The sequence below is a fragment of the Salvelinus sp. IW2-2015 genome, linkage group LG20, assembly GCF_002910315.2.
Source record: "Salvelinus sp. IW2-2015 linkage group LG20, ASM291031v2, whole genome shotgun sequence".
Taxonomy (NCBI): Eukaryota; Metazoa; Chordata; class Actinopteri; order Salmoniformes; family Salmonidae; genus Salvelinus; species Salvelinus sp. IW2-2015.
In genome coordinates this window covers 54,445,785-54,557,593 of record NC_036860.1, presented here as the reverse complement: position 1 = coordinate 54,557,593, position 111,809 = coordinate 54,445,785, and the positions used below count along the sequence as shown (strand labels likewise).

Below are 111,809 nucleotides of genomic sequence, written 5' to 3'. Positions count from 1 at the left end.
GGATCATTTTTAAACCCTAAACTCCAATTTACCCCTAACACCCCTTCTAAATCCTAACCCCATACATCCGGCCCATCCGGCCCCTAGGCTATAAACCCYGATGACTAAACCAACATCCTGTATGGGTTCATACATAAAAATAGGCATTTTACAAGTCTAGCTTACAACAAGATTGCACTACAAAATTGTGTTGATTTAAAAAAGACTGAATTGGCCTGTGTTGGTGACCAGGGTGCAGCTTTGTGTCACGACCTCCAGTGTGCTAAGTTTGTAAGCTTTTCTATGGGATGTTGGCCTGGCGCCCGGGTATGTTAGCGAATCACTGATCTAGAATAAAGACATTGTGGAGAGGCAGCACCGTGTGTATAAACCCGCCCTCAAAAAAAAGATTGCGTTTCCCCAAATCCTCTCTGTCTACCCGCCTTTCCTTTCTTTTCTTTCCTTTTCATTTTCCAAAACTCTGCTTTTGTTAACTTCAAAATATGACTTTTATGCCGAGCTATTTGTTACTGCTATCAGGTCTCCGCGTTTTACTTACGGTTGATTTGGATGTGGAAACAAGTAACTTCATTGACCTAAGCGCCCCAGAAGTAATCGACTACAAAGATCCCTGCAAAGCTGGTAATGTTACTATGTTTCATATTATATGGGATAATTAATTATAGTTTGCTTTATCTGGATTCCCTTTATAGATAAGACTGCACATTAGGCAAGACCAAAGTGATGGTTGATTTAAAGGGACAGGCAATGAGTTATGAGTTTAACTTGTTTTCACAAGCGCGCCGCTCGAAGGTGATGCACATCACTTACATAGTATAGCAACAGCGTGTAAAGTTACCGAAATCAATTATGGTAGAAATGATAATAAACTCGAGGCCAAGGCCAACCATATCGTGCATGGTGCGCCGGGGCATTGTTCCACAGCGGTGGGTTAGGGGTATTGTATGGAACACACAGACAGCTGTCAAATCCAGACGGGGCTGAAAAGCCTTTGTCCATTAATCAATCAAGCATCACTTTGAGCTTGCTTCAATACAATTCAATGTTCTCTGTTATGTGAAGATCATTTATCCTGTTTTACCTTCTGTAGTGTATGTAGGAGGTTGGAATAGAGCTATGGAAGACTTGAATAGAATAGCCATGGAACATGTCAAGTGGGGGCATGATGAAAAATATTCAAAACAGAGGATATGGACTTTTGATGAATCTAGGAGTGCTAAACAACATTGGGCACAAAATGTGGTCCTAAAACCTGTATATATATATATATATATATATATATAAGACATAACATTGTACTTAAGCTACTGCAAATTGGAGGCTGGAATAGCTATGAAACAGTTTTAAAGAATAGACATGGAACATGTCAATTGGGTGCAAGAGATGATAGAGTCAAAACAAGGGACAAAGCCTTAAAGGGATATTTCACCTATGACTCTGGGTTTGTTTTGATCGTGTCCAAGGCACCTCTAGGTCAGTGAGATCTGTTTCACACATATTGGCCACCAAGAAGTCATGTCTGGGTTTCGCGCACCGAATTATACACCCGATGACCTCATCCGGTGTTTTGACAGAGTGGTTGAGATCTGAAAATTAAAGTAGTCCTGCTTTGTGGCATTTCACAAAGCCTCTATGTTATGATAATCGTTCTATACATTTGTGTCCGTGTATACTTTATATGGTTGTCCTTGTTCGATAGAGCCATTGGACATTTCCAGCGATGTTCCTATCGGCATATTCATTGTTAGATGTACAAGGTGCCACATTTTTTCTCAGCCTCTGAAAGACTACAGCTCAGCGTGGGGGGGTGCTTCCTGCTCTGGCCCTGTCATGCATTGTGCATTTGCTATGAATGCAGGACCTTGTGGTACACTATAAGCAGACTAATACATAGGAAGTCGAAACTTCCTGATTCTACCGGTGAAATTAAAATGCGCTCGTTCTAGCTTGTGGTGAGCACTTTTTTAATGTTTATGACAAAGTCTTGATGTTCTTAATATAGAGCTAAGGTGAAATGTCCCTTTAATTGAATCAATCAATTTAAACACACAGGACTCTAGGGTATGTAACAAGGTACTTCATTTTGAAAAAGGTTCTGCTCAGCCAGATGACTGTTATCCACAATGCTATATGTATCTGTGACCACCTGGGTTTGAACTAGGGGTTGAATATTTTCCCGGTATTTTACAAATGATCCATCCCGAGAATAAATCACTAACCCGGTATTTCCCACCAAAACCGAAAGTGTCATTCAAAAGCATTTAAAGGATATAAATAGCCCTGTGTCTGGATTTGAATAGAGTTTTAATCAAAAATTCAAGCACGAAAATAAAACATTAAAAGCACAATGATGCAGCTATGTTCTCTTGGGTAAATAAATGAAACAAGCTCCAGCAGGCTAATCGTTTTTTAGTGTGAACTGTATTACTGTACTGTATTGTATTATACTGTATTATATGGACTGGAATTAGGCACCTCGTTCAAACCATGATAAAGTAGAGAGAACATTCTGGTGCAGCACCATGTGTCCTACAAAGTATAGGGAATTTAGTTATAATTTTTAAGAATATTTCCTCTAATGTTATTAGCCTGCCTACCTCTTTCTGTAAGAACCGATGCTGATGATGAGAAGCAGGAACGGAGAGTGAACATGTAATCAAGCACAGACAAGGAACAGGACAGGAACAGCGTCAGAACAGGGGGAACAAAACAACATGACGACAATAATGCTGAAGCGGGGGACAACCTCGGGAACAGACAGATATAGGGGAGGAAATAAACACAGGTGAGTGAGTTCAGGTAAGTGTTATGAATCGCTGATGCGTGTGACGAGGGGAGCAGGTGTGCGTAATGATGGTGGCAGAAGTGCGTAATGCAGGGCAGCCTGACGCCCTCGAGCGCCAAGGAAGGAGAACGGGAGCAGGCGTGACAGTACCGCCCCCACTAGGGGCGCCGCCCGGCCTGACGGGCCGGCCGAGGCATGGGCGCTGAACCAGCCGGTCGGGGCGAGGGAGCCTGATGAGCCCGCTGGGACGTGGGAGTCTGATGAGCCGGCTGAGACATGGGAGCCTGATGAGCCGGCTGAGGCATAAAAACCTGGCAATCCGGCTGAGGCCTGACGTGGGATGGGCRCCTGCCTAGCCAACTGGGGCAAGGAAAAATKTTGAGCCGGCTAGGGCGTGGAGAGAAAAAGGCACAAAACACCAACATCAAAACCTCGTCCCAACTGTAAAGTATGGTCGAGAGAGCATCATGGTTTGGGGCTGCTTTGCTGCCTCAGGGCCTGGACAGCTTGCTATCATCGACGAAAAATGAATTCCCAAGTTTATCAAGACATTTTTCAGGATAATGTAAGGCTATCTGTTCGCCAATTGAAGCTCAAAAGAAGTTGGGTGATGCAACAGGGCAATGACCCAAAACACAAAGTAAATCAACAACAGAATGGCTTGAACAGAAGAAAGTACGACTTCCGGAGTGGCCCAATCAGAGTCCTGACCTTAACCCGATTTAAAATGCTGTGGCATGACCTCGAGAGCAGTTCACACCAGACATCCTAAGAATATTGCTGAACTGAAACAGTTTTGTAAAGAGGAATGGTCCAAAATTCCTCCTGGCCATTGTGCAGGTCTGATCCGCAACTACAGAAAATGTTTGGTTGAGTTTATTGCTGCCAAAGGAGGGTCAACCAGTTATTAAATCCAAGAGTTCACATACTTTTCTCACCCTACACTGTGAATGTTTACATGGTGTGTTCAATAAAGACATGAAAACATATAATTGTTTGTGTGTTATTATTTTAAGCAGACTGTGTTTGTCTTGTTGTGACTTAGATGAAGATCAGATCAAATTTTATGACCAATTTATGCAGAAATCCAGGTATTTCCAAAGGGTTCACATACTTTTTCTTGCCACTGTATATATAGGGCTATAAATCAATCTTGAACAGGATGATCTATTTTGGAAGCAATTTGAATGGAATTGATGGAGAGAGAGAAAGACTGCAAGAGAGTGCTCGCTCTTGCACTCTCTGCAGCTGCAATACAAAATAAAAAACATATATTTACAAGAAAAAAATTAGGTGACCCTGAAAGCCAGATAGAGATGTGTAAATTAGACTCACATTTGGTCATTATACTACTATACTACTGTGGCATAGGCTATGCTGCAGCAAATGTATGTCCACCTGTCACAATAAAAAGTTATCATGATGAGATGATAGGTCTACAGACTGAGATTGGCTGTCGGTCCCCACCCTGAGCCTTGAACATGCAGTGACCAGAGAGAAGGCCGTAGAGAATCCAGATTTAGACATTGCATATCATTTAACAGTTCCATTTCACGTCATGTTCATATAAATCATTTCTAATATTTTGTTACAATTTATCGGTTTCTCCCAGTTATTTATCCTGGGAAAAGGGAGTGGTTTTAGGCGGTACATTTAGGTAAATCTCGGTAACCGCTAACCTAGTTTGAACTCAGGTCATCTGAGGTTGTATTAATCCACTGAGCTTGCTCAGAAAATTAACACTCAGGCAAGGTTACTCATCACGTGAGCGTGGTTCACTGAACCCCCTCCATCATACTTCAATGCCCTTTGGCCTCTTCCTCCTCTTCACAATGACCCAATTAGCTAACAGACTAGACATCAATAGATCAAACTCGGGTCACAGCACCATTGTGATCCACTTCGATGCTTTTTATTTATATTTAATAATACATTGGTGGGGCACTGAATAGGCTCCCTCTTCTTGGAGACCCAGTTTACAATTGTGTTCAACTATCTGGTTCCCCACATCTCTCAACTCCCCTCTTTTCTTCCCTTTCCTCTACCTCTTTTATATCACGTTACTCTCATCTTCTCTCCACCCACCCAACCTTCCCCATATTTACTTTTCCCTCTCCATTCTTTATTTCCTCTTTTGTCCTGTTCCCTTCTATCCTCTCCCCCCTAATATCATCTCTGTTCTCTTCCTTCTATCCGTCTCTCCGTTGCCTGGAGACCCGAGGTCATTGAGGCCATGACAGAGTAGTCCTCGGTTGGAAGCCGGTGAAATCCCACTGGCTGCAAGGCATGTGCTGAGCACTGTAGGCCTAGGTCTGCAGTCATTTACAGTCACTCTTTGCATGAATGACTTTGCTTCAAAGGCAGGGACAACCAGGGCTTATTGCCAAAGTACTTAGTTAGGGTTACTTAGACTCAGGATTTGGTGGTTCCCTTCTCCATAATTTACTTTTCCCTTGCCCCATGAAGTGGTGCATCATCACCCATGTACAGATGTAGGGTCTTAATTTGAGCCAGATTGTTACAGCAAGAAAATAATCCTGCAGCAACAGGAAATGTGAATTATTATGTGGATTATAATTAATGGACATTTTTGTAGGGGTTTATACATTTATACAAACCCTTATAAACCCCRTTTAAAAATGGAAATGGCAAACTTCAAAAGCTTTTCAAACCTCAAATACACTACACGTTTTTAATTTCCTGCAACTCCAGCGTAGATTTGGCCTTGTATTTTAGGTTATTGTCCTGCTGAAAGGTGAATTTGTCTCCCAGTGTCTGTTGGAAAGCAGACTAAACCAGGTCTTCCTCTAGGATTTTGCCTGTACTTATAGCTGTATTTTGTTTATTTTTATTAATAAAACATCTCTCTAGTCCTTGCCGATGACAAGCATACCCTTAACATGATGCAGCCACCACCATGCTTGAAAATATGAAGAGTGGTACTCAGTGATATTTTTTTCCGCCAAACATAATGCTTTGTATTCAGGACAAAAGTAAATTGTTTAGCACATTTTTTGGCAGTATAATTTAAGTGCCTTGTTGCATGTTTTAGAATATTTTGATTCTGTACAGGCTTCCTTCTTTTCACTCTGTCATTTAGGTTAGTATTTTGGAGTGCTAATTTTCCATGGACCTTATTTGAAAATGTCACAGAGTGAGGGTAGCCACAAGGGAAAAGGGAGAAAAAGGCAGAGTGTAGATCAATCCCACTAGATCAATCCCACTAGTGGGTGGGCCTCTGGACAGAAGTCAGCAAATTCCCAGGAGGCATCTACTTTTCCAAATTGCTTTGACTACTTAATTATGAATTCTGAGTATCATATCTGACATTTGCCAATCTATATGTCATGCATCTCACACTGTGTGGCTCTAAAGGTTCAATTTTTCATGGCAGGTTGAATTGAACCTGTTTTCTGATCAATTTCTCTCAACTCACTGTGCTAATTAAGCCTTCCGATTGTTATGCTTTGACAGGTTACTCTAACTGACAAGTAGCAGCCTGTCTGGGTATTCAAAGAGTTTGGCCTCTCAGCTCTACATCTGCACACTGCTGCACACCATCATGCCGATCTATGTGGTAGTATGGGTATTGGAACATGACCATAAGGTTTGTGTGGGGTTGATTAGATTACTGTATGTCATGGGGGAAAAGGGTCCAGATTCAGAAAGCACGTCTATTTCAACCCCTTTATGTACACTGAACAAAAATATAAACACACTATGTAAAGTGTTTCATCAGCTGAAATGAAAAATCTCAGAAATGTTCCATATACACAAACAGCTTATTTCTCTCAGGTTTTGTGCACAAATTTGTTCACATCCCTGTTAGTGAGCATTTCTCCTTTGCCAAGATAATCCATCCACCTGACAGGTGTGGCATATCAAGAAGCTGATTAAACTGCATGGTTATTACACAGGTGCACCTTGTGCTGGGGACAATAAAAAGCCACTTTAAAATGTGCAGTTTTGTCACACAACACAATGCCACAGATGTCTCAAGTTTTGAGGGAGAGTGCAATTGACATTCTGACTGCAGGAATGTCAACCAGAGCTGTTGCCAGATAATATATATATTTTTTCTCTACCAATGCCATTTCAGAGAATTTGGCAGTATGTCCAATTGGCCTCATATTCGCAGACCACGTGTAACCACGCAAGGACCTCCACATTTGGCTTCTTCACCTGCGGGATCGGTGCTGAGCAGTATTTCTGTCTGTAATAAAGCCATTTTGTGGGGAAAAACTCATTCTGATTGTCTCATTCTCCCCAGTGGGCGGGCCTGGCTGCCAAGTGGGTGGGCCTATGCCCTCCAAGGCCGCACCGCTGCACCGCTGGCTGCACCGCTGCCCAGTCATGTGAAATCCATAGATTAGGGTAACTTTATAAAATCGTTGAAATTGTTGCATGTTGCGTTTGATATTTTTGTTCAGTATAATTGTGTTCTATTGGGCATCTCTGTTTCAGTATGAATGCACTGTATGCGCGCACACACGTGACAGTTAGTGGGTATGTGAGGGTTATTTTGCAGTGCATACAGTATGCAGGAGCTGTGTGTGCTTGTCAAACAGTAGGCTAACCGAGCCCTAAGGGCCTCCCATTGGGGGAGAGGGAAGCACCAGTCAAACATTAGCTCACACACCACAGCCAACAGGCAGGGTGTGGGCCTTACTGCATAGCTTCACACATGTCAAAAATGAGGGACCTAAGCATAACATACCCCAAAGCACTGCAGCAGCAGTAGGTGATATACTGTCAGCTGAATTCAAATGCGTACCATGCCGAGTGGCTGTAGATACGTTTATGTTTTTAATATACCAGATTCCCACATTTACTTCCAGTTTCTCCCAAGTACTGTGTAGCTATATATTTCAGTACAAATAAAGGTTTACCAAAAACAGTAGTTGTCTCCCTTTCACTTTTTCCATCTCTGTCTTCTTGATTGCCTGTCTAAATAAGTATCTCTCTAGTTTTGCAAACTTTTTTGCCAACTGTGAATCGCATTAAAAACAATGTTTCAGCTGCAGGATGAATTCTTGGTTGTGTCTGTGTGTCTGCTCTAGCTGCCTTCCTGGGAGACATTGCTTTGGATGAGGAAGACCTGCGTATGTTTAAGGTGGACCGCATTCTGGATGTTATTCAGAGGTCCATCCAGACCTTCAACGACACAGATGCAGGTACAGTACAGGAGCCATGCTGGACATGGAGGATTCACAATTGGGGTCAATTTAGGGTGTGTTCACATGTGACTGCCATCTGAGTTGCAAAACCATGTATGAATTTTAAATGAGGGGTTACATTTGTTTTCTGAAGGGACTGAGTTAAAATTGATTGAATGACCTCAACCCTGCATGAATTACATATCTGTTTGCATGTGTTTGTTCCAGTGAATGGTTCGTTGTCCAGTGAGAGCAGTAGGAATGACATGTCTCCAGACAGCCATGGGCAGGGCTTTCGTCGCAGGAGGAGGGCTGCCACCTCCAGACCAGAGCGGGTGTGGCCAGATGGGGTCATTCCATATGTAATCAGTGGGAATTTCAGTGGTGAGTTCTGACTAGGAGATAGAGAAAGACCTTAAATTGACTTGATTTTCAGATGCTTCATTAATTGTTAACGTCTCTCAGTCTGTATATATCTACAGTATAGCTACATACCATAACTTTGTAACATTATAGAGAATAAATCATTATTTGTTTGCCTTTGATGTTCAATCATATAAGTTGTCTACTAATGTACGACATCAGTAATTCAATCCACTGAGACTCTCAGTGCAGTCCTTGATTAGGGCACTTGAAGGACCACCCTCCCTTTTAGGCAGCCAGCGAGCGATATTCCGTCAGGCCATGCGTCACTGGGAGAAGCACACGTGCGTGACCTTCATTGAGAGGACAACGGAGGAGAGCTACATAGTCTTCACCTACCGGCCGTGCGGGTGAGTGCCAGGCCATTGTTGCAATAGGCTATAGACGGGTTAGCTGAGAACGTCACCAAAATGAAGAGCATTCTTCAATGCAGCAGAAGGTTGTGATTCTAGATGGCCAGATAGATAGCAACAATGACAAGAAACTGCGATGTGGGGAATTTTAAGTGACTCGTTTCAGCTAGTTTTATCTTGTTATTTTCACTGATCTAACGTCGATGCTAATATGGTCTAAATTCGCTAGCTAGTTAACCAACAACTGTAACGATGTATTTGAGAGACAACAAGTTCTCATTGTGTAAGTTCTCATATGTTTTCAATAAATATTGGAGACGACATTATTTATTTATTTATTTCACCTTTWAAAAAAGTATATATACATTGTGTGCAAATTAGGTAAGATAAGGGAGGTAAGGCAATAAATGGTGGCGAAATAATTACAATATAGCAATTAAACATTGGAATGGTAGATGTGCAGAAGATGAATGTGCAAATAGAGATACTGGGGTGCAAAGGAGCAAGATAAATAAATACAGTATGGGGATGAGGTAGTTGGATGGGCTATTTACAGATGAGCTATGTACAGGTGCAGTGATCTGTGAGCTGCTCTGACAGCTGGTGCTTAAAGCTAGTGAGGGAGATATGTGTCCAGCTTCAGTGATTTTTGCAGTTCGTTCCAGTCATTGGCAGCAGAGAACTGGAAGGAAAGGCGGCCGAAGGAGGAATTGGCTTTGGGGGTGACCAGTGAGATATACCTGCTGGGGCGCGTGCTACGGGTGGGTGCTGCTATGGTGACCAGTGAGCTGCGATAAGGCRGGGATTTACCTAGCAAAGACTTGTAGATGACCTGGAGCCAGTGGGTTTGGCGACGAATATGAAGCGAGGGCCAGCCAACGAGAGTGTACAGGTCGCAGTGGTGGGTAGTATATGGGGCTTTGGTGACAAAACGGATGGCACTGTGATAGACTGCATCCAAATATAGTGTACATGTTGTCAACAACCTAAGCCAACTCTGTCTGTTTTGTCCCATAGTTGCGCCTACGTCGGTTTTGTTGCTAAACAACCAACCCGTCTATTAGGATACCAAATCTTCTCTTGTTTCTCCAGGAAAGCTCAATGCATGCACCTACTACTTAGAAGTCCTTTATGCCCACCTGCTGGTAAATTACAGCTCTCTCCTGATTTTCATCAGTACAGCTCCATCCCACAGAACATTGCCAGTTGCTTCTGGGTTGTGGCCTTCTAAGCTGTCTTTGACACAAAATATATGTTTTTACTATGCAAAAGAATGCACTTCAGGCAGGAATGCTTCACTGTCATTTTAGCCTATATCTTCAGCTCCTGTGGTTTCAAACCTGGTGATTATCTCCATGAGCAGCAACTACATGCCTCCACATTGACCTTAAACCTTTTCACAATGTCTGCCATTCAGACAGGGTTCATACTTCACACTGCAGGACTAATTGCCCTTCTCTCATATTCTTCTGCTTAAAACAGATTAGGACTGGCTACAAATGTATAGTCTAGCAGTAACACTCTCATCCTCGGAACCACATACAGATGCCAGTTCAATCCCTTCATCAGCCCTATGAATTTCTCATTCCGCTGCTCTTTCTCCCTGCTTCTCTGCTCCTGTCATTTCACAAATTCTGTTCTCCTTTTGAAAAAGAAAGAAAGCAAAGACTGGGAGCAAGGCTGTAAGATAGTTGTTGTACACAGGGGATTTGATTCTAGACAGTGTGTAAGTACACTGTTTTTTTGGCCAAGGCTGACTTGTAGAAGAGTTGTAAATCTCAATGTGACCGCTCGTTAAATAAAGGATAAACATTTTTTTTAAACAAAGTGTGTGTTGCCTGCATGTGCTGTGCAATTTTTTTCAACCTGTTACTGTATGTGTGTTTTTGAGTGTTTTTGCGCCTCCTATAGCCACGTTTCCCCCCTTGCTCCAAAACYAGCTGAGATCGTCACAAATTGCATGTGACAAAAAAAGAATACCTGGAACATTGCCTCAGAGCAAAGTCTTTGGTCAGTTTCTAAATCTGGGCTTGGTTTTCATGTGTGACTGACCATAGAGCTAGAGCTGTATTGTATTTCTCCAGTTGCAGAGTTTGACCATACTGGGTTATTGAAGTGTGCGGGGTAAACGGTCAAATCCATTTTCATTCAGTCAATTCAGGGRACAAATTAGAGTCAACTTATGAACTGAAAGAAAATAAATGAGTACAAATCAATGGGTAATTTTTCAATTCAATAAATGTAATAACAAGGTATTATGTGTGCTGAATTGACTGAAGTAAATGTTAATCAAGCACAATCTGTGGGAAAAGGCCCACTGTCTCCCAAGCGCATATCCCCCTGAAAGACTGTGTCTCCCTCTGCAGGTGTTGCTCCTACGTGGGCAGGAGGGGCGGAGGTCCCCAGGCCATCTCCATAGGAAAGAACTGTGACAAGTTTGGGATCGTTGTGCATGAACTGGGCCACGTGATCGGCTTCTGGCACGAGCATACACGTCCCGACCGCGATGAGCATGTCAGTATTATCAGAGATAACATCCAGGCAGGTAAGTCTCTCTCTTTCTCTCTGTCTGTCTGCCTGCCTGTTTAGTCAAATTATTGAATAATACCTGATTTTAGTCTGACAGGTCAAATCTTGATTCTTCCCATTTGTCCCAGGTCAAGAGTATAACTTCCTGAAGATGGAGCCAGGGGAGGTGGACTCTCTTGGGGAAGTGTACGACTTTGACAGCATCATGCATTACGCACGGAATACCTTTTCAAGGTTGGTACAAAGCAACTGATTAATTATATGCTCTGTTTGGTTCATTAGGTACTGTCTGGTTGGACATTCAACTCCTTAGGATCAACATGTAACGTATTCTGACCTTCAGTTGAGTATTATTCCAACAAGTACTTTGCTTTTCCCCTGACATATTCTAGTCAGGTCAAATATAAATTTTATGCAGTAAAGCATCTCCAAAGAATCTGTATATTAGTTGTCTGATATACAATAAATGAATAGTGGCATTTATTAAGCTATGTAAATTGATCATATTAGCTTCTCTTTTTTTATATCCCCCAAGACCCCCCCCCTGTGCATGATGAATCCTCTTATTAGTATACGTGTTTGAATAACAATGTCACTGTCAGGAACTGGTTGTCTTCCAGCAAAACTAACACTTTGCACATAGTTATCCTGCAAATAACCACGGGAAGCCATGGGGATTGGGTCCTGATTGGAATGATTTCACAGAAGACAGACGTCTTTTCATTTCAGTCTCGTGCATGTTGTTACCCTGTTGCTTTTTCTGTGTTTTACTTTTTTACCTCCACCAACACTTTGCAGGCCAGGGTCGTGGAGGCGGGCCAGGGTAAATATAGGGCTGCCAGTTGGGTCTTTGTATGTGACAATCTAGGCTGGAGTGGCATTGTTCTCTTGCATTCAGGGCTGGGCTCCACAGAGCCCTTTGGCACAGCCTAAAGCCCTCATTCAGAACACTCTGTTTGCACATGCCTGCCATTCAAGGGTGCATCGCCATGGGAACTGGGTGATGGTGAGCTCCCTAACTGGCTGCTGAGGGACAGAAAGGGAGTTCAATAAAGTAGTAAAGTGTCAAACAGGAACCCCATGTGAAAATATCTTATTATGGCTTGCGCCTCAGCTGTCCCAACTCATGACTGCGTTTCCAGTGGAAATGTAGTTTATGAAAGTTCAATCAGGAAGGCTGGTCTGAATGATCATTTAACTTCATCCAGTAAGCACAACATAATTAACTTTGTTTCCTATTCTACAGGCGTAGTGGGAATGAATACAAACGTATCATCATCAGCATAGCGTCTTGTTTCTTCTCCTCTTTCCTAATAGCCATGTGCGGAATGTGATTCACCTATTTACCTTAGCCTACAGATGTAGGATATTAATTTGAGCCAGTTTGCTACAGCAGGAAATCCTGCAGCAACAGGAAATGTGAATTATTATGTGGATGTTAAACCACAGCATTGTTGAAAACTTGTTTCTGATTGGCTAGAAGGGCATTCTAGAATGGACTTTAAAACCAAATAATGGGACAGTTGGAAAAGATATCGTGACTCCTCGTAATCATGATGCAATATGAGCCTACACATGCAGACTGTACTTACAGAAAGCTAAATCAACAACCACAGAAACTGAAATAGGATACATTGTAAACGCAGGTCCAACGAGGAAGAAATGTAGCTAGGTAGCATTGATTTGTTTTTGCAGAGACATATTTTTTGGGGAGCATCTGATGACCTAACGAGGTGAGTGATGAACCTGCTGTCGCTATGCTGTCAAATCCTCACACATGTTTCTAGTTTGCAATGCTATCTCCTCGTAATTAACAGTCATTGTTGATGAGTATCCTGACGAGAAGGCAAACCTTTCTAGCTAATCGGGCATCATCAGCTAATCGTTATGGATGTATCAAAATGAATGTCGATAGAAAACGTTTTAAACAAACGCAAATGCAGCTACTTTGCTGTTATACTGGGTGAAGAGGTTGTGACCGTGTTAGCCGTAGTTAGTTGGCTAGCTAGCAAGCAAGGGATAAGAACGTTGCCACCAGCATGGCAATGGAACATAAAGAATGAACGACTGGGTCACGTCAATTAATATTGAACTAATCGAATGAAAGATGAGAAAGCTTATAAAAATGAAAATATCAACAACAACAAAAAATGATGCCAGTAAATGTGTGCTTTAGTATTATTTTCTCTGGTTTAAGCATGATAAACGCCTCCGTTCTGCACATTACCTTGGAAAAGTGAACTCCACAAAGGATGTCTATTATTTCCAAGGTATGTATAGAATGGAAGCGTTTATCCCGCTTATACCACAGTTGTCAGCAGATGTTACAAAGTGCTTATACAGAAACCCAGCCTGCAAGCAATGCAGATGTACTATAGAAGCACGGTGGCTAACTCCATAGAAAGGCAGGAACCTAGGAAGAAACCAGGCTCTGAGGGGTGGATAGTCCTCATATGGCTGTGCCCAGTGGAGATTATGAGAGTACATGGCCACACGTTCATAGATGACAAGCAGGATCAGATAATAAGTTGTTTTAGAAGGTGCAACAGGTCACGTCAGGATTAAAGGGCGAGCGGGCGGGAGAGAGGGAGAGAGAGGTGTGTGTGTGTGTGTCCGGGACAATGTAGCACGTCAGTGTACCATAGCCAAGTGGACTGAGGACGGCCAGGAAGTCCTGAGGCCTGGTCCTACTCAGGTCCTCCGAGAGCGCAATGGGAGAATCAAACAGAGTATACTTAAGTTCACACAGGACACCAGATAAGACAGGAGAATTACACCAGATAGGACAGACTGACCGTAGCCCCCCCGGCACATAGACTATTGCAGCATAGATACTGAAGACTGGGTCAGGGGACATTGTCCAACGATACCCTCGGATGGGACCAACCAGGCGGGATATAACCCCGCCCACTGCCAAACACATACAAATATAGATCAATAGGAGAAAGCCCTGCCTCCAGCTGTTTGCTTAGAAATTCTATGCCTTATCCGGGTAGCTGGAGAGTAGAGCATTGCAGTAGTCTAATCTTGAAGTTACAAAAGCATGGATTAGCTTTTCTGCATAATTTTGGGACAAAAAGTCCAAAATGTTACAATGATGGAGAAAAGCTGCTCTTCAAATATTTTTTCTTTGAGACGACTGTACAACCATCCAGATTATTTGTCAGATCAAACAGCAGATATCTTTGTTTATTTGGACGTAGAACTAGCATCTCTGTTTTGTCCGAGTTTAAAAGTAAAACATTTGCAGCCATTTTGGCAATTTTGGGCCTTCACCATGTTTTATTGAAATATACAGCTTGACCAGAGTGAAGTGTTTTTGAAACCTCAAATTTGCATTCCCTGCTGTGCAGGAAATTATATGAGCAACAAAGGAGTGATCAAATTAAGATCCTACATCTGTATAAGCATGGCACAATAATGCACATTTCTCACGCTTGTTGTTTAACCCATGGGTTCACTCTGGCAATGATCACCTTCCTCTCTCTCAACCAACCAAATCTTGGGATGTATTTGTATGTCAACTTACCCTCATTCAGTAACTTGCTGTTTTTCAGCAACTGTTTTGGGGTTTGATGCCATCACATCATCTGGCACTGAAGATTCCCCAAACTATTTAATAAAATGTCATATTGCATTCCGTCTTTGCTGTTCATTCAGTTAAGCCTGTACTCGATTGAACTGTTGTTAATGATGGTAATATCTAAGATGAATGGTTTTGAATTTCCGCAGTATAACCAAAGTTTCCTCTTGTCCATTAATACAAATGAAAACTTCAGTTCTGCAAAGAGAGAATAGGTATAGGTCTCTCTTATTGACCCTTAGTGTTTGTGTTTGTGTCTGAACCACAGAGGCATTTTCTTAGACACCATTCTACCTCGCTATGATGTAAATGGAGTCAGGCCACCCATTGGCCAGAGGACAAGGCTGAGCAAAGGGGACATCACACAAGCTCGCAAACTCTACAAGTGTACACGTAAGACAAATCCGACTTGGCAGGCTGGTTCTTTGGCTGTCCCCATAAGATCACCCTTTTTGGTTCCAGGTAGAACCCTTTTTGGTTGCAGAGGGTTCCAGGTAGAACCCTTTTGGGTTCCATGTAGAACCCTTCCATTTTACCTGGAACCCAAACGGGTTCTTCAAAGGGTTCTGCTATGGCTACAGCCAAAGAACCCTTTTAGGTTCTAGATAGCACTTTTGTTTCTAAGAGTGTAGTATTCTCACCATGTGAAATGTCAGAGAGAACATGCTGATAAACCCTGCACAAGGTCTGACTACTACCACCCCTGCCTATTCAAAAGATGACGACTGATGATTACAGTGTTCATTTTTCTGAATCTAAGACAAGACCATGATGACAAAGCTGTGACATTAGTAGATGAATGGACTTGCGTTGTCATGGTTGAAAGGAGATTGATTGTTTTTTTTGATTCTTTGTTTCCAAAAATTGGAATTAAGTTGATTGTTGTAATCTGGAGAACTCAAGCCCCAGGAATGGCCAAAGTTGTTAAAATTCAACAACCAATAAATCAGCAACCATTCAAGTGCTAGGTATTGTTCTTCCTTTTTGAGGCTAAAGGAAATCTACAGTATGTTGAGACATCCGAAACGAAAGCTTGTCTTTTTAAAACCCAGCGATGTTTTATTTTTTAAAACTGCCTTCTTTCTCCATTGTAGTTTATGCCATACCTGTAGTGTGTTTAGAGTCTGTTTCTTTTTTTTTTACCATGTGCTGTTTTGTGGGCAGGGTGTGGGGACAGTCTACAGGACAGTAGTGGAAACTTCTCCTCTCCTGGTTATCCCAATGGATATGCAGCCTACGTCCACTGTATCTGGAGGATCTCTGTCACACCTGGAGAGAAGGTGGGTTGAAAACATCCAAGGGCTAGCTGTCAAACTCTGTCTTGTGGAAATAGTTCATAACTGTGCAGCGAGTTTCTCAGTGAGTTAAATCAGTTCTAGGGTTGCAAAGCTACCGGTAATTTACTAAAGTTACCAGAATCTTCAGTAATTTTGGTAATTGACAGAAAATCTATGGCAATTGATCGTAACGTTGGTCATTTATATTTGAATAACTTAAAAAAAAATATATATATATATAGTATTCATCTATTATAAACTCAGCAAAAAAGAAGCGTCCCTTTGTCATGACCCTGTCTTTCAAAGATAATTCATAAAAATCCAAATAACTTCACAGATCTTCATTGTAAAGGGTTTAAACACTGTTTCCCATGCTTGTTCAATGAACCACAAACAATTAATGAACATGCACCTGTGGAACGGTCGTTAAGACACTAACAGCTTGCAGACGGTAGGCAATTAAGGTCACAATTATGAAAAACACCAAAAGAAAGATGCCCAGGGTCCTTGCTAATCTGTGTGAACGTGCCTTAGGCATGCTGCAAGGAGGCATGAGGACTGCAGATGTGGCCAGGGCAATAAATTGCAATGTCCTTACTGTGAGATGCCTAACACAGCGCTACAGGGAGACAGGACGGACAGCTGATCATCCTCGCAGTGGCAGACCACGTGTAACAACACCTGCACAGGATTGGTACATCCGAACATCACACCTGTGGGACAGGTCAGGATGTCAACAACTGCCCGAGTTACACCAGGACCACACACAATCCCTCTATCAGTGCTCAGACTGTCCACAATAGGCTGAGAGAGGCTGGACTGAGGGCTTGTAGGCCTGTTGTAAGGCAGGTCCTCACCAGACATCACCGGCAACAACGTCGCCTATGGGCACAAACCCATCGTCGCTGGACCAGACAGGACTGGCAAAAAGTGCTATTTTCTGACGAGTCATGGTTTTGTCTCACCAGGGGTGATGGTCGGATTCGCTTTTATTGTCGAAGGAATGAGCGTTACACCGAGGCCTGTACTCTGGAGCGATATCGATTTGGAGGTGGAGGGCCCGTCATGGTCTGGGGCGGTGTGTCACAGCCTCATCGGACTGAGCTTGTTGTCATTGCATGTAATCTTAACAATGTGCATTACAGGGAAGACATCCTCCTCCCTCATGTGGTACTCTTCCTGCAGGCTCATCCTGACATGACCCTCCAGCATGACAATGCCACCAGCCATACTGCTCGTTCTGTGTGTGATTTCCTGCAAGATAGGAATGTCAGTGTTCTGCCATCTCGATCCCATTGAGCACGTCTGGGACCTGTTGGATTGGAGGGTGAGGGCTAGGGCCATTCCCCCCAGAAATGTCTGGGAACTTTCAGGTGCCTTGATGGAAGAGTGCGGTAACATCTCACAGCAAGAACTGGCAAATCTGGTGCAGTCCATGAGGAGGAGATGCACTGCAGTACTTAATGCAGCTGGTGGCCACACCAGATACTGACTGTTACTTTTGATTTTGACCCCCCCTTTGTTCAGGGACACATTATTCCATTTCTGTTAGTCACATGTTTGTGGAATTTGTTCAGTTTATGTCTCAGTTGTTGAATCTTGTTATGTTCATACAAATATTTACACATGTTAAGATTGCTGAAAATAAATGCAGTTGACAGTGAGAGGGCAATTCTTTGTTTGCTGAGTTTTTCTGTGTCCATGTAGTGCATTCGGAAAGTATTCAGACCCCTTGACTTTTTCCACATTTTGTTTACATTACAGCCTTACTTGAAAATGTATTAAATTGTTCTATTTCTTCATCAATCTACACACAATACCCTATGATGACAAAGCAAAAACAGTTTTTTAGAAATGCTTGCAAATTTATTTAAAATAAAAAACGTAAATATCACATTTACATAAGTATTCAGACTCTTTGCTCAGTACTTTGTTGAAGCACCTTTGGCAGCGATTACAGCCTCAAGTTTTCTTGGTTATGACGCTACAAGCTTGGCACACCTGTATTCCAGGAGTTTCTCCCATTCTTCTCTGCAGATCCTTTCAAGCTCTGTCAGGTTGGATGGGGAGCGTCACTGCACAGCTATTTTCAGGTCTCTCCAGAGATGTTCGATCGGGTTAAAGTTCGGGTTCTGGCTGTCCTGTCTTGTCCTGAAGCCACCCCTGCGTTGTCTTGGCTGTGTGCTTAGCGTCGTTGTCCTGTTGAAAGGTGAACCTTTGTCCCAGTCTGAGGTCCTGAGAGCTCGGGAGCAGGTTTTCATCAAGGATCTCGCTGTACTTTGCTCAATTCATCTTTCCCTCAATCCTGACTAGTCTCCCAGTCCCTGCCGCTGAAAAACATCTCCACAGCATGATGCTGCCACCACCATGCTTCACCATAGGTATGATGCCAGGTTTCCTCCAGATGTGACGCTTGGCGTTCAGGCCAAAGAGTTCAATCTTGGTTTCCTCAGACAAGTGAATCTTGTTTCTCGTGATCTGAGAGTATTTAGGTGCCTTTCGGCAAACTCTGAGCGAGCTGTCATGTGCCTTTTACTGAGGAGTGGCTTCCATCTGGCCACTCTACCATAAAGGCCTGATTGGTGGAGTGCTGCAGAGATGGTTGTCCTTCTAGAAGGTTATCTCGTCTCCACAGAGGAACTCTGGAGCTCTTGCTGAGTGACCATCTCCCCCAATTGCTCAGGTTGGCTGGACAGCCAGCTCTAGGAAGAGTCTTGGTGGTTCCATGCTGCATAAATATTTTGGTACCCTTCCCCAGATCTGTGCCTCAACACAATCCTGTCTCGGAGTTCCAAGTACAAATCTTTCAACCTCATGGCTTGGATTTTGCTTTGACATGCATTTTTGACTGTGGGACCTCATATAGATTTTTATTTAATTTTGACATTTTTATTTACCTTTTAATGAACTAGGCAAGTCCGTTAAGTACACATTTTTATTTACAATGACGGCCTTCCAAAAGGCAAAAGGCCTCCTGCGGGGACGGGGGCCTGGGATTAAAAATAAATAATAAATACAATATAGATATAGGACAAATCACACATCACAACAAGAGAGACAACACAAAAATACATAAAAAGAGACCTAGACAACAACATAGCAAGGCAGCAACACGACAACACAGCACAGTATCAACACAACACAACATAACAACAACATGGTAGCAACACAACATGGTAGCAACACAAAACATGGTACAAATATTATTGGGCACCGACAACAGCACAAAGGGCAAGAAGGTAGAGACAACAATACATCACACAAAGCAGCCACAACTGTCAGTAAGAGTGTCCATGATTGAGTCTTTGAATGAAGAGATTGAAAAAACTGTCCAGTTTGAGTGTTTGTTGCAGCTCGTTCCAGTCGCTAGCTGCGGTGAACTGAAAAGAGGAGCGACCCAGGGATGTGTGTGCTTTGGGGACCTTTAACAGAATGTGACTGGCAGAACGGGTGTTGTATGTGGAGGATGAGGGCTGCAGTAGATACAGTGGGGCAAAAAAGTATTTAGTCAGCCACCAATTGTTGTCACGTTCCTGACCTTATTTTCCCTTATTTTGCATTTATTTAGTATGGTCAGGGCGTGAGTTGGGGTGGGTTGTCTATGTGTGTTTTCTATGTTGGGTTTTTTGTGWTCGGCCTGGTATGATTCTCAATCAGAGGCAGCTGTCAATCGTTGTCCCTGATTGAGAATCATACTTAGGCAGCCGGGGTTTCACGTGTGGTTTGTGGGTGTTTGTCTACCGTGTTAGTGTTTTCACCACACGGTACTGTTTCGGTTTTCTGCACTTCGTTTATTGTTTTGTATTTCAGTGTTCAGTTTCGGTTTTAATAAATCATCATGAGCACGAACCACTCTGCATATTGGTCCGATCCTTCTCGCCTCTCCTCGTCCGATGAGGAGGACGACATAGACTATCGTTACAGAAACACCCACCAACAAAGGACCAAGCAGAGGTGAAAAGGGCAGCGACAGCAGCAGCAGCAGCGGAGAAAAATCCAGGACTCATGGACGTGGGAGGAGATTCTGGACGGCAAGGGACCCTGGCTCAGCCAGGGGAATATCGCCGTCCTAAAACCGAGTTGGAGGCAGCGAAGGCAGAGAGGCGCTGGTATGAGGAGGCAGCGCGGCGACGCGGTTGGTAGCCCGAGTCAGACCAAACATTTCTTGGGGGGGGAACACGCAGAGTTGTGCAAAGCCGGGTAGGAGCCTGAGCCAACTCCCCGTGCTTACCGTGGATTGAGAGGGCGTCGTACTGGTCAGACACTGTTTATGCGGTGGAGCGCACGGTGTCCCCAGTACGCGTGCTTAGCCCAGTGCGGGCTACTCCACCTCGCCGCACTGGTAGGGCTAGGTTGGGCATCGAGCCGGGTGTCATGAAGCCGGCCCAACGCATCTTCTGTCTCCAGTGCGTCTCCTCGGGCCGGCGTACATGGCACCAGCCTTATAAATGGTGTCCCCGGTTCGCCAGCATAGCCAGTGCGGGCTATTCCACCTCGCCGCACTGGCAGGGCTACGGGGACCATTCAACCTGGTAAGGTTGGCAGGCTCGGTGCTCAAGAGCGCGTGTCTCCTTCACGGTCCGGTATATCCGGTGCCACCTCCACGTACCAGTCTCCGGTGGCAGCCCCCGCACCAGGCTGTCTCTCCGTCTCCTCCCTACAGGGTGTGCCGTCTGCCCAGCGCTGTCTGAGCTGCCTGCCTGCCAGCGCTGTCTGAGCTGCTGCCTGCCCCCGCTGTCTGAGCGCCTGCCTGCCCAGCACCGTCTGAGCTGCCTGCCTGCCAGCGCCGTCTGAGCTGCCTGCTGCCCAGCGCTGTCTGAGCTGTCTGCCTGCCAGCGTTGTCTGAGCTGCCTGCCTGCCCAGCGCTGCGAGCTGCCTGCTGCCCAGCGCTGTCTGAGCTGCCTGCCTGCCCAGCGTCATCTGAGCCGCCCGTCTGTCCCGAGCCGTCAGAGCCGCCCGTCTGTCGAGCCGTCAGAGCTGCCCGTCTGTCCCGAGCCGTGAGAGCTGCCCGTCTGTCCCGAGCCGCTAGAGCCGTCCGCCAGACAGGAGCACCAAAGCCGTCCGCCAGACAGGAGCAGCCAGAGCGCGTCCGCCAGACAGGAGCAGCCAGAGCCGTCCGCCAGCAGGAGCAGCCAGAGCCGTCGCCAGAACAGGAGCAGCCAGAGCCGTCCGCCAGACAGGAGCAGCCAGAGCCGTCCGCCAGACAGGCGAGCAGCCAGTGCGTCAGCCAGCCATGACCAGCCAGAGCGTAGCCAGCAGGAGCTACCAGAGCAGCGCCAGGAGCTGCCCAGAGCCAGCCAGCCAGGAGCTGCAGAACCTGCCAGCCAGGAGCTGCCAGAGCCAGCAGCCAGGCTCCGCCAGAGCCTGCCGCCAGGATCTGCCAGAGCCTGCAGTCAGCCAGGCGATGCAAAATCGCTCTTCACTCTGGAGCTGCCGGGCGTCCTTCACTCCAGCGCTGCCGAGTCTCCCGCTGTCCGGCGTTGCCGGAAATCCCGTGTATTCGGGACCCATGGTTAGGGTCCCAGGCAAGGTCGGCGATTAAGGAGGCGGACAAAAACATTGTTTAAGTGGGGTCCACGTCCTGCGCCAAGAGCCGCCACCGGGACAGACGCCCATCCAGACCCTCCCCTAGAGTTTAGGTGGTGCGCCCGGATTCGCACCTTAAGGGGGGGGGGGGTTCTGTCACGTTCCTGACCTTATTTTCCCTTATTTTGCATTTATTTAGTATGGTCAGGGCGTGAGTTGGGGTGGGTTGTCTATGTGTGTTTTCTATGTTGGGTTTTTTGTGATCGGCCTGGTATGATTCTCAATCGAGGCAGCTGTCAATCGTTGTCCCTGATTGAGAATCATACTTAGGCAGCCGGGGTTTCACGTGTGGTTTTGTGGTGTTTGTCTACCGTGTTAGTGTTTCACCACACGGTACTGTTTCGGTTTTCTGCACTTCGTTTATTGTTTTGTATTTCAGTGTTCAGTTTCGGTTTAAAAAAATCATCATGAGCACGAACCACTCTGCATATTGGTCCGATCCTTCTTGCTTCTCCTCGTCCGATGAGGAGGACGACATAGACTATCGTTACAATTGTGCAAGTTCTCCCACTTAAAAAGATGAGCGAGGCCTGTAATTTCATTATAGGTACACTTCAACTATGACAGACAAAATGAGAAAAGAAAATCCAGAAAATCACATTGTAGGATTTTAAATGAATTAATTTGCTAATTATGGTGGAAAATAAAGTATTTGGTCACCTACAAACAAGCAAATTTCTGGCTCTCACAGACTGTAACTTCTTCTTTAAAGAGGCTCTCTGTCCTTCACTCGTTACCTGTAGTAATGGCACCTGTTTGAACTTGTTATCAGTAATAAAAGACACTGTCCACAACTTCAAACAGTCACACTCCAAACTCCACTATGGCCAAGACCAAAGAGCTGTCAAAGGACACCAGAAACAAATTGTAGACCTGCACCAGGTTGGGAAGACTGAATCTGCAATAGGTAAGCAAGCTTTGTTTCGAAGAAATCAACTGTGGGAGCAATTATTAGGAAATGGAAATACAAGACCACTGATAATCCCCTCGATCTGAGGCTCCACGCAAGATCTCACCCCGTGGGGTCAAAATGATCACAAGAACGGTGAGCAAAAATCCCAGAACCACACGGGGGGACCTAGTGAATGACCTGCAGAGAGCTGGGACCAAAGTAACAAAGCCTACCATCAGTAACACACTACCCCGCCAGGGATTCAAATCCTGCAGTGCAGACGTGTCCCCTGCTTAAGCCAGTACATGTCCAGGCCCGTCTGAAGTTTGCTAGAGAGCATTTGGATGATGCAGAAGAAGATTGGGGAATGTCATATGGTCAGATGAAACCAAAATATAACTGTTTGGTAAAAACTCAACTCGTCGTGTTTGGAGGACAAAAATGCTGAGTTGCATCCAAAGAACACCATACCTACTGTGAAGCATGGGGGTGGAAACACATTGCTTTGGGGCTGTTTTTCTGCAAAGGGACCAGGACGACTGACCGTGTAAGGAAGAATGAATGGGGCCATGTATCGTGAGATTTTGAGTGAAAACCTCCTTCCATCAGCAAGGGCATGAAGATGAAACGTGGCTGGGTCTTTCAGCATGACAATGATCCCAAACAACCGCCCGGGCAACGAAGGAGTGGCTTTGTAGAAGCATTTCAAGGTCCTGGATGCCGAGTGGCCTAGCCAGTCTCCAGATCTCAACCCCATAGAAAATCTTTGGAGGGAGTTGAAAGTCCGTGTTGCCCAGCAACAGCCCAAAAACATCACTGCTCTAGAGGAGATCTGCATGGAGGAATGGGCCAAAATACCACAACAGTGTGTGAAAACCTTGGGAGACTTACAGAAAACGTTTGACCTCTGTCATTGCCAAACAAGGGTATATAACAAAGTTTTGAGATAAACTTTTGTTATTGACCAAATACTTATTTTCCACCATAATTTGCAAATAAATTCATTAAAAATCCTACAATGTGATTTTCTGAATTTTTTTCTTCTCATTTGTCTGTCATAGTTGAAGTGTACCTATGATGAAAATTACAGGCCTCTCTCATCTTTTTAAGTGGGAGAACTTGCACAATTGGTGGCTGGGACTAAATACTTTTTTGCCCCACTGTATCTCAGATAGGGCGGAGTGAGGCCTAAGAGGGTTTTTATAAATAAGCATCAACCAGTGGGTCTTGTGACGGGTATACAGAGATAACCAGTTTACAGAGGAGTATAGAGTGCAGTGATGTGTCCTATAAGGAGTATTGGTGCCATATCTGATAGCCGAATGGTAAAGAACATCTAGCTGCTTGGGAGGACCCTTACCTGACGATCAATAAATTGTGTCTCTGTAATCTATCATGGGTAGGATGGTCATCTGAATCAGGGTTAGTTTTTGGCAGCTGGGGTGAAAGAGGAGTGATTACGATAGAGGAAACCAAGTCTAGATTTAACTTTATTCTACAGCTTTGATATGTGCTGAGAGAGGACAGTGCACCGTCTAGCCATAATCCTAAGTACTTGTATGACGTAACTACCTCAAGCTCTAAAGCATCAGGAGGTAGTAATCACACCTGTGGGGAGAAGGGCATTCTCCTTACCAAACCACATTACCTTTGTTTTTCAGGTGTTCAGGACAAGGTTATGGGTAGAGAAAGCTTGTTGGACACTAAGAAAGCTTTGTTGTAGTGCATTTAACACAAAATCCAGGGAGGGGCCAGCTGAGTATAAGACTGTATCATCTGCATATAAATTGATGAGAGAGATTCCTACTGCCTGAGCTATGTTGTTGATGTAAATTGAGAAGAGCGTGGGATCTAGGATCGAGCCTTGGGGTACTCCCTTGGTGACAGACAGTGGCTGAGACAGCAGATGTTCTGATTTTATACACTGCACTCTTTGAGGTAGTTAGCAAACCAGCCCAAAGACCCCTCAGAGACACCAATACTCCTTAGCGAGCCCACAATAATGGAATGGTCTACTGTATCAAAAGCTTTGGCCAAGTCACTAAAAATAGCAGCACAATATTGCTTAGAATCAAGGGCAATGGTGACATCATTGAGGACCTTTAAGGTTGCAGTGACACATCCATAACCTGAGCAGAAACCAGACTGCATACCCGAGAGAATACTATAGACATCAAGAAAGCCAGGCCAGTTGATTATTGACAAGTTTTCAAACACTTTTGATAAACAGGGCAAAATAGAAATAGCCCATCTGACCCAGATGTTTTTTGGGGGTCAAGTTTAAGGAGCTCCTTTAGCACCTCGGACTCAGTCACTGCCTGCAGAGAGAAAGTTTGTAGCAGGGCAGGGGAAAAAGAGGGAGAAGCATCGGGGATAGTCACATTAGAAGGGGTGGGAGATGAGGAAATGTTGGACAGGCAAGGAGGCATCCTGACTTAATGAAGTGGTGATTAAAGAGCTCAGCCATGTGCTTCTTGTCAGTAACAACCACATCATCAACATTTAAGGGATATGGGCAGCTGTGAGGAGGAGGGTTTATTCTCCAGGTCTTTAACCGTTTTCCAGAACTTCTTGGGGTTAGATCCACAGAGAGAGAACTGCTCCTTAAAGTAACTAACTTTGGCCTTCCGGATAGCTTGAGTGCACTTATTTCTCATTTGCCTGAATGATAGCCAGTCAGACTGAGTATTCGTGTGCCGAGCCTGCTATTCTTGAGGTGGAGTAACTCTACAAGATCACGGTCGAACCAGGGGCTGAACCTGTTTTTAATTCTCATTTTAATTCTCAGATCAAGCTCATTCTGTACCAATTTACAGAGGCCAGGTCATGAAGGAAGGCTTGCTCATGAAAGTTTTTTAGCAAGCGTCTATCACAAATTAGGACAAGTCGTTTCACTGAGCAGCCATTACAAACACAGGCTGTAAAACAGTGATCACTAAGGTCATTACAGAAAACACCAGACTGATACCTAGCAGGATTATTTGTGAGGATAGCATCAAGGAGAGTAGCCTTTTCTAGGTGTTTGGAGTCATACCTTGTGGGATTGGTAATAATCTGAGAAAGATTTAAGGAGTCCCATTGCTTTATTTATTTTATTTATTTTTATTTCACCTTTATTTAACCAGGTAGGCTAGTTGAGAACAAGTTCTCATTTGCAACTGCGACCTGGCCAAGATAAAGCATAGCAGTGTGAACAGACAACACAGAGTTACACATGGAAGTAAACATAAACAAGTCAATAACATGGTAGAAAAAAAGAGAATCTATATACAATGTGTGCAAAAGGCATGAGGTAGGCAATAAATCGAATAATACAATTTAGCAGGATTAACACTGGAGTGATAAATCATCAGATGATCATGTGCAAGAAGAGATACTGGTGTGCAAAAGAGCAGAAAAGTAAATAATAAAAGCAGTATGGGGGGTGAGGTAGGTAATTGGGTGGGTAGTTTACAGATGGACTATGTACAGCTGCAGGCGATCGGTTAGCTGCTCGGATAGCAGATTTTAAAGAAGTTGTTGAGGGAGATAAAAGTCTCCAACTTCAGAGATTTTTGCAATTCGTTCCAGTCGCAGGCAAGCAGAGAACTGGAAGGAAAGGCGTCAAATGAGTTTTTAGCTTTAGGGATGATCAGTGAGATACACTGCTGGAGCGCGTGCTGCCGGGTGGGTGTAGCCATCGTGACCAGTGAACTGAGATAAGGCGCACTTTACCTAGCATAGCCTTGTAGATGACCTGGAGCCAGTGGGTCTGACGACGACATGTAGCGAGGGCCAGCCGACTAGGGCATACAGGTCGCAGTGGTGGGTCGTATAAGGTGCTTTATGTAACAAAACGAATGGCACTGTGATAAACTGCATCCAGTTTGCTGAGTAGAGTGTTTGGAAGCTATTTGTAAGATGACATCGGAAGTCGGGATGGTAGGATAGTCAGTTTTACTAGGGTAAGTTTGCGGCGTGAGTGAAGGAGGCTTTGTTGGGAATAGAAAGCCGATTCTTGATTTGATTTTGGATTGGAGATGTTTGATATGAGTCTGAAGGAGAGTTTGCAGTCTAGCCAGACACCTAGGTACTTATAGATGTCCACATATTCCTAGGTCGAACCGTCAGGGTGGTGATGCTAGTCGGGCGTGCGGCGGTGCAGGCAGCGAACGGTTGAAAAGCATGCATTTGGTTTTACTAGCGTTTAAGAGCAGTTGGAGGCCACGGAAGGAGTGTTGTATGGCATTGAAGCTCGTTTGGAGGTTGATAGACAGTGTCCAAGGAAGGGCCGGAAGCTATATAGAATGGTGTCGTCCTGCGTAGAGGTGGATCAGGGGAATCGCCGCACAAAGAGCAACATCATTGATGTATACAGAGAAAAGAAAGTCGGCCCGAGAATTGAACCCTGTGGTACCCCTAGACGCCTGCCAGAGGACCGGAAACATGCCCTCCGATTTGACACACTGAACTCTGTCCTGCAAAGTAGTTGTGAACCAGGAAGGCAGTCATTAGAAAAACCGAGGCTACTGAGTCTGCCGATAAGAATATGGTGATTGACAGAGTCGAAAGCCTTGGCCAGGTCGATGAAGACGGCTTGCATCAGGTAATGTCTTTTATCGATGGCGTTTGATGTGTAGTAACCTTGAGCGTGGCTGAGGTGACCCGTACGCTCGGAAACCGATTGCACGCGGAGAAGGTACGGGGATTCGAGATGGTCAGTGATCTGTTTGTTGACTTGGCTTTCGAAGACCTTAGATAGGCAGGGCAGGATGGATATAGGTCTGTAAACAGTTTGGGTCCAGGGTGTCTCCCTTTGAAGAGGGGGATATACGCGGCAGCTTTTCCAATCCTTGGGGATCTCAGATGATACGAAGGAGAGGTTGACAGCTGGTAATGGGGGTGCGACAATGGCGCGCGGACAGTTTCAGAAATAGGGGGTCCAGATTGTCAAGCCCAGCTGATTTGTATGGGTCCAGGTTTCCCAGCTCTTTCAGAACATTGCTATCTGGGATTTGGGTAAAGGAATAGCTGGGGAGGCTTGGGCGAGTAGCAGCGGGGGGGCGGGGCTGTTGGCCAAGGTTGGAGTCGCAGGAGGAAGGCATGGCCAGCCATTGAGAAATGCTTGTTGAAGTCTTCGATTATCACTGGATTTATCGGTGGTGACCGTGTTTACCTAGCCTCAGTGCAGTGGGCACTGGGAGGAGGTGCTCTTTGTTCTCCATGGACTTTACAAGTATCCAGAACTTTTTTGCGAGTTAGAGCTACGGGATGCGAATCTCTGGCTTGAAAAAGCTGGCCTTTGGCTTTCTGACTGACTGCGTGTAATTGGTTCTGACTTCCCTGAACAGTTGCTATCGCGGGGGCTCTTCGATGCTATTGCAGTTCGCCACAGGATGTTTTTGTGCTGGTCGAGGGCAGTCAGTCTGGAGTGAACCAAGGGCTATATCTGTTCTTGGTTCTGCATTTTTTGAACGGAGCATGCTTTGTCTAATATGGTGAGGAAGTAAATTTAAAGAATGACCAGGCATCCTCAACTGACGGGATGAGGTCAATATCCTTCCAGGGTACCGGGCCAGGCGATTAGAAAGGCCTGCTCGCAGAAGTGTTTTAGGGAGCGTTTGACAGTGATGAGGGTGGTCGTTTGACCGCGGACCCGTGGCGGATCAGGCAATGAGGCAGTGATCGCTGAGATCTTGATTGAAGACAGCAGAGGTGTATTTGGAGGGCAGGTTGGTCAGGATAATGTCTATTGGGTGCCATGTTTACGGATTTAGGGTTGTACCTGGTGGGTTCCTTGATGATTTGTGTGAGATTGAGGGCATCAAGCTTGGATTGTAGGACTGCCGGGGTGTTAAGCATATCCCAGATTAGGTCACCTAACAGAACAAACTCTGAAGCTAGATGGGGAGCGATCAATTCACAGATGGTGTCAGGGACAGCTGGAGCTGAGGGGGGGTCGGTAGCAGGCGGCAACAGTGAGAGACTTATTTCTGGAGAGATTAATTTTTAAAATTAGAAGTTCGAACTGTTTGGGCATAGACCTGGAAAGTATGACAGAACTTTGCAGGCTATCTCTGAGTAGATTGCAACTCCCCCCCTTTGGCAGTTCTATCTTGACGGAAAGTGTTATAGTTGGGTATGGAAATCTCAGAATTTTTGGTGGCCTTCCTAAGCCAGGATTCGGACACGGCAAGGACATCAGGATTGGCAGAGTGTGCTAAAGGCGGTGAGTAAGGCAAACTTAGGGAGAGGCTTCTGATGTTGAAATGCATGAGGCAAGGCTTTTTCGATCGCAGAAGTCAACAAATGAGGGTGACTGGGGACATGCAGGCCTGGGTTACTCCACATCACCCGAGGAACAGAGGAGTAGTAGGATGAGGGTGCGGCTAAAGGCTATCAAAACTGGTCGCCTAGAGCGTTGGGGACAAAGAATAAAAGGAGCAGATTTATGGGCGTGGTAGAATAGATTCTGGCATAATGTGCAGACAGGGGTATGGAGGGGCGCGGGTACAGCGGAGGCAAGCCAGGCACTGGGTGATGATAAGAGAGGTTGTATCTCTGGACTTTAGACTTGGTCAGGTGGTTTAGCATGTCCCAGTTTAGGTCACCTAGCAGGACAAATTCAGACTTAGTGTAAGGGGCCAGGAAGAGCTTAGGGCGGGTAGTGTACAGGCCAGTGCTGATGGAGGACAATAGCACCCAGCAACAGTCAACAAAGAGCTATTTGAAAGTTTAATGTTTAAACCAGCAATCAAATTGTGTGGGGACAGACCTGGTGGCGACACCGAGTACTGAAGGTGATCCTTGGTAAAAATTGCCACTCCCCCACTTTGGAAGATCTGTCTTGCCGAAAAAGGTTAAAACCAGAAAGGTTAACTTCTTATGGTTGCAATCCGCTAAACGGGATGATATGAACAACAGCCAGTGAAAGTGCAGGGCGCCAAATTCAAAACCCAGAATTCTCATAATTACAATTCCTCAGACATACATGTGTCTTATACCATTTTAAAGGTAATCTTGTTGTTAATCCGACCAAAGTGTCCGATTTCAAATATGCTTTTCAGTGAAAGCACTACAAACGATTTATGTAGGTCAGCACCAAACCACAATAGCACAGCCATTTTTCCAGCGAAGATAGCAGTCACAAAAAGCAGAAATTAATCACTAACCTTTGATGATCTCATCAGATGACACTCATTGGACTTCATGTTACACAATCATGCATGTTTTGTTTGATAAAGTTCATATTTATAACAAAAATCGGAGTTTACATTGGCGCGTTACATTCACTAGTTCCAAAAACATCCAGTGATAGTGCATAGCCACATCGTTTCAACAGAAATACTCATCATAAATGTAGATGAATATACACATGGATATTATAGATATACCTCTCCTTAATGCACCCGTGTGTAGAGTTTCAAAAAAACTTTACGGAAAAAGCAAACCATGCAATAATCTGAGACGGAGCTCAGAACATAGTCAAATTAGCCGCCATGTTTGGAGTCAAAGAAACCAGAAAATACATGATAATGTTTCTTACCTTTGATGAACTTCATCAGAATGCAGTCCTAGGAATCCCAGGTCCACAATAAATGCTTGATTTGTTTGATAATGTCCGTTATTTATGTCCAATTAGCTACTTTGGTTAGCGCGTTTGGTAAACAATTCCAAAGTCACAAAGCGCGTCCACTATAACGTGACGAAATGTCCAAAAGTTCCGTAACAGTCAGTAGAAACATGTCAAACGATGTATTGAATCAATCTTTAGAATGTTGTTAACAGACATCTTGAATAACGTTCCAACCGGAGAACTACATTGACTTCAGTTGAGCGATGGAACGGAGCTGCCTCTCACGTGAACGCGGGTGTTCAATGTGTGGTCACCTCATAGCAGTGGTGAATCATTCCTGTCTCCTTCGGCCCTCCTTCACATTAGAGTCATCAGACAAAGTTCTATTGACTGTTGACATCTAGTGGAAGCCATAGGAAGTGAAAACTAATCCGTATCTCGCTGTAATTTCAATGGGATCTTGGTTGAAAATCTACCATCCAAACAGGAAGTGGAACTTCTCAGGTTTTTGCCTGCCATATGAGTTCTGTTATACTCACAGACATAATTCAACTAGTTTTAGAAACTTCAGAGTGTTTTCTATCCAATACTAATAATAATATACATATATTAGCAACTATGACTGAGGAGCAGGCCGTTTACTCTGGGCACCTCTGTGCACCTTTCATCCAAGCTACTCAATACTGCCCCTGCAGCCATAAGAAGTTAACATCAGTATCCAAAACACTCTTCCTTAACCACGTCTCAGTAATGACCAAAACATCTGGATTGTAGCTGTGAACCCACACTTTCAGTTAATCCATTTTAGGTAATACGCTTCTTGTGTTAACGTGCAGAAAACCCAGGCTTTTATGAGAGCAGAAATCAGTGAAGCAGAAATCAGAGCACAAGTCAGAATTGGGGCTAGCAACAGTAGATGGGCCAAGGTGTACATGCACATTTCCAGATATCATCAGTAATACAATCAAGGCACGGCATAGGACAGGGAGAGTTCTGCAGGGCTGATTTATGACTTCTGAATGTGCATCAGATGGCAACAAGATCATATTGTACAGCAATTTCATCAGGTAACATGAATACAAAGCCGGTGAGAGGTGGTTAGAATAGGATGGGAAGCCAAAAGTCTGTGTAACCATTAGAGAGTCAGAGTCCCGAGTGTGGTAACAAACATAGTCTGTCCCACGGTTGGGTAAAGAAAGTTTGTAGTCAACAAGGTATGCAGGAGTCAAGAGGCAAAATGTACAATAAAAAAATAAAGTATATAAAGACTTGGGGCTAGCCATTGTAAGTTCAGAGTCACTCACCCAACAGTGTGTGAGTGCTGGAGGCGAGCGAAATCTCGGGAGAAGTGTGGTGGCGGGATGAGGGATGAGTGTGGTGGCGGTACCTGTACCAGACAGGGGGAGACAGGCCAGATCAGACGGTGAACAGATCGCCAGGTGGAATCTAAGCAGCAGTGCAGCAGGCAACGGGAGCAGGTGTCACACCCACTTGGGAGAAGCTTTTATTTCTGGAAGCAGATTTCTTGTAGAAAATGCCAGTGAATGGGCTTTGAACAGCAGGAGGGGGCTTCAGGGGATGCTTCAAATAATCCTGCTACTTGTTGGCCCCAAAGGCCTCGACACCATTTACTTCGCACCTTAGTGCTAATTGAATTTGTATCTGATCTGTCCTTGCAAGCCTGGGAGCCTTAACTCAGCATTCAGTCCCCGTAAAATAAATCATTGTAATGTACTTTATTTTTCATTTTTTCATTTTTTCTTAGGTAGATAGGTGTGTGCCTTTCGAAATCATGTCGAATCAATTGAATATACCACAGGTGGACTCCAATCAAGCTGTAGATACAGCTCAAGGATGATCAATGGAAAGAGGATGTGTGTATATTGATGATTTTTATTTATTTAATACATTTTAGAATGAAGCTGTAATGTAACAAAAAGTGGAAAAAGTCAAGGGGTCTGAATACTTTCCGAATGCACTGTATGTGACCGACCGCCTCGATTCGGTCTTATGTAGCAAAATTAGAAATTGTGTTGGAAAGAAGTAGAGACTCAGAGTTAGAAAATAGTATATCATACACTGCAGTTTAGGAACAATGGGAAAGTAATTCTGCTTTGAAAGTTGATAAACTTGTAACCCTACTTTTGAGAAAATGGCCTTRAATGTTTTAGTACACCTACTGGAGAACTCTTTTTTCGTCTACACCTATTCAACATCGTTCACACCCTCTTAAGCCTTAACCCCACCTATCTTTTTAAGGATTCACATGTGAGGCTATGTGGTAAACAAATGCTATACCAAATCAAATCTACGTTTCTTTGTCACATGCACAGGATACAGTACAGAAGGTGTAAATGGTACAGTGAAATGGTTACTTGCATAGCAGCAATATCAAAAACAGAAAGTGTCCAGATAAAAATACCCGGCTAATTTGATGGGTCATGTAATAGTCCAGCCGAAATGGAGTCTTTTGTTTAGACATGTAGCATAATCCCAACGCATACTACTACCAATATAAACATTGTCATAGCTGTAGTATGAATCTGCAGGTAGCTGAAGCTAACAAACTAGGTTCAATGTTAGCTAGCTAATATTAAGCTATAACTAGCAATGCAAATGGTTTTCTGATTTGAATAATATTACTACACAGATCATACACGTTAAGTTAGCTTTTGAGTCAGCAAGCTAACGTTTGCTAGCTAACTAACAGTATGCTTTAACTTGCAATAAAAATGACTTAATGACAAAATTACAAACTTATATCTGAAAATGTAGCTAGACTCTTACCCGTCCGTATACATGGGTGAACGCTTCATGGCAGACTGGAACCATTTAACTACGTGGCATGTGCAGAAAGTAGCCCATCACATTTTCCAACTGATCTGTCGATAACGCCTGCTAAATTCAGGGCTTCGATGTTGTTGACAAAAGTAGCAAAACTTTTGTATTTCTCGATGGCTAATGTTATATCTTTCAAAAACGGTGCGGTAGAAAGGACTGTCAACACATACTGAACAGCTCACATTATAGACGGAAGCATGCTAAATGGCAGACCAATCCAAACATCTCCCGGCATGTCCAGCCCATCCATTATCTCCAGTCAATCATGGCTAGCGTGAATGTTCCTGTCTTTTTCCGTGGCTAAACAATCTAGACTCTTAATTTAACGATTGTATTTGAATTTATGGCTGGAATACAAGTTTGTTATTAAGGCACATGAAGTTCACGTTTCAGAAGGCATTTCTGCCCCAAAAAACGCATTTWGATTTTTTTTTTAAATGTATATTTTCATTACTAAAAATAAATATTACTAAAAATAAATGTTTATGTTACGCTCCTGTGAAGTGGTGATGTGCCTAGTTAAATAATAAAAACACCTAGTTTCCTGAAAGGAGTCACATTCTGTCCATGAGTTTCTAGCAGATAGACCATATGGTTGAAAAGAAAATAGCCTAATTAATGAAAAAAGCATTTAATCAACAATGGCATTATTTTCAATTATCTCTGCAACGCTTCCAACTATTGACTTTTTTCACAACCGACACCCGTTTGACACCAACACATTGACAACAAATACATAATGACGTAGTAAAATAAATAAAAATGTGTAAATAAAAATAAAAATGATATTTCATGCTGAAACCCTCATTTAAACACCAATGATTTTCACAAAATTGCTGGTTTGTATTTAGGACAATGTTTTACAGCGTTGTCATTCTATTACATTTTTTTAAATTATCTTATTTAATTATTTTATATATTTTATGTGATAAAGCCACACAGAGGGCCAGAGATTATTACAGACACCTAATCTGATGTACTCAAAAGGGCCATTAGATATATTGTGATATTCTTGAAAGATACCAAAATTCTGATAGTTTACTAGTAAACTTTGCAACCCCTAATCAGTTCACTTGACAACAAATATACGGTATCCTATAACAAAGGGGAGGATAGTTCTGGTTTGATTCAAGTGAGGTGCATTGGCTACATTGCCTGACAACGCAATCTGAATTTAATTCCGCTGCTCTATCGATCACTCGAGAAGAAACGCTTGACTTCCTCTTACCTTTATGTGCTACCCTTAACAAACTCTACTCCTTCCTTTCTTTTATCTCTCCCTATCTTCATTTCTGTCTGTCTGTCTGCGTGTCTGTCTGTCTGCCTCTCTCTCTCTCTCTTTCTCTCGCTCTCTCTCTCTCTCTCTCTCTCTCTCTCTCTCTCTCACACACAGATAATTCTGAACATTACTGCCATGGACCTCTACAGGAGTCACTTGTGCTGGTATGACCATGTGGAGGTCCGAGACGGGTTCGGGAGAAAAGCCCCTCTGAAAGGTCTTTACTTGGAAAAAGATTTAGTAGAACCCATCCATAGAGAACTCTCCAGAGAGGTCTGCTATCTACATCTGCCAATAACTCTTTCAGAAAACATCCAATCAAGTTAATGTTCACCTGAGATTTTTAAATCCTAGAGCAGAAAAATGTTAGAATGGTTGGAATGTACAATATGTTCAGAATAATAGACTGACGCATAAAGATCAGACATCGCCAGCTGTCTGTGTAATAGTGATAAACTATGCCTCGGATTCAATCCAATAGCCCCTTTTCAGCTATGCACCTTTAAAAGGTAGTGTTCCCTCATTCATGGAGACAACATTCACAGTGGACTTTGCACATGTCGGCACAATTGGAAATKACCTTTAAATGTAAATCGCACAATAAGGTGGATCTAACTCAGATTGGAATGAATCCCAGCCCAAGAGCTGCATATCTCAGTGTTGTTATTAGTCATTACCCTGGAGTTGTTGTGGTGTTTTTGTTTTATCTTTTGCATCAGGCCGTTACTGTGGGGACAGTCTACCTGGCCCTATCGTTTCCACGGATAGTCGGCTATGGATAGAGTTCAGAAGCAGCAGCAACTGGGTGGGCAAGGGCTTCTCAGCCGTGTATGAAGGTAACATCAGCCGTTTGACCATAGTCCATATTGTTTATATTTTGTTTATATACAGTACCAGTCAAAAGTTTGGACACATCTACTCGTTCAAGGGTTTTTCTTTATTTTTACTATTTTCTACATTGTAGATTAATAGTGAAGACATCAAAACTATGAAATACACATATGGAATCACGTAGTAACCAAAAAAGTGTTATATATTTGAGATTCTTCAAAGTAGCCACCCTTTGCCTGGATGACAGCTTTGAATTCTCTCAACCAGCTTCATGGGGTAGTTACCTGGAATGCATTTCAATTAACAGGTTAATTTGTGGAATTTATTTCCTTCTTAATGCGTTTGAGCCAATCAGTTGTGTTGTGATAAGGTAGGGGTGGTACAGTGGTTCCTCCTTTAAAAGTTGCGAGCTTACACCACGGGACTTTGAGATACCCAGCGTCACGGCTTCATTGCTCCAGACCACCGCAGGGGGGAGTTAGAGCACTCATTATGCATTTGGGTCCCAAGGTTTTTATATGACCAATCACATTGAGTGGTTCCAATGATGAATTTGACGTTATGCCACCCGTCGCTGGTGACTTTCTTCAGCAAAGGTGTCTGACAAAAACATTACGGTGGAAGCAAATGTAAGTAATTATAATGAGTCAAGCAAAGAATGTACAATTGAGAGGAATATGTTAATGTAGAGACAAACTATTGTGCATATTTTTTTGTCATAAAGTTAATTTACCGGGGAAAAAAATATTTTTTCAGTTATATCCAATACCAGGTGTATCAAACTTCATTCTTTGAATGATGCTGTGTCTGCATGTATGTATTACAATTATACACTTCAACGGTGTTTAACACTGCCGCTCCTGGGACATCAATGATTACACATTGTAACTATGCAATATACTAGAAACATGATTTAAGTAAAGGCTGATTTGTAATTAATATATACAGAAGAAAAAAACAGTACACTACACTTCCTATGCATATCTAACTCACCTCATCTGCATTAATCTGAGGAGGTTCTCCCAGCCATGTGGACGATTGAAAACAGGGCAGCAAAGTTTGTTTGTCACCAGAGCGGTTTAGAGCATATTACTATTTGCCTCTGAATAACCAGACCTTCATACAAACTTGCTATGTTTAATTCTTGACACACAACCAAAGGTGCTACCATATCCTAAAAGCACGCCCACAAGCGAGCCACTCAGGTGGAGAATGACGCATGGAAGAGAGCGAGGAACGAGATGGGAGTAACAATCCAGGCTATTTGGTCTGAGACCGGCATAATAATGTAATAAAACAAGCAGGAAGCAGGTTTCAAACCCTCAACATTCTAGCCCGAAGTCCAGCATGTTATCGACTGTGCCCAAATGTATTAATTGGGGTTGGTGCCGATTGTGGCTAGAAACACTTTATCAATTGGAATCTTTAACAAGTGGAAAGGGGGAAAAGTATTAGCTGAACAAATAACTATTCAACCTTTACTAAAGAATTGTCTAATAGCCGAGCTAGGTGTGAACCCCCCCCAATTTGGACTAGGTGTGAAACCCCCCCCAACTTGCAACAAATCATTTGTATCTACCTTTCCACATCTACGTACACACGTATCTACATACACACAGTTAATGTTCTGGAGAAAAACGAAATATATATATACAGTTGAATTCAGAAGTTACATACACCTTAGACAAATACATTTAAACACAGTTTTTCACAATTCCTGACATTTAATAGATAAAAATCTCCTGTCTTCGGTCAGTTAGGATCACCACTTTATTTTAAGAATGTGAAATGTCAGAATAATAGTAGAGAGAGTGATTTATTTCAGCTTGTATTTCTTTCATCACATTCCCAGTGGGTCAGAAGTTTACATACACTCAATTAGTATTTGGTAGCATTGACTTTAAATAGTGTAACTTGGGTCAAACGTTTCAGGTAGCCTTCCACAAGCTTCCCACAATAAATTGTGTGAATTTTGGCCCATTCCTCCTGACAGAGCTGGTGTAACTGAGTCAGGTTTGTAGGCCTCCTTGCTCGCACACACTTTTTCAGTTCTGCCCACAAATTTTCTATAGGATTGAGGTCAGGGCTTTGTGATGGCCACTCCAGTACCTTGACTTGTTGTCCTTAAGGCATTTTGCCACAACTTTGGAAGTATGCTTGGGGTCATTGTCCATTTGGAAGACCCATTTGCGACCAAGCTTGAACTTCCTGACTGATGTCTTTGAGATGTTGCTTCAATATATCCACACATTTTTCCTGCCCATGATGCCATCTTTTTGTGAAGTGCACAGTCCCTCCTGCAGCAAAGCACCCCACAACATGATGCTGCCACCCCTGTGCTTCACGGTTGGGATGGTGTTCTTCGGTTTGCAAGCTTTCCACTTGCCAAACAGTTCTATTTTTGTTTCATCAGACCAGAGGACATTTCTCCAAAAGTACGACCTTTGTCCCCATGTGTAGTTGCAAACCGTAGTCTGGCTTTTTTATGACGGTTTTGGAGCAGTGGCTTCTTCTTTGCTGAGAGGCCTTTCAGGTTATGTCGATATAGGACTCGTTTTACTGTGGATATAGATACTTTTTGTACCTGTTTCCTCCAGCATCTCCACAAGGTCCTTTGCTGTTGTTCTGGGATTGATTTGCACTTTTTGCACCGAAGTACGTTCATCTCTAGGAGACAGAAACACGTCTCCTTCCTGAGCGGTATGACGGCTGCGTGCTGGTGTTTTACGCTACTATTGTTTGTACAGATCAACGTGGTACCTTCAGGCGTTTGGAAATTGCTCCCCAGGGTGAACCAGACTTGTGGAGGTCTACAATTTTTTTCTGAGGTCTTGGCTGATTTCTTTAGATTTCCCCATGATGTCAAGCAAAGAGGCACTGAGTTTGAAGGTAGGCCTTGAAATATATCCACAAGTACACCGCCAATTGACTCAAATGATGTCAATTAGCCTATCAGAAGCTTCTAAAGCCATGACATAATTTTCTGGAATTTTCCAAGCTGTTTAAAGGCACAGTCAACTTAGTGTATGTAAACTTCTGACCTACTGGAATTGTGATACAGTGAGTTATAGTGAATAATCTGTCTGTTAACAATTGTTGGAAAAATTACTTGTGTCATGCACAAAGTAGATGTCCTAACCAACTTGCCAAAACTTTAGTTTGTTAACAAGAAATGTGTGGAGTGGTTGAAAACCGAGTTTTAATGACTCCAACCTAAGTGTATGCAAAGTTCCGACTTCAACTGTACAGTCGTGGCCAAAAGTTTTGAGATGACACAAATATTAGTTACAACAAGGTTTGCTGCCTCAGTGTCTTTAGATATTTTTGTCAGATGTTATATGGAATACTGAAGTATAATTACAAGCATTTCATAAGTGTCAAAGGCTTTTATTGACAATTACATAAAGTTGATGCAAAGAGTCAATATTTGCAGTGTTGAGCCTTCTTTTTCAAGACCTCTGCAATCTGCCCTGGCATGCTGTCAATTAACTTCTGGGCCACATCCTGACTGATGGCAGCCCATTCTTGCATAATCAATGCTTGGAGTTTGTCAGAATTTGTGGGGTTTTGTTTGTCCACCCGCCTCTTGAGGATTGACCACAAGTTCTCAATAGGATTAAGGTCTGGGGAGTTTCCTGGCCATGGACCCAAATATCGATGTTTTGTTCCCCGGGCCAATTAGTTATCACTTTTGCCTTATGGCAAGGTGCTCCATAATGCTGGAAAAGGCATTGTTTGTCACCAAACTGTTCCTGGATGGTTGGGAGAAGTTGCTCTCGGAGGTTATGTTGGTACCATTCTTTATTCATGGCGGTGTTCTTAGGCAACATTGTGAGTGAGCCCACTCCCTTGGCTGGAGAGCAAACCCACACATGAATGGTCTCAGGATGCTTTACTGTTGGCATGACACCGGACGGATGGTAGCGCTCACCTTGTCTTTTCCGGAAAGTTTTTTTCCGGATGCCCCAAACAATCAGAAAGGGGATTCATCAGAGAAAATGACTTTACCTCAGTCCTCAGCAGTCCAATCCCTGTACCTTTTGCAGAATATCAGTCTGACCCTGATGTTTTTCCTGGAGAGAAGTGGCTTCTTTGCTGCCCTTCTTGACACCAGGCCATCCTCCAAAAGTATTCGCCTCACTGTGCGTATGCAGATGCACTCACACCTGCCTGCTGCCATTCTTGAGCAAGCTCTGTACTGGTGGTGCCCCGATCCCGCAGCTGAATCAACTTTAGGAGACTGTCCTGGCGCTTGCTGGACTTTCTTGGGCGCCCTGAAGCCTTCTTCACAACAATTGAACCGCTCTCCTTGAAGTTCTTGATGATCCGATAAACGGTTGATTTAGGTGCAATCTTACTGGCAGCAATATCCTTACCTGTGAGGCCCTTTTTGTGCAAAGCAATGATGACGGCACGTGTTTCCTTGCAGGTAACCGTGGTTGACAGAGGAAGAACAATGATTCCAAGCACCACCCTCCTTTTGAAGCTTCCAGTCTGTTATTTGAACTCAATCAGCATGACAGAGTGATCTCCAGCCTTGTCCTCGTCAACACTCACACCTGTGTTAACGAGAGAATCACTGACATGATGTCAGCTGGTCCTTTTGTGGTAGGGCTGAAATGCAGTGGAAATGTTTTTKGGGGATTCAGTTAATTTGCATGGCAAAGAGGGACTTTGCAATTAATTGCAATTCATCTGATCACTCTTCATAACATTCTGGAGTATATGCAAACTGGCATCATACAAATTGAGGCAGCAGACTCTGTGAAAATTAATATTTGTGTCATTCTCAAAACTTTTTGCCACGACTGTATATATTGGTCATGGCTCCCGAGTGGTGCAGCGGTCTAAGGCACTGCATCTCAGTGCAAGAGGCATTACTACAGTCCCTGGTTCGAATACAGGCTGTATCACATCCGACCGTGATTGGCAGTGCCATAGGGCGGTGTACAATTGGCCCAGGGTAAATCCGGGGTAGGCCGTGATTGTAAATAAGAATTTGTTCTTACCTGACTTGCCTAGTTAAATAAAGGTTAAATTTAAAAAACAACTGGCGGCAACCGCAGCGCAATCAATAGGAGGTGAACAGTGGCTGGTGCTGAAAATATAGCTAACATGCTGACCAGACCGGACACGTCGCATGCGCGAGCGTCACAAAATAAATTTAGAAATCAATGTTATTCAATTATTGCACCCACACTGCTCGCGTGCGACAACGAGCGTCTGCGATGCCAAGGGCTAAAATATAACTACTTTCTATTTCTGACGCAGATCGCGTTGGAAGTCCTGCCTCTCCCATCTCCTCATTGGTTATACCCACGTGGGTGATCGAAAGACGAGCTGTTTTGCCGGTTGTCATGGTAATACTATGAAAGTGTAGATGCGATCACTATATAAGTTCAAAGATGAAAAAGCCTGGAAGGAGGAGAGATGACTAGAAACGATTCGGTTGGCCCTTTTATGTGTGGATTAATTGTTGGAGTAGAGGACCTTGTGCATTTCAGGTAAAATAACGGCTCAATGTTTATATCCCAGGACAAATTAGCTAGCAACAGCAAGCTAGCTAAATAGGACAAATTAGCTAGCAAATGCAAGCTAACTAGCTAAATTGCCATACATGTTTAATGCTTTTCGACCTGTCCCCAAATTAATGTAATTGTTTCAGAGTTTGTTTTGATATTTTAACCTGTGTGTCGTCATCGCGTTTGGTGTAGGGGGACAAAATACATTTATGTACGATGGCGCACGTGTGCAGCCGGTTTGGGTTCAGTGTAACTTGTTATGCAAGTGTTGCACACCAACAGATGGTGAAAACCTACACCAGTCGAGCGATTCATTTCAACAATAATCTTCATTTTAATTTGACTTTACAAACAACAAGAGGGCTTAATTGGAGTCTATTTCTTCGGAGCCTAGACCTATACAAAATAACTTAACATGAGGCTGAACAGCCTAATAGAAGTAGGATTTTTTTATTAGGCCTACTTACAATTGCAACTGGTCAAAAATGTAGCATCCTACATAAAACAATCATTTAAAGAAACAAAGTCTGTTCGAACTAAAACAATGTAACTAATAATGAAAAGCGCACATTTGTAAATCCCTAACTCAAAGTAATTGGACAGGTAGATACAAATTATTTGTGACATTGTGGTTACAATAAAGAATATAAACAAGATGCTGTGTTTTTATTTACAGTAGTGATGGACAACTGGAGGCATTTTGAAAACAGGTTTTCAAACACTTGTTTTTCACAAGTCTACTGTAGTATTGTAGCAGGTGTAGCCAATCATACAAATGTTTCCTATTAGCAGAACAATATACTTTTTTATAGCCCGGCTACTGTAGTGAAAATACTTTAACTTGCAATGTATTCGAAAGTACTCTAAAGTGTTACATTTCTAACTCAAAACAGCAGTACAGTATTTCTTCATCAACATCTTTATGCTTTCGTTAATAAAATAACGAGAAAAAATACATTCAAATGCGGATGTTTATTTAAACTACATTTTATTGTTGTATTGTCAATTTCTCTAGCCAAAACATCTTGATGGCCTTGACCAGTTCATCTTTGCCTGTCGGCTTGGCAGAGTTATGGATGAATGTGTTCAGTTGATGCCAAACAAGTTTGATCGTGTTTAAATCAGGAGACCTACATGTAGAGCTGAAAAAAATATTTTTAGATATACTGTAGGTCTACCGTAGGGGTTGTAGGTCTTTTATTTATTTATTTTTATTTAACCTTTATTTTACTACATAAAGGTCTACTTACTCTGCTGGCGTCTTGACCCAGTTTATGCCATCATTTGCAATGCAAACCCGGACGGCAGTGTGTTTTGGGTCATTGTCTGCATTTGGAGAAGAAAAAATACATTTAGCCTAACAGTCAACATTAGGTACAATAATAGAAATATACATGTAAATAGGCCTAAACGTAACAAAATATTGCTATAATCCTACCTTGAAAGAAACGATGTGGTCTCAGAAAAACCTCTCTGACATAGGGTCCAGCATATCTCTTGATGATTTCTTCCTCAAAGAAATCTCGAGCCATGATACCTGAAAAAGGAGGCAAGAGTGAATTATTGTGGAACACATAACAGTTCAAGAGGTGGAGGCTACAATATTTTATGTACCTTTTGCTTTGTAAATAGCCAAACTTACCATAAAAAAAATCTAATATGGGCCTCATCCCTGGCGAGAAATTGCCCCCAACACATGGAGTTTGAGCGGATGCTTGGGACTCGGCTTGCTTGATCTTCTTCCTTTCTTTCTGTAGCAATTTTGAGTAAATTGCTCAAGGGCCACGGTTGATTCGTCTGTGAAGATGACGTCATTGAATGTCTCACCAGCTTTGATCCATGCCTGGGCCTGCATGACACAAAGTTCTTTGTTTGTAAGAGGAATGAGTACTTGAGGTCACCGAGAAAGTCTGGACATGGCCTACTCTCCCTTATGTAAGGAATTAGACAATTTCCCATATTTACTACAGTATGTAGTGTAGGCTATGTTTACTTGTCAGACTGCACAGTAGCCTAATAAACAATTGCAGGTGGCTTATATCTTCAAAATGCTTTAAATGCTTTATTATCCAAATGTAAAAGCATATACTGTACAGTACTGTATTTCTTCATAAGCATCTTTATGCTTTCGTTAATAAATAATGATAAAAATACTCTTTCAAAATGCTGATGTTTATTTAGTTATGGACCCATAACAAATTACTATGGGAATAAATATCACTGAATTACAGAAATATTGGAACAAAGTTGTCTAATGAAGGTAAACAAATTGTTGCTTACTGGAAAATACTCTTTCAAACACACGGTCACGTTGTACATTATGGCTATTAGCAGGGCTATATTTTGGCCTTTATAAACATTAATTTGATCTTTATTCAGATTACAATACTCACTATCATTTTTTTGAAAACTAAATAATCTCCAAAATATCGTTATATATGGCCTTCCCGCTGTGGACGTCTATTTCAGCATCGTTTCGCGCTGCTCTGAGACAAGCTTGGAGAAACGAAAATGTTCAATTATATTCCATGATATTCTTAAGATATATGTGTTGACTAAATATAAGCAAGTGATGTCTGCTAAATAATCAAGTTAGGTTTCTCTGGAAATAAATAATTCTAAATAACAAACTGGCTTTATTTACAAATTGGTGAGAATGTCCTATGTTCAAGAATTGCCTTTTTCTCGCTCACTCTAGGTTAAATGAAAACGAAATCTCCAAAATATCGTTACTTTTTAAACAAAGCGAATGTTATTATTATAAATTAATTTAGAATTATATAAAAGCCCCTTAGATATTCATTTAGAATCCTCGGCGGAGAGCAACGTCATTGATTTATTTTTATTTTTAGATGTACTGTAGACCTACCATAGGCTAAATGAGTCTCATTAGTGTTGAGTAATGTGCTGTTAAAAGTGGTGTAGGTCTTATTTATTTAAAGAGCATATTGAAGTTAGAAGCAATAAGATTTGAAGCAAAAGCCTACAACTATTTTAGCACCGTTTCGCGCTGCTCTGAGACAAGCATGGGGACTGGTCTTGATAAATCAATGAGATTTTTATTTTCACTTAATCTCCGTTTGGGTAATGGTTAGACTAGAATTAAAAAATTACAGAAATGTTAAGCTCTTAGTGTAACCTTTATTTAATTAGGCAAGCCAGTTAAGAACAAATTCTTATTTACAAGGACAGCCTACTCCTTCCTCCCCATCGGGGAATTGAACCCCGGTTTCCTGCGTGCCCTGCCCGCACGACACAGGGATTCTTTAGCTAAATAGCTCAGTACTGTACTGCTGACCATTACGTTGTACAGCACCATATTTTCCGTTCCATCCTAACTGGAACCTAGAGGGTTTTTCGTTTTTCTTGGAATAGAAACACCATAATAATAATCAAATTAATTAAGGAAGTACCAGTCAAAAGTTTGGACACACCTACTCATTCCAGGATTTTTCTTTATTTTTTACTATTTTCTACATTGTAGAATAATAGTGAAGACATCACAACTATGAAATAACACATATGGAATCAGTTAAGAACAAATTCTTATTTACAAGGACAGCCTACTCCTTCCTCCGCATCGGGGAATTTAATCCTGGTCTCCCGCGTGCCCTAATTCTCTAATACAGACATGGCCTGCTCTCCCTTATGTAAGGAATTAGGCACTTTCCCATGTTTACTACATTATGTATTGTAGGCTATGTTTACTTGTCAGAGTGCACAGTTACCTAATAAACAAATGCAGGTGGATTATATCTTCAAAATGCTTTATTATCCAAATGTAAAAGCATAATGAATTACTATAGGAATAAATATCACTGATTTACAGAAATATTGGAACAAAGTTGTCTAATGAAGGCAAAACATGTAGAATCCTCTAATCCTCTTATGCTGTAGCCTACTCCGGACCTTCACATTGTTCAGCGCCATATTTTCCATTCCATCCCAATGGAAACCCTGAGTTTTGTTTTTCGTTTTTCTCGGAATAGAATTTCTTTAATAAAATGAATTAAGCAAATTTCTTAAAATCAATCCCATATACTATGTTATTACAAAAAAGGGTTGAAATTCTCTGGTAATGCCAATATGGAAGACTATCAAATGCTTCTCCAAGTTGCCCTCTGGTGGTCAAACTACCACTAAATCGCATTAACAGAAAAATGGCTGACAATTAAATAACGTGCCACAGACTGCTGCAGCAGCCCACAACTTTTAAAGGAGGAATCACTGTATACAGAATATAGCACTATTTGGTAAAATACCAAGTCCATATTATGGCAAGAACATCTCAAATAAGCAAAGAGAAACGACAGTCCATCATTACTTTAAGACATGAAGGTCAGTCAATGTGGAACATTTCAAGAACTTCGAAAGTTTCAAGTGTAGTTACAAAAACCATCAAGCACTATAATGAAACTGGCTCTCATGAGGACCGCCACTGGAAAAGAAGACCCAGAGTTACCTCTGCTGCAGAGGATAAGTTCATTAGAATTACCAGCCTCAGAAATTGCAGCCCAAATAAATACTTCACAGAGTTCAAGTAACAGACACATCTCAACATCAACTGTTCAGAGAAGACTGTGTGAATCAGGCCTTCATGGTTGAATTGCTGCAAAGAAACCAATACTAAAGGACACCAATAATAAGAAGAGAATTGCTTGGGCCAAGAAACACGAGAAATGGACATTAGACCGGTGGAAATCTGTCCTTTGGTCTGATATGTCCAAATGTTTTATTTGTTGTTCTCTTTGTGAGACGAAGAGTGGGTGAACGGATGATCTCCGCATGTGTGGTTCCCACCTTGAAGCATGGAGGAGGAGGTGTGATGGTGTGGGTGTGCTTTGCTAGTGACACTGTCAGTGATTTATTTAGGATTCAAGGCACACTTAACCAGCATGGCTACCACAGCATTCTGCAGCGATACGCCTTTCCATCTGGTTTGAGCTTAGTGGGACTATCATTTGTTTTTCAACAGGAGAATGACCCAAAACACAACTCCAGGCTGTGTAAGGGCTATTTGACTTTGAGTGATGAAGTACGGCATCAGATGACCTTGCCTCCACAATCACCCGGTCTCAACCCAAATGAGATGGTTTGGGAAAAATTGGACCGCAGAGTGAAAAAAACGCCAAAAAGTGCTCAGCATATGTGGGAACTCCTTCAAGACTGTTAAAGCATTCCAGGTGAAGCTGGCTGAGAGAATGCCAATAGTGTGCAAAGCTGTCAAGACAAATTCCACTTTGTAGAATCTAAAATCTAAATTATATTTTGATTTATTTAACACTGTTTTGGTTACTACATGACTCCATATGTGTTATTTCATAGTTTTGATGCCTTCACTATTACTCTACAATGTAGAACATAGTAAAAAAAAGAAAAACCCTTGAATGAGTAGGTGTGTCCAAGCTTTGACTGGTACTATATATAGTGGGGAGAACAAGTATTTGATACACTGCCGATTTTTCAGGTTTTCCTACTTACAAAGCATGTAGAGGTCTGTAATTTTTGTCATAGGTACACTTCAACTGTGAGAGACGGAATCTAAAACAAAAATCCAGAAAATCACATTGTATGATTTTTAAGTAATTCATTTGCATTTTATTGCACTGTATATATAGATAGATATCGAGAGAGATTTTCTTCCCTTTATTAGTGTCTGAAAAAAGCCTTTGTTTTCTGAAACAGTCAAATTACGTAAGCTCTATACACAGAAACTCTTGCTTATCACTATATTCTCTTGATCTCAAAAGAAGGGGAAAAGGGTGAAGTTGATATTGTTGTTGGAAGAATTCATGGAAGTTATACCCCCCTCCTTCTGCTTCCCTCTCTCACCAGCCATCTGTGGGGGAGAGGTGAACAGGGACAATGGCCAGATCCAGTCACCCAACTACCCTGACGACTACCGACCCAACAAAGTGTGCGTGTGGAAGGTCACAGTAGCACAGGATTTCCATGTGGGCCTCTCCTTCCAGTCATTTGAGGTAAAGGCTGTGAGGCGGGAACTGGAATGTAATTTTCACTCAATCCTGTACGAGACACCCAGACACTGCTGAGCAGGAGGAATAATCAGCATTCAATCTGGGATGACAGCAGCCCATGCAGCACATCCTCTTACTTCCAATCGTATAGTCCAGACACTTGGAGATGTAGGATGTGATGGAGACTTCTTCTTCATCACTTACAGGAGGATACTGCTAAGTCGAAATAATCATATTTAAAACCGACATAGCAGAGATGTGAATTTGTAGGACAGTTGGGCATCCTGTGTCAACATCCTCCCAATGTTCCTTGCCATAGATTGAGAGGCATGACAGCTGTGCCTATGACTACCTGGAAGTGAGAGATGGGAACTCAGAGAGCAGTCCACTGCTGGGCCACTTCTGTGGCCATGACAAACCAGACGACATCAAGACCAGCTCCAACCAGCTTTGGATGAAATTTGTGTCTGATGGATCAGTGAACAAGGCTGGATTTGCTGCCACCTTCTTCAAAGGTCAGATGTCAAGAATAGTGTCCATCCGTGATTAATGTTTATGATGACACAGGATTGGGTAATATTTTGCACAAAAATCCTTTGTAAAATGTGGTACCAGGAAAGAATATGTGTGGTAATATAGGAGTCCATGTTCACATCTGTGCAGCCATCTTCTGATTATTAAACTGTATCCCAGGCCTTCACATTTATATTAACATTGACTTGACAAATTGCTGTTACATTTTGGGCTGCATCATTATTATTTTGAAAATGTTCCAAGGTATGCTACTTGTTATTCCTTCATGGGATGCCATGACCTCTGGGTGAGATGAAGTATATAAATGGAGTATATGATGAACTCTTTATTTCTGTGGACTGAAAATATAAAGGGAAGGATGTAGAATTTATGGTTTCCTAGAATGCTTTGCTAAATGTTCTCGTTCTTCTTTCATCATGGCATATTACAACAACGTCTGTACTTGGAAGAGGTCGACTATGATGAACATACAAAGGGAGGGAAGTGGAAGTAGTTATACAATGTGCAGTAGAACTGATGGTTCCTTTCTTCTTCTTAATTGCATATCACAACGGCGTCTGTGGGTGGTAGAGATGGACGAGTGTTGTAAGCCTGATAATGGGCGCTGTGAGCAGCGCTGTGTGAATACCCTGGGCAGCTACCGATGTGCCTGTGACCCTGGCTTTGAGCTCGCCTCAGACAGACGCAGCTGTGAGGGTGAGTGCAGGGGGTTATTACTTATCCATCTCCTGAAAACACCAATGTAGAATGAATCACACAACTTCACCATCCCACTCACTGGACAGTCTCAAGGTAACAGACAACTCAATCCACAGTCTCACATCACAAAATATTCATCTTTGCTATTGTCATAATTGATTAATGAGCTTCTCAGGAGAAAAATATCCCAATATTGACACTAGTGTAGCTGAGAAGCACTCATCAGTCCCTGTCTTCTAACTAAATGTTGATATTCTTTATCACTTGGACATCAATGTGCCAGATGCTTACTGTGGAGCATAAGTCATCGTTGGAGGATGGAGAAATTGTGCCCATTGTATGCAGAATAGTGCATAGTACTGTATGTCTTCATCCTCTGTAGGCTACATTTTTATACTCAGTGTCTTCTGCCACCTCAACAATGGTTTAATCATCCTTTATCGGAGGAAAGTGTGTTTTTATTACAGTCAGACCACTTCATCACTGGTCTATTAAGAACAAGGAGCCGCTAAATGCATTTTGAACAAGCTAGGATACATGCAAAGAGTCTTTTCACACATTTCAGAGCAACAAGACCTGTACATTTTGAAAAGCACTCCATCAAGCTTTAATGGGCATCTGAGCCCATATGGAAAAGTTATGTATGGCAAAAAAGGTATATGTATATTACTTATGTTTTATGGGCATATATGGTGGAAACATATATGCCAATATATGCTTATTTATATATCCACACATAAGTACATATACAGTGCCTTCGGAAAGTATTCAGACCCCTTGACTTTTTCCACATTTTGTTACATTACAGCCTTATTCTAAAATGGTTTAAGTTAAACATTTTCCTCAGCAATCTACACACAATACCCAATAATGACAAAGTGAAAACAGGTTTTTATAATTTTTTGCAAATGTGTTACAAAAAAAAGAAAAAATGTATTTACATAAGTATTCAGACCCTTTGCTATGAGACTTGAAATTGAGCTCAGGTGCATCCTGTTTCCATTGATCATCCTTGAGATGTTTCTACAACTTGATTGGAGTCCACCTGTGGTAAATTAAATTGATTGGACATGATCTGGAAAGGCACACACCTGTCTATATAAGGTCCCACAGTTGACAGTGCATGTCAGAGCAAAAACCAAGCCATGAGGTCGAAGAAATTGTCCGTAGAGCTCCGAGGCACAGATCTGGGGAAGGGTACCAAAAAATGTCTGCAGCATTGAAGGTCCCCAAGACTACAGTGGCCTCCATCATTCTTAAATGGAAGAAGTTTGGAATCACCAAGACTCTTCCTAGAGCTGGCCTCCCGGCCAAACTGAGCAATCGGGGAGAAGGGCCTTGGTCAGGGAGGTGACCAAGAACCCAATGGTCACTCTGACAAAGCTCTAGAGTTCCTCTGTGGAGATGGGATAACCTTCTTGAAGGACAACCATCTCTACAGCATTCCACCAATCAGGCCTTTATGGTAGTGGCCAGATGGTAGCCCCTTCTCAGTAAAAGGCACGCTCAGAGTTTGCCAAAAGGCACCTAAAGACTCTCACACCATGAGAAACAAGATTCTCCGGTCTGATGAAACCAATAATAAACTCTTTGGTCTGAATGCCAAGCGTCATGTCTGGAGGAAACCTGGCACCATCCTTACGGTGAAGCATGGTGGTGGCAGCATCATGCTGCGGGGATGTTTTTCAGCGGCAGGAACTGGGAGACTAGTCACGATCGAGGCAAAGATAAATTGAGCAAAGTACAGATATCATTGATGAAACCTGCTCAGGACCTCAGACTGGGGTGAAGTTTCACCTTCCAACAGGACAACGACCCTAAGCACACAGCCAAGACAACGCAGGAGTGGGACAAGTCTCTGAATACCATTGAGTGGCCCAGCCAGATCCCAGACTTGAAACAGATCGAACATCTCTGGAGAGACCTGAAAATAGCTGTGCAGAAACACTCCCCATCCAACCTTACAGAGCTTGAGAGGATCTGCAGAGAGGAATGAGAGAAACTCCCCAAAGACAGGTGTGCCAAGCTTGTAGCATCATATCCAAGAAGACTTGAGGCTGTAATCGCTGCCAAAGGTGCTTCAACAAAGTACTGAGTAAAGGGTCTGAATACTTATGTAAATGTGATTTTTCAGTTTTCTAAAAACCTGTTGTTGCTATGTCATTATGGGGTATTGTGGTTAGATTGATAAGGAAAATAAATATTTGTATCAATTTTAGAACAAGGTTGTAACGTAACAAAATGTGTAAAAAGTGAAGGGGTCTGAATACTTTCTGAATGCACTGTAAGTACATATGTCACATAAGTTGAAATACAGTATACAATAATTGCCATTTTCATAAATCTGACATTTTTCTGCCTTGACTGGTACTGTATGTGCATGTATGTATAATACTTATGTTCATATGTGTGACACATGTAGTTTTCAAATTGTTATTACATATATGTCACAATACATGTTAACAATATGTGTTAATATGTTACGGGAGCATTATTTCAGTGATATTTTTAGTCATGGTAATAAAACATTAGAACAAACGACACAAAACACAAACGTAATTTAATCCTATAAATGTTTTTCTCACATCGCTTCTCAATTCAGCTATTTTACAGTTTTAAGCTGTTCACACTTGTCCCTTTGTTGCACCTGGGAAACGCTTCATGGCAGCATCTGTGGGAGGAAAGAAACAAATAGAAGATAAAGAGCACAGAACAGCTAGGCGTTGGGTTTGGGGTCATAGAATGCAATAAAAAAATTGTAAAAAGGAAAAAAACAATGTGAAAAGCGTATCAGATTCAAATCAAATTTTCAAATCAAATTTATTTATATAGCCCTTCTTACGTCAGCTGATATCTCAAAGTGCTGAACAGAAACCCAGCCTAAAACCCCAAACAGCAAGCAATGCAGGTGTAGAAGCATGGTGACTAGGAAAAACTCCCTAGAAAGGCCAAAATCTAGGAAGAAACCTACAGGAACCAGGCTATGAGGGTTCGCCTGTCCTCTTCTGGCTGTGCTGGGTGGAGATTATAACAGAACATGGCCAAGATGTTCAAATGTTCATAAATGACCAGCATGGTCAAATAATAGTAATCACAGTGAACAGGTCAGGGTTCCATAGCCGCAGGCAGAACAGTTGAAACTGGAGCAGCAGCACGGCCAGGTGGACTGGGGACAACAAGGAGTCATCATGCCAGGTAGTCCTGAGGCATGGTCCTAGGGCTCAGGTCCTCCTCCGAGAGAGAGAAAGAAAGAGAGAATTAGAGAGAGCATACTTAAATTCACACAGGACACCGGATAAGACGGGAGAAATACTCCAGATATAACAGACTGACCATAGCCCCCGACACATAAACTACTGCAGCATAAATACTGGAGGCTGAGACAGGAGGGGTCAGGAGACACTGTGGCCCCATCCGATGATACCCCCAGACAGGGCCAAACAGGCAGGATATAACCCCACCCACTTTGCCAAAGCACAGCCCCCACACCACTAGAGGGATATCTTCAACCACCAACTTACCATCCTGAGACAAGGCCGAGTATAGACAACCTGTCTCTTATACACATCTAGATGTGTATAAGAGACAGGACTCAGCCCCTGTAATAGGGTTAGAGGCAGAGAATCCCAGTGGAGAGAGGGGAACCGGCCAGGCAGAGACAGCAAGGGCGGTTCGTTGCTCCAGAGCCTTTCCGTTCACCTTCACACTCCTGGGCCAGACTACACTCAATCATAGGCCAGACTACACTCAATCAATTTAAATATCATGACAATACCAGCACACTGTCAAATGCTCATTTGCAATCGATTAACAAAAACCTACTTACCAATTATTGCGGTCACTTTTTCAGGATCCAATCTGTCTTTTTTCTCCCCATCTTCTCCCCTTTTAGCTTTGCCACCTAGAATTCTTCAAATAGTTCAATGTGTCATAAAAAATTATCCAAAGTCATAATGACGCAGCCAGATATTTAAATTTGAGTTAGGTCAGAATATAATGACTCTGTCTTATCTGTACAATGTCACAAATGACACATACATAGACTGTACCACAGCCATTGCCGCTTAGAATTAGAATGAGCAGAACGGACATTCCCAACTGAAACGGTGTTGGTTTGGGTGAACAGCAAGTAGCCTATTTTCACAGGCGATGGATCTCCGACACAACGCCTGTTATCCTTATGGGCATTCTGAGATGGAGATCCCCCAAAAATTACACATTGTGATTTGATCTTCAAACTTGGAGAAAAAAATGAATAAAAATAATCCATCTGCAAAACATTAATAATTCAGTCAGATGCTGTAGACTAGAAAGTACTATAAGTACAGTAACATAATATATCCTCTGTATTTAATATAGTCATACTAGCTAATACATTGACTTGTAGCCCTTTTTTATATTTTAAACTACATGAACCAAACTCAATATTGAGCCAGCTAACGTTAGCCACTAATTTAATARCAACCCTATAGGCTTGACAGGCTAGGGTTAACACAGTTAGCTTTGTGTTAGGTTATACAGTTTTTCTAAAACAAAATACAGAAGAAATGGTTGAAATGGTTAGTTGTCACAGGCGTCTTCTAGTGTTGTTGAGGGGAGGGGCCCAAAATAAAAGTGGATTACAACCACATACAGTCATTGATTACAACAACAATATGTAAACCATGTTTTATAAATACAATGTGATTCCATAACCCTATAGGCAGCCAAAACTTTAGGGTACGAAAATAAACATTCATAGGTTTTTGTGCATTTTAAAAACTTGTGCAGTACCAGTCAAAAGTTTGGACACATCTACCCATTCAAGGTTTTTATTTTATTTTACTATTTTCTAGATGGTAGAATAATAGTGAAGATATCAAAACTATAAAATAACACATATGGAATCATGTGTAACCAAAAAAGTGTTAACCCTTTGACCCGTACGATCTCGTGTTTGTGATCACTGTTGAGTGGTCCCTGTAGCGTTCGATCACAAATATGTGATTGGAACAGTAGCAACACAGCGTATGAGGCAACAAATGTGTCTAAACAGCATTGTTGTCTGAAAAGCATCTAAACAATGTTTTGTGCTGAAGGGAAATAAAGGTCTTCACAACTTTATTCCTCAATTTCACATTTTATTGTAAAAGATAAATGCGAACTTCATCATCCATACATCACACGGAACACATCCACAGCAAAACTCATTACATAAACCAGTCTAAATAACAGGTTGCACTGACAAAAAAAAAAAACGTAAGTTAGACACCTAACACTGCACTTGTTTACAATGTACCACATCTCTGGTGAGCACAAGGGAGAAATGTAATATTGTTTAGAAAAGAGATGCGTGTCAGCTAGGCTAACAACATCTATATTCTTTATGATGGCAGCCATGTTTGTTTATGTTTGACTTGTTGAAAACTACCTAATCCCAGAATGCCATTCACTATAAGACACAAAAAAACAGCGTCAAAGATGGCTGTGCCCATTGTCTGGAAAAATATGAATTTAGTTCAGCCACATTTCAGCATATTACAAATCTTCTATGTACTTGTTACAGTGTATACAAGAACCGGAGCACATGACTTGACAAGTCGTTTACTGTTTTTGACAAATCACAACACAAGTAAAATGTTATCACCTCACAGATCATCACACCAAATACACGCCTACCGCCTAGCCTAATCGTATCACAAAAGCTAAACAGGGATGAAACCATTTTAGTGGGATTTGTGGGGGGGTTCATTTCATTTGAGGCGTTTTTTCAAATCCATGGGGGTAGAAATGGGGAAGGTATTGTGGGGGGATATGATGCAGGAAATATTACTATAATGGGGGATTAATCAATAAATTGGGGGCAAACACAGGATAAGTTTATACGCTAAATAGAAATAAACCCCTTAGGGGGGTCTGAGCTGGCAACATTACAATCTGATGGTGCGTTCAAAACTACTGGGAACTCGTAAATCTCTGACTTCCGACATCACTGCGTTCAAGACAACTGGGAACTTTGAAAAAAACAAGCTCCGACCGGGATTTTCTCTCTGGATTCCAACTCGGGAACTCGGGCCTCTTTCTAGAGCTCCGACTTTCCGACCTGTAGATCACTGATGTCATGGTTTGACCTAGTATTTTTTTAGTTCCCAGTTGTCTTGAAAGCACCATAAGTCAGTCGAGTGAACTATCCCTTGTTATAACATCTTTGGTCTGACAGATGCTTACGTGAAAACCAGAATGCATTGTATGATGTCAACAAAATGGCGCCACACATAGCCAGCAAATAGCTTAGCATTAGCACATCATAATCAGTACAACCTTCAAAAAAGTATTTTACACACATCGTATGTGTCCATTACAATCTATGCAAGAATCGGAAAGCATTATTTGTCAGCAGTACTTGAAAACATGATTAAACCGTTAATTCAATTATGATCCATACATACAAATGGTGTGCTACAGTAGAAACGACAACACGATATACAGAAAATAATCCACTTACTTTGATAGGAACGCATACATGTCCAAAGTTTGTAAGGAAAACAATGAAGGCAATTCAGGTGCCAGCCAGATAATGTGCTGGGGGGAAAAGTTTGTGCAAGGCCTGTTCTGACTAGAGATGCGTAATGTCTTCATACTTGATCTGGGGAAACACTGGGGAATTGGTTGGGCTCTTGTTGAAGAGAGAAGTTTGTCCCCGGCTCAGTAAAGCCTCAAACATGTGAATTAATGAGGAGGTGGAACAAACCTCAATTCAAACTGTTGTTAGAAAATAAAACTTAATTTAAAATTGACTAGTTTAAACATAGCCTATAGATAATTAGCAGGCAACGTGCCTTGGTTTGAGGGCAGTGTGGGTTCACTGTCCTGTCGTGTAACAATCACATTTTGGAACAGTGACTACATTCTGACATCACACGCATTAAAAAACTCATGCTGGGCGACTGTTAGAGGTATTTGTAACTCACACGTTAAATAACATATTTTAGATTTTAGATTCTTGAAAGTAGCCACCCTTTGCCATGATGACAGCACACTCTTGGCATTCTCTCAACCAGCTTCCTGAGGTAGTCACCTGGAATGCATTTCAATTAACAGGTGTGCCTTTTTAAAGGTTAATTTAACAAAACAGTCCTGTTTTGACAAGGTAGGGGTGGTATACAGAAGATTTCCCTATTTGGTAAAAGACCAAGTCCATATTATGGCAAGAACAGCTCAAATAAGCAAAGAGAAATTACAGTCCATCATTACTTTAAGACATGAAGGTCAGTCAATTTGGAACATTTCAAGAACTTTAAAAGTTTCTTCAAGTGCAGTTGCAAAAACGATCAAGTGTTATGATGAAACTGGCTCTCATGAGGACTGCCACAGGAAAGGAAGACCCAGAGTTACCTCTGCTGCAGAGGATAAGTTCATTAGAGTTACCAACCTGAGATATTGCAGCCCAAATAAATACTTCACAGAGTTCAAGTAACAGACACATCTCAACATCAACTGTTCAGAGGAGACTGTGTGAATCAGCTCTTCATGGTTGAATTGCTCCAAGAAACCACTACTAAAGGACACCAATAAGAAGAAGAGACTTGCTTGGGCCAAGAAACACGAGCCATGGACAGTAGACCGGTGGAAATCTGACCTTTGGTCTGATGAGTCCAAATTTGAGATTTTGAGTGTCTTTGTGAGATGCAGAGTAGGTGAACGGATGATCTCCGCATGTGTGGTTCCCATTGTGAAGTATGGGGGAGATGGTGTGGGGGTGCTTTGCTGTTGACACTGTCAGTGATTTATTTAGAATTCAAGGCACACTTAACCAGCATGGCTACCACAGCATTCGGCAGCGATACGCCTTCCCATCTGGTTTGTCCCACTATCATTTGTTTTTCAACAGGAGAATGACCCAAAACACAACTCCAGGCTGTGTAAGGGCTATTTGACCAGGAAGGAGAGTGATGGAGTGCTGCATTAGATGACTTGGCCTCCACAATCACCTGACCTCAACCCAATTGAGATGGTTTGGGATGAGTTGGACCGCAGAGTGAAGGAAAAGCAGCCAACAAGTGCTCAGCATATGTGGGAACTCCTTCAAGACTGTTGTTAAAGCATTCCAGGTGAAGCTGGTTGAGAAACTGCCAAGAGTGTGYAAAGCTGTCATCAAGGCATAGAGTGGCTACTGTACTTTGAAGAATATAAAATATATTTTGGTTACTGCACGATTCCATATGTGTTATTTCATAGTTTTGATGTCTTCACTATTATTCTACAATGTAGAAAATAGTTTAAAAAAAAAAGAAAAACCCTTGAATGAGTAGGTGTGTCCAAACGTTTGGCCATATATTACTTTTCCATATGGGAGGTTACATTAGTTGGTGTGTTTTACCCTCTTTTGCATTAAGAGGACATTGCACTTTGTGTTGTATAAACCTGTCACTTTCTTTTTTATTTCCTACTGCCACTCGAAATGTGGTTATTCTTAATTTCTGTACTTAGTGGATGCTTATTTCATTTTTTAGAGCTTTGATTCAAACCATGGTACATATTTCATAACAGGACTACATAGGTAGGACCTGACTTTCTTATTTGCTTAATTAATGTTGCAATTTGAAACCTAGGGAGTAGTGTCACATTCACGTGCGTCATACTTTATTGAACTGTGAACAAGCTCCACCTTCCCTAAACTATAACTGTTATGTGGTTTGAGTTGTGTTGCCTCGTGGCCACGTGTCCGCCCCTAATGTCAGCTCTGTATCCCCCCAGCAGCTGCGTGTGGAGGCTTCATTACCAAGCTTAATGGCTCCATCACCACTCCCGGCTGGCCCAAAGAATACCCCCCCAACAAGAACTGTGTTTGGCAGCTGGTGGCCCCCACACATTACCACATCACCCTGCTGTTTGATGTCTTTGAGACCGAGGGCAACGATGTAAGCATTATAGCCTGAGAACACCCTATAATGCTTACAAATGTTGTGAGTGGTTAGGAATGGGCGTTTACAATGGCCTCACAGTGAAGGTGACCATGAAGATCTCTCCTCATGAGGGAAATGATTGTCTAGTCCTGTAAGCCAGTGTGTGTGTGTGCTGTGGTTTACTTTTAGTTATTCCATAGTACTTGCTCCAGTTCCTCTTGAGGTGTGTCTGACATGTCCTATGTGGTCTCTTCTTCCCTCAGGTGTGTAAATATGATTATGTGGAGGTGAGGAGTGGACTGACCGCTGACTCCAGGCTTCATGGGAAGTTTTGTGGAACAGAGAAACCAGAAACCGTCACCTCCCAATACAACAACATGCGCATTGAGTTCAAATCAGACAACACAGTGTCAAAGAAAGGCTTCAAAGCCCAATTCTTCTCTGGTAAGCCTTACATTTTTTTGTTGTTGCAACAAACATACTTTAAATGTATGTTTAAAGTATATGGTCAATGGTTCGAACAGTCTAGTGTCACTAAGGGTTTACTGTAGGTGGGTTTAGCAATTTCTGACAATGTTCTGTTCCCATGCAGACAAGGACGAGTGCTCTAAGGAGAACGGAGGCTGCCAACAAGAGTGTGTCAATACCTTCGGGAGCTACAGTTGTCAGTGTCGCAGTGGCTTTGTGCTGCATGACAATAAACATGACTGCAAGGAAGGTACAGGATAACTCCTATTTTAATGGATTTATCCATACATTTACATAGAGCTATTTCTGTTCATACATGTACCTATCCATATTTATCCATCCAGTATTTACATACAGCCCTTGACATCCTATTTTACATGGATTATGACATCAAAGAGTTGGGGATAGGATATGTCCTCTTGGATTACTGATTGAATCAGCAATGTTTATCTTTCAGCTGGCTGTGATCATGTGGTGAGCAGTGTGTTAGGCACCATCACCAGCCCCAACTGGCCTGACAAATACCCCAGCAAGAAGGCCTGTACCTGGGCCCTCTCCACCACCCCAGGCCACCGCATCAAAATCGTATGTTTACTGCTGTGTCATGATCAAACCAAGTCAAAATTCATTTGTCACATGCTTCGTAAACAACAGGTGTAGACTAACAGTGAAATGCTTACTTACGGGCCCTTCCCAACAATGCAGAGAGAGAAATAATAACACAAGGAATAAATACTCAATGAGTAACGATAACTTGGCTATATACACAGGGTACCAGTACTGAGTCGATGTGCAGGAGTACAAGGTAATTGAGGTAGAAATGTACATATATGTAGGGATTGGCATAGTTTTAATGACACCTCTTATGTAATGCTTACAATTTACATTATAACGGTATATAGTCATTAGTGGAAGATGGGTCATGTAGATTATTACTGTTGTTAATAGCTCACCACCTACCTCACTGAAACTACATAAACTTTTAAGGCTTTCAATGAGATCGACATGGAGGCTCATCTGGAGTGTGCCTACGACCACCTGGAGATCTACGATGGGCAGGATGGCCGGTCCCCCAGTCTGGGACGCTTCTGTGGCATCAAGAAACCCTCGCCAGTCATCTCCAGCGGCAACGAGATGTTTCTGCGCTTCTTCTCTGACAACTCAGTCCAGAAGAGAGGCTTTGAGGCTTCACACAGTGCAGGTCGGTGACACATACAGTGGCATTAGCATTTTTTGATACCAGAAGGAAAAGGATTGAAATGGATAATTCTCATTGGTGCACACAGGGATATGGTTGAATTGCTAACATGTTGTTTTTATTTCAAAGTGATGAGAATAGTCAACTAATATTCATTGTATAATAAATTATTCAACCTTTTTCCATGTAGGTCTGGTCAATCCACCGCCATAACCTATTTAAGATATTGATAATAATTGTTACGTACGCCTCTTGGAGGGAACGCAACAACCTACTACATCTCAACTCCCCGTGGAGTGAAAAAGTATGTGATCGTAGGTGCGGGGAAGGACGACAGAGGCAGAGAAAAATCCTATTTACAGGGAAATTAATAGTCCTTAACACGGTAATATGGGGAAAAGGGTCTGGACGGAACCAAAGCAAAGAAAGTAAAATTAAGGAGTCCCCTCCTACCTTACCACTTCTTACCTAACCTTTAGCACCACCCGGCACGCTAACCAAAATACATGGGGTGATCCACCCAGGCCTTACATAGTGTGCATAGACAGATTAAATAGTACGGGTTATGTTTGCCCGCAGGCCTCTTGCCTAAACACTCCCAAGGTGTGTTCCCCTTCCCCCCCTGGAAACAAATTAAACTGAATAATTTACGTGAACAATTTCAATTAACCAAAAACACTGTCCTTTTGGCATACAAACCTTTGAAGGAGCGGCTACAAAATAATAACAACAAAACTTTCACTGACCAACAACCAACACAGGACATAAAAAGAAGCTATCCTCCATGACGAAGGAACACTGGCTTTTATCAAGCTGGAGAAGGCATTCTTAATTGAAGAGACAGCCGTTTCCCCTGACGAGGGGGAGGGTTCAGAGCTCAAACCAGCGATGGGGCCGACCAATCAGCTGCTTTAGGATTCCAGGAAGCCATTTCCTGATTTACACACACATACAAACCAACAACACAGAAACTGGGGAGCGTAACAATAATAATCATCCATTAACCCCAGCAGACCAGATAAGTGGTATTCATTCATCTTACCAAGGTCTTTGATCCAGTTGGGACTAATTTTGTCCCTCAGATCAATCAAAAAGGCTTGCGTTTTCCCAAAGACAACTCTAATTACTGGGAGGTTGAAAAGGATGTGCAACAAGGATTTGATCCTGGGACCATTGTTTACCTCCATCATTAATGATAATCTCTCTGTGTCTACTGATGCAAATGTATTCTTGTATGCTGATGTCAATGTCTCTTTTTTTTGATTCTCATCTTGTCTTGGTATTATATTATCCCTATTTTTTTTCACCTTTATTTAACCAGGTAGGCTAGTTGAGAACAAGTTCTCATTTGCAACTGCGACCTGGCCAAGATAAAGCATAGCAATTTGACACATACAACAACACAGAGTTACACATGGAACAAACAAAACATAGTCAATAATACAGTAGAACAAAAGAAAACAAAAAGTCTATATACAGTGAGTGCAAATGAGGTAAGATAAGGGAGTTAAGGCAGTAAATAGGCCATGGTGGCGAAGTAATTACAATATAGCAATTAAAACACTGGAATGGTAGATGTGCAGAAGATGAATGTGCAAGTAGAGATACTGGGGTGCAAAGGAGCAAGATAAATAAATAAATACAGTATGGGGATGAGGTAGGTAGATAGATGGGCTGTTTAGAGATGGGCTATGTACAGGTGCAGTGATCTGTGAGCTGCTCTGACAGCTGGTGCTTAAAGCTAGTGAGGCAGATATGTCTCCAGCTTCAGAGATTTTTGCCATTCGTTCCAGTCATTGGCAGCAGAGAACTGGAAGAAAAGACGACCAAAGGAGGAATTGGCTTTGGGGGTGACCAGTGAGATAAACCTGCTGGAGCGCGTGCTACAAGTGGGTGCTGCTATGGTGACCAGTGAGCTGAGATAAGGTGTGACTTTACCTAGCAGAGACTTGTAGAAAACCTGTAGCCATGGCGACGAGTATGAAGCGAGGGCCAACCAACGAGAGCGTACAGGTCGCAATGGTAGGTAGTGTATGGGGCTTTGGTGACAAAACGGATGGCACTGTGATAGACTGCATCCAGTTTGTTGAGTAGAGTGTTGGAGGCAATTTTATAGATGACATCACCGAAGTCGAGGATCGGTAGGATGGTCAGTTTTACGAGGGTATGTTAGGCAGCATGAGTGAAGGATGCTTTGTTGCCATATAGGAGTCCAATTCTAGATTTAATTTTGGATTGGAGATGCTTAATGTGAGTCTGGAAGGAGAGTTTACAGTTTAACCAGACCAGATCCCTGGTCTGGTTAGATCCCTAACGTACATGATGTTTGTAATGTGTGATTCAGCAGGCAGCGTGACAACATCTACATTTTTTGTCAGGACCCATGAATAATGAGATATGAATTCATTAGTACGATTGGGGGTGACAATGCCCATGTTGCCACCTGAATTTGTGGTTTTTGGTCTCAACTAAGAAAACAAAGGGACAATAGATCAGCTTTTTCAGATGGGTATAATGTTATAGAATCCCAAATGGAATGTAGAGGAGAGACACTGCCTTTCAGATCATTATTTGTTGATAAATGGGACATTCCATATCTCAATGAGTTCCTTCTCTGGGGCTCTGTCTCTTTTTTGTGGCTGTGCGTTCTCAGAGTGTGGAGGAAGCCTGAAAGCTGAGGTCAAGACCAAAGATCTTTATTCGCACGCCCAGTTTGGGGATAACAACTACCCAGGGGCGTCTGACTGCCAGTGGGTGGTCTCCGCTGAGAAGGGCTATGGAGTAGAGCTCATCTTCCAAACCTTTGAGATCGAGGAAGAGGCAGACTGTGGCTATGATTACATTGAACTATTTGACGGTGCTGATGTCAAGGCCCCAAGGCTTGGTCGCTACTGTGGATCTGGGGTAAGGATGACAAAAGGTTTCAGTACACCTACTAGACTGTAACAGCTACTGTACATATATAGTGCTACTGTATGTAGCACTTCACAAAATGCCAGGGGTGTTTGCCTACTTAAATAATTGACAGGTATAAGATAATCTTTCTCTCTCTCTCTTTTTATTTATCTTCCAGCCTCCTGAGGAAATCTACTCTGCTGGGGATGCCATTGTTATAAAGTTCCATTCTGATGACACCATCAATAAGAAGGGCTTCCATGTACGGTACACGAGCACAAAGTTCCAAGACACATTGCACACAAGCAAGTGAACCCCTCTTTACCGAGACTTAATAGGAGACTGTGCACCCCAAAGCGTTGACACTCCCAGTTCCCTAAGAGGAGCGGATGCTTGGATAGCTGCCCCCCCCCCCATACCCCACTCCGCTCAAAGCCAGCTGTAAGGAGTCAAGCCATGCAGCAGTAGAGAGCGTTTTCAAGTTTGTATCATTTAGATTAGGGAGGGTGGACGAGAGAGTGGATATGTGTGGGAGACCTGAAATGAATTCCCCAAAAGTTTGTCATTTCCTCAAGATAACAAAAAGGATCCCACAGGCCTGTAAGGATCAGTGGGATGGTGGTATAACTATGTAGGATACAGGATTATCAGGGTTTAATGGAATACTCCCAAGGTCCCCGACCACCTCCTAACTTGAAATCCAGCTGAGCCCTAACTTCTTGGGAAGATAACCTTCCCACCTTGCCTTGGTTTCTAAATATGTCTATTTACTCTTGACTTAATTCTTGGCACTATACTGTGTATCATTGAGGGTTGCACATTGATGATTAGGAAAGACGGATAGAACCGGGGAAATTTGTTTTGAGCACACAGTTGTAATTAGTATGGTCTTGCAATGCAGAACAGGTATGATTCCCCCCCCCACACATGATTGATGTTAGCAGAACAAGAAAAATGAACATGTGTTGTTATTCTTTTCAAGGGCTAGGCTAATAAATATAGATACATGTAGATTAAGGTGGTGGTCTGTTCTTTTCCAATTGTTTTTATGATTTGTCCCAAATAAAGACTCCCCTACGTACAGTTGAAGTCGGAAGTTTACATACACTTAGGTTGGAGTCATTAAAACTTGTTTTTCAGCCACTCCACAAATTTCTTGTTAACAAACCATAGTTTTGGCAAGTCGGTTAGGACATCTACGTTGTGCATGACACAAGTAATGTTTCCAACAATTGTATACAGACAGATTTTTTCACTTATAATTCACTGTATCACAATTCCAGTTGGTCAGAAGTTTACATACACTAAGTTGACTGTGCCTTTAAACAGCTTGAAAAATTCCAGAAAATGATGTCATGGCTTTAGAAACTTCTGATAGGCTAATTGACATCAGTTGAGTCAATTGGAGGTGTACCTGTGGATGTATTTCAAGGCCTACCTTCAAACTCAGTGCCTCTTTGCTTGACTTCATGGGAAAATCAAAAGAAATCAGCCAAGACCTCCGGAAAAAAATGGACCTCCACAAGTCTGGTTCATCCTTGGGACAAATTTCCAAACGCTGAAGGTACCACGTTCATCTGTACAAACAATAGTACGCAAGTATAAACACCATGGGACCACGCAGCCGTCATACCGCTCAGGAAGGAGACTCGTTCTGTCTCCTAGAGATTAAAGTACTTTGTTGTGAAAAGTGCAAATCAATCCCAGAACAACAGCAAAGGACCTTGTGAAGATGCTGGATTAAACAGGTACAAAAGTATCTATATCCACAGTAAAACGAGTCCTATATTGACATAACCTGAAAGGCCGCTCAGCAAGGAAGAAACCACTGCTCCAAAACCGCCATAAAAAAAGACAGACTACGGTTTGCAACTGCACATGGGGACAAAGATCGTACTTTTTGGAGAAATGTCCTCTGGTCTGATGAAACAATAATAAAACTGTTTGGCCATAATGACCATCGTTATGTTTGGAGGAAAAAGGGGGAGGCTTGCAAGCCGAAGAACACCATCCTAACCATGAAGCATGGGGGTGGCAGCATCATGTTGTGGGGGTGCTTTACTGCAGGAGGGACTGGTCCACTTCACAAAATAGATGGCATCATGAGGCAGGAAAATTATGTGGATATATTGAAGCAACATCTCAAGACATCAGTCAGGAAGTTAAAGCTTGGTCGCAAATGGGTCTTCCAAATAGACAATGACCCCAAGCATACTTCCAAAGTTGTGTAAAAATGGCTTAAGGACAACCAAGGTATTGGAGTGGCCATCACAAAGCCCTGACCTCCATCCTATAGAACATTTGTGGGTAGACCTGAAAAAGTGTGCGAGGAAGGAGGTCTACAAACCTGACCCAAGTTACACCAGCTCTGTCAGGAGGAATGGGCCAAAATTCACCCAACTTATTGTGGGAAGCTTGTGGAAGGCTACCCAAAACGTTTGACCGAAGTTTGTCACGATGCGCACAACTGGTTGAAGGTAAGTCAGGTGCAGGAGAGCAGAGATGGGTGATAACAGGCGCACTTTATTCATTCCCAAGGAAAACAGCGATAACGCCCAAAGTACAAAAACGGTACAATAAACAAAACACACGGGTCAAACACATACCCGGTGCAAACCAGCCTTTTGCGAACCACACGTAACAAACAAACAATTCCATACACAGACATGGGGGGAACAGAGGGTAAAATACATTTAGTCAGATGAGGGAATGTGAACCAGATGTGCGGAAAACCAAGACAAAACAAATGGAAAATGAAAAGTGGAGCGGCGATGGCTAGAAGACCGGTGACGTCGACCGCTGAACGCCGCCCGAACAAGGAGAGGGACCGACTTCGGTAGAAGTCGTGACAAAGTTCAACAATTTTAAAGGCAATGCTACCCAATACTAATTGAGTGTATGTAAACTTCTGATCTGCTGGGAATGTGATGAAATAAATAAAAGCTGAAATAAATAATTCTCTCTACTATTATTCTGACATTTCACATTCTTAAAATAAAGTGGTGATCCTAACTGACCTAAAACAGTGGGTTTTTACTCRGATTAAATGTCAGGAATTGTGAAAAACTGAGTTTAACTGTATTTGGCTAAGGTGTATGTAAACTTCTGACTTCAACTGTATTTATTTGGACAGTGAAGCTAAAACATTTCATTTGGCTCGACACTCCATTTTGGATTTGAGATCAAATGTTTTATATGAGGTGACAGTTCAGAATGTCACCTTTTATTTGAGGGTATTTTCATACATATCTCTTTTACCGTTTAGAAATTGAAGCACTTAATTTACCTAGTCCCCCCATTTGARGGTGTCATAAGTATTTGGACAAATTCACTTATAACGTATTAAAGTAGTCAATCATTGTATTATTTGGTCCCATATTCCTAGCGCACAATTACTACGTCAAGCTTGTGACTCTACAAACTTGTTGGATGCATTTGTAGTTTGCTTTGGTTGTGTTTCAGATTATTTTGTGCCCAATAGAAATGAATGGAGATAATGTATTGTGTCCATGTCACGGCCATTGTAAGAAGTGGACCAAGGTGCAGCGTCGTGAGCGTACATATTCCTTTTATTTAGAAAATGACGCCAACAAAACAGCAAACTAAAAAAACAACCGTGAAGCTTACAGGGCTAAGTGCCACTAACAAAGTCAACTACCCACAACGAAAGGAGGGAAAAAGGGCTACCTAAGTATAGTTCCCAATCAGAGACAACGATAGACAGCTGTCCCTGATTGAGAACCATACCTGGCCAAAACATAGAAACACAAAATCGTAGGGAAAAAAACATAGAATGCCCAACCCAAATCACACCCTGACCAAACCAAATAGACATAAAAAGGCTCTCTAAGGTCAGGGCGTGACAGTCATTTTGGAGTCACTTTTATTGTAAATAAGAATAGAATATGTTTCCAAGCACTTCTACATTAATGTTGATGCTATCATGGATTATCCTGAATCAATCCTGAATAATGAGTGTGAAAGTTAGAGGCACAAAGATTATACCCCCAAAACATGCTAACCTCTCACTATTACCAATAACAGGGGAGGTTAACATTTTTTGGAGGGTATGATATTTATCATTCTTTAATTTTCTCATTCATCATTATTAATGATTCATTCATGGTTATCCGTAATCATGGTAGCATCCACATTAATGTAGAAGTGTTAAGAAACAAATGATGTTCTTATTTACAATGAAAGGCACTTCATGACACAATACATTATTTACCATTAATTTCTATTGGGCACAAAATAATCTGAAACACAACTAAAATAAACTGCAAATGCATCACAAGCTTGATGCATTCATTGCGTGCTAGGAATATGGGACCAAARAATACTACTTTAATACACTGAAAGTGAATTTGTCCAAATATTCAAGACACATTTTCATACTGATCGCCTGTGAGAATTGAACCCACAACCCTGGTGTTGCAAGCGGCATGCTCTAACAACTGAGTCACACGGGACCACTCCTGATGTGTGTGGGTTGTATCAGCCTGCATGGTGGAATGAGAATGTTTTCCTCAAAGTGCTACTGCTAATGGTACACACAAAAAAAATCACTGTGCAGGTTTAAACTGCTCGCTCTCTCCCGCTCTTTCTTGATTAGTCAGGGATTTCTCAGACGTGGTCCATCAATTTTATTCCAATAATTTTGACGCATTACTCAGCTCGGTTCAATGTAGGTTAAGCCAAAAGGATCACAGGAAGAAAGACTGACACAACTACACAGAAAACTCTTTTCAAATGACCTCTTAATGAGTTTCCTCTTTCCTGTGCTCTGATATGCACAAATCCACCATGCAGAAGTGTGTTAATGCCTGTTACTGTTTGTGCTGAGACTGTCCAGATCAAATAACAGGTTCTATTTCAACACAGAGACACAAAACAAATTATTATTTATTTTGAATGGTACAGTATCGTGAGGTGAACGTTTGTAATACTGATGATATCCAAAATTCATTAAAAGATTATTATTATGCATTAAAGATTACTTATTAAAATAGTTGCCGCATTTTTGTCTCAAAATATTAAACTGCCGTACATTGTACACGATAAGGACATTTTGTATTCATCATTCTGTTAACGCCAGTCACGTACAATTTACACTGTAATACTGCAAAAGGTTATTGCGCATACATACATTTAACAAACCTTGATGGTGAAGCTCTGGCCCACATCAAGATTACATTTTTAAAAATTATTATTTACAGTTGGCCTGCTTACTCTCTCTAACATCTCAAACAATATGACGGTAGTATTTTGTGTCAGTTGTTTTAGGGTGTTTTAGCACCACACCAGTGTAAGGATGGCCTCAGGCTTTGCGGGGAATAGATAAGTGCCGCGGCTGTCAGATTTTGGGAAGGAAAACTTTGAGGGGCTCATTCTCATGCACTTTATCTAGGAATCCCAGATTGAAGTAGGGGTACAACGTCTCTGTGAAGGTTTCACGGAACGTATAGAGATGTGTCATGCTCTCTGCATTGTAGAAAGACACYAGACCCCTCTTATAATCCAGATATACACCTATCCTAGCCAGAGGCTCCTCCAGTGAAAGCACAGTAGGGGGCGATGTACAGGCCATGTACTGTATTCCATAGGACAGGGACAGGGTCCAAAAGCCATTGGCCGGCAAGGCTTTGATTACTCCCTTCCTCGATACAGTTTCTCTAGCCACACCCACGGTCCACACAGTGCTGCTGTAGACCTCTATCTCCCAGTAGTGGCGGCCGTGGGTGAAGCCCTGACTGCCCAACAGGGACAATGCAGCATTGAAGCGGTTGGGGTTGTCCTGGACAGAGTGGTTGAAGGTCTGGTAGCGGACACAGGTGAGGGAGGAGGTCAGGCTAAGCCAGGGGTTGGCTGTGCTCGAATTCAAGGTGATGGCGGCCGGAACTGAGAATAAGGGAAAATAAGTTGGTCAAGTTAGGTATTGCATGATTTTACATGCCATAACACAGATACAAAGCGTTACAATGTGAATACAATATAATTCTCAGTAGCAGTTTCAACTTTACATTTTAAATAACAAAACAACTGTCAAGTAGTCATTTCTGGGCAATTCATGTATGTTGCCGAGGACAAATAGTTGCCGAAAGCTCCTGAATTATTGCTCCTGAGTGCTGTAATTGTCAGTCACTCTACTAAAGGTTCAGTGGAGGCTGCTGAGGGGAGGACAGCTCATAATAATGGCTGGAATGTAGTCATTGGAATGGTATCAAACGTGGTTTCCATGTGATTGATACCATTCCATTGACTCCATTTCAACCATTACTATGAGCCTTCCTCCCCTCAGCAAGCCTCCACTGTAAAGGTTAATGCCTTACAGTACCTGGGTAGATGCTTCCTTTCAGTGATTTCCACACTCGGTACTGCAGGGGCCCTGCGAACCGACCCTCACACAGGCTCGGGGCCGTGAGAGTAGGCTTTTCAAACTTGGGCGTCGGCCTGCCAAAGGCAACACAAGCTTCAGACAATACATATCAGAAACATGAAAACTCCATTATGGAATAACAATCTAAAACGTCCCACGTCCCATCACACACTCACCTCTGGACCAGGGTCTTGATATTCTGGGACGAGACAGGAAAAACAGAGGGGAGAGTGTGCTGATTAGTTTTGGCATTGGGTAAAAAGAGAGAAAGCCGTTTTTCACAWGACATCAGTGTCTGAGCTCACGCTATCCCGGCCCTGTGGGATCTCCCAGTGGTTGGGGGAAAGTCCCTGGGTCTGAGCCTGCTTTCCCTATAATCTCCTTATCCTCACCATCGACCAGGAGTGAGGTCATGGGCCCACATCCTGCCTGTGCTCCACCCTGAAGGGTTCTTCCCTGCACTCTGGAGGGCCATTGTGTGTATTGTATGTGTTTGTCATTGATAAGGGTCTTGTCCTTATCAAGGATGATGCTGAGTGAATTTCCCAAGTTGCGATCAATGAAGTACTACTCTACTCATTGCTATCAGAAAGACCTTCCTGTAGAATGTCTAGAATGGTTACTTACTAACTTATTACAGCAGATGTAAATGTCTAGAAGTGTGCAAGATAGTTTTGTCCTCCCATCCAGTACATAATTTTCMAACAGCACAAGCAAAATAACATAAAATCTAACCTAAAACCTTTCAGTGTAAAACTCATATTTTTCACATTCCCCCATCAAGGAGGTTCATTGAGTTACTTCTCATGTGMAATTCCACCAGCCTAGAATTACCCTGTCTCTCACCCGCAGCAATGTAAAGGGGTCCTGTTCCCTCAGCTTGTCCTCGATCTCATTCAGGGCCCTCTGCAGACGGCAGACCTCCACACAGAGCAGGGCCTTGTGTTCGTCCAGCCTGATCAGCTCCCTGCGCTCCTCTGTCTTCAGCTTCACCTGCAGMAGCTTCTCTTCCTGGTAYAGGAACTGGTGCAGGTCGCTGAACTGGGCCTCGATGCGCTGCTTCAGGTCTGCCGTGTGCTCCTGGGGRGACAGAAAGTGTGTGGGGTGTTTTTTTTGGGGGGGGGGGGGAGTCATTAGCAATGGCAGTTAGTTCGAGAGGGTCAAGGTTTATGAGACACTCAAGGTTTAAGTGCAATGTACAGATTGTTACAAGCTGTAGATACTAGAGCGTCTCACCTTGAGCTTCTTGACCTCGTCCTCAGTCTCTCTCTCACACTGCAGGGCCGTGTTCAGCTCCCCTTTCAGAGAGTCCATGGAACTGCTGAGAGATGCCTGCATGGCCAGAAAAAAGCAGCAGCATGACTCTAAGTCAGCATCAGCCTTCTGTTCTCTACACCAGGCCTTACAGTAAATACAGTAATCTGCTCTTGGAGTGAGTCTGGAATATGAATGTTATGGGAAACAAGCCGGATGCAACTCTTAACAAGAGAATGTGGGGTGAATAATGAGCAGTTTGTCTTACAGAAAAAAGTGACACGTAAATTGATGTGACAAATCATTGACATTGTAGTTGTTGATGCCAAGTCACTTTGTTTTTTTTGTGCAACATTTGATCAAATCAACTTTTTSCTTCAATTCCTCCCAAGCAAAATTCTACTGCTCAGTCCATAGCGCCACCTGTCTTCAATTTCCCCTGCAACTGGGACCCTTGGTKTAGTTGTTTTTTAACCCTGAGCTAAGCCTTTTACTAGCATTCTTTGAAAAATGTAAGAGTGTAACAAGGCAACACAAGTCAAATAGAATTTGGACTTACCCTGTATCTCTGCTGTGCCTCTTGGACACACACCATGTTGTGGTTCCGGTGCTCCTGAGAGAGTCCACACACCAGACACAACAGCTCTTGGTCCTCCTCACAGTAGAGCTTCAGCTCCTCTCGGTGCCGGCCACAGCACGGGGCAGGAGCAGGAGCAAGGCTCCTCTCTGGTACCCCCGTGTCCCCCAGCAGCCCCTCTCTTTCCTCCAGGCCCTGGCAGTAGCTCTCCACTATGTTACCAACTATGCGGTTGGGCCGGTAGCTCTGGCCAGGGAAGACCTTCCTGCACTGGGGACAGGATCCGGACCCCCCCTGGACCTCGCCTCTGGGGCCCGTCCAGTAGCCAGCGATACATGCCTGGCAGAAGGTGTGGTCACAGGGCAGGGAGACAGGCTGCTTGAAGAGGTCCAGGCAGATAGAACAGGTCAGGTCTCGGCTGAGTCGCTGTGCTGAGCTCTTGGATACTTGCCCAGCCATACTAGACAACCTCTGCTTTTCCTTTGTAGTTTGCATTGGAAGCTACCCCTCCCTGTATTTGGAACTTTTCTTGTCTGACTTCTCCACCTCGACGTTGTGTGGAGACGTTAACTGGAGTTTCTCCACCTCTCTGTGATTCTTACTCCTTATGTTCATTCCTTCTTTCAGACTTCTCGTTTTTTTGTGCTGGATTGGAAGCTTTTGAGACGTCCTCCTTCTCCTGAGTGTTTGGGTCCTCTCTGTCTGGTCTCCACTCTGACTCGGCTCAGTCTTCCTGTTGACTGTGGGAAAGGAAGAGGCTKGTGAGGAGGCGGCCTCTCTGTTGCTCCATCCCAGATAGGCAGGGGTGCTCTGTGGGCCCCCTTGTAAACTCCCCCTCTGACGTCAGAGCTACAGTCAGGAAACTATGGCAGGCCAGCCATGGTCATTCTGTGCTCTGATTGTTAGTGTAGAGAAGTTATGGTGGTAACTGCAGTGCAGTCCTGCTTCTAGAGCAGAATAGGGTTGTTAATAATCCACTTTACTATAGCGCTTAGTTACTGGAATCAGTTAATCCCTAGTGTGTGTGTGTGTGTGTGTGTGTGTGTGTGTGTGTGTGTGTGTGTTTAGGCCTACAGTATTGTATGTGAAAACTTTTAGTCAAAACAGATGTGCCCTATTTTTTCTTTAGCTGGCTGGAAAACAACCTACATTTTGCATGACAGTAAACAATGGTATTAAATTATTTCAAAGATCCATATACTGTAACAAAACTGACAAAATATATAATCAACTGGCAGAAAATGTATAAAAAATATAGAAGTGAACAGTGATGGCTGTTCTCTATAAACTCCTAAGTGTGGGAGCCCACTGTGCTTAAAGAGTACCTTGGAGTGTACTCGCACATCTGGAGCTCCAGTCAGCTATAGCCAACTACACCCATGGTCATGTGAGTACCCAAACAGGTTTTTCATAACTGAACTTTCCAATAGAAGTGTGTGAATTTATCAAATCAAATTTTATTGGTCACATACACATATTTAGCAGATATTATTGTGGGTGTAGCAAAATGCTCCTAGTTCCAACAGCGCAGTAGTATCAGACAATGTGGGGAGAATAGTTCAAAGCAATTAAGTTCAATAACCAGTACAGTGTCAGCCTGAGCTAGCTGGTTACTTGTAAGCGCACTCCAATGTAGACAAACACCTTGTCAAACGCTATGGGCTGAAGTCATATTTTGAGCATATGCCCTTTTTTATTTCTTCTACCTGATGTTAATTTCAGGCACTGCATGCATGAGTCACATTTCTTCCTTAATTGTTCACGTCTCTAATACATTCTGTTCTGAAAGTATATTATTGACCTTAGACTCTGTTTATGCTATTATGCAAGTTATAAAAGCAATATGTGACCATTTCTCCAAGATTCTTGACAGGGTACGTATTTACTCTGCTATTGGTGTCTAGTATTCCAAGCAGCAGGCATACTTAACCTACTACTTGTTAAACTGAGTGTCTGACACTTAACCTTTTAACTGCCTTTTTGTCAGTTATTGTCACATTGCCTGTTTATCCTGGTCTGTGGCTGACCATGTAATACTGTAATGACAATGTGGGACCTGGCCATACAGACTCGTGTGTACTTGACAAGCATACTAGGTCACTGCATTCTAGGTCACTACACAATTAAAGAAGCACAAATATGTCACTAACTACAGGACACAGTATAGACTGTTTTAGACAGTTTCAACTCAGTTTACTCTGTCAAAAATCACATACTGTCCATGACACAGGAATGTCCTCCCAAGCAAGAGTTCAGGTAAGCAGTACATMCAGGTAAGCTGTAAATTCAAGCAAGTTGTGATGATCCTGCGTTGCGAAGGCATGCAGCCATCTGATAGGCCTTGTGGTTGAGGAATCCGCTGCTGATCCCCCTGTTGCCGAGGAGCACCAGGAGGAGATGGCGTGTCCGGCGCACGGCCACACCCCGGCTGGGCCTGTGCTTGGTGCGCAGGTCCATTGATCTCTCCCCTGGGGTGACCATGTTGTCCCTCACCAGGGCACAGCGCAGACCCCCCAGGCTCACTCCCTGGGTCTGGATGGCCTCTCTCTTCCTGGACAGTATCCTCCTAATCTCCCGCCGGGTCAGATGTTYCAGTGATCCCCCTGGAGTGGCCGCCATCACTCTGCGGGTACTGACGTTCACCAACGCACAGTCTGCACACTGGCCCTCAAACATCAACCTGTTCACATAGTGCTGCAAGCTGGGCAACGCCATTCCTGGGGAGGGGGTGGAGGGATGTATCCCTGAAAATATTAATTAATTTTAGCCTGAGATAATGAAAGCAGGAAGTGCGCAGAATGGTGATCAAGTATGGAGAGAATTGATTATCTACCAACATGGGTCCATATTGAGAATTCTCTAAAAACCTACCTGGTTGGTGTGGGGAAAACATGTCAGTGAAATACTGCCACTGTGTCAACTGAAGTGTCTCAGACTTCTGTGATGTCACAAAGGATAACTAATAATGTCATGCCCTTTTGTTGCACAAAGCCTACCACTGAATCAGAAGCAGAATACAGACATCTAGTGGCCAAAGTGCAAGTCTGCCATTACCTGTATTATAATTCACATACAGGACCTAGGAATGGCAGGAGATGGAATTGTATTACTCATGGACATACTCATCTGAAGTGGGGTGGATAAAATTAGAAAATAAATAAAATCAGTAATTAAATTCAGCCCAGAACTTTTTTGTGTTTAACTCCATTCATAATATCTGATCACCCCAAGTCTAACAAAATGTTAGTTTCCAACAAAATACCTGACTATTGCTGAAAACAAATGTATCCAGTACCATGCAAACCAGTGGAGGTCAGTGCTGTTTATGATAAGGCAGAACAATTTTTTTGTTCATGAGCATGGCCTTATTTCTATTACAGCATATTGGATGACTGTCATTCATATTCCATTCACCCAGTTCAATGTAACATCGATAAGTTTAGGTTACTACATGATACTCATATGTGACTCAACACCTGGATTTGGTCTTATGTAGCAACATTTTAAATTGTATTTTTTTTTTTTTTAGATTGGATAAAAGTAGAGACTCAGAGGTATAAATTGGTATATCATTCTCTGCATTTGAGGAACAATGGGAAAGTAATTCTGCTTTGAAAGTTGATCAACTTGTAAACTCACTTTTGAGTTAATGACCTTCGAATGTTATGATATCTAGTGAAGAGCTCTTCTTTGTCTACACCCATTCAGCATCGTTCACACACTCTTAAGCCTTAGCCCCACCCATCTCGTTTCGCTCTTGGAGCGCACACTTGACTCTCTGGCCGATGATTTGTTTATCTATGAATGACATGCAAACAGCCTAACCAGCTCTTCTGGCAACAATTTCATTACGCTTTTTTTGCAGACGTTTACTGACACCGGCCATATTCAATGGGTGTTGTACACACGTCACGTAACGTTAGCTAACCAGCTAGCCAGCCAGCTAACGTTAGCTAGTTAAACAACAATGAACACAGCGCAAGTACACTAACAGTACACTTTAGCTTAAGACATGCAGCTAGCTAGCTAGGCAAACAATGAACCTAGCAAGGTAAACAAAGTGTAAGATCACACGTAACATAATGTTAACTAATGAGCCAGCCAGCTAACATTAGCTAGCTAAACAACAATGAACACAGCACTAACAATGGCACAGAGTGCTGGGAGCTAACCAACCAGGTTCAATGTTAGCTAGCTAACATTAGGCTCTAACTAGAAAAGCAAACTGCTCTGAGATACGAATAACAATGTCAGCCAGGGAGCCAGCCAGCTAACATTAGCTAGCTAACAGTACACTTTAGCTTAAGACATGTAGCTAGCTAGCTAGGTAAACAATAAACCTAACTAGGTAAACAAAGTGAGATCACACATTTTTTACATTCAAACAGTGAAGTCATGACTCGCCTAGTTTCCTGAATCGGGTCACAAATGTTCCCTATACCCGTCATGAGGTTGCTACAACCTAGCCTATGAATGAAAGTTTACAACTGATGGGTTCTGACTTCTAAACTTGAAATATAGTTAATCATCAGGTATCCTATGGAAATGAGCAGTGCCACAATCTGGTTTCTACACCAGAAGTTAATGGTTATCTGTAGGAGGAATGTACAGTTGAAGTYGGAAGTTTACATACACCTTAGCCAAACACAGTRAACTCAGTTTTTCACAATTCCTGACATTTAATCCCAGTAAAAAATCCCTGTTTTAGGTCAATCTCAATGGCGTCMTTTATTTTAAGAATGTGAAATGTCCGAATAATAGTAGAGAGTATGATTTATTTAACCTTTAATTTCTTTCAGCACATTCCCAGTGGGTCAGAAGTTTACATGCACTCAATAAGTATTTGGTAGCATTGCCTTTAAATTGGTTAAGTTGGGTCAAACGTTTTGGGTAGCCTTCCACAAGCTTCCCACAATAARTTGGGTGAATTTTGTCCCATTCCTCCTGACAGAGCTGATGTAACTGAGTCAGGTTTGTAGGCCTCCTTGCTGGCACATGCTTTTCCAGTTCTGCCCACAAATGTTCTATGGGATGGAGGTCAGGGCTTTGTGATGGCCACTCCAATACCTTGACGTTGTTGTCCTTAAGCCATTTTTCCACAACTCTGGAAGTATGCGTGGGGACATTGTCCATTTGTAATACCCATCTGTGACCAAGCTTTAACTTCCTGACTGATGTCTTGAGATGTTGCTTCAATATATCCACATAATTTTCCTGCCTCATGATGTCATCTATTTTTATGAAGTACACCTGTTCCTCCTGCAGCAAAGCACCCCCACAACATGATGCTGCCACCCCTGTGCTTCACGGTTGGGATGGTGTTCTTCGGCTTGCAAGCCTCCCCCTTTTTCCTCCAAACATAACGATGGTCATTATGGCCAAACAGTTCTTTTTTTTCTCCATCAGACCAGAGGGCATTTCTAGATACTTTTGTACCTGTTTCCTCCAGCATCTTCACAAGGTTTTTTGCTGTTCTGGCATTGGTTTGCACTTTTCGCATTAAAGTACGTTCATCTCTAGGAGACAGAATGTGTCTCCATCCTGAGCGGTATGATGGCTGTGTGTTCCCATGGTGTTTATACTTGTGTATTACTCTTTGTACAGATAAACGTGGTACCTTCAGGCGTTTGGAAATTGCTCCCAAGGATGAACCAATTTTTCTTCTGAGGTCTTGGCTGATTTCTTTTGATTTCCCCATGATGTCAAGCAAAGAGGCACTGAGTTTGAAGGTAGGCCTTGAAATGTATCCACAGGTACACCTCCAATTGACTCAGGCTAATTGACATCATTTATCAAACGCTTCTAAAGCCATGACATTTTCTGGAATTTTCCAATCTGTTTAAAGGCACAGTCAACTTACTGTATTTAAACTTCTGACCCACTGGAATTGTGATACAGTGAGTTATAAGTGAAACAATCTGTCTGTAAACAGTTGTTAGAAAAATGACTTGTGTCATGCATAAASTAGATGTCCTAACCGACTTGCCAAAACTATAGTTTGTTAACTTCTTATGGCTGGTGGCAGTATTGAGTAGCTTGGATGAWTAAGGTGCCCAGAGGTGCCCWGAGTAAACTGCCTGCTCCTCAGTCCCAGTTGCTAATATATGCATAGTATTAGCAGCTCCTCTCGGTAACAGAACTCATATGGCAGGCAAAAACCTGAGAAAAAATCCAACCAGGAAGTGGGAAATCTGAGGTTGGTCGATTTTCAACTCAGCCCCTATTGAAGAAACAGAGGGATATTGGTCATKTTGCACTTCCTAAGGCTTCCACTAGATGTCAACCGTCTTTAGAAACTTGTTTGAGGCTTCTACTGTAAAGGGGGGCTGAATGAAAGGGGATTGAGTCAGAGGTCTGGCAGAGTGCCAGGACCTGGTCATGCACATTCACATGAGAGGTAGCTCCCGTTCCATTTGCTTTTTCTGAAGACAAAGGAATTCTCCGKTTGGAACATTATTGAAGATTTATGTTAAAAACATCCTAAAGATTGATTTGATACATCGTTTGACATGTTTCTACGGACTGTAACGGAACTTTTTGACATTTCGTCTGCAACTAGTGAACGCGCTTCGTGAGTTTTGATTTGTTTACCAAATGCGCTAACAAAAGTAGCTATTTGGACATAAATGATGGACATTATCGAACAAATCAAACATTTATTATGGAACTGGGATTCCTGGGAGTGCATTCTGATGAAGATCATCAAAGGTAAGTGAATATTTATAATGTTATTTCTGACTTCTGTTGACTGCACCATATGGCGGATACCTTTTTGTCTTAATTGGGCTCTGAGCGCCGACCTCAGATTATTACATGGTTTGCGTTTTCCGTCAAACTTTTTTGAAATCTGACACAGCGGTTGCATTAAGGAGAAGTGGATCTAAAATTCCATGTGTAACACTTGTATCTTTGATCAACGTTTATTATGAGTATTTCTGGAAATTGATGTGGCTCTCTGCAAAATCACCGGATGTTTTTGGAACTACTGAACATAACGCGCCAATGTGTACTGAGATTTTTTGATATAAATATGAACTTTACCAAACAAAACATACATGTATTGTGTAACATGAAGTCCTATGAGTGTCATCTGATGAAGATCATCAAAGGTTAGTGATTCATTTTATCTCTATTTCTGTTTTTTGTGACTCCTGTCTTTGTGTTTTTCTGTGATTTGGTGGTGACCTAACATAATTGTTTGTGGTGCTTTCGCTGTAAAGCCTTTTGAAACTCGGACACTGTGGTGGGATTAACAACACGATTACCTTTAAAATGGTATAAGATACTTGTATGTTTGAGGAATTTTAATTATGAGATTTCTGTTGTTTGAATTTGGCGCCCTGCACTTTCACTGGTTGTTGTCATATCGATCCATAAGATTAACAAGAAATTTGTGGAGTGGTTGAAATACTAGTTTTAATGACTCCAACCTAAGTGTATGTAAACTTCCGACTTCAACTGTACATGTTTCAGCAGACCACCATAGTCCCTGTGCCCAAGGAAGCGAAGGTAACCTGCCTAAATGATTACCGCTGGTAGCACTCAAATTCGCATACCGCCCCAACAGATCCACAGATGACGCAATCTCAATCGCACTCCACACTGCCCTTTCCCACCTGGACAAAAGGAACACCTATGTGAGAATGCTGTTCATTGTCTACAGCTCAACGTTCAACACCACAGTGCCCACGAAGCTCATCACTAAGCTAAGGACCCTGGGACTAAACACCTCCCTCTGCAACTGGATCCTGGACTTCCTGGGGTAGGGGTAGGCAACAACACATCTGCCACGCCGAGGGGACCCTCAGGGGACCCTCAGGGGTGTGTACTTAGTCCCCTCCTGTACTCCACGACTGCGTGGCCAAACACGACTCCAACACCATAATTAAGTTTGCTGACGACACAACAGTGATCACAGCGATGAGACAGCCTATAGGGAGGAGGTCAGAGAACTGACAGTGTGGTGCCAGGACAACAACCTTTCCCTCAATGAKATCAAGACAAAGGAGCTGATCGTGGACTACAGGAAAATGCGGGCCGAACAGGCCCCCATTAACWTCGAGGGGGCGGTAGTGGAGCAGGTTGAGAGCTTCAAGTTCCTTGGTGTCCACATCACCAACAAACTATCATGGTCCAAACATACCAAGACAGTCGTGAAGAGGGCACGACAAAACCTTTTCCCCCTCAGGAGACTGAAAAGATTTGTCATGGGTCCCCAGATCCTCAAAAAGTTCTACAGCTGCACCATCGAGAGCATCCTGWTCAGTTGCATCACCGCCCGGTATGGCAACTACTCGGCATCTGACCATAAGGCACTACAGAGGGTAGTGCGTCTGGCCAAGTACATCACTGGGGACAAGCTTCCTGCCGTCCAGGACCTATATATTAGGCGATGTTAGAGGAAAGCCCATAAAATTGTTAGAGACTCCAGTCACCCAAGTCATAGACTGTTTTATCTGCTTCCGCATGGCAAGCGGTACCGGAGCACCAAGTCTAGGACCAAAAGGCTCCTTTAAATAAATCTTGTTARGGATAGGGTCTAGTTTCCTGAATTTCCGCCTGACTGACGTGCCCAAAGTAAASTGCCTGTTACTCAGGCCCAGAAGCCAGGATATGCATATAATTGGTAGCATTGGCTAGAAAACACTTAGAAGTTTCAAAAACTGTAAAAATAATGTCAACGACTAAAACAGAATTGATATGGCAGGCAAAAATCCGAAGAAAAACCAACCAGAATTTTTCTTTAGGTCCCAGGCTCTTACAATGGAAAGCTATGGGGCCTATGTAATTCCGTCTTCCAGATTGCAATTCCTATGGCTTCCACTAGATGTCAACAGTCTTTATTTATGGTTTTTTGAAAAACAAGCAAGAATTTTGAGCTTTGGTGAAGAGAGCACCGGAACAATATCAGTCTTTCGGCACGCGATGGAGAGGGCTTGCTTACTAATTTTGCTTTCCTATTGAACATACTACTTTCCGTATGAAATATTATAGTTTTCACATTTTAGAGTACCTGAGGATTAAATATAAAYGTCGTTTGACTTGTTTGRATGAAGTTTAGCCRTAGCTTTTTGGACTCCTTTGTCTGCATGTTGAACGAGTGGATTACTGAAATCGATGGCGCCAACTAACAGACTTTTTGGGATATAAAGAAKGATTTTATCTAACAAAACGACCATTCATGTTGTAGCTGGGACCCTTGGGATTGCAAACAGAGGAAGATCTTGAAAAGTAAGTGATTTATTTAATCGCTATTTGTGATTTTATGAAGCCTGTGCTGGTTGAAAAATATGTTGATGTKGGGCGCCGTCCTCAGACAATCGCATGGTATGCTTTCGCCGTAAAGCCTATTGTAAATCGTACAACGCAGTTAGGTTAACAAGAATGTAAGCGTTTAAATGATACAAGTATCTTATATATTCATGAATGTTTAATATTACGATTGTTTATTTGAATTGCGAGCCCTCCAATTTCACCGGAAGTTGTCGGCTGGTGTCCCGCTAGTGCCTATCCCTAAGAATTTAACAGCTTCTACCCCCAAGACTGCTGAACAATTAAGCAAAATGGCCCCTGGACTATTTACATTGACCTCCCCCTCCATTTGTTTTGTAYACTGCTGCTACTCGCTGTTCATTATCACTTCACCCCTACCTACATGTACAAATTACCTCAACTAACCTGTACCCCCGCATACTGACTTGGTACCGGTACCCCCTGTATATAGCCTCGTTATTGTGTTACTTTTTATTATTTTCTAATTCTTTATTTTATTTGGTAAATATTTTCTTAACTCTTGTTGAACTGCACTGTTGGTTAAAGGCTTGTAAGTAAGCATATTCTAAAGTAATACTGCAAAAATGTTGGAAAATAAATTAACTGTATGTCCTGAATACAAAGTGTTATGTTTGGGGCAAATCCAACACAACACATCGCTGAGTACCACTCTCATATTTTCAGGCATGGTGGTGGCTGCATCATGTTATGGGTATGCTTGTCATCGGMAAGGACTAGGTTTTTTTGGGGGGGGCTAAAAATAAACGGAATAGAGCTAAGCACATGCAAACTCCTAGAGGAAAACTTGGTTCAGTCTGCTTTCCAACAGACACTGGGAGACAAATTCACCTTTCAGCAGAACAACTACCTAAAACACAAGGCCAAATATACGCTGGAGTTGCTTACCAAGACAATATTTAATTTTCCTGAGTGGCCTAGCTGCAGTTTTGACTTAATTAAATAGGCTTGATAATCTATGGCAAGATATGAAAATGGATGTCTAGCAATGATCAACAACCAGCTTGTTGGAATTTTTTAAAGAATAATGAGCAAATATTTGAATACTTTTTGAATGCACTGTATTTCAGTATCTTCCCACCCCTAAAGGGATAAAGAACAAGCTTCAGATTTATTTTCAAAGTAAGAAGAAGTTGACTGCTTGGTGCACTCCACAAGAGAAACTGTTAATTTCAAATCTGAGGATGGAAAGCAAATCACCACGGGTGAAGATTTTTCTAGTATAATTGTCATCTTAATTATCACATCATCATAATTTTATAGACTACTGTGGGCTGTCATCTATAGTGAAATATTATTAACCATACAAATAAAATATATAGGCCTACACGTGACTTCCAATAAAGTGATGTGTGAATTATGTCACATTTGTCTCTACATTCAGGGAAAGGATCCTACTGAGAGAAAAAAAATGTCCTGAAGAAAGTATTATAGCACTGGTCACTCACATATGCCAATGTATTGCATCTCCCTTTTGTACCCTCCAGAACCACATCCTAGCACAAGGATGGGCAATTCCAGTCCTCCGTCCTGATTGGTGTCACACTTTTGCTCCAGCTAACACACCTGACTCCAATAATCAACTAATCATGAACTTCAATATAGAATGCAATTACTTTAAATCAGCTGTGTTTGCTAGGGATGGGGGGGTGGCACCACTAAGGCCCCCAAGGACTGGAGTTGCCTATCCTTGTTCTAGCACAACCTTACCGGCCTTAAAAGCCATTCCATATCTCCCTGTGTCCTGGTGCTGTGCCTTTATTTGTTAGGTAATACATACCCTGAACTGGAAACTGTGTCTTCAATCATTCCTGTATCCTGACCGATTTACCATAGTGGCAACATCACTTCTCAACCTAGTCTAAGATGCAGGCCACCCTAGTCCTTTTCTTTAGTCACATCTGTTCTTGTGAATGTGATGACAAATCTGGTCACTAGAGGGCAGGGACATGTAATTTACAGAAATTAGAGTTTGCAAGTCTGAGTGAATGGGAGTATTTGGTTGTCTTGGGACTTTTTGAACATGTATTTATTTTATTCAATTTATGTACAATGAGGCCACATGGCCAGACAGAAACAATGCATTCTGCAAATCCAGTGGGCAAAAAGCCAACAGGAAATTACTACATTCTGATAAACCTTCAAGTGTGAATGTCACATGCTATAATATGGCAGCACAGGTGAGTATCTTGCAAACAAGTGAACGTGGGGGTTGATGTGAGCCAGTACTTGTGCCGCCATGTGCACAACTTCGGGCCAAAACAGATTGTTGACATGTAAACTGCTTTGTCTCCAATGTTTATTGAAAAGAAATCTGCAAAATCAGCACTTGTCTCTCAAATACACCGTTAGCTGTTGGTTAGCTAGCTAGTGTTTTGCCATTTTAGCATAGATATGACAGTCAAAACAAGACATGATATCAAGARCAAGATAACACTAGCTGACACGAGCCACCTACGATTCCCGCATGGCAGCTTCTTATCATTGTTGCTAGTGATTTGGCCATCTAGAATCACAACACACAGACGACGTTGTCAGCTAACCTGTCTATCCCATATGGAGCCGGGATCCCTGGATGGCACTTCCAGATGTCCTTCTTTCCCCTCTGCCTTCGGAAAGTATTCAGACACCTTGATTTTTTCCACATTTTGCTACGTTACAGCCTTATTCTAAAATTATATTAAATTATTTATTTTTCTCATCAATCTCCACACAATAGCCCATAATGACAGTGAAAACAGGTTTAGACATTTTTGCAAAATTATAAAAAATAAAAAACCTTATTTACATAAGTATTCAGACCGTTTGCTATGAGACTTGAAATTGAGCTCAGATGCATCCTGTTTCCATTGATTATTCTTGAGATGTTTCTACAACTTGATTGGAGTTCACCTGTGGTAAGTTCAATTGATTGGAAATTATTTTGGAAAAGCACACACCTGTTTATATAACGTCCCACAGTTGACAGTGCATGTCAGAGAAAAAAAAACATGAGGTCAAAGAAATTGTCCATTGAGCTCTGAGACAGGAGTCGTGGCACAGATCAGGGGAACGGTACAAAATGTCTGCAGTATTAAATGTCCCCAAGAACACAGTGGCCTCCAACATTCTTAAATGGAGGAAGTTTGGAACCACCAAAACTCTTCCTAGAGCTGGCTGCCCAGCCAAACGGAACAATTGGGGCGGAAGGGCCTTGGTCAGGGAGGTGACCAAGAACCCGATGGTTGCATTGACAGCTCCAGAGTTCCACTGTGGAGATGGGAGAACATTCCAGAAGGACAACCATCTCTGCAGCACTCCACCAATCAGGCCTTTATGGTAGAGTGGCCAGAYGGAAGCGACTCCTCAGTAAAAGGCACCTAAAGACTCAGACCATGAGAAACAAGATTCTCTGGTCTGATGAAACTAAGATTGAACTCTTTGGGCCAAATGCCAAGCGTCACGTATGGAGGAAACCTGGCACCATCCCTACGGTGAAGCATGGTGGTGGCAGCATCATGTTGTGGGGATGTTTTTCAGTGGCAGGGACTAGGAGACTAATCAGGATCGAGGGCAAGATGAACGGAGCAAAGTACAGAGAGATCCTTGATGAAAACCTGCTCCAGGATCTCAGACTGGGGCGAAGGTTCACTTTCCAACAGGACAACGACCCTAAGCACACAGTCAAGACAAAGCGGGAGTGCCTTCGATACCGACAATACCCCCGGACAGGGCAATCCAGGAARGATATAACTCCACCCACTTTGCCAAAGCACGCCCTCCACACCACTAAAGGGATATCAACAGACCACCAACTTACTATCCTGAGACAAGGCTGAGTATAGCCCACAACGATCTCCCACACAACACGAGCCTGAGGGTGTAAGACCGGACAGGAAGACAACATCAGTGACTCAACCCACTCAAGTCAAGTATAGCGAAAAAGCCTGGCAAGACATGATGCACCCCTCCTAGGGACAGCATGGGAGATTACTAGCAATCCAGTGACTCATCCCCTGTAATAGGGTCAGAGGCAGAAAATCCCAGTAGAGAGGGGCGCCAGCCAGGCAAAGACAGCAAGGTTGATTCATCACTCCGAACTTGCCGTTCACCTTCGAACGCCTTGGCCAAACTACACTCAATCATAGAACCTACTGAATAGATGAGTCTTCAGAAAGGACTTAAAGGTGGAGACCGAGTCTGAGTCTTTCACATGGATCKGCAGATCATTCCATARAAATTGAGCTCTATAGGAGAACGCCCTGCCTCTAGCTGTTTGCTTAGAAATTCTAGGAACAATAAGCAGGCCTGCGTCTTGTGACCATAGCATATGTGTAGGTACAGTATGTCCGGCAGGACCAAATCGGAGAGATACAMTACATGACCAAAAGTATGTGGACATCTGCTCATCAAACATCTCATTGCAAAATCATGGGCAATAATATGGAGTTGGTCCCCCCTCTGCTGTTATAACAGCCTCCACTCTTCTGGGAAGACTTTCCACTAAATGTTGGAACATTGCTGCAGGGACTTGCTTCCATTCAACCACAAGAGCATTAGTGAGGTCGGGCACTGATGTTGGRCAATTAGGCCATGCTCACAGTCGGCGTTCCAATTCATCCCAAAGGTGTTTAATGGGGTTGAGGTCAGGGCTCTGTGCAGGCCAGTCAAGTTCTTCCACACCGATCTCGACAAACCATTTCTGTATGGACCTCGCTTTGTGCACAGGGGCATTGTCATGCTAAAACAGGAAAGGGCCCGATTGGTGTCATACCTTTTCTCCATCCATAGCAAACACAGCTGATTAATCAAATTGCATTCTAAACTGAAGATCATGATTAGGTGATTATTGGAATCAGGTGTGTTAGCTGGGGCTGGGGAAAAACTGTGACACCAATCAGGCCCCCGAAGACTGGAATTGCCCACCCCTGGTCTAGAATGTCATTGTATGCTGTAGTGTTAACATATCCCTTCACAGGAACTAAGGGGCCTAACCCGAACAATGAAAAACAGTCCCAGACCATTATTCCTCCYACACCAAACYTTACAGTTGGCAATGTGCATTGGGGCAGGTAGTGTTCTACTGGCATCCGCCAAACCCAGATTAGTCTGTCGGACTACCAGATGGTGAAGCGTGATTCATCACTCCAGAGAACGCATTTCCACTGCTCCAGAGTCCAATGGCGGCGAGCTTTACGCCACTCCAGCCGACRCTTGGCTTGTGTGCGGCTGCTTGGSCATGGAAACCCCTTTCATGAAGCTCCTGATGAACAGTTATTGTGTTGACGTTGCTTCCAGAGGCAGTTTGGAACTTGGTAGTGAGAGTTGCAACTGGGGACAGACACTTTTTAYGCAATATGCGCTTCAGCACTCGGCGGTCCCCTGTGAGCCTGTGTGGCGTATCACTTTGCAGCTGAGCTGTTGTTGGTTCTAGACGTTTCCACTTCACAATAACAGCACTTACAGTCGACAGGGTCAGCTCTAGCAGGGCAGAGATTTGACGAAATGACTTGTTGGAAAGGTGGTATACTATGACGGTGCCAAGTAGAAAGTCACGGAGCTCTTCAGTAAGGCCATTCTACTGCCAATGTTTGTCTATGGAGATTGCATGGCTGTGTGTTCGATTTATTTTATACACCTGTCTGCAAAAAATAAAACTCTATCCCAGGGTTAGGTTTTCAGTAGACTGAAATGACATGATTGCCATGTTCTCAGAACATGGTATATTAATGTTGTAGACATCTAGACACGTTTCATGGGAATGTTGCAGGAACATTTTTGTGTATTAGTAAACAAGACGTCACCTGATTGTCCCAAAGAAACATTCTCTAGAAAAAATAAGTGCACATCATGCCTTGTTGCTGTCGAGCCAATCAAGTCCCTGATTGGTGAACCACTGATCCATTCATAGCTCATTGTTTGTTGGCAAGGTTTGGGATACACACACAGTGCTTTTAACTTCTTCAGGCTGCAAGCCCGACACCGGTACACTTATGACAACATCCAGCTCAAGTGCAGGGCGCGAAATTCAAAATATATATTTTTTAAATATTTAACTTTCACACATTAACAAGTCCAMTACAGCATTTGAAAGATAAACATCTTGTGAATCYAGCCAACATGTCCGATTTTTWAAATGTTTTACAGCGAAAACACCACGTATATTTATGTTAGTTCACCACCAAATACAAAAGAGGACAGACATTTTTCACAGCACAGGTAGCATGCAGGTAGCATGCACAAAGCCAACCTAGCTAACCTAGAACCAACCAAACTAACCTAGAAACAACTTCCTCAGATGACAGTCCTATAACATGTTACACAATAAATCTATGTTTTGTTCGAAAAATGTGCATATTTGAGCTATAAATCAGTTTTACATTACTGCTACCATCACAGCTACAGTCAGAAATAGCACGGGAGTAGCCAGAGTAAATACAGACACCAACGTCAAATACCTAATTAMTCATCATAAAACATTTCAGAAAAATATATGGTGTATAGCAAATGAAAGACAAAGATCTTGTGAATACAGCCAATATTTCAGATTTTTTAAGTGTTTTACAGCGAAWACACAATATAGCGTTATATTAGCTTACTACAATAGCTAACACACAACAGCATTGATTCCAGGTAATCGGTAGCGATAGCACAGTTCGACAGATATATGAAATAGCATCCCAAATTGGGTCCTACCTTTGTTGATCTTCCATCAGAATGTTGTACAAGGGGTCCTTTGTCCAGAACCGTCTTTGTTTGGATTCAGAACGAACTCTTTCCCTCTTGAATTAGCAAGCACACTGTCCATGCGGCGCTAACCTCTCCTTCGTGAACAAAGTCATACAACGCAACACGCCTAAAGTCCCGAATAAATTTCAATAATATAATAAAACTATATTGAAAAAACATACTTTAGGATGATATTGTGACATGTATCAAATAAAATCTAAGCCGGAGATTGTATTCGCCCATAACGACAGCTTTCCAGAAGGCGATTCCAGGTCCAACTTCGCGCTTTCGAAAACAAAATAAATGGCGGACCCCTCATTCCAAGATGATGTATTCCACCTCAGAACAAGATAATCAACTCATTTCTGCTCTCACTTCCTCTTGACATCCAGGGGAAGGTGTATGACGTGTATATATAGTCCTAAGTGACATGCCCATTTATAGGCAAGCTCTTGAACAGAGACCTCGCTTTCAGAAATCTCACTTCCGGATAGGAAGTGGGCTGCAGAAGGAGTTCTGTTTCACTTAGAGAAATAATTCAAACGGTTTTAGAAACTAGAGAGTGTTTTCTATCCAATAGTAATAATAATATGCATATTGTACGAGCAAGAATTGAGTACGAGGCCGTTTGAAATGGGCACCTTTTTCCAGGTTACTCAATACTGCCCCTGCAGCCTGRAGAAGTTTTAAGATAGTGTTTTCAACTTACATATATGACATAGATGATTACATTGTGCATGTTCATGACATGACAAAAGACATGTCTGTACTATTAGGGGCAATTAGGCTATTTCTTAAGATAAATAGAGAGAGGGGAGGGAGAGAAAGAGAAACGGGGAAAGTGGGAAAGGGAGATGGGGGAGATAGTGTTTGTGAGAGACCAAGAGAACGAGAGCAATAATGTATAACCTGCAATATAGACATTGATTTACACAAACGACAGTGGAAAAGTGATATTGATTATCGGAATGGACTGCACTTTGTAAAGTATCATAGCCTGACAAGCATTTGAAATGATTAGGATTTAAAATGAGGAGTCCATGGCCTCTCACTGTATTAGAACATTGTAAATGTCTCACCTGCATTGTGCCCTTTAGAAAAACTAAGTGAAACCTTCAAGTCAATATAGATTCCTCTGTGGAGTGAACTCTTGTCTGTTTCCATGGTGACTTGGTCTCCCAGTCCCTGGTGATTCCAACCTCCAGCGTTGTCTTGATGCCACATGAGTAGGGTTCTAGATACTGTCAGGGAAGGGAAAGAGATAAAAATGGTTTTGTTGATTAAAGTGGTTACCCAGCTAGCACATTTGGTTCCTTGGAAGTTGTGGGACTGTATGTTTTTGGTTTCACATTGGTTGCGGGAACGAAGCAATTTGTTTCCTGACCGATAAAATGTAACGTTTTTTAAACGTTCTGAGAACAGAAGTGAAAATTTAGCCTGTTCTGGGAACATTTGTTTTTAGTTTTCAGGGAGGTTCTGAGAACGTTTTACTCTGGTTCTTTGAAAGTTTTCCTGGGAGGTTTTATAATGCTCTGAAAAATAGAAKTTTTTGAATAACTTCCTTAAAACTTTCACTGAATGTTTCAATAACTCTGCTAGGTTATTTTGGGTTACAGATAGGACACATATAAATTCATTTCCTTACTGAACTGCTGCACTATAGCCATCGGTCATCCAGCATTGCCATCAGCCATTGAGGAAATGCTTCCTTTGAAATCAATGAAAGCTGCTATACTGCCTGTGTTGCGCTCACGTTGCATCACATGTTTAATTCTCAATGGCTGACGCGCATGTTCATTCTATCGTATTAATTGAAATATTGAGAAATAAAGTTGATTTTTCTTGAATGTAGCCTCGACTATACAGCATTGGTTTTGGTACTAAGATTTATAAAGTCAAGAAGCTACTAGCTATCAGAAACTATAGCTAGCTAGCTAGCTACATTGACTGTTCACAATATAAACAAAAGCAACTTGTGTAATTAGAGTACAGCCACTAGCAACAATTTAATGAGTACTTGCGAAAAACTGGACCAAAGCTATTGTACGCATAATCAATAAATATGGTACAGTACATTAGGGGAAAATAGAATAAAGACTATCTTCCCTTCTACTCTCCACTCTCAAAACAATGCGCTCTGTGTAGTAGGTAGAACRTCACATTGACACGAAGCTGATGGCTACGCAACTCGAATAGTGGAGCTGAAGTGTTACAGGCTGACTACACCGCTCGCGTTGCAAAATACATTTAGAAATCTGTATTATTAAATTATTGCACCCACACTGCTCGGGCACGCCAACGAGCGTCTGCGTTGCCAAGGGCTAAAATAGAAGTCAGTTCTATTTGTGACGCAGATCACGCAGCAAGTCCTGCCTCTCCCATCTCCTCATTGGTTTATAGAAGCAGGTACCCACGTGCCATCTCCTCATTGGTTATACCCACGTGGGTGACTGAAAGAAGACGAACGAGGTCAGTGGCGGTAATGCACCTAATTTATGAAAGTTGCCAATCGCAATATAAAGTCAAGAGAAGAAAAAGCCTAGGAGGAGAGATGACTGGAAATGATTCGGTTGACCGTTTTATGTGTGGATTAATTGTCGGGGTAGAGGACCTTGTGCATTTCAGGTAAAATTACAACTCAATGTTTATATCCCAGGACAAATTAGCTAGCAACAGCAAGCTAGCTAAATAGGACAAATTAGCTAGCAAGTCCAAGCTAGCTAGCTAAATTGCCATAAATGTTTAATGCTTTTCGACCTGTCGCCAAATTAATGTAATTGGTTCAGAGTTTGTTTTGATATTTTAACCTGCGTGTCGTGGTGTGGGGTACAAAATAAATGTATGCACGATGGCGCAGGCACGCAGCCGGGATGGATTCCGTGTTAGGCATTAATCATGCAAACACATAAAAACAATTATTGTGACACAGCATCAGTGAGMTTCTAACCTATAATCTCATGTTCTCTAGCTATGGAATTTGTCCACTGCACCACCAGGATGGCGCTAGCATGCCATGTTTTTTTACTCATACAAAGCTGTTCATTTTAGTATGTTCAAACAGACCCTATTTCAAAGCACTCGTTAAGATTAGGTGTGGCCAATTAGTGGGTGCAGCCAACACACCCGAACACACTTAACAAGATAGAAGATAGTGTTTTGTTGATGCTGAGAATGAAATGTATATGTTTAAAAAACATTCTTAGACCGTTTTAACGGGTTCCCACTAGATAACATAGCTACAAAGTCTGTGAAGMGCATGAGGATGCTGCATGGCTGCACGTGCTGCATCTGTTCCTTGTTAACATCACACTTCCTCGCCAACACCTGGTCTGGAATGTAATTACATGCCAACTTGTGGCTAACATGGTTTGCCTGAGCTAGCTACCGAGCTAGCATACGAACTCGGTAGCACAGAGTAAATTCTCCATATCATGTTGCTAAATAGTGCATTGTAGGTAGTTTAGAAGATATAGGGAAATAAATGAATAAATATGTAATAACCCCAAAACATAACTTTGTTTGTAGTGATAGGTAACCAAATCGTGACTACAACTAAGTTACTAAGTCTTTGACCACACTTTGGTGAATAAAAACTCATGCTTCCTACCCCATAAAGTTCTCTGAATTATTTGAGAACATTCCCRATGTCAAACCAGTTGTACAGCATTCCTGGAACATTACCAAAATTGAAATTAAATGTAACCATGTACAAACTTTTGAAACATTCTGTTAAWGTAATGAAATACCAAGAAAATAAAGTATTTTCTGTCAAGTTCCTTAAAGGGAAACTTCAGGACTGTCACGCCCTGACCTTAGAGAGCTGTTTTATTTCTCTATTTGGTTAGGTCAGGGTGTGATGTGGGGTGGGCATTCTATGTTTTGTTTTCTAGGTTTCTGTATTTCTATGTTTTGGCTGGGTATGGTTCGCAATCAGGGACAGCTGTCTATCGTTGTCTCTGATTGAGAATCATACTTAGGCAGCCTTTTTYCCCACCTAATGTGTGGGTAATTATTATTTTTCCGTGTGTGTTTACCCCGGTTGCATCACGTTCTTTGCTGTTTACCTGCTTGTTTTGTTGGTTAAGTTTTTCACTTCAATTAAAAGATGTGGAACGACATGCACGCTGCGCCTTGGTTGTTTTATGACAGGGAGTTTGAGGATAGCGAGCGTGACAAGGACTTCCCCAGAGTCAGATTAACACGTGGGTACCATTTTTATGACTCTGCATGCAGTTTGAAGGAAGTTGCTATCTAGAGTTAGCACACTGACAGGAAGTCTATGGTAACTGCTAGCATGCTAGTAGATACCATAGACTWCCAGCCATTGCCCTAACGGTGGTTAGCTTGGCTCACAAAACGACCTCTAACTTCCTTCATACTGAATGCAGAGACATAAAAATGGTACAAATGAGTTCATTTGACTCTGGGGCAGTAGATTGGTAATCCCGAAGTATCCCTTTAAATGGGCTGAGAATGTTCCAAAGCTAAGTACCTATCCTGCACCATTCCCAGAAAGTTGAAGGTTGTAAGCAAAATAACCATAGAACAACCACACTCTCACCAAGCTCTAAGAAACACATGGTTCTAGCTGGGATCATTTAGATGCACCCTTAAACAGAACCAACTCATGAGCTGTCAGGTCTACCTTTTAATTTTGCCCACGCTACTTGTGTGCCCCAGAACAAAGGGAATGGGTGAAATACGGCAAGGGTTTTTCTTGAGGCAAGTGTTCGGTAGCTGAAGTTTACACCCTTTTTCGGTGGTTAGTCAACAGTAATATTGCCTTTTATTCTAGTTTTTCGAGAGAAGTTATTTYGGGAACACAGAGGGTTGCTTATTTTAGAAGCAAACCAAACGTATGTATGTGGACACCTATACAGCAAATGATACTTAACTAAAATGTTCACGCAACATGCAACAATTTCAAAGATTTGACTGAGTTGCAGTTAATGAGGCAATCAGTCAAATGAAATAAATTCATTAGGCCCTAATCTATCGATTTCACATGACTGGGAATACAGATATGCATCTGCTGGTCACAGATACCTCAAATAAATTGGCCTCACAATGGACCTCAGGATCTCGTCACGGTATTTCTGTGCATTCAAATTGCCATTGATAAAATTGATTTGTGTTCATTTTCCGTAGTGTGGTAGACCAGGGGGTTGTGTCAAAACGTTTACACAGATCAGACACAGACAGAGTAGGATTAGCTCAGTTTCATTAAAATAATAGTCCAAAAGAAAAGAATGGGTCTCCCCCATTGAGACCCTCTCCGGGATACCATCTTCTGGGCTCCGGGTCTTGCTGTATCCTGTGGGGATCAAGCACTGAACTCACTCCTGTTACCTCTGCAACMGTCCCCAACTATATGGGAGTCCTTTCTTCCCCCAATCTCTTCCCTGTGTGCTGCCCTTCTGGCAGCTTTATGGGACTTGTACAGCGGGAGAGCAATCAGCCCTTGATTACTCACCAACTCCCAATCAGCCCCATTTAGTCCTGGYYGGAGAGCCGTCGAGATCTGGCATGTCCAGCAGATGGCGCCATCGCCTCGTGATGTATACTCGGTCTGTCACCAGGCCTCGATGAGTCTCTCCCTGGTGGCTGACCTGCTGTATGCCACAGTAGTTTATGCCTGCCCATACCATAATCCCACTGCCACCATGGGGCACTCTGTTTACAACATTGACATTAGCAAACCTCTCGCCCACATGACACCATGCACGTGGTCTGCGGTTGTGAGGCCAGTTGGACGTACTGCCAAATTCTCTAAAACGATGTTGGAAGCAGCTTATGGTAGAGAAATTAACTTTGTCTGGCAACAGTTCTGGTGGACATTCCTGCATTCAGCATGCCAATTGCACACTCCCTCAAAACTTTAGACATCAGTGGCATTGTGTTGTGTGATAATACTGCACATTTTAGAGTGGCCTTTTATTGTCCCCAACACAACACACCTGTATAATAATCATGCTGTTTAATACGCTTCTTGATATGCCACACCTGTCAGGTGGATGGATTATCTTGGCAAAGGAGAAATGCTCAGTAACAGGGATGTTAACAAATTTGTGCACAACATTTTAGAGAATTAAGCTTTTTGTGTGTATGGAACATTTCTGGGATATTTCACATCATGAAACATGGGAACAAAACTTTACATGCTGCGTTTTATATTTTTGTTCAGTGTACATTATTAATTTGCCTGGTAGATGTCCTATGAGAATTGGCCAAAAATCTACCCAGGGGATTTATGTCCATTTACCAGCATGTGCAAGTGACTGTTAACTGGTGAGCCTGAACCCCATTAAGGACCATATCTGTGTGATCCCAGTGTCATGGAACTACAACACACCAGTTCYTAGGCAGTCACGATAGCTAAAGAAAACTATTGTGTCATCAGCTCCTGTCTGACCATCATCACCGTATTTCAGCAGTGCCACAAACACATGTGACACTGTCCCATTCTATTCACCAGCTCAAAAGTACTATTAGGACTACTGAGGCACTCACGTTGTGGGACCCTTCGTCAGATATTTATACTGACAGACCTGGTTAGTATGACATGGTAAATCAATGTGAGGCTAAAGATGGGATTATCCCCCATTATAAACTGGGTGGTTTGAGCCCTGAATACAGATTGGCTGAAATCCGTGGTTTATCAGACAGTATGAAAAAGAAACGGCGAGCCTCACACTCCAGGAGCTCAGATACAATAATTTAATAACCAACGTTTCGACAGACAAGCTGTCTTTATCAGGGTATAATGACAAACACTGCGGGTCACTAATGTATATCGTTTGGAAGGACACATAGGTGTCTGTAATCATGGCCGGGTGTGGCTTGATGTCATTGGTTGATTTACAGATATAAATAGAACATATAAAAAACGGGAATGGATAACATGTGATCATAGTCAGAACTGTAGGATAAATAAATGGGGCATATAAGCAGGCAATGAAAGCTCTTACAATATTCGACGAGAGAATAATGAAGAAAAATTATAGATAAAATGTATCGGTGCTCATCGGCCATTGGACATAAACATTACACAACAAGTTGGAAAACGCAAATTCAACAATGAGTGGTCTGGAAGGAATTAGTGACAGTGGCTAACTGCAAGCATTGCAAAGCAATCACTAGAAGGCTATTCGGTGGAGTGGCTGTGTGGTCCCAAATCTAGGATTAAGGGGTTATTTTCCAAGTTTAAAATGATAAACATTCAACATTGGCCATGCTGTCAATGAAGCATGATTTGTGCCGCTCTCAAAACAACTGTTAACTCGGAACTGCGAAAACTTGACTCAAGACAACTGGGAAGTCGGGAATAAATGAGCTCCGACTGGGAAAAATACGTTTTAAATGGTCATCCAACTCGGAATTGTAAATCCGGCCTCTTCCTAGAGCTACGACTTGAAGATCAATGACGTCATCATGATTTGAGTTCCCAGTTGTTTTGAAAGTACCATAAATCCACAGAATGCCAGACTTTAATGACAACATTTTCCCACGAAGGACCGCTGCGCCACCTTCCTGTTCAAGTGAGCACAGCACAACAAGGTGAGTCCAAAAATATATTGTATGCTGCTGCATAAATAATGTAATATGCCAGGGAGATAATACTATAGCTAAGAAAGTAATACTAAGTGTATGTTGTGTAGTAAGATGTTAGTAGCCCATGTGCCTCACCCTAATTATTTGGTCTATTTACCCCTCTTAATTTCACCTACTGTTCTGACTTGGTGGTGCACTTGTAGCATATAACCTGTTTTAGAGAAATGTAATCATTGAATATTGTAAGAGCCTTCATTGTCTGCTTATATGTCCCCTTTATTTATTCTACAGTTCTGACCTGGAGTACAGCGAGTATATTGTAAGAATGGGCCATGTTCTGAATTCTGTCGCTGTACATTTCAAAAGTGCTAAACAAATAGTTATATTGGCCACGTCTGTCCTAGCTTGCTCATTTTAATCAAAATTACAGATTGCCTCTTATCTGCTTGTCATCCCCTTATGCCATAGTTTGTAAATCTATGGTTAGCTATATCAGCTATGCTTTTTTAAAGGCAGTAAATGAGGCTGAATGAACTGTTTCGCTGCCAGACAAGGCTCCACTGATAGCCAGTTGTAGCAGTGGTAAGATGTGGGGACTGCTGTTGGGACATCTTTATGTAGGCCGTTTGTAGGCACCGTTTGTTACCGTTATAGTGCAAATAATGTATAGTTTAGTGTTGTGTAGTGGCTTTGCTGGCATGCTTCCCACAATTTTTCTTTTTTGCCCCACCAAGATTTACATGCTAAAATCGCCACTGACCAGCAGTATGATCTCTATCATTGAATCTCTTGATCCTCTCCCTGAGAATACTTTGTTAGTTACTTTTGATGTTRAGTCGTTATACAATAATATTCCACACAAGGGCGGTATTGAAGCCATGGAACATTTTCTTCTGCAACTTGACCCCAATGAACTACCTTCCGGTGACAGCATTACAACATCGGCTGAAATAGTACTCACACATAATTATTTTATGTTTCTAAACAATGTCTTTATCCAGACGAAGGGTACTGCTATGGGATCCCCTATGGCTCCTAACTATTCTAATTTGTATGTGGGTTACATGGAGAAATTATAAATTCTCAATTCTCTCAAATTCATTTTTTGCCTAACATTATTTGGAAACAGTACATTGATTATATTTTTGTTTTATGGAGGGGTGACGTTAAACAGCTCCAGCTGTTCCATGCTTTTCTTAACTCTTGTTCTGAGCACCTGAGATGTATTATGCAATCTGACAAACGTCAAATCAGTTTCCTTGACCTTTTGATTTTGTGTGAGGATCTTTATAGGAAACCTACTAATCGTAACAGTTTGTTGAGGGCTGATAGCTGTCACCCGCTTCCCTACAGCCAATTCTGTCCAATCATATTTTTTTTGCAAAAAACTATCAGATTTCAACAGAAATATGGCTGAGATGCAAAGAAAATTTAAGGAGAGGGGGTACAAAAATGGTCAGGTTAAATCTGCTACTGAGAAAATTGAGACAAATTGAGACATGATCTCTTTCAAGCACAGTCTGGCAAAAATAAGCATTCTTGTGTTACACGCTATTCAAAGTGCTCTGAACAAATTAAGGGAATCGTTCACAAACATTTGCTCATTCTACGATCCGATGACAGTATCGGTAATGTGTTTTCGGACCTATTCTCGCAGGGCAGAAATCTCAGAGATAAATTGCAGTGGCAAACTGTCATTCAGGGCAGGTGGGGCATAACATAGTGACCAGGTGAATCCAGGTGAAAGCTATGATCTCTTATTTATGTCTCCTGGTAAATCCACTTCAATCAGTGTAGATGAAGGTGAGGAAAAAGGTTAAATAAGGATTTTTAAGCCTTGAAACAATTGTGACATGGATTGTGTATGTGTGCCATTCAGAGGGTGAATGACCAAGACAAAATATTTAAGTACCTTTGAACAGGGTATGGTAGTAGGTGCCAGGTGCACCGGTTTGAGTGTGTCAAGAACTGCTACGCTGCTGCGTTTTTCACACTCAACAGTTTCCCATCTGTATCAAGAATGGTCCACCACCCAAAGGACATCCAACCAACTTGACACAACTGTGGGAAGCATTGGAGTCAACACTGGCCAGCATCTCTGTGGAATGCTTTCAACACCTTGTAGAGTGAAAACCCTTACGAATTGAAGCTGTTCTGAGGGCAAAAGGACGTGCAACTCAATATTAGGAGGCTGTTCCTAATGTTTTGTACACTCATGGATTAAGTCTTTATTCAGTTTTGAAAGAAGTGCWTTTAATTGACCTTGGGGAATCCACCTGTGAACTTTTAGCAGGAAAGGTCTAAAGAGTGAGTGGCATCTGGTCTCTGTACAGTAAGTACACACTACAGCGCTCAAGATCAAGAGCAGATGGAGAACTGAACAGAGGGGCGATTATTTTACTATGCAGTGAATGGCTTCCACACAGAAACTACCATCAACAAATATAACTAAAACAACGAAAATTATAGAGGACTTAGAGAATGGAAATGGGGTTAGGGATTGAGAATGGAATTGTCACGACTTCTTCCGAAGTCGGTTCCTCTCCTTGTTCGGGCGGTGTTCGGCGGTCGACGTCACCGGTCTTCTAGCCATCGCCGATCCATTTTTTTCATTTTCCATTTGTTTTGTCTTGTTTTCCCACACACCTGGTTTTCATTCCCTCATTACGTGTTGTGTATTGAACCCTCTGTTTCCCCCATGTCTTTGTGTGGTATTGTTTGTTGTAAGTGCTTGTGCACATTTGTTGTCTGGTGCGTGTCGGGTTTTGTACCCATTCTTTATTATTCTGGATGCCGGTGGTTATATATTATGTATATTAAACTGCTCCGGTTATTACCCAGTTCTGCTCTCCTGCGTCTGACTTCGCTGCCACCAGTTACGCACCCCTTACAGAATACCACACCTGAATATGGAGTCAGCAGGAGCAGGTGCCCCTGGTATGGGGTCGAGGAGCGCGTCCAGGAACACACAGCGATGCTCCACCATCTCGGCGAGACGGAGAGTTCCTCCAGCACCTCCACCAGCACAACAGGGGCCTCCACTACTCGCTCCCCTGCAYCCAGTTCCAGTGGGATTCGCTTCGCTCTCCTCGGGGAGTACGATGGGACGGCTGCCCGCTGYCAGGGTTTCCTGCTGCAGTTGGAGTTATACCTGGCAACCGTCCACCCGGCTCCTGCGGACTGTGAAAGGGTTTCCACCCTCATCTCATGCCTCTCGGGGAAAGCCCTGGAGTGGGCCAACGCCATGTAGGTGGAAGGAGATGCGGTGCTGGACCACTTTGAGGAGTTCACCCGTCGTTTCCAGGCAGTCTTCGGCCACCCGCCCGAGGGTAGAGCAGCGGGTGAACGTCTTTTCCACCTGCGGCAGGGGACGAGGAGCGCACAGGAGTCCGCTTTGGACTTTCGGACCCTGGCCGCAGGAGCGGGATGGAACGACAGGGCCCTGATCGACCACTATCGCTGCAGTTTGCGCGAGAACTTCCGTTGAGAGTTGGCCTACAGGGACACCACCCTCACCTTCGACCAGCTGGTGGACCTGTCCATTCGGCTGGATAACCTGCTGGCTACCCGTGGACGTCCAGATCGGGGTCTGTCGGTTCCATCCCCCAGCACCACTGCTCCGATGCCCATGGAGCTGGGAGGTCCTGCGCTCAGGGAGACAGGAGGAGGTTCCGTCTCGTGCACCATTTGTGGCCACAGTGGTCACACTGTCGGTCGGTACCGGGTTGGTTCCTATAGGGGTCGAGGCAGCAGGCAGGGCACTCTGGCGTCACCCCAGGTGAGCCGGCACCATTCTCACCCAGAGCCCTCTGTTGCACACATGTTGTACACGTTACTTTTCCTGAGTTTTCCCCGCATTCCCAGCATAAGGCGCTCGTCGATTCAGGCGCAGCTGGGAATTTTATAGACAGATCATTTGCCCATAGTTTAGGGATCCCCATCGTTCCTGTGGCTATGCCCTTCCCAGTTCATGCCTTAGTCAACCATTAGGGTCAAGGTTGATTAGGGAGGCCACCGCTCCTCTGGCCATGGTGACGCAGGGTCGTCACACGGAGAGAATCAGTCTCTTTCTCATTGACTCTCCTGCGTTTCCTGTGGTGCTAGGCCTACCCTGGTTAGCTTGTCATGACCCCACTGTTTCATGGCAATGGAGGGCTCTCACGGGGTGGTCGCGAGAGTGCTCGGGGAGGTGTTTAGGGGTTTCCATAGGTGCTACTACGGTGGAAAGTCCAGACCAGGTCTCCACCGTGCGCATCCCCTCAGAATATGCCGATTTGGCTCTCGCCTTCTCCAAAAAGAAGGCGACTCAATTACCACCCCATCGACGGGGGGATTGTGCTATAAATCTCCTGGTAGACGCCGCACTTCCCAGGAGTCACGTGTATCCCCTGTCACAGGCGGAGACGGTGGCTATGGAAACATATGTCTCCGAATCCATGTGTCAGGGGTACAATCGGTCCTCCACTTCACCCGCCTCCTCRAGTTTATTTTTTGTGAAGAAGAAGGAGGGAGGTCTGCGCCCGTGTATTGACTATCGTGGCTTAAATCAGATAACTGTGAGGTACAGTTACCCGCTACCTCTTATCGCCACGGCGAATGAGTCAATGCACGGGGCGCGCTTCTTCACCAAACTTGATCTCAGGAGTGCTTACAACCTGGTGCATATCCGGGAGGGAGACGAGTGGAAGACGGCGTTCAGTACAACCTCAGGGCATTATGAGTACCTCGTCATGCCGTACGGGTTGATGAATGCTCCATCAGTCTTCCAAGCCTTTGTAGACAAGATCTTCAGGTACCTGCACGGGCAGGGTGTAGTGGTGTATATTGATGACATTCTGATATACTCCGCTGCACGCGCTGAGCATGTGTCCCTGTTGCGCAAGGTGCTTGGTCGACTGTTGGAGCATGACCTGTATGCCAAGGCTGAGAAATGCCTGTTCTTTCAACAGTCTGTCTCCTTCCTAGGGTACCGCATTTCCACCTCAGGGGTGGAGATGGAGAGTGACCGCATCTCAGCCGTGCGTAATTGGCCGACTCCCACCATGGTAAAGGAGGTGCAGCGGTTTCTAGGGTTTGCCAATTACTACCGGAGGTTTATCCAGGGTTTTGGTCAGGTAGCGGCTCCCATTACCTCACTGCTGAAGGGGGGACTGGTACGTTTGCAGTGGTCGGCTGAGGCGGACAGGGCCTTTGGTCACCTGAGGGCTCTGTTTACCTCGGCTCCCGTGCTGGCCCAACCGGATCCCTCTTTGGCATTCATAGTGGAGGTGGACGCGTCCGAGGCTGGGATAGGAGCCGTGTTTTCTTAGCGCTCGGGTACGCCACCGAAGCTTCGCCCCTGTGCCTTCTTCTCGAGGAAGCTCAGCCCGGCGGAGAGAAACTATGACGTGGGGGACCGGGAGCTGTTGGCTGTCGTCAAGGCTTTGAAGGCGTGGAGACATTAGCTTGAGGGGGCTAAACACCCTTTTCTCATCTGRACTGACCACCGTAATCTGGAGTACATCCGGGCGGCGAGGAGACTGAACCCTCGCCAAGCAAGGTGGGCCATGTTTTTCACCCGTTTTGTTTTCACCCTTTCTTACAGACCAGGTTCCCAGAACGTGAAGGCAGATGCACTGTCCCGGCTGTATGACACAGAGGAGCGGCCCATGGATTCCACTCCCATACTCCCGGCCTTCTGCCTGGTGGCGCCGGTAGTGTGGGAGCTGGATGCGGACATTGAGCAGGCGCTACGTGCAGAGTCCACTCCCCTCCAGTGTCCCGCTGGGCGTCTGTATGTTCCGTCAGCTGTCCGTGACCGGCTGATCTATTGGGCCCACACGTCACCCTCCTCTGGTCATCCAGGCATCGGTCGGACGGTGCGCTGTCTGAGTGGGAAGTACTGGTGGCCCACTTTGGCTAAGGATGTGACGGTTTATGTTTCCTCCTGCTCGGTGTGCGCCCAGTGTAAGGCTCCTAGGCACCTGCCCAGAGGTAAGTTACACCCCTTACCCGTTCCACAATTACACCCCTTACCCGTTCCACCCCTTACCCGTTCCACTTGGTCGCACCTGTCGGTGGATTTCCTTACCGATCTACCTCCCTCACAGGGTAACACCACGATCCTGGTCGTTGTGGACCATTTTTCTAAGTCCTGCCGTCTCCTCCCGCTGCCCGGTCTCCCTACGGCCCTACAGACTGCGGAGGCCTTGTTTACACATGTCTTCCGGCACTACGGGGTGCCTGAGGACATAGTGTCTGATCGGGGTCCCCAGTTCCCTTCGAGGGTCTGGAGGGCGTTCATGGAATGTCTGGGGGTCTCGATCAGCCTTACCTCGGGTTTTCACCCAAGTTTCGTCAAGATCGGGCCAGTGGTGTCTGAGATATCGAATGAGTTAGCTAGACTCATATCCGTGAACATGTATGCCAAATTTCATCACTCTAAGTCAAACAGATCAAGAGATATAAAAATATAAAATGATTTAAAAATGCCTTCCTCACCATCTTAAATAAGCATGCCACATTCAAGAAATGTAGAACCAGGAACAGATATAGCCCTTGCTTCTCTCCAGACCTGACTGCCCTTAACCAACACAAAAACATCCTGTGGCGTTCTGCATTAGCATCGAACAGCCCAAATGATATGCAACTTTCCAGGGAAGTTAGAAACCAATATACACAGGCAGTTAGAAAAGCCAAGGCTAGCTTTTTCAAGCAGAAATTTGCTTCCTGCAACACAAACTCAAAAACGTTCTGGGACACTGTAAAGTCCATGGAGAATAAGAGCACCTCCTCCCAGCTGCCCACTGCACTGAGGATAGGAAACTCTGTCACCACCGATAAATCCACTATAATTGAGAATTTCAATAAGCATTTTTCTACGGCTGGCCATGCTTTCCACCTGGCTACCTCTACCCCGGTCAACAGCACTGCACCCCCCACAGCAACTCGCCCAAGCCTTCCCCATTTCTCCTTCTCCCAAATCCAGTCAGCTGATGTTCTGAAAGAGCTGCAAAATCTGGACCCCTACAAATCAGCCGGGCTAGACAATCTGGACCCTTTCTTTCTAAAATGATCTGCCGAAATTGTTGCAACCCCTATTACTAGCCTGTTCAACCTCTCTTTCGTGTCGTCTGAGATTCCCAAAGATTGGAAAGCAGCTGCGGTCATCCTCCTCTTTAAAGGGGGGGACACTCTTGACCCAAACTGCTACAGACCTATATCTATCCAACCCCTGTCTCTTATACACATCTAGATGTGTATAAGAGACAGGACCTATATCTATCCTACCCTGCCTTTCTAAGGTCTTCGAAAGCCAAGTCAACAAACAGATCACCGACCATTTCGAATCCCACCGCACCTTCTCCGCTATGCAATCTGGTTTCAGAGCTGGTCATGGGTGCACCTCAGCCACGCTCAAGGTCCTAAATGATATCTTAACCGCCATCAATAAGAAACAATACTGTGCAGCCGTATTCATTGAACTGGCCAAGGCTTTCGACTCTGTCAATCACCACATCCTCATCGGCAGACTCAATAGCCTTGGTTTCTCAAATGATTGCCTTGCCTGGTTCACCAACTTCTTCTCTGATAGAGTTCAGTGTGTCAAATCGGACTGCCTCTGGCTGTCTCTATGGGGTGCCACAGGGTTCAATTCTTGGGCCGACTTTCTTCTCTGTATACATCAATGATGTCGCTCTTGCTGCTGATGAGTCTCTGATCCACCTCTACTCAGACGACACCATTCTGTATACTTCTGGCCCTTCTTTGGACACTGTGTTAACAACCCTCCAGACGAGCTTCAATTCCATACAACTCTCCTTCTGTGGCCTCCAACTGCTCTTAAATAYAAGTTAAACTAAATGCATGCTCTTCAACCGATCGCTGCCTGCACCTGCCCGCCTGTCCAGCATCACTACTCTGGACGGTTCTGACTTAGAATATGTGCCTGTACACAGCCAATCTGTAAACAGCACACCCAACTACCTCATCCCTATATTGTTATTTATCTTCTCTTTTGCACCTCAGTATCTTTACTTGCATATCGTCATCTGCACATCTATCACTCCAGGGTTAATGCTAAATTGTAATTATTTCGCAACTATAGCCTATTTAGTGCCTTACATCGCTAATCTTCTACATTTGCACACAATGTACATAGTTTTTTCTATTGTGTTATTGACTGTATGTTTGTTTATGTGTAACTCTGTGTTGTTTTTGTCGTACTGCTTTGCTTTATCTTGGCCAGGTCGCAGTTGTAAATGAGAACTTGTTCTCAACTGTCCTACCTGGTTAAATAAAGGTGAAATAATTTTTTKKGATAAAAATACATGCCACATATCAACTTTCGTGTTGATCGGTCAGTCGATGCCAGAAGATAAACGTTTGATGTGTTTTTCACAAAATTCTAAATTACGGAAAATCCATCATGATGGACCTTATGGGGCCCTGAGGCAAATTTTTCCTTTTGAGGAGAGGGACCTATGTACMGAATTTCATGACTTTGGGTCAAACGGGGTGAGGGGCGTGACCTTTTTACTTGAGCATTTTCTTCACCATCTGGCCAATCAGTGTTAATTTGTAAATACCGGATCTCTATGGCAAGATGCATCATTCACCCAAGTTTTGACAAAATTGGGCCAGTGGTGTCGTGACTAACGTACCAACTCTCTATAACATACTAATGTCCTAATGGATGGAGACAGATCCACAGTCCCTTCCCTGATTTCATTGTGGGCGACCAAAAAACTGTAAACCACATACTGTATCCTTATCACAGAGTGTATTTGTGTGTCTCTCTCTCTCTCTCTGTGTGTGTGTCTTTGTGTTCTAAATTAAAAGAGAAATGGAATGAAAAAGGGTAATATCCCCTAGCACTAATTCACTACTTCCTACAAATCTTAAAGCATTGGATTGGGGGAGGCATGGGCTAGTGGGAGTTTCCACCATATTTCTTATCTTTCAAATCAGTGAAGGAAGTGAACAAGTGCACACTTTGGGAGGAAGGAGAGATAAATTGGTACTAAGGGAGAATTTCAATTGCATACCTCTAACCTCCTTCTCAAAACCCATTGAAGGAGAAGGCCAGATGGGAGGGACCCATAGCCAAAGAGTGAGATGAGTCCCAAATCACCCCCTTTCCCTTCTCACTGCCCCTCTGCCCTCCTTTTGCTTTTTTATTTTWWTWWTTWTTTTTATTTTTTAGCTAGGCAAGTCAGTTAAGAACAAATTCTTATTTACAATGACGGCCTACCCCAGCCAAACCCTAACCCTGATGACGCTGGGCCAATTGTGCGCAGCCCTATGGGACTCCCAATCATGGCCGGTTGGGATACAGCCTGGAATCGAACCAGGGCCTCTAATGATGGCCCTAGCACTGAGATGCAGTGCCTTAGAACGCTGTGCCTCTCGCCCCTCTGGGACAAGTGTCCCAAAGCTGAGTGAGTGAAAACTATGGAGGGTATGGGGGCTAATTAGACCCTCCGATAACCACTTTGACCGAGCCAGCAATGCTGCAGGCATTGGCGCACCGATCCCTTTAGCGGGATCATTTTCGTCAACATCCGCTGAATTGCAGAGCGCCAAATTCAAATTAAATTACTAAAAATATACAATTTTCATGAAATCACAAGTGCAATATACCAAAACACAGTTTAGCTTGTTGTTAATCCACCTGGCGTGTCATAAGCCATAGGAAAAGTAATCTGGTTGATATCCCTTTAAATGGAGGAAAGGCAGGCAATGGAACAGGGAGTTTTCAAAATAAAAGGCACTTCCTGGTTGGATTTCCTCAGGTTTTCGCCTGCAAAATCAGTTGTGTTATACTCACAGACAATATTTTTGACAGTTTTGGAAACTTTAGAGTGTTTTCTATCCTAATCTGCCAATTATATGCATATTATAGCATCTGGGCCTGAGAAATAGGCAGTTTACTTTGGGAATGTTATTTATCCAAACATAAAAATACTGCCCCCTAGCTTCAAGAGGAGTGAAGTGGAATCCCATAAGGCACTGTGTTATTTTTGAGTTTGCGCAATTTCACACAAAATAATGGAGAGGCGCCTAATCATATGCCACATGCATTTGTTATGTCGGATTTCGAGATCTGACATGTAAAAGATGAAATATCTCCCAAATTAAGTATTTAACTKTTACTGAGGTTTATATCTTGCAAAGCAACAGGGGGATTTGTTCATTTGCATTACATTCTTGTTTTATTTTAAAAGCGGATCATGAATTCCATCATTCAAGTCACAATTGTGACATCAAGTTGATGAGTTTATTGGGCTTGTTCGACATTGCAGCCGACAGAGCAGGCGACTGCCGACTGACTTATCTGCAAAGAACCTTGCATCATAAATAACTACTCATTATTATTTGTACATAAAAGTCAGTCACAATTTACCCATGATACATTAAGGTTTTGATTTGATCCCCTCAAATACGGCTAATGATTCCCTCACCACTCTCTGGAAGTCACCCTTGGAGTTTCGTCAGCAACAGGTGAAAATGGAGGGCCCTTCGAGTGAGTTTGTAGGGGTGAAGGGGGTGGTTTGGGATGTACAGTGAGAGATGAGAGCAATGTTACTATCTGCTTCTGTCTGCTGACCATTGGCAGTATTGAAGTCATCTTTTGGTCTATGAAAACCTGTTTTGACACAATTAATATCACAGCTGTTCTCATTTTCAAGATTCTGGTATACAGAAACAAACAACACACTCACATGCACACACTGAAACACACATTCTTTCATGCAAGCAAAAGGACACACGTACACACACACACACACACACACACACTGTGGAATAGCCACCCACCACCTCTCTCTCTGTGCTGATGTGATGTGTGATGCTCAGCTGTGAAGTCCTCTGTCAACTGTACTCTAGTGTAAGGTGAGGATAGATATATTTATAGATCACACACATTATCAACAGAAAAGTATTTCCATTACAAGTATTAAATAGAGCGTGGAATGCAATACAATTACACACAGCACTAATTCAATTATGTTTTGTGCAATTGGAAAAGTGCTATTGAGAAAATGTATGTCTGGCTCCCAGAGCCAGTACTAGTAACAAAAACATATAAGACGGTCAAATGTTTGTGCATGAATGTGCTCACTGCAAAAATGTTGTTCACAGTGTGAAAATATATTAATCTTTGAACTGTGTATGCATAAGTGGCTGAGTTTTTGTATGTGAAAAGGTGTTCAGAATGTAAATACTGTACAGCGGCGTCATGCACATTGGGGGCAGAGGGGCATGTGCCCCTCATATTTGTCCTGTAGGGGGGRAAAAAGCGTTTCATTTTTTGTTGCTGGGTGTTTCTCTGTAATACTACGAGCCACCTAGACATTTTATGAAGTTGCCTTTAGCTAGCCCAGATAGGTCCACAATCTCCCAACCTCATAACTGGCTACCAATAAGCCATTTCAGGCTATCAAGTTAGAGTAGCTAGCTTGTCTAACTATCTTAGCTGGCATGCCTGCTGGAAGGTTGGTAGACGTTGGAAAAGCAAGCAACTACTAAATGTACTGAATAAGACTCACATTCCTTTCAATCTTTTAGCAGTCAGGAGGATACAGAAAGCTCAAGAGGTATGCTTAGATATACAGAAAAATAAACATAMATTTGACATAGAATTAAGCTTAATGATTACAGTATGGCTCTAGATTGCAGGAAAAAGTCATTTCAGGTGTGAAAAATGCARAATTCTCCAACTGCTGGACGGGGTGGTCCGAAGAKGTGCATCCCCCAGCTATCCACACGTACTTTGTGCCCCCTCAGATTTTTGGGATGCATGGGCCTCCTCTGATACTGTATGTACTTGTTTGTATCCTGCCCAGTGTGTTTACATAGCATGGTGAGTGTGTATGTGTGCGTGTGTGAGTAGGCTTTGTGCTACTCAGGAGGACATGTCGTGTCACTAAGATTATCTAGGGTGTATGACTCTTCTGGGCCAATTAACAGGGATTAAACAGGTCTCCTAGCACTAAATCCCTGTCTCTGTCCATCATGCTCATCCTCTGCTGTGTGCTAACAAGCTGTTAGTGGACTGGCTCCCACGTCGTTCTCCTGACTAAACARCTCTTTCAGKYCTGTGTAACTCACTGCTGTCTCTACATGGTGGTACTGGACCCCAGTGTTATTGTCACTGAGCACATTTGTCATTACTGTAATTACTGTAAGGTGTCAGAGTACATCCTAAGCCTGACCAATACTTACCAATAAAGATCGACTGGGATCTAGAAACCACACCTCTCTGGAACTCGAGACCACCTTTCCCCACCCCCAAAAAGTGCAGCTAAGAGATACACAATCAGAAGAGGGCACTGGGCTGTTTTGGGATTAAAACAGAATTCACTAGTACAATGTGTTTTAGAGCCAACCCAATTTGAAAATAAGTGTAACCTAGACCAAAGCCTTTTTGGATAGCCACAACAGTCTACAAGCTAGTTAACTACCGGTTAATATCTTTTTGGTTGCAAGCCCACTCACAAATCTTTTAATAATTTTGGTAATACAGCTAGCTAGCTAAGTTAGCTAACAATTTCATTCAAGTTGTAGTTATCTAACTTAGCTAGCTAGCTGTATTACCAAAATTATTACAAAATTAGTGAGTGGGCTTGCAACCAAAAAGATATTAACCGGTAGTTAACTAGCTTGTAGACTGTTGTGGCTATCCAAAAAGGCTTTGGTCTAGGTTACACTTATTTTCAAATTGGGTTGGCTCTAAAACACATTGTACTAGTGAATTCTGTTTTAATCCCAAAACAGCCCAGTGCCCTCTTCTGATTGTGTATCTCTTAGCTGCGCTTTTTGGGGGTGGGGAAAGGTGGTCTCGAGTTCCAGAGAGGTGTGGTTTCTAGATCCCAGTCGATCTTTATTGGTAAGTATTGGTCAGGCTTAGGATGTACTCTGACACCTTACAGTAATTACAGTAATGACAAATGTGCTCAGTGACAATAACACTGGGGTCCAGTACCACCATGTAGAGACAGAAGTGAGTTACACAGGACTGAAAGAGCTGTTTAGTCAGGAGAACGACGTGGGAGCCAGTCCACTGGCGGGGAGCCAGTCCACTTTTTGGATAGCCACAACAGTCTACAAGCTAGTTAACTACCGGTTAATATCTTTTTGGTTGCAAGCCCACTCACTAATTTTTTTATAATTTTGGTAATACAGCTAGCTAGCTAAGTTAGCTAACAATTTCGATCAAGTTGTAGTTATCTAAATAGCTAGCTAGAAATATTAGTGATTTCGATAATTAGTGCTAATTGGAACATTTTGTGAGTTTTGTGGGGTATGGTTAACTAAAACGAATAACTGGCAACTGTTCGTTTGATAATATTTTGTTGTTAAAGCTTAAAGCTTAAAAAAGTAATCTCTTTGTTCATCAAATCTGCTCGATAGGAGAACATTTTAATGGCCTCCATGCACTTCTTGGAAAACTAGTTTGAGCATGACACACTTCCTGTGTAAGCCCAGGGCTTGCGGATTTGGCCCTGAGGGTTTGAGGGTGCTTTAAGACGGCCAAGTTCTTGGATAAGTCAGTACATCATTATGTTTGGATGAACCCTGAGTTGGAGGTGAAGGTTGCCGTTTCGGCCTAGTCCAACACAATTGCCGGTACGTTCAAGCTCCAGGTTTAGCACACAGTGAAAAGAGGGCTAATGTATTCTACAGTGGCACTTGTGGCATACCTCCTTTGTAGTTCTCCTGCGCTAGTTTTTTAAAATGAATACACAAGTTGAATATCGTTACGAAGTTTAGACTTACATTTTGAATCTATTGTGATGTATATTTCTCGGCCACAGTTTGTAATTTTTTCCCCCGTGTTAGGTTGTTACGTGAGTCAGGCCTGAACTTCAGCCAATCCCTGTATTTGTATCTAAATCCTGAGCTACAGTACCTGATGATTCCCCCTCCTTCTCCATCCGGCCACCTCCTACTATCTGCAGCATCATCCCCGGCCACTGATTCATGGCCCCTATCTATCCTATCTCTCCTCTGTGCATTGTTGCGCGCCAGCAGCATTGAATATCACAGTGCTAACTTAATGATTTTTCTCTTTTTGTGCCTTCCTCTCTCTCTTCTCCTCTGCTGTGCCCTGTCACATCGCATCATCGTCACGGGACACACCGCCCTCGCATCTCCCCGGACAGAAGCTCCACTCAAACCCCCCTGGAGAACACCCAGCTCAGAGAATACAGAGGGGGGAGTAGACCTCCGCCTGTCCCCTTACACCCCCCTGTCCCCCCTCGCTGTCCCCAGGGGCCGCCAATAGATCTCCACGTCAGAGTGAGTCACTAGTCCTCTCCAGCTGAATCAAACCGGCAGCACTGTTTCCATTTTTAGGGAAGAATGAGTGGAAGAGTCTGTTCTGTTTTATAAGATTATGCTGGGAGATTTTTCTATGGACAAGGCAGAGGAGAGAGAGGGTGGGGTGGGTGTGCAGGAGTTGGGGCAGGCACATTTTATTTTATTGCGCCGAATAGAACAAGTGTAGACTTTACTGTGAAATGCTTACTTACAAGCGTCTTCCCAACAATGCAGTTGAATAAGGTTTACGTATTGGACCTAAAAGCTCTGACAAAGGCCTTAAGAACGATACGTAAAGCTTAATAAAGAGCAGTGATACTAGCAAGAGCAGTGTGCAGGTTTCTTCTTTTGTCTCATCTTATTCAACTGTTACCGTGCACCTGCAACAAAGATATATCAGATGTGCGAGTGCCTTTTGAATTTTGAACCAACAATGCAGTTAAAAGGAAGAAAATTAACAAATTAATAAAAATAAAATAGTAACACAATAAAATAACACAAAATAATAATGAGGCTATATACAGGCTACTGTATATACAAGGAGTACTGGTACTGAGTCAGTGTACTTGGTTACGAGGCAGTTGGGGTGATTGATTGAGGTAATATGTACATGTAGGTTTGATTAGGTGATTGTTTGAAGTACTATATACAGTACATGTTCCAAGATGGCGTAGCAGTCGGACGTCTGTTTTTGTCTTGTCTTGTCCTGTCCTGTGTATATATCGTTTTCCTCGTATATATTTTTTATGTTTTTAATCTCAATTTCCATCTACGGACTGAACATACTCTCCTGCAACTCGCCTCACCCAATGTGGTATGGATCTGCTATTTTTTTATACTTTAGAACTGGAATCCCCATCAGAAGCTAGCCAGCTAACTAGCTACTAGCTAGTCGTCAGTTAGCCAGTGCTAGCGGTCATCACCATTAACTCGGACATCAGCCAATCTCAGCCCGGTCAATTCCTGCCAGTCTGTACAGTGCGATATCAACCCAGAGCATATCGAACTGCTTTTCTCTACCACATCTCCGGATTTCTACTGCAAGCTCTGAACCTTTACACCGGATCATTGCAGCTAGCTAGCTGCTATCCAAGTGGCTACTCCTGGCTAACGTCTCTGTCCCAAAGAAAGCACCAGTTAGCCTGGAGCAAGCCTGGACCTAGGCCCATCTCCCGGCTAGCCGAAGAGATTCCATCAGCCAATCCCTGGGCTACAATACCTCTTTTGCCAATTGGCCTGGACCCTTTTACTACCATCACGGAGCCCCGCCCTTCCATCACGACTGGTCTGCCGATGTAACCGTCAAAGGGAGTTTCTACAGAATCTTCCGTTGCGTTGTCCCGCCCATCTGCTAGTCTGGTAGCCCGGCTACCAGCTAGCTATCTGAATCGCCGTATCTCCAGCTCACATAGCTACTCCCTAGACCCTATGATCACTCGGCTACACCTGCCTCTCCCTAAWGTCAATATGCCTTGTCTACTGCTGTTTTGGTTAGTGATCATTGTCTTATTTCACTGTGGAGCCTCCAGCCCTGCTCAATATGCCTTAACTAGTCCCTTTGTTCCACCCCCCACACATGCGGTGACCTCACCTGGCTTAAATGGTGCCTCTAGAGACAGASTTCTGTCATACTATCCAGGTCTGTGCCCAAACAATTTAAGCTTCTACTTTTAAAAATCCACCTTTCCAGAAACAAGTCTCTCACCGTTGCCGTTTGTTATAGACCCCCTTCAGCCCCCAGCTGTTCCCTGGACACCATATGTGAATTGATCGCCCCCATCTATCTTCAGAGTTTGTACTGTTCGGTGACCTTAACTGGGACATGCTTAAAACCTCTTCAGAATCCGCTTCTTTTTTAAATTTTCGCCTAAAATGACATACCCAAATCTAACTGCCTGTAACTCAAGCGCTGAAGCAAGGATATGCATATTCTTATTACCATTTGAAAGGAAACACTTTGACGTTTTTGTAAATGTGAAAGGAATGTAGGAGAATATAACACAATAAATCTGGTAAAAGATAATACCAAGAAAAAACCAACCGTTGTTTTGTATTTTTTTGGACAATCATCTTTGAAATGCAAGAAACGGCCATCATGTATTATTCCAGCCCAGCTGCAATTTAGATGTTGGCCACTTGATGGCAGCAGTGTATGTGCAAAGTTTTATACTGATCCAATGAACCATTGCATTTCTGTTCAAAATTTTGTATGAAGACTGCCCAAATGTACCTATTTGTTTATTAATAACTTGTCATGTTCAAAACTGTGCACTCTCCTCAAACACTAGCATGGTATTCTTTCACTGTAATAGCTACTGTAAATTGGACAGTGCAATTAGATTAACAATAATTAAAGTTTTCTGMCAATATCTGTCTATGTCCTGGAAAATGTTCTTGTTACTTACAACCTCATGCTAATCGCAATAGCCTACATTAGATCAACCGTCCCGTGGATGGGACACCGATCCCAAATAAGTTTTTAAACACTCCGGCCGTCCTACAATCTAAGCTAGATGCCCTCAATCTCACACAAATTATCAAGGAACCTACCAGGTACAACCCTAAATCCATAACCATGGGCACCCTCTTAGATATCATCCTGACCAACTTCCTCTCTAAATACACCTCTGCTGTCTTCATCCAGGATCTCAGCGATCACTGCCTCATTGCCTGCGTGCGTAATGGGTACGCGGTCAAATGACCACCCCTCATCACTGTTAAACGCTCCCTAAAACACTTCAGCGAGCAGGCCTTTCTAGTCGACTTGGCCCGGGTATCCTGGAAGGATATTGACCTCATCCCGTCAGTAGAAGATGCCTGGTTGCTCTTCAAAAGTGCTTTCCTCACCATCTTAAAAAAGAGTGCCCCATTCAAAAAATGTAGAACTAAGAACAGATATAGCCCTTGGTTCACCCCAGACTTGACTGCACTTGACCAGCACAAAAACATCCTGTGGCGTTCTGCAATTGCATCRAAAAGCCCCCGCAATATGCAACTTTTCAGGGAAGTCAGGAACCAATATACTCAKTCAGTTAGGAAGGCTAAGGCTAGCTTATTCAAACAGAAATTTGCATTCTGTAGCACTAATTCCAAAAAGTTTTGGACACTATAAAGTCCATGGAGAATAAAAGCATCTCTTTCCAGCTGCCCACTGCACTGAGGATAGGAAACACTGTCACCACCGATAAATCTACAATAATCGATAGTTTCAATAAGCATATTTCTACGGCTGGCCATGCCTTCCACCTGGGTACCCCTACCCCAGCCAGCATCTCAGCACCCCCCGCAGCAACTTGCCCAAGCCCACCCCCACTTCTCCTTCACCCAAATCCAGACAGCTGATGTTCTGAAAGAGCTGCAAAATCTGGATCCCTACAAATCAGCTGGGCTAGGCAATCTGAACCCTCTCTTTCTAAAATTATCCGCCGAAATTGTTCGAACCACTATTACCAGCATATTCAACCTCTGTTTCGTATCGTCTGAGATCCCCAAAATTGGAAATTTGCCGCAGTCATCCCCCTCTTCAAAGGGGGAAACACTCTAGACCCGAACTGTTATAGACCTATATCCATCCTGCCCTGCCTTTCTAAAATCTTCAAAAGCCAAGATAACAAACAGATCACCGACCATTGTGAATCCCAATGTACATTGGTGAATCCCAATGTACCTTCTCCACTATGCAATCCTGGTTTCCGAGCTGGTCATGGTTGCACCTCAGCCACGCTCAAGGTCCTAAACAATATCATAACCGCCATCGATAAAAGACAGTACTGTGCAGCCGTCTTCATCGACCTGGACAAGGCTTTCGACTCTGTCAATCATCGCATTCTTATCGGCAGTCTCAATAGCCTTGGCTTCTCAAATGACTGCCTAGCCTGGTTCACCAACTACTTGTCAAATAGAGTTCAGTGTGTCAAATCGGAGGGCCTGTTGTCCGGACCTCTGGCACCCCCATAGGGTGCCACAGGGTTCAATTCTCGGGCCGACTCTTTTCTCTGTATATATCGATGATGTCGCTCTTGCTGCTGGTGATTCTCTGATCAACCTCTACGCAGACGACACCATTCTGTATACTTCTGGCCCTTCTTTGGACACTGTGCTAACAAACCTCCAGACGAGCTTCAACGCCATACAAACTCCTTTTGTGGCCTCCAACTGCTTTTAAACGCTAGTAAAAGTAAGTGCATGCTCTTCAATCGATTGCGGCTCGCACCCTCCCGCCCGACCAGCATCACTACTCTGGACGGTTCTGACTTAGAATATGTGGACAACTACAAATACCTAGGTGTCTGGTTAGACTGGTTAGAATGTCGACCGCATTATCTTCCAAGGGAATTCTCTTCAATCATAATCACAGCCGTATATATTCCCCCCCAAGCAGACACATCGATGGCCCTGAACGAACTTTATCTGACTCTTTGTAAACTGGAACTTCCAGACTCAATTAAGCATCTCAATCCAAAATTAAATCTAGAATCA

The 111,809-nt window shown here is 43.0% G+C and overlaps 2 protein-coding genes and 1 pseudogene across 5 annotated transcripts; 1 reads left to right on the top strand and 2 right to left on the bottom strand.

The window, feature by feature from the left end:
• Positions 1-364: 364 nt before the first annotated feature.
• Positions 365-62,280, top strand: LOC111981226 (bone morphogenetic protein 1). 4 transcript variants are annotated; one of them, XM_024012401.2, is made up of 21 exons: positions 539-621; positions 6,260-6,392; positions 7,846-7,959; positions 8,170-8,325; positions 8,597-8,714; positions 11,084-11,262; positions 11,375-11,480; positions 15,098-15,222; positions 15,994-16,109; positions 34,374-34,476; positions 34,979-35,095; positions 46,448-46,593; positions 46,910-47,105; positions 47,695-47,820; positions 56,560-56,723; positions 56,972-57,152; positions 57,301-57,426; positions 57,634-57,761; positions 58,164-58,377; positions 61,028-61,278; positions 61,448-62,280. In XM_024012401.2, the coding sequence occupies exons 3-21, from the start codon at positions 7,890-7,892 to the stop codon at positions 61,580-61,582; spliced, it is 2,757 nt and encodes a 918-aa protein (XP_023868169.1). In that variant the 5' UTR covers positions 539-621; positions 6,260-6,392; positions 7,846-7,889; the 3' UTR covers positions 61,583-62,280. The 4 variants fall into 4 exon arrangements, with proteins under 4 accessions (XP_023868168.1, XP_023868167.1, XP_023868169.1 ...); XM_024012400.2 differs by lacking the exon at positions 6,260-6,392 and having other exon boundaries at positions 365-621; positions 56,563-56,723; XM_024012399.2 differs by lacking the exon at positions 6,260-6,392 and having other exon boundaries at positions 365-621.
• A 2,540-nt stretch (positions 62,281-64,820) lies between these two features.
• On the bottom strand, positions 64,821-70,224 carry LOC111979898 (zinc-binding protein A33-like). Its single transcript, XM_024010574.2, has 6 exons — positions 69,462-70,224; positions 68,885-68,980; positions 68,495-68,728; positions 67,825-67,847; positions 67,607-67,722; positions 64,821-67,170 (listed from the first exon to the last, which is right to left on the bottom strand). The coding sequence occupies exons 1-6, from the start codon at positions 69,972-69,974 to the stop codon at positions 66,626-66,628; spliced, it is 1,527 nt and encodes a 508-aa protein (XP_023866342.1). The 5' UTR covers positions 69,975-70,224; the 3' UTR covers positions 64,821-66,625.
• A 692-nt stretch (positions 70,225-70,916) lies between these two features.
• Positions 70,917-73,994, bottom strand: LOC139022672 (profilin-2 pseudogene; annotated as a pseudogene).
• Positions 73,995-111,809: the final 37,815 nt, after the last annotated feature.

Bases quoted from the DNA above. Each gene is read 5' to 3' on its own strand.
- LOC111981226 (XM_024012399.2), top strand. From the start codon at position 483: ATGACTTTTATGCCGAGCTATTTGTTACTGCTATCAGGTCTCCGCGTT. The intron at 11,263-11,374 runs GTAAGTCTCTCT...CATTTGTCCCAG, and splicing joins CAGAGATAACATCCAGGCAG to GTCAAGAGTATAACTTCCTG. The intron at 61,279-61,447 runs GTAAGGATGACA...TTTATCTTCCAG, and splicing joins GTCGCTACTGTGGATCTGGG to CCTCCTGAGGAAATCTACTC.